The following is a 136,227-nucleotide window of genomic DNA, read 5'->3' on the forward strand; positions in this document are numbered from 1 at the left end:
AGGCATTCATCCCTGCTAACCATTACAAATGTATTAAAAATATGAGTAAAGTTTACCTTTAATATTCATTTATTTATTTAAACATAATTTTATACGGAGGAATAACCACTTGAGATGAAACATCTCGTTTTCGAGTAGGTCCTCCTTTACAACAAAAAGAAGAACAAAAATCAAGAGCAAGACAGCAGAGCAAAAATCAAAACATTACAACAATCATTTACAGACACCCCCCCCCCCCCCCACACACACACACACACACCCTCAAAGGCTCACAATACTTCACCCCACACTACACGACCCCAACTAACAAGGACAAAACAAAAGTAACCGCCTGTTGAACAAATACAATTAGTAACAGACAATTATTCATGAAGATGATCGACCAGAGCCCTTCGAAATGTTGTGAATGATGATAAACAACGAATAGATAAAGGAAGATTATTCCAGTCACATGGAGCCTTAATGTATAAATTATTCTCAATAATCCAGTTGAAGCATGAATTACAATTTCAATATTTTAACATTTATTGTAACGGGTCAACAACATTTTTGTCTTCAAATAAATGTTACTAGGACTATTTGTGTGTTTATAGCTGAAATGTGGCTTTAAAATAATTATCACCCCTTTACTGAGTAGCTCTATCTTTGTCTGCAGGCTCCTGAAGCTCCAACCTGTTGCGTGACGTTGTTCCTGTAAACATCTTTGAGTCAAACGGGTGGAGTGTGAGCGAGGAGAGAGGAGCTTATTCTAGGCGGTCTCTCGCAGACTCTGGTGAGAAACAGGCTGGAGAGGCGGCGGTGGAGCGCTCGGGAGGACTCCATGTGTTCGGACCAGCGTCGCAGCCTCGTGCAGAGCGTCTGGATCAGAGGAGCGGGGGGTCACCCACCCAGGATTTCTCCAGAGACGGAGGAACATTAAGATCACGCGACACGAAATCATTCCCGTTATTTATTCCAGCCTCGTTTAGTGGACAGGATCAGCGCTCTGCTGCGTCTCCACACAAACATCCGCTCTTCCATCCGTTTGGCTTGTTTGCGTTTTATTTGTATTTTCTTCAAAGCAAGATGCCGAAACGGGAGAGAAAAGTGAAGCTGGCTCAGTCGGGAACAGACTGTTTGAAACATCAAGACGCCTTATAGGAACGAGTAAGATCAATGGAACAGTTCAATTTAAATTGTTTTATTGTTTTTTCATTATTTTATTGATTTAGTTGCTGTGATGAAACATAAATGAACGACAGATTCCACGTTGGCTCAAATTAGGCTCTAAATTAAAAGTTGGCCACATCATTTCATCTCATATTCAACCTGGCCATTTACAATCTGCCTTGTTGTTAAAACGACCAGTGCAAAATGCATTTTTTTTTCTTTTTTTTCAGTTTTTTGTCACCCCAGCATTATTGAATATTTCAACTTTGCGAATGGTTTCATTTTTCATTTTTATTTTCTCCATCATCTGCTTGATTTTTCCTTTCAAATATCAAGGGCGGTAGCTGAAGGTCCGTCGGAAAAACTCCGGAGAGCGAGGCTATATGACGATCGCAACACAGTTGTTGGCTTTCCCTCGCAGAAATGCCAGTGCGTGCTGTGACCACCAGGTTCATGTACAAGGGGCTTTGCACTATCCCGGATGTCCTCACCTACCGGACCCCTGTCACCCTGCCTGAAGACGAGGTGGAAGGTGAGCTGCTTTTTGTCCGATTCGGGTTTTGTAGTCGAGGATTCAACCTGTTGTTGTGATGCTTGTTGCACCTGAAAGATGTGGCTGGAGGGAAATAAGCACCTCGGATAGCTCATGTGCGCTTCTGACCGAGCACAAGGTTGTTCGGGGCAGATTTTATGCACTTTCAGCATTCAAATCGTGCGTAAAAACACGGATGGGGTGTTCCTAAGCTGCGATGCTCAGAGGTCACATTTTATGGCTTTTTTTAACTTTCCTGAAACTGGTTAAATTCGTTAAAATGTTCCGGTAATTCTTCGATCATGCGGCGGAATTTATTGCGTCAGACCTGACTGTGAGAAAAATTGAGAAATTAGTGGGAGACTTTTCCAATTTAAAGAAAAAGTGGACTTGGAATACTTGAAAAGTACTTTAAAATGGTAAAAACTGGATCAGTGGTGAGTTTTAGCTTCATCTCACCCTTGATGTGCAGGACTTTGATCCTAAAACGAGCAGAAGTTTCACGATTTCATGCAGCAGCTGCAGTTTTTTAACCTTGGTGCATTCTGTTATAGGAATGGGGTTTTGTTCTGGTAAATGGCCCTCCCTATGAAAAGGCACACTTGGCAGAGACTGTGAACAAACCCTGAATACAATAAAAGAGATCCCCCTGATAAGGTTTGATATCTCTAAGACTGTTTTTCTATTTCCTCTTCTTCTGTGTGTGGGGAGCCCAGAACCACAAGTGGCACATCCAACCCTTGTGTTGAGCCCCTGTTTGACATTGAAAATCTTTTCATCTGGTGACACAAATTTAATTAAATGAGTGAATATGAAAAGCTGGAATTAGAACAAATGGCGACAGTGTCTGGGGTTGCAGGAGAGCCTCATGCCTTTGTGCTTTCTCAGGTAGAGAGTTGTTACACATTGAGAACAAAGCCAGACAGACCATTCAAACATTCATTTATTTACCCAACAAAGATTCACTGGGCAGATAATGCATGACAAGATTAACACAGCTGCAGAACAGACAATACTTTTCTGTTAGTCAGCAAGCAGCTCTGCAGATACTTGTGTTTAAGAGCACTTTGTTTCTAGTTACTGAAGGAATATAGTGGAGTTCTTATGCTTTAAACCCCCATTTTATCAGGTGAGGGTATGAATCACACTTTCCCTTAATGCTGCTCCTGCACCACCTTAATGCTCCATGCAGCAGCACCATCCTCAATGCTGTCAGGGTGCAAACTGTGCTGCAGTCCAAAATTTCTCGGTTTAAAAAATGCTTTTTTCCCCAAAAAATATCTAAAACATCAGCGGGTAAATAATAATTCATGCATTAAATCTGTAATAGCTGTGGGGAAAAGTTCTCTGATTGCTTAACGGGTGTAATTACTCTATTCTAATCATATTTGGAATAATCGCTCATCCCAAGAAAGGTTTGTCTTTATGCTCCTAGACTAATTTAGCATGTTTAGAATAATTAACTCTACTATATGTCAACGCCTGAGAATACGAACCTCTTCAACTGAAAAAATATATAAAATTACATAACATTGTAGATCAGTAATCAACATGTGTCTTGAAGAATTCATTTGTCAAATGAACTCATCTAATGCTGCCTGTATTGTTCTCCAGAGCAGCTCACCTGAATTAAATGTAAAATAATAAGTGAACCTTATTGATTCATACACAAACAGTGACGTGCGATTTTAATCAGGGGGATTTCTCCTGGTGACATTGCTGAAGGGACAAGCTGAAACACACACACACACACACACACACACACACACACACAATACAAGGACGGAGGGACCTTGCATCCTGCGCAAAGAGATGCGTGGCGCATGCGGTCAGCCGCACATTAAACAAAGTGCTTCAGACAAACAACTTGAAGAGATTCATTTCAGCTTCGAGTGGAATCGTAAACAATGAGGTTGAATTTTCTTTTTCTAACAGAGTCCCGGACGTATGTTACACCCTGAAATCTGCTAATCAAATTTACAAGAGAAATTACAGCAGATCTGTGGAGTTTTAAATATACTCTAATATTGTACTTTTAGAAGGATGTGCTCAAATGGAAAGGGAATAATCATGTGAGGTACACGCAGTAGGTAAAATGACCTTTACTGATGTTAGACATTAATACTTCTACAAGTCAGTAAAATCAAATAGCTTTGTCTTAAATTTACCACATGTTGAGTTAATCAACTGAAGCAAAGATGTGAAAATTTAAACTTCTGCACAGAAGAAAATTAAATTAAATTGTTAAAGGGATATTTCAGCCATTTTGACACACATTTCTGCATAAAAGTTATTATTGCCATCATATAATTCATCGGCTTTTTGAACAGCTTGTGCTAAAAGAAATATGATTGCTGAGCTAACGGCTAGTCTGAGTTCAGCCTATGGTTGGAGGGTACAGGTGCTGTCCTAAATCAGTGCCAGTCTAAAAATGTAAATCATATACATATTAATTCATAAGTATTTTACTATAATTATTTAGAAGCATAAATACCATTCGCTGTAGAACAAGCCTCTGTTTTAGAGAATCAAATGGACCTTTCTCTGAAATGTACTGCTGCTATTTTAAAGCTTCCTCCTAGATCCTGCTGCAGTTAAAAAAATATTGTTTTATAAACCATCCCACTTCCTTCAGTTTGTGTTACATTGGACAGCAGTAGCTCAGAAGGTAGAGCGGGCTGTCCAGGAATCAGAAGGCTGCAGGTTCTATCCCAGCTCCGACCAGACCAGAAAATGCTGCTGTTGTGTCCTTGGGCAAGACACTTACCGGTAACCCACCTTGCCTGCTGGTGGTGGTCGGAGGTACCGGTGGTGCCTGTCTACGGCAGGTCTTGCCTCTGTCAGTGTGCCCAACGACAATTGTGGCTACAAATCGTAGCTTATCATCACCAGTGTGTGTGTGTGTGTGTGTGTGTGTGTGTGTGTGTGTGTGTGTGTGTGTGTGTGTGTGTGTGTGTGTGTGTGTGTGTGTGTGTGTGTGTGTGTGTGTGTGTGTGAGAGAGTAGGGCAAGGGTGCCCCCAAGGGGTTGCCAGGGGTGGAGAAGTGCGCCCCCCCCCCCCCATATATTGATCTTATATATTCAAGACATAATTGTAAAACAAAATAAAAATAATACAATTAATAAGTAAAGAAATAATCAGAATAAATAAATACATATGTTTTCCGCTGCTCACCATTTTTAAAAAGTTTTTTATCTCCATAGTTTTTTGTGAGCACAGCAACAGGTGAGTGAACCTAAAAAATGTTATTGTAAATTACATTTGGAATAACATTTTAAATAACTGAAATGTACTTTTCTGAAATGTTTGTGTTTGTAAAATTGACGTTAAATGTTTTGGATACGTATTGCTTTTTAAATAAAAATGAATAAAGGAGCAATCAGGAGTCACTGCTTAGCTCCAGCTGGCTACAATATTGAAAATGAAAGTAAACATGGGCAGTAAATTTAGCTTTTGTTAGCAGAATCAGCTGAGATGATAAAGTGGAGTGATGAAGAGCTCCAGGGGCTTCTCTCCGTTAGAGCTGGAGCTCAGATCATCTGACAGTTCACGGGGACTCACCATAAACCTAACCCAACAAACACCAAAGGAAGAGCATGTGAAAAAACATAAGGAGTGTGGCTTCAATCATAATAAAAAGAAAGTTATGATCAAGTTAAAAAGATATCCGTGACAGCGCAGAGACCACCCCCATACCCACTGTCAACCACCATCCCATAATCCAGGGGGATTCAATTTGGGGTCTTGAGGACCGTTATCCATCATGTTTTAGTTTAAACTCTGTTTCAGCTCACCTAATTCAATATTCAAGTAAATAACAGGTGTTTGCAGAGCCTGATGAGCTGCTGCACAGGTCAATTAACCACTGAATCAAGTGTGTTCGAACAGAGAAATAACTAAAACATGCTGGACACCAGCCCTCTGGGCCCAGAATTGATTATCCCTCTCGTAATTCTTTGTTACTGCCATTGTCTGACCACTTATAAAAAACCTGAGGCTCCCTGATGCTGGCTCAGCTTTGCAGCAAATTGGTTGTATCCTTTTATAAAATAGGCTTAAGAAAACAAGTTGGAGCTGGCCACGCCCACCCACCCCTCACTCAGGCCACAGTAAGCTGAGAAGCTCCCATATCTGGGAGGGGCTCAGAGTAGAATCACTGCTCCTCCAGCGTCAACAGGTGAGACGTGGTTTTATGCTAACTCCCCTGATTGTGACACCACAAACAGCTTGTTTTAGGCACATAATTCCTAACACCAAACACTGACAATGGATGAATTTTTTAGAGGCAGTAGAGACCCACTTGACAGCAGAAAAAAATGCAAAAGGTGACATTTGCAAATATGTCTTCTTTAAATAATGTTGCATTAACTGCTGTAAAGATATGTGACTGCTGAGATGGCAGCAACATCATTCCTGTCTGATAGAAGCATTACTTCTCTGAACAGAGGCTGTCTGAAATATGCCTTTAAGGAGGTGGATTTGTTACCTTGCAACAGTTAAAAACATTTAAGATGGTCTTATTGTTCAAGTGGTTTCCTCTCACCATGCAGTGATCATGCACAATGTGGAGGTGCATCATCATTTTTAGAGAACCTTTGTTTATCAAGCACTCACAGCTCCACTCAAAGCAGAATATTTCAATTTGTCCACTTTTTTGCCTTGAAGTTTTCAGCTAAAGTGTTGTTCAAGCTCATCCTGCCTACTTCCCTCTCCTCGCATCTGTTTTGTATTTGCTTATTTGCTGATTGCTACTCACCCGTTTTCATCAGTTTCTCTGTACATCCTGCCCAATTAGCTTTTCTCTCTGTAAGATCCTTGTGTTTGTTCTCCTGTTTGCTTTGTGTTTGGTAAATCAGTTTACTCTGGATATCCTGCCCTGTGGCACTTTTAAGTTTTAACTGCTGATTCAAAAACTAAGAACCTCTGGCATCCAGCCTGCAGCCTCCAGTTACGCCTGAATTTGGGTCACCTCCTGATCCTCTTTTCTCTAGAAGCACACTAAAACAAGACTGGACAAAAGAACATCAGGCATCCAGCTTCTTGTGTGCATGTCGGAGCATGATGAGCCGCTTTAGAGAAACCATCCTCCAACTATATTTTCCTAAATCGTCACTGGTTCCTGTTTAGGGAATTAATTCCAGGCTTGTATTAATTAATGTGCATCAGATATTAACCTAAAAAACAAAATTGACTCATATTTTCTTGATATTGCAAATCAACCTCAAAATGGCTTCATTCTCACATCATTAAAAAGTCTAATGAAGAAAACCCAAAGGTTGGGGGAATGATTGAGAGAAAGAGACATTTGAATCAAGGTTGATGGCACAGATTTCTCATTGTTGGGCATAATTTCACTCAATAAACCAAGTAAAACATCATTATTTCACTGTTAACCTGAATATTTATTTACAGAGCAAGTCCCCCCTACCAGAGTATTACTCCACTCCCACTTCCTGTTCGAAAATTGCAACAAATGCTGTTGCCTAGCAGACCGAGAGGGTGGAGCCGCTAACAAATACGCGCGCACGCACGCACACACACACACACACACACACACAGGCTTACAACGACATTGTGACATCATATGGTACCAGCTAACATTCTAGGGTACCTCTTAGCCAATAGCAATGGCAGATTTAAATTCAACGGCAGTGCAGAGTTTTTACCTGACAACGAGCACAACACTGAAAGTTTTGGGCAGAAAATTAAAATTTTGACTAAAATGCACTTAAGTGCTAAACTATTGACTACACGTGTCTGCAGCAGGATTAGACACACATTTATATAGTTTATCAGAAAAAAAATGTTGATTTGGGGTGACTTTAAAGTCAGGATTTTTTTAATCTCATGGCACCATCTAGTGGCTGACAAGTATATCACACCAAATCGTTTCATTTTCATATTTGTGGCCGAAAGCAACGCCTCTTGCTCATGAACGGGCTCGTCTGGCTGAAAAAACAGAAGTAAAACACATTTTTTTACACTTATGCAGTTGAGTTTTCATATATATACTGTACATTTTAAAAACTCACTGGTCTATGAGAAAGGTCGCCAACTCTACATCAACCGAGGTACGTCCTTAAAAGCTCGAGCATGCTCTGTAATTGACATCTGTATGTAAGCGGTAGTCTAACGCTATTGGTTAGTGCTGACCGCCGCTCAGTTCATATCACTTGCTCTACGGGACGGGGGCAGGCTTAGCAAAAAAAACAAAACAATAACAATACATATTTCCTACGTTATAATGAGACAATCACTTTTATGGATTTCTGAAAAATCACACATAATCCCTGAAAAGGGAAAACTCCAGATAGCAGCTTTAACTCTGACATCAGAAGCTCTTTTAAACAAAACTCCTGGACAGCGTCCAGGTTTACAAAGATATCCTCGGTTAGTTTTAAGATGAATAACTCACTGCTTTTAATGAGTCTGCCGTTTCCAGAGAAGGTTTATGTGAGCAGATGGTTACATGGGTGTGTCAGGTCAACCTAAGGCTTCATGCCCTCTTTTCTGACCTCGTGCACTTCGCTGCTCCTGCCAGAAACTCTGATCCATTTAAATTTCTACACATCATCTATCTTAAGACACAAATAATTGAATTTATGATAAAGCACTCCTTTAAAATTGTTCCTGTGTGTTTCAAGACAATTCCATACAAATCTGTCGCTACAAAAAGTCGAACCTGATTTTTCTCAAGTCATTTGAATCTTAATAATTATAATGTGTTGCATTTATTGGAGATGTTCTCCTCTGCAGCAGCAAGAACTCTGGTGAAACTGGACATTATTATGTGCCAAGTGTTGCATTTAATGAGCACTGTAGTAATAAAAAAGGGGTCTGGAGCCAAATTTCAGCCCATTATGCACAACCAACTGGGAAAACAGAATGTATCCATGACGCTCTCACTAATGGGCAGTTAAATTTATCTTTTTCGCAGAATAATTACACTCTAAAATTTGTACCACTTTAAAAAGTATCAGCTGTGGGGTTTTTTCCACACTGTGTGAATCATCTCTAACAAACCCCGCAGACTGTTTTACACGTTGAAAGGCTCTTTCTCTTTCGACAGTCAAGCAGAATTTGATGAGATTTATCTAAATATCACATTAATGCAATTACCCCAAATGTCACCTTTTTTAAAAGAATATCATCCTGTGCTGCATTTACTAAATCACAGCCAATAACCAGCGTTAAACAGGCGGACACATTAACTCCACATGTGTTGACACAGATAAGACTCTGGTTTTACGCCTGAGCAGTTGTGACTTCCCGGCGTTTACGCTCCTGGAGGTCTCTGCGAGCTTGTATTTGCTCCTTGGTGCATTGCTGACAGAAGATGTGAGCAATATTTTTAGTTCGGAGCCAGAAGGAGAATTCCCCGGACGTAAAACGTCGTAGTAGAGTGTAGACCGTCTTTCCACTTTGTATGCAAAGCTGTCCTCTTTTGTGCTGACAAATGCAGCACCTTTTTCTACAGGAAAAAAACGGGACAGAAAAATGAGCGGTGTGTTGGTGCAAATGTGTACATTTATGATGATTCCTTTTGCTCTTGATTATTTGTGCAGGTGTGTCACCACTACCCAACCGTAACAAGCAACGTGGTGAACGTCTGATGTTGTAAATTGTTTACAGCAGCTTGTGTTGTCAGAAGTGGATCTTTGTTTTTGTTACCACACATTATTCATGAGATGCATGAGTCCTAACTCTTTTGCCGCCCCTTGACAGTAGCTGCATTTTATTTCAGTCAAATTTTTTGCTGTAAAACAGCAGCAAAACAAGTGTTAACCCGTATGAAGTTGACAAAATACGCAAAAAAGAATGAATTTTCCTGCAGCATGTCTGCAGCTGCAGTTCAGGTTGTCTATAAAAATTAATACATAAACATTTAAAGGCCCTGTGTCATGCTACTTTTTTATACCTTCAAGAGCAGCGGTAGGCACAATATATGATCAAATATTACCATTAAAACTATTGATATGTAGTGTTTTATGAAGTTTAAGTTATTTTCATAAGCCGTTCCATCAATCAGCAAATAAGACACTTGCTTTTGATGAAACCCCCGTGTGAATTCCACAATAGTACACAGCTGCAGACCCAGAGACAGCAGATTCAGGCTGTCATGTCCCACTCAGCACCCCACCCCACTCCAGGAGAACTCACCATTGGAGGGTGGAGCTGCTAATTGAGCAAAGGTTAATTGAGGGGATTTTTGTATGTAAATGACAGAGAACGGACACGAACACCTGGGTACGCCCAGTTGGGATTTATCATCAGACTATTGTGGAGAAACAGAGGCCACCACATTTTCATAAATCAGGCTTTTGACTGTTCGTCCATTTGTAGGAAGAATTCTAGGACAGTTTCTACGAACATTTGATAAACAAGCAGAGGCGGAGCTGGCCTAACTGGCGCCCTGTGCGAGATTCCCCTGTAACCCCCCCCTCCCCCCCCCCCCACACACACACACACACACGAAAAAACATTACACCTACAACTTTGTTTCAAATTGCGTGGAGTGTATATATAACAACGTTTGCTGACTGAATACAACATCCAGCTCCTGGCCACCTTCTCACCACTTGTCAAAGTTCTACTGAAATAGACACACTTAACACAACATGATGGCATCATCGACTTGTACAGTACAGATGTGCTGAAAGGCGAGAGTCTCAACTTTCAGCTAAAAAAAGACTGCTCTAGCTATTATAGTTTTTATTTTATGGCAGTTTACAGTATAAACAAGATCATACTAGCAGGGCAACCCCAGCGGCCCGCTGCCGCTCCGTTTTTCATGGGGTAAATAATAGCTAATTTCCCGATTCCAAAAAGAAAGAATGGTCCTACCAGCTCGCCACTTCAATATGAAGACGATCCGTTCAACATGGGGAAAAAAAACCTGACCTGTAGGCCAGAGAAATGTTCATTAGCACATCAAGTTCTATTCAGTTTACCGGTAAACATATCACGAATGTACAACAGGTCAATTATTAATCATCTTGGCTACGTAGCTCAATCTATGCATTCCAGTAGTGTTTGCTACAAACGAATACAAAAACAACAATAAAGGAAAACAACTGTCTGACAGACAGCATAGCCGAATTCAAGGCAACACATAACAATAATCATTCGATTGCTCTTGGTTTCAAGTTAAGCCCATTAAAGTGCTTAAGTAAATAAAAGTGTTTCAAAAACAGCGATTTTGAACCGGAGTTCTGGTCGCGGTGGGAACTCCGCCGAACAAGGTCATTTTTTATAGCGAAAACGATCGACTGGTCACTGACAAGTAAAAGGGTGTTATTGGTAGATGTTAAGAACACTTACCGCTGAGGTAAAATGAGAGTATAAATGAATTGAGGGGAGAAAAACGCTTTGTTTTCCAACGCCGTTCTACAAGCAACAAGCTTATAGCCACGGCAGGAGCAGCTTTCATGTTTGCCGCGACGTGAAAGGAGCCAATCAGGAGAGGGACCTCACATCAGCTGACGTGGGTCATGTGACAGGGAGTAGTTGATATGGATTACACTTTGTTGTGCTTTTATTACAGAAATATTATTATTATCATCACTATTATTATTAAGAACATGCGATTTCTATGTTTTGTTTATGTATTGGTTGATGCTAAAAAAAAAAAAAATTAGAAAAAAAAAAAAAAGGAAATTAAATGCCGCCCCCTGCAGACTGCCGCCCTGTTCGGCCGCACATGTTGCACATATCAAGCTCCGCCACTGTAAACAAGGGCCTGGGTGGGAGGGATCTGGTTTCAAGATAGGGAGGAGCAAGACGTGATGACGCAGCGACAACCCCATCCAGCCTTCTGCAGGCGCTGGGCAAAAAGCAGACGATTTGCAGCTGAGACAGGAAAATGCATGTGTGACACTAAAAAAATCAACTTGGGGCTTTTTTTCATAGGAAAATAACAATAAAACGTCAAAAGCTCCAAAATGTGTATTTTGCATAAAATAGGATCTTTAAAGGATTTCATATTGACCAAAAAAATTCAAATATGGGGAAGTATCAATGTATTCCCAACTAAAAAAAGGCCAGTTTTTTATTCCAGTCTTCATAACAGACGTCAGCAAACACAACGCTGATGAGTCAAACAAAACACAAACTGAAATGAATCTGGCTTCTCCGTCTTTTGTCATTCAAAGCACCCACAGCTGATAATAAAGTCAAGCTGTAAACCGGAGCACTTCAACCTCAGAGAGCCTGTGAGTTATAATCATGTCTTTAACTGGGCTCAGAAGGAGCAGCAGGTAGTGCTTTTAAATACTCTGTGACAGCAGGAGCTGTTTAGCTGCAGGGCTCCAGCAGCACCTTCTCTTCACGTCCTGTGTGTTTGTGTGGGCGTAAATCTGCAGAAACAAGAACAGTAGGAGGTGGAATAAAAAGTTCTTCAGCATCAATGTGTTTTATTTTAGGACATTAAAGGATAGTTTAACTTCTAATAAGTGTGTCAAAATAGTACTTTCGTCATGTTTGACATCAAATCAAAGTATAGATTTAATCATCTGATGATTGAAATGTTTTTATTCCTCCTGACGTGATGTTTTCCTTTATTAGCATAAGTATTCTCAACACACTTTTGCTGTACAGATACAGATCATGTATTTTTAATACTCTGTATTATATCAGTATTTGTGTAATGGTTGGACTTATTTTTGTTCATCTGCATCAGTAGTAGTGCTGTCTGAGCTATTATTACCACTTGCTTATTATGATTCATGTTTTTTTCCCTCTGTGATAATCAGAAAGGAGGATGTCACGGGTAAACACCTAACTTGACAAATCTCTGACTCATGAGCAGTTGAACATTTTTATCCTGCAACCAATCCTCAGAAAACCACCTTTGGAATAGGAAAATAACCTGATTAATGTGAAGTAAAGTAGAAGTCATGCATTTAACTTTCAAATGTGGGCGACAGCAAGTAGGAGGTCTTCCTGTAACCGGTGCATTGTGTGTTCAAACATCTGCTCCATCTGCCTCAGTCATTGTGACCTTGAGCAAGACACATTACCTGACTTGTCTGCTGGTGGTGGTCAGAGGTCAGAGGGGGTGCAGCTTGTGTGTCAGCCTTGCTTCTGTCAATGTGTCCCAGGGTAGCTGTGGCTACAATGTAGCTCATCATCATCAGTGTGTGAATGACTGTAGAGCAGGGGTGTCAAACTCAAATTCACACGGGGCCGAAATGAAACTCTGGGACGGAGTCGAGGGCCAAACTTAATATTTTTTGAAAAAGTGACGGTAAATTTGCACATTTTCTTTATCAACATTTATGCAATTTTGAACCTTTAAATTTGGAAACAAACTTATTTCTGCATTAACACTGAATGTGGAATAACCAAATTACACACGAGCAAGTCAGTTTTAAATAAAACACATCAGTGGTATTCATTACTTGTGGTATAATCAGCATTTTACAAATCTATTCAGGATTTATGTTTTCTTGTTTATTCATTTTTCTTATTTTTATTCTCCTTTTTTTCTCCTGTAATAAGAGTCATCGCTGCTTTGACGTCTAGCTTTCCCCACTGAGGAACAATAAAGGGATTTTCTATTCTATTCATCTATCTGCAGCCTTTCCACTTCCTGTTTACTGTAGGTTAAATCTTTTCTCACGGGCCAACAACAAAATAAAAATATAATTTAATCTTAAATGAAAATGCAACATCTCACCTGTTAACTTTCATGTTTTGGAGCAGAAAAAGAGCATAAAACCAACATATTTAAAGCTCAGTTTGCTCCACTGGTTTACTGTGATGCTCACCTGTTCCAGCCAGATACCTGCATCATGGGGTTGATCTGAGCTGAGGAGGAGACTCCTGTTGTTTTGTTCATCTTCATCATAATAACGACAACATTAGATGACAACAGGTGCTCACATAGGTTTGTGCTGATGAACATGTCTGAGCAGCTTGACCACGTTGTTGTGTGTCAGGGAGGAAACACGACAGCAGCCACAGAGCCGTGCTGGTTTGAGCGTGTCGCTGGAGTTATATCAGCTCTGTCTGGACGTTAGTTTGAAAACTTTCTCTTTCAGTTGTGAACACATTACTGAGCGGCTAGAATCTCCGTTTCTGGGCTTCTACGTCAGAAAACAGCTGAGTGAACTCGGCGCTGAGAGGAGTGTAGTTTGTACGAGACAGCGGAGCTGCAGAGACCCAACTACCTCTGACTGCCTCGGTGCTGAAAAAACACAAAGGAGGGGGCACGTCTGCTTCGCGCTGGCGCCGCAAAGCATCATGGGAGTTGTAGTCTTTGCGGTAAAATCGGCCAGCGGGCCAGTTTTAATATATTTTTGATATTTATCTCGCGGGCCACATAAAAATGCTCCATGGGCCGCATCTGGCCCGCGGGCCTTGACTCTGACATATGTGCTGTAGAGGATACCACTTTGGAGCCCTTGGACTTGATAAAGTGCTTTACAAATTTAGGCTAATTACAATTTTATCATTTTACAAAAACACAAAGATGTGACTTTTTAGGGAAAATGTTGCATCCTTTTTCGCTGCCGTGTGTCTCTACCACCTCTTGGTATATATGTTGTGTGTGTGTGTGGATGTGTGTGCCTGCTTTATCTTCTCATCCCCAGTGAGTCGTGGTGGATGGCTGCTTATACAGAGTCAGGATCCTCTGGAGGTTCTTCCTGTTAAAAGGGAGTTTTCCTCTCCACTGTCACTACATTGCTTAGTATGAGGATTGCTGTAAAGACTCTGACACCAGTCAGTGGCTTTATGCAATCTGCTGGGATCCTTATATAGGAAACTTTTTAAATGAACTGACCTGTATTGGAATGTTTACTATGTGAAGTGCCTTGAGACAACTCTTGTCGTGATTTGGCGCTTTAGAAATAAACTTGAATTGAATTGAAATCATTTAAATAATCCATACATGGAAAAAAATCCATCCATCTGTTTTCTGTCAGTGTTTGGTTTTGGGAATTGTGTGCCTAAAACAAGCTGTTTCAAAAAGTCCCCATTTGTGATGTCGCAAACAGGGAAATGACACTAGAACCACCTCTCACATGGGGGAGAGCTGCTGCTGGAGGAGCAGTGCCTCCAGGGGCGGGGTTAGGCCCGGCTACTTGGGCTCAAGCCCCGAATGTTTTATGAAAAGCCCTGGATCTAAAGCATGGAAGTAACATGCAGTACCAAAGTCCAACATAGAGGGAGCAGCTGGCAGTAGTTTGTATACAGCCTGTCTGAGCCTCCACCACTGAAGAAGCCCTTCAGCAGCCGGCTTCTTCTGCAGTCTGCCTAAAACGCATGTGTGAAGATGGACATAAAGTACAACAGAACCCCAGTGTTGATGAGACTGGTGTTGACTCAGAGTTGTGAGTCTTATTTGAAAATATTTGTTGTGCTGCTGGTTTGCCTAAAGTTAGCTTATCAGGTAAAGTTGTTGGAGAAAGAAAGGGAATATTTACTATCATCTCACACTAAACACTAACAGGAACAATACTCTGCCCTGAAAATGCTTAATATGTAGCTTCAGATTAAAAATTATGTGGTGCAAGACATATATATAGTGCGTGTCGCGCGCATGTGTGTGTGTGTGTGTGTGTGTGTGTGTGTGTGTGTGTGTGTGTGTGTGTGTGTGTGTGTGTGTGTGTGTGCGTGCACATGCGTGCGCATGTGTGTGTTAAGCCCCGGATCTTCTTCAGTCCTAAATCCGCCCCTGAGTGCCTCTACTCAAGCCCCATCCAGATATCAGAGCTTTTCAACTTACAGCAGCCTGAGCAGGGGATGGGTGGGGGTGGCCAAGTTTAGTGTGTCTTCGTAAAGGGATAGAGCCGTGAAACGGCTCATTCTGGAAGGTACTGAAAATGTCAAGAATAAAACTGCTGAAATTGTTTTATGTGAGAGGGATTTAGTGAAATCAACTTCATGAAAATATTTTTACAGACGACAGAAATATTATAACTTAAGAAAAAAGTTATAATATGTCTGCTTTAGGTTCCGTTTGCTCTTTGTTAGTATAAGAAAAACACAAAACTCTGGTTTAGATTCATCTAAACTAGACCCTGGATGTTGTGAACCACATCATAAAGTTGAACAAAGTTGTGGCTGAAGTCTTTCATGAGCAGTAACTTTTATATCTGAAGGCTGCCTGTTGTTTTCCTGCTCTGCTCACATCCTGTGGAGCAGAGACTTCATCTGCCTCCTGCTGTATCAAGTCTATTAAAGTATTGCTCGGTGTCGTGGTCGTTAGAGGAGGTGAGGAAGGTTTTAGGCAGTGAAGTGGACCATCCCAGTAGGGTTCACTCTGTGGTGGACGCCTTTCCTCAAGGATAATGTTTATCATTATATTTTCTTGTTCAGGATTCTCTGCTTGTGTCAGATGAATCCTCACAGTTTTACGTAGAGATGTGGAAGGGCTCTCCTTCAGGTGTGTTTATTGTGAAGATGGTCGTTTTAGTTTGAAAATTATTTGGATTTCTTGAGATCTTTCCAAAGACAGAACTGCTCTAACGTTGTCAAACTAAAAGAGTGTTGCTGGCAAGCAATAATACCAGAGACCGTTAAAGAACAACTTGAGTGTTACTGTAGCACCATGTTGGCATGTTTTGTCACACTGAGAGCTGAAAGTTTAAATTCTGCTTGTTTGTCAGGTTTTTTTTTTCCCCCAGAAGAATGTGCCTCCTGTTTCATCATCCAATGTTAGATCATTTTGACTAAACGCTAAGGTGCTGTTTGGTCAAAATAAATCTCCAAAGACTAGACAATTATAGTCTGAGTACCAGCACCAATTCGCCTACCAATCTCATGCTCCAGCTTTCCCTCACTCGTGAACAAGACCCCAAAATACCTAAACTCCTCGACTTGAGGCAGGACCTTGTCCCTGACCTGGAGAAGGCATTCTACCCTTTTTCAACTCATTGATCCTCATCCCAGCTGCTAAACACTCTACTGCGTACCACTCCAGGGAGAGCTGGAGATCACGTTTTGATGAAGCCAACAGGACCACATTATCTGCAAAACGTAGAGACCTGATCCTTGGACCACCAAAATGGATCTCCTCAACACTTTGGCTGCACCTAAAAATATTGTCCAATTATGAACAGAACTGATGACAAGGAGCAGCCATGGCAAAGTCCTGCTCTCACCAGCAACAAGTCCGACTTACTGCTGGCAATGTGAACCAAGCTTCAGTCATACAGGGACCTAACAGCTCATGTCAAGGGACCTGATACCCCATAATCCTGGAGTACCCTCCACTTTTCTATTCTATTCTATTCTATTCTATTCTATTCTATTCTATTCTATTCTATTCTAATTATATTATACAGGTGCTGGCCAGTAAATTAGAATATCATCAAAAGGTTGAAAATATTTCAGTAATTCCATTCAAAACGTGAAACTTGTACATTATATTCATGCAATGCACACAGACCAATGTATTTCCAATGTTCATTACATTTAAATTTGATATTCATAAGTGACAACTAATGAAAACTCCAAATTTGGTATCTCAAAAAATTAGAATATTCTGAAAAGGCTGAATATAGAAGACACCTGCTGCCACTCTAATCAGCTGATTTACTCAAAACACCTGCAAAGGCCTTTAAAAGGTCCCTCAGTCTTGTTTTGAAGGCACCACAATCATGGGGAAGACTTCTGACTTAACAGCTGTCCAAAAGACAATCATTGACACCTTGCACAAGGAGGGCAAGACACAAAAGGTGATTGCTAAAGAAGCTGGCTGTTCGCAGAGCTCTGTGTCCAAGCACATTAACAGACAGGCGAAGGGACGGAAAAAATGTGGTAGAAAAAAGTGTACAAGCTCTAGGGATAACCGCACCCTGCAGAGAATTGTGACGACAAACCCATTCAAAAATGTGGGGGAGATCCACAAAGAGTGGACTGCAGCTGGAGTCAGCGCTTCAAGAACCACCACGAGGAGACTCATGAAAGACATGGGATTCAGGTGTCGCATTCCGTGTGTCAAGCCACTCTTGAACATGAAACAGCGCAAGAAGCGTCTCGCCTGGGCCAAGGACAAAAAGGACTGGACTGATGCTGAGTGGTCCAAAGTTATGTTTTCTGATGAAAGCAAGTTCTGCATTTCCTTTGGAAATCAAGGACCCAGAGTCTGGAGGAAGAGCGGAGAATCACAGAATCCACGTTGCATGAGGTCCAGTGTAAAGTTTCCACCGTCAGTGATGGTGTGGGGTGCCATGTCATCTGCCGGTGTTGGCCCACTCTGTTTCCTGAGGTCCAGGGTCAATGCAGCCGTCTACCAGGAAGTTTTAGAGCACTTCATGCTTCCTGCTGCTGACCAACTTTATGGGGATGCAGACTTCACCTTTCAACAGGACTTGGCACCTGCACACAGTGCCAAAACCACCAGCACCTGGTTCAAGGACCATGGTATCCCTGTCCTTGATTGGCCAGCAAACTTGCCTGACCTTAACCCCATAGAAAATCTATGGGGTATTGTGAAGCGGAGGATGCAATACGCTAGACCCAACAATGCAGAGGAGCTGAAGACGACTATCCGAGCAACCTGGGCTCTCATAACACCTGAGCAGTGCCACAGACTGATCGAGTCCATGCCACGCCGCATTACTGCAGTTATTGAGGCAAAAGGAGCCCCGACTAAGTATTGAGTGCTATACATGCACATTCTTTTCATGTTCATTCTTTTCAGTTGGCCAACATTAGAGAAACAAACATTTTTTCATTGGCCTTTAGAATATTCTAATTTTCTGAGATACCAGATTTGATGTTTTCATTGGTTGTCACCTATAAATATCAAAATTAAACGTAATAAACATCGGAAATACATTGGTCTGTGTGCATTGCATGAATATAATGTACAAGTTTCACGTTTTGAATGGAATTACTGAAATATTTTCAACCTTTTGATGATATTCTAATTTACTGGCCAGCACCTGTATTATACCCTAATTTATTTAGATGAGATTTATTGTTCAATATTGTGACATTATAATTGATTGGTTGAATTCTTTATTGTCATTATGCATACACATAACAAGATTTGATTGGTAGCTCTCAGCTTAAAGGGCACTAAGACCACAAATGGAATGATTAAAACATGAAGATTAAAAAAGAACAAAACATAACCATCCCTTTAGGGAGCCATACACACGCTAGGAGAATGAGTACAAAAGCAAAAAAAATTTTAAGATATAAAAGATAAATGTTGCGCTGATTGACATTCTGATCATACTGATCGACATGTTGATTAATATTATTGCACCACTTGTTATTGCACATAGAGGATTCAAGTGTGAACAGGACAATAGCAGCATGAAAAAAACAGAATCATTGTAAATTACAACCAACTCATCATTAAAAGTCTAATCATCTCATGGGTCATTGTTTGGAAGTGTAGGTATCTGCAAATGTGGGTAGGTGGGGGTGGGTGGGTGGGGGGGGGTGTGGGGGGCTTTAACAGCACTAGGGAAGAAGCTGTTCCTCGGCTTGGTGGTTGTGGCCTTGATATTCCTGCACCGTTTCCTGGATGGCAGTGGCATAAACAGTTTGTGACCTGGATGGAAGGGATAAGCAGCGATACGGTTAGCCTTCCTTTTTAGTCCGGAGAGTATATACTGAATCCAGATCTGGTAGTGGGCTCCCCACGATCCAATGAGCAGTTTTCACCACCCTGGCCAGGTCTTTTTTGTTCTGGACAGTACAGCTCCCATACCACACCATCATACAGAGTGATAGAATGCTCTCAATCATGGCTCTGTAGAAGTTCTTCAGCAGTTGGGGGGAGAGACCGGCTACCTTCAGTTTCCTAAAGGAAGCCTGTTATTATTACCAATATAAGTAGGTTAAATATGGAAAACAGCAGCAGTTCATTTATTTATCTCTTTATTTGTATTGTTTTACCATTGGCACCCTATATAAACACCTTTTTTCTGCATCAACATATCTTACTTTTGATGCATGAAAAATTAAACTAAAATCTTAAAATTTTTGAAACACACTCAAAGATAAGAATGTCTTTCTACTAAAGCAGGAAACAGTTTTAGTTTTTTTTTATTAATTCATTGTTTTGCTCTATATTATTGATGGAATTTCAGTGATTGCATGAAGCACGGTGACCACGGCCTTGGCTTTAGATAAGTGATCTGCACAGCATGGCAAGGTTACCTGGGCTCTCTGAGCAAGGACAATGTTTTCAATTTGCTTTTTTCCCTGTTCTGTTGTTTTTCCTTTGTTGTCATCATTTATGTAGATGGAAATGCATCTGATGTGTGGTTTGAATTTAAAATACACAAACATCACAAACGAGTTCCACAACGTTGCATTTACACATTTTTATTAATTAGATAATGTGAAAAATATCTATTTTTTAATCATAGTATATGTTGTTTTTGCTTTTTAATGAAAAAAAAAGGTTTTCAATCTTTTTTTTTTTTGGTTTCCAAAAGTCTGCTTTCAAGTAAAACATGAGCTACATGAATCTTAATATTACCGTAAGAGTTTGATTTCCAAGTTAACAACATGATGAGACCTCTTGGTTAAAGAGGGTTGAATCAAAGGCAAATATTTTTCATATTCTCCCACACAAGTCACGCTATCAGTAGTCCAGCCGCTGCTCAGCTGGATCAGTGAATTCATTATTCGTCCCTGGCACCAGAGGTCAGGACACTGAATCTTGGATGGTCCTGAAGGGAGATAAGGAAAACTCAAGCAGCGGTGCTTTCTGTAAGTCCGACAAATTTGCTGTGCCTGATATGTCACAGAACGGTGAAAAACCATGTCGCTTGACCAGGAGGACCTCAATTTATTCTCTCCTTTATTCTCTCACATTTTTCCTTTTTTTTTCCCATAACGTGATTTCAGACCAGTTACGCCCCATTCTACAATCTGTCTCAGATAAACTGCTGGGAGTCGTGGACACAAGATGAATGACCCTCGCTTGTCCACCTGTGTGCTGTCATGCTTCACATATGTGAAAGTAAATTTGCTGTTGTCTTACAATTAAACACTCAATGTGTTTAAGGAGATGTTTGAAATTCCCACCATACAATTTAACTTCATTCTAGTCCTTTCCCTGTCAAATGAACGCCTCAGTGGATCGGCTTGTTTGTTTGAGAATCTGCATCCAAAAGAACCACGGAGGTTTGTGCTTTTGATGCACTTCTCTGCTCTCTCATCAACCACTTCAAACAGAATATTTGAGTGCAGGGTGAGGACAGAAGCCAAATGGAAATCTTTACGGCTTATTTGCTAAATCTGCAGTTAATTACAAACACACAAAACTTGCTCAAGGCGCTCGGTTACAAAAACAAAACTGTGTGATGGTGAATGTACTGACGCAGGAACATTTATTAACCATGCTCTAACCAAGCACGTATAACCAAGTTGTTATATTAAATTTCTAAAATGTGTAACAATATAAAGTGTTAAGTGTCCCAGAACACTGTTTTATCACTGAGTGATGGACACTTGGTTCCAAAATGCATAAAATAACAATAATTTTCATAAATACTGTATACTAGTCCTGTACTTTACTAAAACAGATTTATTTTCTTACATAAAAAGCTCTTTATTTAGCATATTTTATTTACAACTCATTTTATTTTGGCAAGCCACGGCATACACAAAGGCAATTCAATGTGCTTTCCATTAGCAAGATTAGCATGACCATTAAAATCAACGTGACATCACAATTAAATACACACAAATTAATTTCAGATTTAAAAATCAAATACATTTTAAAAAGACACATTTAGAGGGTGAGCAGTGACAGTGCAGATGGTAAAGCAATAAAAGAGTTATTCAAAGGCTGATGAATGCATCAAATTTTTCATTTTGATTTGAAAGTTACTAGAGTTGGGGCACAGTTGAGGTCACGAGGAAGCTGGTTCCATCTGTGTGCAGCATAGTAGCTAAAAGCAGCTTCGCCCTGTTTGGTTCTGACCCGGGGTTCTACCAGCTGACTGTGCCACAAAGTGGAAAAGCTTGGATTTAGTTGAAGTTGCATGATTTGTGTTTTATTGTTGACATGCTTACTGTGTGTTTTGAATGGTTTTTTCCCTTTGTGATACCTCCCAGAGACACTAATTTGGACAAATGGGAAAAGGTGTGGAATGCCCACAGGTGCAATGGACTCAAAACGAGGTATAAAAGGAACTGAGGATAGAGTCCAGAAGGGCAGCAGACACCAGAGAGACTGGTGCGATGAGGCCTGATTGGGAGCAAGAGACCCACCCTGGACAGTGACGTCTCTGGCATGGACACGAGCGCCCGAACCCCCAGAAGGCAGATCAGCACCTGGAACACTGTCCCGGGATGTGGACAAGTGGCCAAGTGGGGAGGATTGTGGATTGCCCTCTCCTCCCCCATGTGAGTGGTGCAGTTTTGGTGCTGGTGCCTCTGTGTCTTTGTGTGTGTTAGGGCCTTGGGCCAAGGAGGGTGTGACGTGTCCAAGGAGCGGAGCTGTGCCAGGAGGCTGCGGAGAGACTGGTGGTGCACAGCAGCCAGCGGGCGAGGGGACGACGCTGGAGCCGTGGTAGCAGCACAGACGGGTTGCTGCAGGAGGTTGACTTTATGCCTGACAGCCAAAGGACAAGGTGGAGCAGACTGGGTCCCAGCTACGTGGGTCAACACGGGTCAGCTGGAGCCAAGAGGTGGCTCCTTGTACTGGACACCGTCCCGCCCCTGGTGATGCAGGATGTTTTAGACTGTTTTTAGGACTTTTATGTTTTTACTCCTGCAGCCTTTGAAGACTGGAACTTTTAGCATTGTCCTAGCTCCTCCCAATAAATGATCTGTTTTAGTATTCAGTGGTTCCCCTGCCTGTTCTTTGGATCATGAGTCGCTCGTTTCCCCCTTGTATCTGGAACCTGCAGCTGTGGACGGGCTGCTGCGGGGTGACAACTGCTTCACAAGGATCTCCTGCTGGACGTATATGCAGGAAGGAGATCCGACATGTATTTTGGCCGCATGTCATTCGGTGATTTATAAACTAGAAGTCTTTTGAAATTGATTCTGTAGTTTACTGGTAACCAGCGTTTTGCTTTATCTGTTCTTGTGCAGGTGTTGATGTGTTTCATGCAATTTCAATAACAACATACGAGTGAAATCCACTTATATTGGTTGGATTTCTACAGCATGTTTGTGTTTTTTCAGTAAATCTGGGTTTCCTCCTTATTTCCGTTTCTCTGTATTGATTCAAATCCACACTGAGAATTGAAAATCTCAAAATATGTCAGATTTGTGTCCAGAAGGAACATTCATGGAGGAACTATTTCCCAGCATCAGTTTTGGGGCACAGGTGATCATTTTAACTTTATGGGTTAGGGTTATGATTTTATGCTAAATAATCCACAATTTTACCATTTGAAGATAGAACAAGGCTGATATAAAAGCTTAAATATTTTGAATTCAACTGTTTATTTTCTCAAAACAAATCCATCTAAAAAGGCACTGATATAGCTGGCCCTAACAATGTCAAAACACTGTTTAAGTGATAACACCAAGTAAACACTAATGTTTTGTTCTTCTATCCTTTCCACAGAGATTCGTGAGGCTTTCAAGGTATTTGACAGAGACGGGAATGGCTTTATCTCAAAGCAGGAGCTGGGAATGGCCATGCGCTCACTGGGATACATGCCGAATGAGGTGGAGCTGGAGGTCATCATCCAGAGACTCGATACTGATGGTGTGTCTCACCCTCTATGCCAGGGGTGTCCAATCCTGGTCCCGGAGGGCCGGTATCATGCATGTTTTAGTTTGAACTCTGTTTCAACACAACTGATTTCAATCAGCAGCTAATTAATAGGCTTCTGCAGAGCCTGATGAGCCGCTGCACAGGTGTTTCAACCACTGAATCAAGCCTGTTGGAGCAGAAAAACCACAAAACCTGCTGGATACCAGCCCCCCAGGACCAGGATTGGACACCCCTGCTCTACGCTGTGTGCCGTCCAACCCATGAGCTTCTGTGTGACTTTTGTCTTTCTGTCTGTTTCATCAGGTGACGGCCAGGTGGGTTTTGAAGAATTTGTCACGTTGCTTGGTCCTAAACTCTCTGCAGCAGGAATGCCTGATAAATTCCATGGAGCGGATTTTGATTCTGTGTTTTGGAAGGTAGTTTCTGTCATTATTGAAAATTCAATATAGGTTCCTTTATTTTCAGATAGCCTACATCACCATTTATTAATACATACTTTCAGTTCTTGCATTCATTTTTATCACAAAATGAAAACTGTGTTTATTTGAAGGTGTCCTAGAACTTAAGCACATTTACCTTGTTGCATAAAGGCGGCTTGGGGTGTCTAATTAAGTAAACTAAAATGTCTGTGCTGTCTTCAACTTCCGTTCTTAAGGAAATTAGCAATGTTGTAATGGCCACAAAAACACAGTTCAGAAAAACTGATTTAAAACGTTAAGCTTATAGGGGGCCTAAGTCTGAATTATGGGTCCCCGGACAAACGAAAAAAATAAATGCAAGTCAATGAGGCTAAAAAGGTTATTTCCTAATCTCGTTTGTTATATTACACATGATGTCCGTGAATGTTAAAGACACATTCTAATGCTACGAAAGCGCTTATTTTTGAATGGGAGCAAAAGTTATTTTAGGCTCTGTGTGAAAATACCAAATTTAAGTAATTGAACCAGACACGGAGAAGAGTAGATGTAAAATGGCTGTAAGTTTAGCAAACTTTGAATCCTTCATCCAGGAAGAAGAAAAAAACACCATAAATCTCGCCATGTTGTAAGTAGCTATGATAGGGGGAGAGGAGATTCAGTGGTGATGTCATATTTGCAACGTGCCAAAGTCTGATTTGTAGTCATAGGAATCCCAAATTTTTACAAGCTGATAAATCTCAAAGGTTGAGGGTAAGAAGACCACATTGACTCCTTCGGTTGGTGACCTCGTCAGGCACCACAAATCCAAAGGCAGGGGAGGGGGGTTCACAGCATCTGCTTGCATTCCTTCAAAGAGGATTCCTCTTCTCACAGCTCAAGCCTACCAAGGTGCCAGGGCAGGCAGAGATAATCTCCTCTCTGCCTTTTAGTTCTTAACTGGCCTTCAGTCCCATGCCCATACCGTGCAGTGACTTTCTCCAAGATCACATCCATTTTATGTGATAGCAATTCACCTCGAGCAGTGCCCCAGTCTGAGAAGTCTCCACATGGCTGAGACTTGCCATGGGTACGGGTTGCACTCCACTTGCCCCCGACTACCCAATTTTCCAAAATACCAGAAATCCTCCCATTCCTATCAGAAGAAATCCAGTAATTATCAGTCTGAAAATCCATGTGTCTGTGATGTCCTCCACGGACAGCTGGGAAAGGCATAGAATGTTTTACTCCTTCCAGGAATCCAAAATATACCCCACCAGGTGCCTTCCATCTGGAGAAGCTGGAGCCTCCCGCTCCATTCTCATTGTTGACATAATCTTGTCAATTGTGTTGAATGACCAGTGGACCAAATCCATGATTTAATAAAAATTGAGTTTTCAGGAGGAATGCAGAGAAGCGCTTTGTAGACTGACAGGACAGGACAGGACAAGAGCCTTGGGAAAATATGAGGAGGGAGAAAAGAGAAGTGTCTGTACTCTCCAGGTGCCAGAAGAAGAAAGGCAAACACTAGCCTAAGCTACTGATAACTCTAGCTCAAACTACTGCTAAATCTAGTCTGTGCTACTGGAAATGCCAACTTAACTTTCTACTAATAAGAGCCTGGGCTTCTAACACCCTTGTTGGATGAGATGAAAACAACAATTAAGAATGCTGGAGCACTCAAATACTATAGCCCCTCTTAGAGGACATCAGCATAGTACCGCCACCATAGTGAGTCTTATGAACGCGCCGTGGTGGCATGGCGATGCAGGAATTTTGTGGCATTCATGCCGCCACACTTGGTAGTAATATTACTGCAACACCAGACTTGTGAATGCATGTTATGCCTTGGCGCAACAGAGGGAGGTGTCAAGATGACGTGGGGAGCTCCAGAAGGGAAATATATTCAAGGTGAAAGTAAACACAGGCCATAAGTTTTGCTTTTATGTTTATGTTTATGTATTTAGCAGACACTTTTGTCCAAAACGACTTACAAGTGATAATCGGCATGTTGCCCTTGAGGCTAACAACAACAATAGCAACAACAACTTGACATGAATCATGGAGAGGAGGGAACAAGAAGTGGACAGTAGAGAGGGGGGACGGGTGCAGGCAAGGTGCTAGTTTAGAAGATGCTCTCTGAAGAGCAGGGTCTTCAGGAGTTTCTTGAAAATTGAAAAGGAAGCCCCTGTTCTGGTAGTGCTTGGAAGGTCATTCCACATTTGTGGAACGATGCATGAGAAGAGTCTGGATTGTCCTGAGCGTGGTGTAGGCACTGCTAGCCGACGATCCTGTGATGACCGGAGCGGCCGAGACGTAATTCTTTGCAAGAGGATTCAGGTAGATGGGAGCCGTACCATCTCGGACTTTGTATGCTAGTGTTAGCAGTTTGAATTTGATGCATGCTGCTAGCGGTAGCCAGTGGAGCTCAATGAACAGAGGGGTGACGTGTGCTCTTTTTGGCTGATTGAAGACCAGACGTGCCGCTGCGTTCTGGACCATTTGAAGAGGTCTCACAGTACAGCCTGGAAGACCAGTTAGAAGGGCGTTGCAGTAATCGAGGCTGGAGATGACAGTAGATTGCACCAGGAGCTGGGTGGCATGTTGTGTTAGGTATGGTCTGATCTTTTGTATGTTATACAGCACAAAGCTGCATGAACGAGCAACAGAGGCAACATGATCTTTAAAGGTCAGGTGTTCATCAATCACAACACCCAGATTTCGAACTGCCTTTGAAGGAGCCAGAGATAGGAAGTCATTTTGGATTGAGATATTGCTCTGTATGGATGGTTTTGCTGGGATGACAAGTAGTTCAGTTTTAGAGAGGTTGAGTTGGAGATGGTGGGATTTCATCCATTTTGATATGTCAGAGAGACAGTTTGATATTCGTGCAGAGACAGTGTGGTCGTCCGGTGGAAATGACAGATAGAGCTGGGTGTCGTCTGCATAGCAGTGGTAGGAGAAGCCATGTGATCGAATAATCTCACCCAGTGAGGTGGTGTATATGGCAAAGAGAAGAGGTCCTAGTACAGAGCCCTGGGGGACTCCTGTGGCAAGATGGTGCATGGTAGAGGATTGTCCAAGCCAAGATACACTGAATGATCGTCCTGTGAGGTACGATTTAAACCAGGCATGTGCTTTCTCTGTGATGCCCATGCTAGAGAGTGTGGACAAAAGGAAGCTATGGTTGACAGTGTCAAATGCAGCCGATAAGTCGAGCAGGATAAGCACTGAGGATTTGGCAGTCGCTCTAGCTTCTTTTAACGATTCCATCACTGCTAACAGAGCAGTTTCAGTGGAATGGCCCTTTTTGATCCCAGATTGGTAAGAGTCAAGCAGACAGTTTTGTGAGAGGTATTCTGTGATCTGCTTGAAAGCCACCCTTTCAATGATTTTGGACAGAAAAGGGAGGAGAGAGATAGCTCGGTAGTTCTCCACATGATTTGGAGGAAGAGATGGCTTTTTTAGCAGCGGTTTAACCTGAGCATGCTTGAGAGAGGTGGGAAATGTACCGGATGTCAGTGAAGCGTTGATCACATGTGTGACTGCTGCGGCTACAGTAGGAGCAATAGCTTGGAGCAGCTTAGTCGGAATGGGGTCGAGTGGGCATGTAGCAGGGCGGCTGCACGCGAGAAGCTTGGACACACAGTTCTCAGTGAGAGGGGAAAAAGAGGAAAATGAAGCAGTGGGACTTGAGATGGTTGGGCTAGAAGGAGTTTGAGGTAGCAAATGTTCAGGAGTGGCCAGTTGAGTAAACTGTTTGCTTATAGCTGCCACTTTGTCAGTGAAGAATGAGGCAAAGGTGTCAGCTGATAGATTTTTGGTAGGAGGTGGAGACGGAGGGTTGAGCAGAGTTTTGAATGTAGAAAATAGTTTCTGAGAGTCAGTAGAGCTGAGAATTTTGTCAGTGTAGAAAGATTTATTTGCATCAGTGATGCTGGCAGAGAATGAGGAGAGTAAATCATGAAATTTCAATTGATCACCAGGATCTTTTGTTTTGCGCCATTTCCATTCCGCAGCTCTAAGATTGGTACGTTGAGACCGGAGGGTATCTTTTGTAGTCAGAATCAGCTGAGATGGGAAACTGGAGCAATGCAGCGCACCTAGAGCTTTTCTTCGTTAAAGCTGGAGCTCAGGTCACCAGAGACTGCACAGGGACTGTGGAGGACAGAAACTTTTAGGAGCAGCTTGTTTAAAAAACTGAACGAGTGTGGCTTCAATCGCAATAAAAAGCAAGTTATGTCTAGATAAAAGGAAGTCTGCGGCAGTCCCTCCATCACCTAATCTTTTGTAAAAACGACAAGATTGCGCAACATCACCATCAAGGTCTGTGCACTTAAAAACGACCTAAGGCTCTCTGATGCCGCCATGGTGTTGTGACAAATTGGCGGTATTATTTTCTAAAAGAAGCATATTATGCACTGGGAATATCTAGACTTTGAATGAATTTCCCAGACAGATCTATAACTTGTAGTACTTGTTCTCTTCTTCGTTTGTCCACAAACCCTAGCTCTGCAACCAGCTGGACATATTTTGTCCCTTGTACATCCACACTCCCACACTGACTTCTCTCTGACTGTTCTCACATTGTCAATGAACCCCCACCACCCACACACACATGCAGAGTTTCTACCTTCAGGTAGTCATTGAGTCATTGGAGCAAACTGACCAATAAGCATGCAACTCATCTAATATTCATGTTCTGGCCTAGCAGTCTTTCCATTGTAGGTGTTTCGTATGGGGTTGTATCTGGTTATTTTAAGGGCTCCTGGGCCATTGTGAGCCCCAACAAAGTTTCACATGACACAAGGAGGCTCAAAGATAAGTTTCCAATAGAAAAAAGCCTGTTTCTAGGACCCCTTTAATGCATACTCTAATTTCTTATACTCCTTTTCATCACCAAATGAAAAAAATATGTTTATTAAACAATGTTTTTAGGATTCAAGCCATAAATTAATTCATGATATTTTGAACATTGCAATCACATTTGTATCACACACATTTTAAAGTTTGATTGTGGCAAATTAAACCTAAACTGAAAACACTAAAAATTGATTAAACAAATTTCTAATGTTCCAGATCCATGTGGTGCGATTAAGGTTGACAAAGACTTTGAGACAGTAAGTTTTTCCTTCCTAATTGAACCATTTTTGGCGTTTCCCAGTGCGACATGCAGAAACTCACTGTGGATGAGCTCAAGAGATTACTGTACGACACTTTCCGAGACCACCTCACCATGAAAGACATCGAGCACATCATTATGACTGAAGAAAACCACCTGAACAGTCCAGAATCTCATGTGGATATTGACAGTAAGTTTAATTAACAGCTTGTTGCATATTGCATCGTCAAGACTTGCAGGTGTGTTAATGTCCTCTCCCCCGAATCTCTCCACAGCGAGCCCAACGCAGCAGGAAAAGCACACATGTGTGCGCAAAAGCCTGATTTGTGCCTTCGCTATCGCATTTATCATCAGCGTCATGCTCATTGCAGCAAATCAAATGCTCCGCAGAGGAATGAAGTAAATAAATTGTACCAGCAGGACAAAGAAATCCAAGGATCAAAAACAAACCAAAATATGTTCCCATTTTGTTTTCTTCACACTTGACACCCGTGATGATACTATCAGTGCATTTTTCTACATTAAAAAGAATGAAATGATGTCACATTGTGGTTTTGTGTCAGACCACACTATACAAGGTGATGAAAATAATGATAGAAAGGCTTCTCAAGGGCTGACTAGTACAAGGAAAATGGGATCGGGTAGTAGAATGTGATTTTATTTTACATTTTAGGATTCCAGGGAATGTTTTGCGCTAACTGAAAACATTCAGTCTTTTTCTTGACAGTCTTTCTATTTGGAATGGACCAAAAACACACTAAGTACCAATGATAGTAATAAAGCAATACACAGGTGAGTAACATAACTCCCATTTTTAAATCTTGAGATGATAAAATAAGAACTCATTTCAGTGCATTGATATTTTCTCTTATCACTTATCATATTTTCACCAAACGACAGCTCACAAAATGTTCAGATTTCAAAAACCAGATCATTTGAAGTGAGGTTCTTCTGCAGGAAGGTGATGAACAATCTCAGTTTGGAGAGACAGATTGTTTCTGACTGAGGTGACAAGCTAAGACCTAAGACAATTGTGGATGAGTGTCATCTGAAAAACTGCTTAAGTTGATATAGACACTCACCCAGGTAGTTCGTACAGTCATGACATGTAACCATAGAAACCATATCAATACTTTGCTGAAGGTGCAAACACACTAGTCAAAGTCGAGAGAGAAATAAACCACAGCAGTGTCTGCAGACTACTGATCAGTTCTGATTGAATTGACCAGATGCAGAACATTGTTGGTACATGTGATTTTTTTCAAATGACCACAATCAGATGACGACTCAAAAAGTAGTCACAATGCGTTGTGGGAAGCATGGGATGTCAGTGAATCTTGATGTATTTTAAAAACTTTACAGTGATTCATGCAAACAATTTTCATCTTTACTCTCATTGAATTTGCTTCTTCACTGTTATATCTATCAAACAAGATATTAAAGTAGAGCAGTTTCCTGCTCCTTCGTCCAATTGGTTGAAAGTGGAACTACAACTGTTGTAAACAACCTTGCTGCAGCCTGCTGTAGCTAGCGCTAACAATGAGCTAACGCTAACATGAGCCAACTAATACTAAAATAAACCACAAAGTAAAAAGATCCACACCATTGGATAAAATACATTATTACTTACAAGTCCAGTAACAACAGAGCCAGGTCACTATCACTCTGATTTTGTAGCCTCCTTTAGCTCCCTCAAACTAGCGTAGGCTGTGCCGATGTTCACTCTGATTTTAGCTTTTTGCTTCGTCTCCAAAGTCCTTACTCTGTTACTTTTACTCATAGGCTCCGCCATGATGCCAACAGAAAAAACAAACTTCTTCTTTTTCATCTTCTTGTGCTTTTTATTGACGATCGTGAACTGAAAATGTTAACCACTAGCATTACAGCTAACAGCCGTAAGGCAGGTAAAGAGCCCCCCTCGAACAACAGGTTTTTGATCAGCTGAGGGCAGCAGAGTGGTGTCAAATATGAAACTGGTCAAGTTTCCAACCCAACAGTCCCTAAGATTAATGTTAAAGCTTTAGCTAAAAGTAAAAAAAAAATACTAAATCTATTGTTACTTTAATTGTTCACAACCTTTTTACAACAACCTACTTAAAAAGAGTTTATTTCTGTAAAGTACGACCCCTTAAATTAATTCTGAACAGAACAGACTTCCTAGTTTCCATCTCAAAATCTTGGCTCTGATGGTGAATTTCTGTTGGTCAGTCTGTTGTTGGATGAGAGAATGAAAAACCCTCAAACAAACAGCTGATCTTTAACCATATTTCAGTTTGGCACATACAATCGCATGCATTTGATGATGCCCAGATTGCACATATAAAGTCCCCATTATGTTGAATTTATTTTATTATCTATTAGCAACCTGTGGTGATGTCTACAGCATCACATGAACCATCAGATCATCTATAGGACATAATTGTTAATAGCTGATAAATGAAGGATGTGAAATGCAAGAAATAATCGTGAAATCTTCCATTTCTTATATCAGCCATTTTGTGTTTTATTCAACAAATCTCCATTAAGGATTATTGTGAAATGAAGATTTAAGTGATGGTACAACTTCACAAAAGAATATTATTTAATAATCATGTTTTTATTTCAGCTGTTAGCACTTTATTGAGTTATTAAGCGGTCACAGTTCACCGATGACCAATTTGATGCCAGACTAGATTCATCTGTGCTCCAGTAATGAACAAAATTTTAAGTTTACCTCGATGAATAAAAAGTTTTACTTAATATTTTACGCTAATTGAGCCTGCATCAGATGGGTTTGACAGAGCGTGATTTCTGAATGTTATCTGAAATTACAAAGGTTTAAATAAGTGGAATAAACCAGTGAGGTGTGTGACAAGCACTGCTGAAATTTACCCAAAACTTTTCAACAATGTCTCCTGAAAAATAATCACAATGGTTTAAAGCTTACATGGGGTGATCTTGGTTTGGTTGAGCAGCTGGTGATTTCCCCCAATGGAACAAGTGTAGTTATATATAGTTTTACAGCTAGACCACAGCTATACAGTGAGGAACATACGTATTAGAACACCCTGCGGTTTTGCAAGTTCTCCCACTTAGAGCCATGGAGGGATCTGAAATTCACATTGTAGGTGCATTCCCACTGTGTAGGCAGTAGTTTGAAAAACCAGGGAATCACACTGTATAATTTTTAAAGATTATATTTGTGTTGCACTGCTGCAGATAAGCATTTGAACACTTGAGGAAATCAGTGTTGATATTTGATACAGAAGCCTTTGTTTGCATTTAAGAGGTCAAAGGTTTCTTGTAGTTCTTGACCTGCTTTGCAAACACAAAAAGGGTCTTTGGCCCACTTCTCCATACAGATCTCCCCATAATCTGTCAGGTTTCAGAACTGTCACTGAGGTTCAGCTTGCTAGGCCACTCCAGAACATTGACATGCTTCTTACTAGTTATCCTGGCTGTGTGCTTTGGGTCATCATCATGGTGGAGGACCCAGTTACTACCCATCTTCAATGCTCTGACTGAGAGAAGGAAGTTGTTGCTCAAAAGCTCACTGTACATGGCTCCATTCGTCCTCTCTTTAACCCTCTGGAGGCAGGAGTTGCGGATTTGCAACGTTAAAACCTACCTACCTGGTTACTCCACATACGTATTTCATGAGCATTTTTAAACTCAGAAGTACCCCTGAAGGACTTAGTTGTTCGTATTTTTATCAAAACTTATTTTGAGCCTGAGACGGTTAATCAGTGCAGTCACCCTGTCCCCTTGGCAGAAAACCATCAAAGCATGATGCTTCTACCTCTGTGCTTCACAGTAGGGATGTTGTTCTTGGGATGCAACTCATCCTTTTCCCTCCAATCACAGCAAGTGAAGTTCAGACCGAAAGGTTCTATTTTGGTCTCATCTGATGACGACTTTGTCCCATGCCTCCTCTGGATCATCCAGATGGTCAATGGCAAACTTCAGACAGTCCTGGACATGTGATGACTTGAGCAGGGAACCTTCTGTGCAATGCATGAGTATAAACCATGACAGAGTGTTCTACCTACAGGGACCTTTGAAACTGTGGCCCCAGCTCTCTTCATGTCACTGACCAGCTTCTACTGTGTTGTTCTGGGCTGATTCCTCATGTTTTTTATCATCAGTGATACTCCAACAGGTATGATCTTGCATGGAACCCCCGTCTGAGGGAGGCTGACAGTCGTTTTTACCCTCTTCCAGTTTCAGTTTCTTCAACAGTTTCTTTTTTCACCAAGGCTTGTGGAAGTCCATGATTTTGTCTCTGATGTATTTTGACAGCTCATTGGTCTTGCCCATGGTAGTAGTTGGAGTCTGGCTGTGGGGTGGACAGGTGTAAGCTCAAACAGGTGCTAGTGCTACTAATTTACTGGACTAGATGTGGACATTTTAAAGACAGAGTAACAGGTCTTTTAGGTCCAGAAGTTCTTGCTGATGGCCAGATGTTCAAATACTTATGTGCAGCACTGCAATACAAATAAATTCTTTAAAAATCTTACAATGTGACTTACTACATTTTTTATGCCGTCTCTCACTGGGAATGTGCCTACAGTGTGAATTTCAGACCCTTTCGTGATTTCTAAGTGGGAGAACTTCCAAAATTGCAGAGTGTTCAATTACTTATGTTCCTCGCTGTATTTATTGCATATTTAGTTGTAGTCCAAATATTTAGCCAAGCAGAAAACTCTAGACTACAGATAGAAAATCACAAAATCCTTCCAAAAAATATCAAACAAAATTACGTGCATATGCAAAAACCCAGAATCATGGACTAACATCAACAACTGGAGCTCAGCACAAATACTAAATATGTTTCATGTCCATTTTCTGCCAGCAAAACATGAAATACATGCAAACTGTAGCTGCATATCTCAGATGCGCATCTGTAAGAGTCGAAATAAGAGACATTAAAGTCAGTTCAGCTGGAGAGAGACCTCAAATGCAAGTTAAGGATAAATAGAATAGTATTCAGACAAAACTATGTATTACCTGTATTATTTATAGCAAATACGCATACATTTGCATGTACAACAAATAAATGTATGTTAAATGTGAGTGAGAACAGCTTTTGAAGTACGTGTTCAAATAATTATGCAATTTGTTAAGTGATTATTGAAAAAAAGAAAATCAAGAAAAAAAATCTCAGTATTTGACATTTTTCTGTAAATGTCATCTTTTGTGGATGTGCAAACAATATCAAAATACTTTGCAGTACGCTGTGAAAAATACTTAACATATCATGAAAAATGTTGTTTTTTTGGGCTTTTACGTGAACCACCAAAACGACATTTGATTTAAACGTATAAACGGGTTATATTTTCTTACTTGGATGAGTGATGCATTAAATCTGTGTTATTTTGTCATAAATATATGCATAAGGTTTTATAAAAATCAACAAAAATGCAAAAACAATATGTGTTTGATAAATTATTTTCAGCCTGAGTGGAATGTTACTGCATTTAACTTTTGTTGTTAGTAAAAAATATATTTTTTTAATATATTTTATTTACTTGTCAAATCTGATAAATTTAACCAAATGGGTTTATTTTTTTTTAATTAAGGTCTTTCAGGAGGACCCATTTGAAACAAGGAGAATCACTCTGGCAATAAAACAGATATTTTATCTCATGTAGCATTTTATGTCAAAACAAACGATGTGACATCGCTTTACCTCTACATGTGAACATATCATGTAAAATATGGGGTTTTGTGTGGATGTAAAATATAGTCACTGTGCCAAATCTTGTCTTAAAACACACTGTATTAGCAAATATTGTCCTATTATGTGTGTTAATGTCATATTAGCTTATTTATGTACACTTTGTTGACAGGCTGTCCTGATTGTTGCTATAAATTTCATTTGGAACGTGAATCTCTTGTTTTGAGCCTTTGTCATTTTAAAAACAAGACTTTCTGGAGTCCAGAGAGTCTTGTAAAAAAAAAAGATGGAAAATCTATTTGTAGCAAAAATGAGTCTAATCCTGCTCATCCCGTCCCTCCTCCGGATCTGAAATGGAGTTCCAGACTGTAATCATTGTGCCATCCAACTGTGAGACATCAGCAGAGATTTTAATGTCTGTACAATGATCTGCACTATTTTGGGTTCCTTTACTGTAAAGGTCACTGCATCATTTATACACTATTGTAAGTGGTGTCAAGATGCATGTAGTACAATAAAAAAAGATAAGTGCAATAAAATTTGGGTTGCTGCTTGTTTGTCACGTTCGTGAGAATTCAAATGAAAAGGTGACTTTTGTTAATAAACTCAGCAGGCTTCTAGGTTTATAAAGAGATGGATGGATATTATTGTGAGGAAACTGCCCAGATGGTTTCATATGAATGTAGAATTGTCAGTCGGATGTTATTTACTGCATCAATGAACAGATTCTCTCGACTCCACTCAAACTTTATTTGTATAGCACCTTACACATGCCACCAAAGAGCTTCAGACACAGGTAAAAATCATCGACATATAAATATTGGACAATGGGTTTGCATATGCTCCAATAACATGTTTTTTGAGGAGAAATGGGAGGTGGCCACCACCGCCATTTTGACCGTGTCACAGGTTCCGTCAAGCCCAGACAATTCCACAAAAGGGAAGAGAGGTGGAGCTGAGGGTGGGGCTGTAAGGCTGGGATCAACTGACGACACCCGGTCGAACTAGCTACAAGCTAACCTGAAGCTAACCCAAAGCTAACGCGGAGGTGGGAGCTAAGCTAACAGAGGTAGCAACCTAGCTACAACCGGAGTTAACTGTGCACAACACCAGAGCTTCTGAGTCAGAGATACGCCGGGCTGACCGCTGGGTAAAACCGGGTAGAACACAGAGGTCTCCCGAGAGCTCCACTAGCTGGCAGCCGCACAGCAGACAAGCACCTCTGCGATCTGAGATGCACAGAGCTGCCGCTGGGGAGAACCGGGTGGAAAGGTTTCCATCCCAGAGCTCCACAAGCTGGCAGCCCGCGCAGCAGACAGAAGCTGTGATCAGACAGAGATGCGCCGAGCTGCGGGGAGGGGAGAAACGGGTGGAAAACATCGGTCTCCCGAGAGCTCCACAAGCCGATAGTCAGAACCCAGCTCCACCAACATGTTATATTTCAACCCATTTTCTAAAGTGCAGCATTATGTTAAATGCACTGAGTTTTACCTCATTACATTTAAATTTCATGGTTAAACAGTACATGTTAAAATCTAAGCTCAGCTCAGCAGTGACCTAAAATACATAAATATAATTTACTGAAAAAAATGAAGTGGAGACTCCTTGGACCCTCTATTAGTGCAATTAATGCCACATCAAGTCATTTTGTCCAACAATTGCACAAAAAATATCCAAAAAAGAATACACAAACACAGAGACTCAAAATCCCAGAACAGTTTCCAAGCCAGACCGAGGCTCTACTGAGGCCTTTCCACGGAGCTAGCTCTGTGGTCACGTGTGTCGGATGCTCATTAATTATTCCGAATTTTAGGCTTTTAATACACTTAAACAGAAGAGTGAAAAAAAATTCACCCCCCTCAGAGTTGCCATGAGTGTAAACTAGATAATTTAAACCAAAAACATGTTTTGGTACCAGGCTGTAAACATGTTTATTTCTGCTGTGAAATTGGTATTTTTAACATGAGAGTCAATGAGGATTTGCTCGCTTCTGACACCAGCCCCCAGCGGATGAGGGTGGAACAGCAATTTCTCGTACTTCTGGGATTGCTTCAATTTTTGAGCTGCATTGTGGGGGCTTGGTAAAAATATAACTCATAAAATCCTCTAAAAAGTAATAAAACACAACCAAAAAAAACCCCATTAAAAATTAGACTAAAAAGCAACACAGTCAATCACACAGATTTAAAAGCCAGTTCATAAAAATGGGTCTTCAGCTTTGATTAAAAAACTGGTACAGAAGAGGGCTACCAAATGTGTAATGGAAGCTCATTCCATAGTTTTGGAGCTGCAACTGAAAAGGCTATGTCAACAGCTATGTCTTCAGCTGTGACCGGGGCACCACGAGCAAGGACAAGTCCTCTGAACGGAGTGCCCGGGAGGGAATAGACATGTGCAGATGTATGTTTGGGTTTTAAAGGTGTAATGGATTAGAACACCCGTTTATTCAATACATTTACAGTGGTATAAAATTTATTTCAACTTCATTGAATTAGGCACAGATTATTCAAACATTAATATTATTATTCATATAACGTTTGTCCATTCAACCACATTATTATTTAATGATGATTTAACTTAAGAGTTGTAAAAGTTCATATTTTGTCCTGTGAAGCAAGCAGATAGATAAGGCTGCAGCTTGGCAGAGAGGAACCTTGAGGAAGGAACATGATGTTGACAATCAGAGTGTAAGCATGCAGTGGCGAATCTTTCCTGCAGCTTGGAAGATTGAGACGCAGAGAGGCGGATTCATGTCTGTAGATGACCGGTCACTGAAAAGGTCAATTTGTAGATGAAAACTGACCATTCCTGGATGCTACAGAAGTCTAGATACAAAAAATATGTTTGTATATTTTTGGAAAAAATAAAAAAAAGTTGAATTCAGCATATGTCTGAACAAAAACCTTATGAAACCTCAGGAATTCATTTCAATTTTAGGGGAAATCCAATAGTGTTATCACAGTCAGAGTGGGAGCTCCGTTTCATTAAGAGAGCTGAACTTTTGATGCACGTATGGAGAAGGTTTCTGAGGACAAAAACTTAATGAATTATTAAATAATACACATGCTAATATCACATAAACTTTGATTCTTCAGGAAGGTTCTAAAGGGAATTTCTGCTTTCCAGCAGTAGTAGCTTATGGGTAATACTACAAATACACTAAGTAGATGTGTCTATTTATAGAGGATTTCGAAATGATCATCTCAACAGAAGAATTACTGTTTTAAAATGTGAATGACAGATTGAGAGACATGACTAAACAAAACTAAATTACTTGTGAAACAAAATGATTTTCAGTCGTTTTCAAACCCTATGCACTTACTGGCATCCAAGCTTAAAACTATTGGCTACAATACTAAAATGTTAAAAGCAAAAACTTAGAAACATTAATAAATTACCAATAACTGTTAATGGGGATTATATAGAACTTGCTAAAGATTTCCACGATGCACAATAAAGAGGGCATAACAAGGTTTATTTGAAAAAAAACTCATTTTTATTAAATTCTCAACATGAAATCCTCATCTTAGATGTCTCATCTTAGCCATGACCTGCTCATTAAGGGACAAGGTGGCATTTAACCTTTAAAAAGGTGAGGGAGGAGTCTCAAACTCCACAATGAGGCCGACTGACTCAGCAGTGAAGACTCATCCTGAAATGAACAAAGTGGCACTTTTGGGAGTTACATTCACAAACCAAGTATTATTTTGAAACTTTTGTCAGATTCTGTGCACAATTTCCATGTAAATGCTAAACTAAGCGTCTCTTATCTCTTAACAGAAACTTGCAACAGTTTTAAGAGCAGTTAAAAAATGGACACACCTTCAAGTGAAACCATAGTTTAATAAACGCTGCTCTTGCCCCTTTAATGCCACGCAACTATCCACTTAAGGGTTACTTGGAAATTACAGAGAATGTCTCTCAACCCCATTCAGAGCACACCCTGACTCTCCATCCGCCAGGAGGAGGTGGTAACAGGGAGGGTGGGAGGTCAGGGATGGAGAGGAGCTGCTGAGGTATCTGGTGTTCTGTTTCAGCCTCCTCTGTGTCTTCCGTAGTAGTTGGATCTCTGCAGGGATAAATAATTGAACAGTTGAATTATAAATGAAGAGGAAGGACTATTAGGTATGCTAACCATGTTAAAACAAAAATGAATGCATACCCTTTGCTACAGAGGGCGGCCTGCTTCTTCTCCCGTTTCTGGAGCCATTCGTTTATATGTCGTCCAAACACCGGTCTTTCCTCAGCGTCCTTTTGGTGCTGTCTTTCCTCTGGAGGGGAAAATATATAACATTTTTCTTAGCATACAGTTTATATGGCACATTTGTAAGACGTAATACGCATTGTTTTCTTAAAGTGGTGAAAGTTTAAGTGTCATTTTCATCCTTTTGATTTCATTTAAAATAATCTGTGACGACTGCGCTGTTTGAGACACCACCAGTCAGCCCTCATAAGAACATGCGAGTATGAGGTTTACATTATTATGAGGAGAATGTTTTCTGATACGTAAAACCATCTATTGCAAAAGATCTGTTTAGAAACTTTTGATGATGAATTCGTCGCATGGTAAAAAGCACCACCCTGTGGTCAGACATTTACCTTCCAGCCTTCTCCTTAAACGATGCTGCTCCTCTTCAGACATGTGAGAAAACTTGCAGTTTGCACCAAAATCACAAACTCCTATAGATAGAAAAGAGTGAATATTAACACCAAAAATGTATAATAGACAACAGTTTGGTAACCAGTTCTGTTACCTCTCTGGAGAAACTGCCTACATGGTTTCTTGGTTTGCTCATCAAAGAGAATAGCTGTGGAATCTGTGAAAATAGTTTGTCTAATTTATGGAACATAAACATAAAGATCACGAAGGCCAATCACAAGCTTATAAATATGCGTATGATTGTTAAAATTACTGCAGTGTCACCTCTAAACTGGTCAAACCAGGCCTTCTTTGCTCTGTGATGCTGAACACCGTTCAGATGCTTCTTCCTGTTGTGCATGTTATCCTGAAAGGACCGGTCACAGTAGTCGCAGTAATACCTCTTCCCCATTATTAAAGATGAATGGGCTGCTCTGTTTTCAAACTTAAACAAAGTAAACGGAGTAAAGATTCGGTTTTTACAGAACTCTTCTGAGAGCAAAAGGTGAATAAACAGCACAGCGTCATGTGACTGAGGAAGACATTTATGTACAAAACAAGTTCACAAAAACTATTCCATCCTCCATCATCCTGCCTGTTAGTCCTAATATAATATCAAGGGTTTAATTTGTAAACATTTCCAATATCCTTCTGGATAAGAAAGTAGGAGCTGGTTTAACAATATGCAGTATCTGGCAGATTCTATATTCGAGCATTTGATTGTTTACAAAATTGTTCAGAAATTACGCAGATTTGACATTTAGAGTTGCTTGAAATTAAAATAAATTGTTACTCTGTGCTGTTTCCAGTTGGTTCAAATTGTGTAAATATTATTTTTGACTTCCTGTTGTACCAGTAAACCTAAAGTTAAAGGCTACAACAGCTGTAAGAAACGTTTTAACAATATTCTAATGTTTAGACTATGCAAACACGGTAGTACTCGTAATTAACCAAAATAAACAGTTGTATTAGAAAAATTAGAAAACATACGTTTTGTCACAAGTTTACATGAATGTCGTCGTCTACAACAGAGACAAACTACGCTATCTTTCTATGATTCTTGCTTTGAAGCTCGTTTAAAGTGGAAAAATACAATAATCAATCGCCATATTTGAAGTATCTTCTTCTTTTATTTGTTAGCGGTTGACAAACGACTTAATAGTGAATTACCACCACCAACTGGTAAGAATTGGGAATTATGACTTATTCTGTGACCGATGTATGTCGATGTCTGTGACTCTAACGTCTATATGAAGACAAAAAAGTATCCTGAATACAATAGTACAGGAAAGAAACTGCAACACAAGTGGATAATATTTTTTGTCTCCAATAATTGTTATTCAATGTGTTTAAAGCCTTCTTCCGGTTTCTGATTTTCGCTTCCGCTCATGCGCAGTAACGTTCCATCAACGACATGGCGCTGTCGAAGTCTGTCTACAACCTTTTCTTCAGGAGGACGTCCACCTTCGCTGTAACCATCATGGTGGGAGCAGTCTTCTTTGAGCGGGTGTTTGACCAAGGCGGAGACGCGATTTTTGAGCAGTTAAATCGCGGGGTAAGCGTTTCCCTTCACGTACAGCCGGCGCTGACCTTGTAGGCAGAGGGCGAGTTGCTAATGTTAGCATAGCTTGACAGAGATGTTGTTTCTGCTCATTTACAAATAACACGTCTGATGTTTACAATTTGCAGAAGCTGTGGAAGCACATCAAACACAACTACGAGAACAAAGAGGAGTAGGGCCCTGGTTACCAAGAGGCTTCGGTGCTAATGTTGTCGTGGTTCCACACTTGTTTCCATCCTTCATTCATCTGAAGCTATCAACATGGACAATATGCACCAAGTCAAACCCAGGCTGGAAGCGGCTGTCAGAAGACCTGTGGTACATGACAGATGATACAGACCAAGATGGAGTAAAGCCTCCATCATCTTGTCCTCCTTCCCTTCTGGTGTTTGTAATGCACTCATTGTCATCACAGATTGTAAATTGTTATATTAAACATGTACTGATATCGTATGAATCTTGCATTTTTTTAAACTAAATTATCTCCTAAAATATTTTTTTCTGTGCAGTAGCCGTACACCTGTCTTATGTTGATTTGAAATTTCTGATTTTCTTCAACATTAAATTAATCTGGTTTCAGTTAGAGTGTTGGAGCTCTGCATAGGTGTCTATTTTAACAGCTAAAAGAATTCCTCCTGGTAAAAGGCCATGTTTGGAAACGTTTGCCCACTCCCCAAGTTCAAGAAATCAGCTGCTAATGGTACAATAATATAAAGGGAAGCTTTGCGATTATAAACGCTTTGTTTAAAAGCTGAAAAGAAATGTCAAGGTTCTTTTTTTGGAAGAAAATGTGAGGTTTCCAGGCAGTTAATGATATGTTTGCAAATATCTACTGTCCAATAAAATCTAAAACAGTAAATAGATGGGATAAAGTAGTAAAATTGCTAAAAGGTATTTAAAAATGTCTGCACATGTTCATAATTAATTAAAATCCAGTTACATTTGGGATATTTGTTGTTTTAACCATGAAAGTAGAAAGACATTTTCTACATTTGTTACCAGTCAGATTTTGCTAGTCTTGTGTTTTGTCAACTACTACAATCAAACAGGCTTGATAGGAAATGCCACAGTTGTGACATTTATAGATTCAGAACAGAACTTTTTATCTTTCCTCTGGAGTACATTCATACATCTATTTTGCAAAAGCAGCACCTGCTATGGTTGAATCCCTTGTTCTTTTTTTAACCTTCAAAATAAGAAGAGAGGGTAATGTATTTACCCGTCCAGTTCATTTCGAAACAACTTTCAGCATTAAGAGAACTGCATTTCAGTCCAATCCACACAAATTATAGTAAAACATTTATTTTTTTTTGAGTAGGAAGAGGTGAATCTTATCACAGTTACAAGAATAAGTTCACACAAAAAGATGGGGTTTGTTTCCAGCAGCAACCTGGTTTGCATAAGTAAACCCATTCTTGAGGAGGGCATTAATGTTACCAGTGATTTACATTAAATGCTGGGAATTCTTACCTCTTAGCACATGTCTGGTGAATTACCTGACAGGTTAGTGACAAGACATTTATCTTTAAGTAAAAAAGACTTGGCTAAACAGTAAGTCAGCACTGGCCTACTGAGGAAATAACTGAGCCCTTATGCTGTTTCCTGTTCATACAGTCATATTGTTCTTTTCTGGTTAGCACCAATACCATTGTTTCTATAGGCACTTAAATTAACTACATTAATAACCTAAACCTTGTTTTAGGAAAGGTGGAGTTGGGGATGTGTCAGTGCTTCAGTCATGTCAAATAAATGATCGATAACAGTTAGTCCCACAAGCACAAATAAAAAGTGAATTGGTTTGTACTTAATATCTTGTAAGGGTGTGAGGCTAATATGCCAAAACCGGTCAAAATTGTCCCTGGAAGTATAGGATGAGCAAGCCAAAATACTTTGGAAATGTATGAAAATGAGGATGGAAGACAGAAGTGTGCGGCCAAAACAACAGGAATCCAATTTTTTGGCTTGATCATTAAACTTGGAACCATTTTAAAATGGTGTAAACACCGTGTTAGCATGCTTCACATGTCAAAGCAATCACATTATTCAGCATGAACACAGATCAAACCTTTATGCTTCAGCTCTAGCTCTTAGAGAACTTAAACACACTTCAAATATTTGGGGTGCTGTTTGTAAAGTTACACAGTCGACATTTAACAGCAACATTTTGGGTTAGTTAGCAATGTTTTATTTGGAACTAAATAGCTACCATACAAACAAAATATTTCATCTGGAGCTAAATTTTAATTTTGTATTTATTTACATGTATACATGTGTATATATATACAAAAATATAAAATATTTTGGTCCAAACTGACATTTTTGATCCAAGGCAAATATTCTGTTTGCAAAATACATTTTTAGTTTGAAAAATAAATGTTTAAGTCTGACCTATATAATTGAGGTAGCAAACTAAATATGTAGGTTGTAAACTAAATATTTCTTTTGGAGTTTAATATTTATTTAGTAAATTATTTATATCCAAACTGAATATTTAGATCCAAGATAAATATTTAGTTGTCAAATAAAAAAAATTTTGTCTGGAAAATAAATATTTAGGTGTGACCAATATCATTGATTTAGCAAACTAAACATGTAGGTTGTAAACTAAATATTTCAATTGGAGCTAAAGATCTGTATTTCAATTGCACATTCTAAAGTTCTACGGTCCCTTCGAGTTGTTTAACTACACAATCATCCACCCATTCACATGTATTTTGCTCCAAACTGAATATCTAGATCCAAGCTAAATATTTTTTGTTTGTAAACTTAATATGTAGCTTCACATTAAAAGTATGTGGTAGTACATGGTAGTACATTTAGTTTGTAGTTTGCAAACAAAATGTTTTCATTTTAAACTGTGACATGTTTACATGTTTGAAGGACATGGTAAAAGTATTACTTAGAAAAAATAACCTCCACTTTTTTCTCTAAATTCGAAATAATTCAAAACATTGTTGTAACATTTTGACAGCGTAACTTTACAAATGGCACTCCATATAAACAAAATAATTTATTCAAATACATCTTCCAAACACATTCAGTCATAAAAATGAAAGTCATGAAATGTTATCTTTTAACCAGCCCCAAAGTCTTGTAATCCAGAGGCTTACTCCCAAGTCTGATAAGTACTGTATTTCAGGCGTAAGCATTTTCTCACAAAGTGTCCTGAATCTGGGATCAATCTCTCTTCTCATGTTGTATCCCAGGATGGATTGCTCTCCGACTGGCTGCCAAGGCAGGAAGCGTGAGTTCTGAATCTTTTGCGCCTCGACTGCATCTCTGCCTTCAATGCAGATGTCTTTCATCTCTATGTTTTTCTTTTTCAATTCTTTGACATCCTTTTTCATCCTCTCAGCACCATAAGCCTCCACTTTAGCCCAGAAGGTCTCATTGAAGTATTGGTAGAGTTTCCAGTCCGCCCAGTTCCACAGCAAAGCTTTGCGTCTCATCTCAGAGTCCAACCGGGACACAAATGAGCTTTTCCGCATGTTAAGCTTAAAATACAGAATGTCCTCCATGCTCCAACAAAGTAAATCCTTGAGAAGGATCAACGACTCCTCAAAATATTCTGCTATGAGGACCAGGTGAAAGCGGTTTGATAAGTACTGGATGCTCTTTGCAACATGGGGATCGTCAGCTTCCAGGTTGTTTTCAAAACCAAAGTCAAAAAACTGCAGATTTTTCAAATAGAATGAGTTAAAAGCCTCTGAACTGTAGAAGGCCAGAGGATTGTTCAGAAACTCAACCAGCTTATTCTCCCCACCGATGCTCCACGTGAGGGGAATCACTCTGTGGTAGTAATGGAAGGCTGATTCAAAGAGGTCAGCCGGGTCACGTAGGATGGTGACATATACAGCGTCTGGAGGCAGAAGTGTGGCCACTTCCTGGTGGTTGAAGCGCATATGGTTGCTCACAATGTTAAAGCACTCCCCTGGCCTGTAGTCCTTCACCTGGGAGCGCAGGAATGGAGCTGGGTAGAAGAAGTCATTGCGCCCGTCAGGAAGGGCGAACCTGAGCTTGTGTTTTTCCCCAAATCTGAAAAGGATGTTGAGGATGGTGCTGCTTGCTGTTTTATGGGTTTTCATGAACATGATGTTTATCTTGGGGGAGCACTCTTCCCTAGATCTGGAAGTTTGATACACCACAGTTTGACTTTTCTGTAAAGATTTAGCAACACTGATAGGACAGGTGTCATCTTCAGAGTTCCTGTGAACAAAGCAAACTTTTAGGTTAGATTTGGTGACTTGTTTAAAGACCAAGTTCACTTTTTTTTCAACGCATCTGCAGTGGTCTCTAGTATAAATGAATGCCTTGTGAGTCTGTCTCAATGGGAAAAAAAGCTCTGGTGCTACTGTTTCAGGAACTAGAAGAGAGCCTGAGCAAAAGAGGGCAGGAGTTGGAGTCTTGTTTCATTATATTCTGACATCTTGCCTCTGATTAGCTAACAGCAACATGACTTTACCACTGACTCTGTTTGCTCTGCAACCTTGATGTTTTATCTCCGCAAATAACACAAGCCTGAAGGAGTTCTGCCATGTTATAGAGTTGCTAATGCTAACAGTTAGCTTCTACAAGTCAAGACATGCTCTGCTTTCTTCTGGACACTAAATCAACAACAACATTCCCCATCGCCAAGGTGGGTGAGTCCATGAATGCTAATTTTACAACGTGACATAGACCTGTCTGGCTTTTCTGACCTGAGAGTTCCCCTTCTATTTTCTATCGGCAGCAAATGGGGTATTAGGCTAATTTTCACATTCAGCCAGCATGTTAAAGGGGAACTAGACAGTTTTGGCTTGCTTTTAGCGCCCCCTAGTGTACATTTGTAGAACTTAGCTGTGCATTTGTCTTTTAACACTTTATTCTAACAGGTGAAGAGTCTCCCCCCAGCCTTTCTTAGTGTCTACAGGAGTGATTCATCACTAAATTAAACAAATCAGCTGTGTTCATGATCTAAAACATGCAGGAATTTTTTTCTAACTCCCAACAGCGAGGCCCGCCAGTCTGAAGTTGCAAGTGGAATATTCTGGCCACAGAGGGTGATAAGGGCTGGGTGGCCTTTTATTAAACCTGTAAAGGGTCATTTTGGCACATACTGGCTCAAGAAAATGATTTAAAAATACGAAAAAGTTTCAAAGTATCCCTTTAAACTCAGAGTGACCGATCAAATTTAAAAAAAAAAAAACAAGTAAATCTCACTTTATCAGTCTGCTTGGTCTTTAAACTTTTAAAAATTCTCAGAAAATATATTTACCCGATATTCACTTGGTTTGTGTTGTGGAAGCTGTAAAGGACCATCATGATGTTAGTCAATAAGATCCAGGGTATGAGACCCCGTGCCACAGCCGAGCCTTTAAATCCTTTCACCCAAGACATTATCAAATAAAAACAAGCAGCCTGAGAATGAGATTAGAGAGAATACACAAAAAAGAGCAATAAGGAGGAATGTCTCCAATGACAGGAGGAGAACAAAAGAGAAGCCATAATGCAGTAGCACACGCTTGTCAAATGCAGCACCCGTCTTCCCCCATGTTGACACATGAAACATGTACACGGAGCTCATGTTTCCACTTCAACAAATGAGATAAAGGAAGATTACACTTCATTTTATGAAACACATCACGCAAAGCGAAAAATAAGTCTGAAAGTGACTAGATAAATCTCTAAATACGCATTTTCTGATGAACAGATGCTCTCTGATGTGAGCAGGTGTGTTTATTTAGCTCCGACTTCTGCTCTTTCACTAAGCAACATGCTGCATTCAATAAAACCTACCTCTAAGTAACATGCACCACTCACTGACTAAAATAAATTCATTGAAACTGCTTTGGTTGCCTAAAAAATATCTACGCATTTTTTACTCAAGCAGCCAGAGTGGAAATGTCATTGTGGAACAAGCGGAGCGTTAGGATTCATGCTTTTGTGGGAAAGTAAAGCAAACAAAGAGACATTCAAACTTACCTGGAGGTTGTAGTATACGTCTCGTGCTGTTTATGCTTTCTTCCTTTTTCAGGAGGCTGCACACATTCCAAGAGGAGGTATCTAACTGGCCATTTCTAAAGAAACCGTTGTCTTTGTTCCTCCTCCTCTCACAGGGGCAGGTTCTCATGAGGGAGGATACATGTCTTTGTGTGTGGAGACAGAATGGATGGTTTGAAAAGAAACTATTAAGTAGGGTGACTATTTACTACAAACTGGGGGGAAATGGGGATAACAATTAAATCTGCTTTATTCAAAAATAACATTTTGGGTTAAACTAAATCACTTTCTGTTCCTTCTTTATCTTCATCATCCTCTCTGTGTAGAAAAAGAATGACCTCCTTGGTGACAATCATCTGTATAACACGGGCCCGGATGTAGGCATAGGCAAGGAGGGGCAATGCCCCCCTAAAGATACTGACTGCCCCCCCAAATGCGATGACATGTAGAAACCCCAAATTTGAAAAGATTTGATGAAAAAGGGTCAGAGTGCTCTCTCTCTCTCTCTCTCTCTCTCTCTCTCTCTCTCTCTCTCTCTCTCTCTCTCTCTCTCTCTCTCTCTCTCTCTGTCGTGTCACTCGCTTCACAGTTCACATGCTCCCAGACAGTCAGCAGCAGAACACAGGGACGCACCGATGCTATCTGAGCTCTGAACTTGAGACAGTTATCCACACCTTCATCGTCTCACGCTTAGACTACTGTAACTCTCTTTTCACGTGTCTGAGCAGAACCTCCCTGAACCGTCTACAGGTGGTTCAGAATGCCTGTGCTCGGCTTCTGACCAAGTCCTCCAAACACACCCACATCACCCTGCTTCTCCTCCAGCTTCACTGGCTGCCAGTCAACTTCAGGGTTCATTTCAAGATCCTGGTTCTGGTCTATAGGGCCTTACATGGACAAGCACCATCTTACATTGGTGATCTTCTTAGTCCCTACACCCCCAGCAGGTCCCTGAAGTCCAGTGATCAAAGCCTACTGGTTGTGCAGCGCACCAGGCTAAAGACCAAAGGTGACAGATCATTTGCTGCTGTGGCCCCCAGACTCTGGAACTCTCTCCCCCTGAGCCTGAGATCAGTGGACTCAGCGGTCTCCTTGAAAAAGCAGCTGAAGACTCACCTGTTCAAGCTGGCTTTTGTAATAATAATAATACATTTTATTTAAAAGCGCCTTTCAGAACACCCAAGGTCACTTGACAGAAAACACATAATAAAATACAATAAAACAATAATAAAACCCAAACAAGAAAAAAAGAGAGAAACAGTTCAATAAAATCAGAGGTTGTAGGCAGATTTAAACACATGTGTTTTGAGTTTTGTTTTGAAAAGGGTAAAACTGTCGATGTTCCTGATGTCTGGGGGAAGTGAGTTCCAGAGACGAGGAGCAGAGCGGCTGAAAGCTCTGCTCCCCATGGTAGCGAGACGGGCAGAAGGAACCACAAGATGGATGGAAGAAGAAGATCTGAGTGAACGGGATGGGGTGTGAATACTTATAAGGTCTGAGATATATGAAGGAGAGAGGTTGTGGATTGCTTTGAAGGTATGGAGGAGAATTTTGAAGATGGACCTGAATTTAACTGGGAGCCAGTGAAGCTGCTGGAGAACCGGGGTGATGTGGTGAAAGGAAGGGGTTCTGGTCATAATACGGGCTGCTGAATTCTGGACCAGTTGCAGTTTATGAAGGAGTTTGTTGGGGAGACCATAAAGAAGTGAATTGCAATAGTCGAGACGGGAGGTGACGAGGCTGTGGACGAGAATGGTGGCAGTGTGAGGGGCCAGTGAGGGGCGGAGACGGTTTATGGAACGTAGATGGAAGTATGCTGACCGAATTATGTTATTAATGTGAGCTTGAAAAGAAAGTGAGCTGTCGAGAATGACACCCAGACTCTTGACGTGAGGGGAGGGGGAGACTATGGCGCTGTCAATAGTTAAAGAAAAGCTGTCAGATTTTGAGAGGGTGGAATTAGTGCCCACTAGAAGAAGTTCAGTTTTATTGCCGTTGAGTTTGAGGAAATTAGAGGTGAACCATGATTTGATTTCAGAGAGGCAGAGTGTAAGGGAGGATGGTGGGAGAGTTGAGTTGGGCTTACTGGAAATGTAGAGCTGGGTGTCATCCGCAAAGCAGTGAAACTGGATATTGAATTTGCGGAAGATTTTGCAGATAGGGAGGAGATATACTATGAAGAGGAGGGGCCCCAGGACAGAGCCCTGGGGCACACCTGACTTGACTGGGGAGGGTTCTGAGGTAAAGGATTTTAACTGGATGAACTGAGCGTGGCCAGTAAGGTAAGATTGAAACCAGCGGAGGGGGGTGTGAGTGATGCCTAAGGAAGAGAGTCTATTAAGGAGGATGGGATGAGAAATGGTGTCAAAGGCCGCACTCGGATCGAGGAGAATGAGAATAGAGATTAAACCAGAATCAGCAGCAATGAGTAGGTCGTTAGTGATCTTGATGAGAGCTGTTTCTGTGCTGTGGTGGGGACGGAAGCCAGACTGAAACTGTTCATAAAGGTTATTGCGGGTGAGATGCGGGTGAGATGTATGACCTTCTTCACCACTCTCTCTTTATTCTGCTCTCCCCGCCTATTCCACGTTCCTCAGGATCCACTGATTTCCCTCTTTCCTGTTCACTCTCTCTCTTTCTTAACATTTTTTTAATCACAATTGTCTATTTTTGCTCATTTTAAATATATTTTTAAACATTTTCTAAATGCTTTTTTACATTTTTTGTTTTTGTGAAGCGCCTCGTGATTTTTTATCTTGAGAGGCATTATAGAAATGATATTTTCTTTTTCTTCAAGTCAATGCCACATAAAAAATTAAAAAGCCTGGTCTGAAATGTCCCAAAGAGAGGCCACAGGGGAAACAATAGGTAATTTAATAAGTCCCACACAAATAAAAAAAATAAATAAATAACAGATACTACATAAAAACTATTGGAGGAGTAGTTCAGTTCCTAGCAGTAAATGAACTAGTGTGGAAAGCTCCAGCGGTGATGATTTCTCTGCATGACTGTTCTTAAAAATGGCAGACCACACACTGGCCAAAGACTCCAAATGTAATGAAATAAACAAACACATCCCAGAAAATGCAAATTACAAATCTCACAACATACAAAACGAAATTATTGCAACACTGGCAAAAAGGGTATTAAAAAAGATCAAAGACAATCATGACAAAGCAGATTATGCTGGGTTTTGCATTAAAAGTGATGGAACTAGGGACAGATGCAATGTGGAGAATCAGTCAGTCATGGTTAGATTTGTCAGTAATGGCATTCCAGAGGAACACCTGATTGGTCTGCTTGACCTCACTCAGTTAAATGCTGATTTTATTTCCACCCAAATTCTTGAGCATCTCTCTGACTCAGGCTATAGTGCAGCTGAAATGATCAGTCAGTGCTATGATGGAGCTTCTGTCATGAGTGGAGTCAGGGGTGGGGTTCAGGCCTTACTGCAGAAAAAGGTGGGGAAGGATATTCCCTGCATCCACTGCTACAACCACCAGCTGCACTTGGCATTGGTCCATGCAGGCAGAGCCATGTGCAAAAACCTTCTTTGATCTTTCAGGATCTCTACACTCATTTTTTCATCGTCATTATGTTTCACAGAACTATGACGTTCCCTCCCTGAAACAGCTGTTGGAGATCAGGTGGACAAGCCACCATGATGTGACCAAGTGCCTTGTGGAGAATCAGGATGCTATTCTGAGAATCCTGTCAGAGGTTACAGAGGACAGAGCTGCTGCTGTTGATATCTGTACTGAGGCATCAGGACTGTTGATGATGTTAAGGAGGCACAATTTCTTTGAAATAGGAAAATTCCTCCAAAAAGTTCTGGGTTCCTTGAAATCTGCAAATTCTATGCTGCAGTCTCACTCTGTTGACCTGTGCTGTGCTTCAGAGGTAGTCAATGCATCTCTACAGGCTTTGAAGCAGATGAGAGAGGAGGAAAGCGAGACATTAACCAGCACACCTGCACCAAAGAAAAACAAGCTCACTGCTAACAGGTAGTATTGTAATGTCCACTGTGGGCCACGCAGAAGACTCCACAACTCCTAGCCAGGCTTCGAAGAGCAATCTTCAACATTTTGGACATAGTCATTGTAGAGATGGAGACAAGATTCTTCAAAAGCAATCTTGACCTCATGAAAGCAGTTAACTGCCTTCAACCTCAGTCTCCCTCTTTTCTGGATCCTGACATGTTAAGTCCTCTGCAGAAAATGACAGAAAGTGACAGTGACAAACTTTCCAATGAGATTCTTGTTGCAAAAATAATGTTGGAGAAAGAGTTCAAAAAGACTGATGATGATAACAGTGTAGAGTTTGTAGACCTCTCCACCATTTGCACATATCTACATGGGTGTAAGAATGCCTTTCCTCAGCTCCATCGCATGTATGTGACCTCCCTTGTGATTGGAATATCAGCAGCATCATGCAAGAGCTCTTTCTCCACTTTGTCTCGTGTTCTTACCCCGTTCCGCCGTACTACGCTACACGAGAGAAAATCAAATGTAGTCATTCTGGCTCACGAGAAGGCCATAACATCAGGCATAGATATGGATGGATTTGTTAGGACTTTTGCACAGAAAATCAGACGGCTGATAGAAGTCACAAAGAAATAAAAACAACAATTCTAAAAAAGAAATTAAAAAAATTGAATAAAAATATAAGTAAAATAAAAAATGGAAGGATAGACAGATAATGTATCAAATTGATTAAAGACATAAAAAGATAAAAAACATTAAAAAATTAAAAGATAGATAGATAGATAGATAGATAGATAGATAGATAGATAGATAGATAGATAGATAGATAGATAGATAGATAGATAGATAGATAGATAGATAGATAGATAGATAGATAGATAGATAGATAGATAGATAGATAGATAGATAGATAGATAGATAGATAGAGGGTATGTGAGACCCAAAAATATTTCCCAGACCTGCACCCCCTGATAATCTACCTGCCCTCCTTTGTAGGGCTGGCTAAATCCGGCCCTGGTATAACACCGTCATACCATCGCTCATTACTCATCACTTCCAACAACAGCACGATTCATGTTCCAGTAACATAATCCCTCTGGTTATTCCCAAAGCTCGCACCTCCTTTGGTCGCTGCTCATTCGAGTTTGCTGCTTCCAACGACTGGAATGAGCTGCAAACATCAGTAAAGCTTACCACTTACATGCCATTATCTATCTTCAATAATTCATTGCAATCAGTAGTTTCTGATGCTTCTGAGTACTTAAAGATGGTTTTCTTAAGTCTGTTTTGATATATATATATATATATATATATATATATATGAACCGTCCTTAGTCTTCATGTCTAATTGTTTTATCTTATTTATATATATATATATATATATATATATATATATATATACATATATATGTATATATATATATATATATATATATATATATATATATATATATATATATATATATATATATGAACCGTCCTTAGTCTTCATGTCTAATTGTTTTATCTTATTTTTAGCTTGTTTTTATCTTACCTGTTTTTCTTTTATATAAAGCAAACTACAGTGTCTGTTGCTGCTGCCTCTTGGCCAGATTGTCGCTGTAAATGAGAACGAGTTCTCAATCGACTCATCTGGTTAAATAAAAGTTAAATACGTTTTTTTAAATCCTTAACGTTGTAAAGGTCTTCTCGAGGATCCTCATCCTGTCTGAGCTTTTTTGCTCCATGATCAGCAGACTCCTCACATTTCCTTTTCCAGTCTTCCCTCAGGATGCAGACGTGCTGTCCCCCACAGCAGGACTCAGATTTTATTATATTTTCATTATGAATTTTTCCTTTTTTAGCACCTAACCTGTGTTTATTTATTTATTAGATGTTCGAGAATGCACCAGTGCAGTTTCCTGTTGACTTTATTCATCAAATGTTTAAAGTGTTTTGACTTGAATTGAATAAGAATGTATAAAACTGTTTTTTTTATGTTTAAAACAATAAATGTTTTGAAGGTTTCATGAGTAGCTGAACTAATCAGATGTGCTATTTGAAAACAGCATGGGTGTGTATTGGTGAAATTCTGGCGATACAATACGTATCACGATACAGGGGAGACAATACGATACACCACAATATATTGTGATACATTCAGCCAGACAATATTAGACATTTTTAGACTGAATTTATTATAGGAAAATTCAGTAAACAGTCCAAACTGATACGTAACATGTTTAACATGAGGTATCTGAACCATAATAGAGGGATTTACATTTCAATGGTGGAAGATACATCCATTGCACACTTCTGCCAACTAGTGGTTGGCATTTGAATTGCACTAAAAGAAAACAAAACTTTGAATGTAAATTCTTCCATAAGTTCGATATACAATAAAATTTCACAGGAAAAAATATAACGATATATAACCTTATAAATATATCATTAAATTTTCTTACATCCCTAGAAGTGTCTGAAATATTAATGTTTAGGTTGCAAATGTTGAAATCTAACTTAATTTGAGAAGATTTTTACATTTCAATGAATTTATATATAAAATGTTTTTTTAAATAATTAAAACTAAAATTTTTACTTGACTGTCAAGTCCAACATGAGTACATAAGAGGTCAAAAGGTATTTTTGATTAAATAATTTAAAATATGATAAATAGAACAGAAAAATATATTCAAAATATTAAAAACAATTATAAAATGAATAAAAACATAGGATTTTTTAAATGCTTTAAATGTTTTAGATCAATGCCCTTTCTTCCTTACCTCCCATTGTTTATTTTTTATTTGCACTGAAACTCTAATGTGGTTAAAACAAACAGTGCATGAACGGGGAACCTGGGTTTTCTGGCTTTGAAGCAACTCAGGTGCTGCTGCCTCTGGCTGCAGATGGAACCAAGTCTGACAGACGAAGCCAGAGCCTGTGTAGCAACAGACTTTGATGTCACGGTCGTGAAAGAACATCCGAGAACAATCTGAAAACCCACTTCACAAAGATAAGAGCATGGCTGAATTCATCAAACAAGAAATTTGTTTACCTTTCAGGACAGGAACAGACAAAAGATGAGATTCCTTTGAAGTTTTGGTTCCTTTATTGCGTTAATTTTATTTTGAATAAAACATAAAAAAATCCAATTTATTGACACACTAAACACACATTGAACACTTTAGAATGGATACTTGAATTTACAAACATTAAAAATAAAACCTCTCTTAACTTGTTTCAGGCTTATTAAAAGGCACTTTGCTAACATTTATAGTTTCAAACGTTCCTAAATCTTTCCTCCGACAGCAAATTAACTGACTTTTCCCACTGGTGTTGCAGCTGATAAAACGACGCCACACTAGTGTGAACAGGCTTTCCCAGAACCCTGCAGCGCTCGACACATGATCCCAGGACATTGAGTGACCGGGGTGGATTATATTTCCCCTTTTGTTTCTTTGAAATACTCCCATTGTTTAACAGCTGGAAGATATTCTTTACTTCAGAGAAAACTGAAGGTAAAACCATCAGATGCCACCAACAAAGCATAAATGAATCCTGAAAGACAAACTTTTATCTCAGAAACATAAAACTGCACACCATAACTCTAAATTTGGAGTTTAAACCAACAGCAAACATTTACACATCCTGGTATTTCTCTTGGTATTAAAGCATACAAAGAAAAGAACAAAGTAGCTCATTAAATCAAGCACACCACTAGCATAAAATATGTGAATTAAACAAATTATGATGGCCGGTGGATACAAAAACCAGGTTTTGACATGTTTGGTTGTTTCTAGATAGTCTTGATAGCAAATATGAGGCACTTGTAAGTGACAGCTACTTGAAACAGGATTTACAGTGAACAAAAATACCATGAAATGCTCTAAAAAACCACCCAACAGTTTGTATGTACAAATAAATCCCCTTCTGTCATCCAAACACACATTAACAGCCCCACTCTGTCCATCATCAGAAGATATCTGCTTTTATAAAAGCTGGTTGTGCAATTTAAGATCGAAACATGTGTCAAGTTGCATTTTGCAAAAGTGATTAAATAAAGAAAAACTGATTATGACGCAACACAAACCACACATTATCCTGGCAATGCACCTCTTTAACATTTACATTCTAAAAGCAACACGTCTGCTTTAATCTCGCACCTGAAATACTTAAAAGTAAACAATGATTTAATTTATTTTAGCAGCTCTTAAGCAAGACCTTGTCCTCCCACAATAATGACAAGACAGGAGAGAGTAGCAACCTGAAGACTGTGGAATGATTCCAGACGTGCTTTAGCAGCACGATGCGCTGCAGTCCCTCAGTAAACAGGCCTGTAGAACACCTGACCACCCACAAGCCTGCGCCTCAGCTCCTTCCACAGCAGGCTGCGCTCTCTCTGGGACCCTTTCATGAAGCCGCGGTTCTCTTGAGCGCGGCGAGACAAATAGGGGATGACTTCGTTGACAGGACCGTATGGAACATACTTGTAAACTGGAAAACCTGCCTGACCTTTTTTGGACACAGAGCAAAGAAACAAAGAGGCTTTGAAAGATATTTCACTGTCACCACCATGCAAAATAGTGTTATTATTCTGTCACTGTAGTGTGTGTGTGTGCGTGCGTGCGTGTGTCATGTTTCTTTGTTTCTGAAAGTTTGTTCGACGTTGTTGAAATTTCAAAGCTTTATTGTAATATGCATGGCTACCAAACATGTATTTTTTCTGTTCAGTGAGATTCTGACTTTGCTCCCCACACTGGATACAAAAAGTATAAATTTAGATATAAAACAGATAGTACGATAGCAGAAGAATGCGCAAACCTTTCTCAGTGGCCTAGTGGTAGAGTGTCCACCCTGAGACTGGGAGATCAGGGGTTCGATTCCTGGTCGGGTCATACCAAAGACTTTGAAAAAAATGGGACCCAATGCCTCCCTGCTTGACACTCAGCATTAAGGGGTTGGATTGGGGGGTTAAACCACCAAATAGTTCCCGAGCGCGGCTGTGTCTGCAGCTCACCGCTCCCCCAGGGGATGGGTCAAATGCGGAGAACAAATTTCGCACACACACCTGTGTGTGTGACAACTAATGGGACTTTAACTTTAAATACAACAGAATAAAAACAAACTGTAAAGAAGTGCAAACAAAGCAGGGTTTAGTCTATGCACACAGTTTAGGATGGATTACACAGACACTGATTTTTCCACTTATGTACAGTCCTCGTACCTGGCAAGAAAATGGGATAAAATCTGGAGCCATTTTGAAATTTTTGTGGCAAAATGATAGAAGCTTATTTATGAAATGTATCTCTTTACATGATGTGTATTTTTACCATTAATCTCTGGAAATATCCATAGAAATGTTGTTGAAAATATTGGCAGCTTCGTAACTCATAACCACAAAAATTTGTTCTAAAGTACATAGGGCACGGGTCTAAGTCTCTGGGTGTGTGTGTGTGTGTGTGTGTGTGTGTGTGTGTGTGTGTGTGTGTGTGTGTGTGTGTGTGTGTGTGTGTGTGTGTGTGTGTGTGCGTGCGTGCGTGCGTGCGTGCGTGCGTGACAGCGTATGTGTGACTTCTATTTTAGCCGTGTTATTTTTTTTTCCTCGTATTTTACTACCTCTTACATGAGCTGTCTTTAGTGATCGCAAAGTCTGTTTTGTTGTACGCGTGACCTGTGCAATGACAATAAATTATCTTGAATCTGGAATATTAGATGTCGTGCTTCCTTCTGGTCGGCTTGGGGTCCTGTGCCTGTAGATGACGTCACACTAGATGATCGGCTGGACGTACGAAATACGGAAGTTCCACGTTCAAAAACATTTTGGCGGTAAGAAACATGAATTTGATAATAAAACTGCTAAATTATTTCCAAAACATATGTGAAAGAACAGAACCCAAAAAAAGATTAAATATATTTTGACCGAGCGGTATTGCCGTAGTATGATGACATCATCGTCAGGCGCAAGACCCTAGGCAGATACAGAAACGACAGAAAACTAGCATCAGCACTGCTTTCTCTAGATGGAATAGGAGTCACGCCGAGGTTGCATGTTTTCTGCTCCACAGGTAACATTTACTGTAATGTTTTTTTAAACTAACAAAAGTCATGGCGATATGGTGTAAAACTACCCAGAAATGTATGTACTGCCCCCTAGTGCCAGGACACTACACACTGTTACTTTAATTTCCAAACTTTTTACAGTTGTTACACATGTACCGCTCGGTACTTTCACGCAATAAAAACACTTTTAAAAATACTTCATCATGTATGTGACATAAAAACACATTTTTAAAAATACTCCAATAATATAACTAGTATATATAAAAACTGCGACATGTTTTCAGGTTTTAGCAAAGACAGTATCAGGATACAACTGATGTGTCAGTTTGTGTTTGCAGATCAAGGACATTGCCCGCTTTAGTGAGTGAAGATGAGACAAAACGTTCAAACCGTCGGTGTGTTTCCTGTCCTGAGGCAACGTGACGTAATGTTTGGTGACCCTTACTAAACAGACAGGAAAGATGTTTGTTCTCAACACGTCGCCGGATCGGACTAATCGATCTTAAGGTCAGAAACCGTCTGAGTGGAAAAAGGTGACATGTGCAGGGACGGTGTTACAGCTGTGCTTCCATGGCCAGCTGAGTGTGTGATGTGCGTGATTTCATAACTCTGTGTTTGGTTTTAGCGAGTGCAGCTTACCTAGCGGGAAGCTGATCTGGTCACACATGCCGAGGAGCTGTCCAAAGTAAACTTTATTCTCCACGGGAGACAGGCTCATTTCATTCATTCTGAAAAAGAGGTGGAAAAACAAATCAAAAAGCTATCAGCTGATCATGTGATTGTTACAGTATTTTACCACTTGTGGTAAAACCTTCATTTTAAAGCTTTCTTTTAAGTCTCGCCCCGGTATCACAGGCAGACTTTTAAACCTTTACAAGAGAAAACTATAAAAAATACGTACTTTTCAAGAGTGAACTTCACCGTGTCCTCATTGTGAGTTGCAACCATTACATTTGCTTTCCTGTTGTGTTCAATCTCCTCCAGAACATACTCCAAACACCTGAGCAAACAACAGAGCAGATGGCTTTGATTCAGACTCGATCCAGTTAAAGTATGAGAATGTTCTGGAAAATAACTGGGAGCATACTTGTGATACATCCTGTTTGTGGCCTCGTAGTCTGGGTTTATCGGGTCTTCGTAGCCGATCTCCTGGGCCCGGGCTCTCTCCTGGTACATGTAAGCCCCCCGGACCAGTTTGGCACCAAAATACCAGCCTTCTCGTCGAGACAGCTCAACATCCAGAGTTACATTATCGTAGGCTTCCTAAATATCATTTAGGATTTTAAACAAGAATTTATTCACTTAATCATCTCGTTGTCTTTAAAGCTTCTATATGTGATGGGCAGTTATGTGGCCATTTAATATTTTACTGGTTATCCTATTATTTTGGACACAAACCAAAATAACAGGTCCAGATCAGTAAAGAGGAGTTTTATCTCACCTTGAGGTAACACTGATAAGTGTTGAAGATCACGGGCTTTTCTCTGTTAAATTTCCTCTGCATCTCCAGGGTCAGTCGACTGATGGCTGGTTGGAAGTACGTCTGCTCTGCATCCACCATTAGCCTCACCCCGTTCTCCACAGCATGCTGATTGAAACAAATTTCACTTTTATATTATTGTTTTACGTAGACCAAAGGAGGGGAAAAATAAAGTACAGCTGGAACTTCACACATCCACACACTTCCCAAGGTTTTTATCCACAAACACTAGACTTTTTGAGACTTAAAATCTTTGCAGGATTCACAAATGGCAACATTTCTCATCCAAATGAGTTGGACTTGATTTAAAATAACATAAGAAGTGTAAGTGTGCCCATTAAAGACCATATTTTAAAATTCCTTAACTAGGAGCTTAAACAAAAGTTGTTTTCTGTGTATATGTCTGCAAATTTGTGATGCATTTGCATGAAACCATTTTTGTGTTCTAACCTTTGCCAGAATGTCGACTCTCTGTAACATCCTCTTCATTTGGCTCTCCTCCTCAGCAGTAAACGTGCTCAGTAAAGGCTCCAGCTGACCGGTCTGCACGGTTAAAACACAGAATGCTACCGTGTCTCATGAAAACTAGAAATGGGATTCATTTTTCCCATTCCTTAATTTAGTTACATGTTCCCACACAGAGAAGAAAGTCAACCCTTACGCTTATTTTTAACTCTAACTTACACATTATTTCCCTGTTTTATTGTTTATATTACAAACTTTCTCATGCATTTAGAGCATTCATCACAATTTATGTAGATGAAGACAGCTCAACTATAACCTCACGTCAGCAAAATTACTCACTTTTATAGGATTATTTCAAAGTATTCTTCAGCTATACATCAAAACAGCCAACTTAGAGAGACTCACCTCAACATTGGGCACCATAAGCAGATTGGAGATTTTTGTTGTGTCAGTGATCAAACTGTTCCAGTCCAAAAGATCAATCGTTCTGGAAATATAGTAAATAAAGTAAGACAGGGAATGCAAATCAGTTCAAAAGCTGAAATTCTATTTTCTTTAAGTAAAACAGGTGTGAGCTGAGTCAGTGTACTTGTGCTGAAACTAGTGACTAACCCACCCCGAAGAACCCAGCTTCTCTCCAGTAAACCAGTTCTCAATGTCATCTTTGGCTCCTACTCCCAGCTGAGCCAAGTTTTCCTGCATGAATAAAACACGTCAGAGGTCAGAAATACTTCCTACAGAAAACGGGACACCAAATTCATGAGGACAGGAGCACAAAAACATTTGTAAACTAGAACTGCAGACAGTTATCAACGGGTTCCAAGTCAACCAGCGCAAGTTCATCACCCGGCCCCGCCCCCGCCTTTGCCATTCCTCACGTGGACCCTCCCCAACAACACGTTCTCCTGCCAGCATCCCTTCAGCTCACTTCAACCGGCAGAATGAAATGAACACTCAGGAAATCTCCTTGAATCTTTTGCACGGCCTATTCGAAAATCTTTCATAGGCATGGCTAACATCTCCATCCATATTACAATCCAGTTCCATCATGACATTTTTAAAGATTGTGGAGATTTCGTCAGTTAAGTCATGCGTTGTATGGGACAGCAGTAATTCAGGAGGTGGAGCGGGTTTTCCAGTAATCGGTTGGTTGCATGCTAAATCCCGACTCTGACCAGAGAATGCTGCCTTGCCTCTCAGTGTGTGGTAAAAGACTGGCCCGCCACAGCCTTCGCCATTCCTTACATCGCATCGCCACAAAAACGCATTCTCCTGCCGAAATCCTGTCAGCTCACTTCAATTACTTCAATTGGCAGAATGAAATGAGCAATCAGGGAAACTCTTTGAAACTTTTGCACAGCCTATAGGAAAATCCTTCATTAGCATGGTAAACATCTCAATCCCTGTTAAAATCAAGTTCCTTCGTTTCATTTCAATAGATCGTGGAGATTTATTCAGTTAAGTTATGGTCTTTATGGGACAGTAGTAGCTCAGGAGGTGGAGCGGGATTTTCAGTAATCAGAAGGTTGCAGGTTCAATCCTGATTCTGACCAGAAAATGCTGCTGTTGTGTCCTTGGGCAAGACACCTAACCCACCTTGCCTGCTGATGGTGGTCAGAGGGACCGGTGGCGCCAGTTTTTGGCAGGCCTCGCCTCTGTCAGTGTGCCCCAGGGCAGCTGTGGCTACATCGTAGCTCATCCCCACCAGTATGTGAATGTGTGGGTGAATGAGTGACAGACTGATTGTTTTGTAAAGTGCCTTGGGGGGGGGAGGGGTAGAACCCTACAAAGGCGCTACACAAACACAGGCTATTTACCATTTACAGTTTCAATATTACTGACAATGTTTTTAAAATTAATTAAAAATGTATTCTTTTTCTTTTTAATTTTATTTATTTATTTAATTTTTTACCGTGTCCTGTCTGGCTGTGAAGCAAACTGAATTTATATCTGAATGCTGGTGACAAGCCTTACAGATTTACTCTATACTGACTGAAAAAAAACACTTTATTATAAAATCCATATTTGATCGAAGCATTACCAAACAATTATCTAAGCATCAATAGTATATTGAAAATATTATTAGTACTTCATAATGTCTCTAGATTTTATAAAGTTTCAACAAAAACTACGAGTTTCATTTTGTGACTTACTGATCAAATGGTTTTAAAACATCATAAAAAATACATAAATCATCATAAAATCACCAAAGTATTCTCACATGGCAATGTTAACATGGGGAATACAATGCTGTTGTTTTTAATTCAGTAGATTCAAAGCTTTTCTCAAGAAAAATAGGTAAATATAATTTTAAAGGTCACGCCCAAAATTTAAATATTCATAAAAATAATGCTATAATAAAATTAGTAGAAAAATCTCAGATCACCATAGGTACATGTGGAATGTTATATATGATTTATATTTGCTCTATACCTAAAAAACTTTCTAACAAAAATGATTAACTTTTTAATTCAACAATACTGAAAAACTGACAAAGTAAAAAAATTCATTAAAAATCTATGCTTTCGTAAAAAAATCTAAATATTCCAAGATTACCTTTATGATGTGGGACATCTGCCTGTATTTTTATAAGGATCATAAATCTTGGATATATCTTAAAATAAAATCATATTTGCATTAGTGGCTGTCAATAAAAATAAGTCCTAATATGCAACTAAATAAATAAATCTAATATTAATATTAAAGGGAGTGCTCAAATCAGGACTATATTGTATGCGTTTCATAAACCACCTAAGAGTAAACTCTGTGCCAAATTTCAAGAAGTTTGGCTTATTGGAATTTGCGCTACAACTGCTAGCCTAAAAATGCACTTTCGTAAATAGAAAGAGTAAACCTCTTCACGGAGCTGTGATTTTTTGTTACTTGAACTCAACTCGAGGCAGTTAACACAACCTAAAAGCCTTTGCATCTTACGTGCAAATAATGGTTTTTAGGAATTTTTTCAAATCCGAAATTTGAAATTATTGTAAACCACGCCAACTTTGATTGACTATTACCATATTGATAATGTTGTCTTAAGACTGTATAATGACGACATCCACAAAGTTTCATGCAGATCCATTTAGCCAGTTCAACAGTATAAATTCTTCCTGTTTATAGCGCCCCCATTGTTGGATCAAGCTGAAAATCAACATACACACTTGAAATGATCTTAGTTACTGTTTTTATGAAGACCTTTGAAAAATGTCAAAATCTTTTAACGTTATACCCCACAAAACTTTTTCAGTTAAAAAATATTTTAAATGGGTATATTTCCTCAAATAAATAAAATATCAAAAATCCGTCCAAAACATTTGGTCAGCCAATCGTCCCCCCTTGTCAGGCTAAGCTTTGACTTGATTGGGTTTGACGGCCGGGATGAGTTAACAAAAGTATGTTTGACATATTATACAATTTTCTACTAATTTGCATAAGTGTAAAACTTCTTTTTAAATATTCTTCCAAATTAGATTGACTCAAAGAACACCCAGGATAACAACATTTGTTTCTATACTGAAGACATTTGGAGAAAACTGCCAAAAGCATTTTTGGGGTACAACAGCGCCACCTAATGGACAAATTACAAAAACGTTTCTGTGTTTGTAGAGGATACTATTACAAATATGAACTGTAAATTTCTGTATAGAATATATGTTTTTCATGAGTCAAAGGACACATTTTTTTAAAGCCTATAAACCACGCCCACTTTGTAATCATTTTCAATATATGGCTTAAGGGTCCGATGATAAACAACATGTGGGGTCCGAGCTGAGGGAGGAGTTCATCGTGAGAAACAGTTGCTCATACAGACATTTTCTGGCTCTTGCGCCCATAAGGATTTAGCGGAGAATAATAATAATGAAAAATCCGTACAAAAATAATAGGGCTCCCTGCCCTTTGGGCTTGGAACCCTAATGATCTGAAGACACCAGTTTTGCATGAGGATGCATGAAGAAAAAATGGCTGACGGGTCTGAAATACCTTCAGCTGTTCCAGTTCCAGTATTTTTTCCAAAGCGGACATGTCAGATTTCCCTTGCTGTGCCGCGAGGAAGTGAAAGAACTGCCTCCATTTGACCAGAACCTCTGAAAACTGAAGCTATAGAGACACGGAACAAATTAAAAATAACATGGAAATAAGAATCCATTAATAATCAAAGTAAATGCAGTTGATTTGATGTTCATTATTACTTAATAGAAATAAGGTGTTTTGGCCAAAATTTTAAAAAGCTAGTTACTTAAAATCCTGTTACGTTAACTTTTGATTAAAGATAGAAGAGATGTCATTACAAGAAACTGTGGTCGTCCAAGTGCAGTCATTTTTATTGCAGAAAACCCATCACTGGAAGCTCCACCTGCAATTTCCAACAAAACGAGGAGTCAGTACCTTACCTGTAACGGACGTAAAACAGCATCTCTCTAGAAAGTCTATGTTCATTACTCAAACGTTGTTGAACATTACCATCGGTGCCATTGTAGCTATAAAACATGAACCCCACTAATTAATTTTAGGTTTATTTTTAATGACATACCTGAGGCTTTAATGCAGTTAATGAACGTCTCCATCTGGTTGTCACATTTTGCTTCATCTGCATAAAAATAGGTCCGAGCACTGATGACCCCCCCACGTCTGTCCCCAAACTGTCGATGAGCCTTGTACTTCTTTTCACGGTGATCAGTGCCTAAACAGAGGGGTCAGACTTGAGCTTTTTGTTGTGGAATGAAGTGAAAACATTAACTTTTATTCACAATTTTTTTTCAACACATTTGAAGTGGTCTCTAGTAAAAAATAATGTCTTGTGAGTTGATTTCTGTCAGAAAAAAGGTCTTGTGCTTCTCTTTCAGGAAGTAAATATTAGCCAGAACAGAGGAGAACAGAAGACGCCAGGATTTGGACTCTTATATCCTGATATTCTGATGTGTTCTAATCTTTGATTAGCTAACAGCAACTTGATCCTACCGCTGACTCGGTTTTCTTCGCAACACTGATGTTTTATCTCCACAAATAACACAAGACTGAAGGAGTTCTGCAGTGTGGTGGAGTTGCTAATGCTAATGGTTAGCTTCTACTAGTCGAGATATTCTCTGCTGTTTGCTGGACGCTAAACCAACAACAGCCTTTCCTATTGCAAGCCAAGATGGATGAGTCCATGAATGCTAATTTTCAGTGTGACATAGTTTCGACTGGCTTTTCTAATCTGAGCGTTTACCCGTTTTCTATCTGAGGCTGATGCAGATTGGTGTGAATTTTTTCCAAGTTCAGCCTGCATGTGAACCTTAAAGTGATCATCATACTTCTAAGAAACAACATCAACACCATTTCTCAGTTAACGCTGTCTTTGCAGGCTATTAACAGTGATTACTCAATATTCAGGAGCCTCTCTTGGTGGATGCTACCTGCCTGTCTGAATATTTTATTTTTGTGCAACTTGACTGGATCTTGGCCAGAATTTTAAACATCCCAGTTCTACTGTTATCACTGAAGCCAGATCCCCAGAGAATGTATTTAAATATAGCTTTCTTCAGAGCAACCTTGGAAGTGTGTGTCTTAAACATCCACCCCTTCAAACGCCAAGCTTCATCCCACTGTTAACAGCTCAGCTGCACATTTCAAACTCCACAGGAGATCCGGCTATGATCAGCACAGTCCAGCCAAGACGATACGGACATGTGAGCTTTTAACGTAACAGTCTTGAAATGTCAAAGTGTAGACTTTCAGGCTATCCAAAGCAAACAAGTAGTTCCTCCTGACACCAACACAACAGCTGCTTTTTACTAAAATTAACAGCAGAACTATTAAGCTAAGGAATCTACGTAGATTTGAACTGACAAACACACCTGGGCTTTCTTTCTCTGCTTCAGAAACACAGGAGCTGAAAAATAAGAAGAGTTTTTTTATTAGACTCAAACAGGAAAAATACCATCGTTTCTTTTGAAATTTGGTGATTTCATGCACACTTCAAAGGTGTGGTTCACTCCTTTAATCAATACATTTGCAGTGGTAGGAATGAAAGCCTTCTAAGTCATACTATGGGTACAAAAAGCCCTGGTGCATCTTTTGCAGGATCTAGAAGATTGCCAGATCAGACAAGATTTGGAATTTTACTTCCTGATATGCAAACACCTCTCCTCTGATTGGCTAATAGCACTGCAACTCTTCCATGACTTCTGTTTACTCTGCTGTTGATGTTTTATCTCCACAAATAACACAAGTCTGGAGGAGTTCTGCTGTGTGGAGGAGTTGATAACGCTAATGTTAGCTTCTACTAGCCAAGATATTTTCTGCTGTTTTCTGGACGTTAAACCAACAACAGCCTTCCACGTCACGAGTCACTATGGGTGGCACCATGATTGTTAAGTGACAGTGTGATGTAGATCTGTCAGGCTTTTCTAATCCTGGAGTTTCACCATCTATTTTTTATCAGAAGTTAATGCAGGAGATAGGTGTAGGAGACAATTTTCATGTTCAGCCTGCACGAAAAACTCAAGAGTGACCGAATATAATAAGAAATAATCATTAAAAATGGGTTTTCAGTGAATCACACCTTTCTAAAATATTATTTTTCTTTACTAATTTTATTGATCCGACTGTTTGTACAATAGTTTATGTGAATAATAATTATTAAAATTATAATGATTATAATCAAGAATAATCATTTAAAAATGGCTGTTCAGTGTACCACACCTTTAAATTCTACATTTTAAACAACAATACAGTTTCTAATAGAAATAACAGCAACGGTTGCATGCTGAGTAGAAGGCATGTGATTATATTTGAGCCAGTTCTGATGAAACATGTGGTTGCATGCGTTTTGTTTTTTTTTATTCAAACCGCAACACGAGACAAGCGTCCGGGAAATGAGAACACGCTGTTCTCTGGGTTGTTTCAGTAACAGGAACGATCTGTTCTTTTTAGGAACTTAAAGTACCAATAAACATAATAAGTCAAATCTGAAGCTGGTCATAATTTATGTGTGCATGTAATTAGTAAAATAACCTCTTGGAGGAATCTACCAGGGAACACTGTGTAACACACCCTGACGCACGTGCGTGTGTGTGTGCCTCAGCACAGACGATTTCTCGTGTCATCGGCCAATGGAAGGAGAGGGGCATGTTCCAGCTGACCAATGGGGGCTCAGAACTCTTTGTATACTTGAAAATAAATATAAGACTTTCAGATTTTATCACGATCTGTTTAAAAGGAGGAAACATGACTCAGGCGGCCTCATATGAGCTGTATTAAAGAGAGAAAATAAGAGCAGAATAATGTCAAAGTTCAGCACTGTGGAATCTTTGTTTTTCTTATAAATTATGAAGGTAAACACAAGACATAAACATAATAACATAACATAATACACATAACATAATAATGCCTAAATGTGACCATGTTAAGTTTGTGTGATCAAGCTAGTTTTGATCAGATTTTGTTTGTAAATTTCTGGTCTAAATGTAATCTGATGTGAAATATTCTTATTTTCATTCATTTATGATTGAACTGACCTGTTACAGTAGGAAAATAAGCTACATCTGCTCTCTAATCACTAAGGTTGTGATCTTAAAATCAGTAACAAATACTGGACAAACATCAGCTTATAGTTCTTCAGGTGACTCCTGTAAAAGTGTATATTGCTGAAAAATGTTGTTGTCAGCACTGTTTCGTGTTATTTCTCCTCAGCCGATCCACGGGGATAGGCAGTGCAAGAGCTTTAGAGTCCTCTGATGTCACAGGTTCATTAAATGTGATTGGTTTAAAAAAAAAGACAGAGAGAGACCTGGGCTTGGTAAAAAAAAAAAAAAAAAACAAGACGCAGTTGGGACCCAGCCACACCCATCCCTCCACTTGAGAGAGTGGGATGGGCTATACAAATACACTTGCCTAAACTGGTTTGTGTGTTATGTAACTGCCTGGCTTCTCAGCTGATGTTTGCAGAAAAGTGTTTTGTTATTTTAAAACTCCAAACTTTGACATTTCAAACCTCAATCATGTGGTGAATACTTACTCCATCTCCTTCTTCTCTGCCTCCTCCTGAGTCAGGTCTTCCTCCACACTGTAGTCCAGGACTGCCCCCACGCCAAACGACTGGTTCTTCTGAATCAATGGTTTGATGGAGTTGTGGTCTTCACCTGCCACAAACTGACCGTAGAAGGTCATCTTCATCAGCTTCTCGAACACGCGCTGACCCAGCAGATTCTTGGTCAGCTCCATCAGCTGAAAAACACAACACCAGGAATAACATCTCCCCTCTCTGTACTTTAAATGTTCACCCATGGAAGGTTGGATACATTTAACTGAACTCACTTCTTTGTTTTTGTCCACGAGGAAATCAACGGAACACAGGTGGAAAACGAGCAGACTTCTCAGCAGTTCTAGGTTACCTTTGCTTTTGTAGGCTTCCTCTGTGTTGTCGAAGTCTATTTGGATGTTATCTAGGTAGACCTTTCTAGCATCTTTGGTCTGGCTGATAAGCTCGAGCGGCTCAGCTTGGACCACCGTGCACCCATCCAGCTGTTGCTCTTTCTCTTCCTGGCTCGACTTCGGGGATGCGACGGTTGACAGACATGTTGACGGTGAGATGCGTATTTTATTGATATTACCTAAGTTTGCCCGAATGAGAGATGCTACAAACTTTGCGTAGGACATCGTTTTCCTCACTCGCTGAACGAGATAAAAGAGCAGAAACAAAATAGCCGCGGCCGCAGACTCCTAACTTACTTGCTGCTGTGGAGTTGTGTAATGTGCGCGCGCTAAGGAATGGTGCTTTAACGTCAAGGGGCGGGGCCTCACATGTTGATGCCCGAGATTGGCAACTGTCTCGTGATGCGTGATGCGGCATGACGTAGTATATTAATCAGAGTAAAAGTAAATATAATGCCATTTTATTCTATTTTATATTATTTTATTTTATTTTATTTTAGATCTTCACTTCAAATACAAGCCAGCCCTACTTGTAACATCGAATAATATTTGATAACTGGCAAAAATAATTGAAGATTTGATTAATCACTGACCAGCTGCAGAATTTTGTGCTGTATGCTTTATATAAGGAAAGTGGACCAGTGAGAGAAAAGGGCACCAGAACATAAACATTTATTTAATAAACATAAAAATACTGTAGACAGAAGGCTGTCTGAAAATGTATACGTGTAATCTATTACAGTAGTTCCCAGCCTTTTTTCACCCTTCAATGTGTCCAAGACTGGCCAAGACCCTCAACTCCAGCTCCTGCGCAAATCAAAGGCACACAATAAGTGATTCATTACAAACATGTATTTGCAAAATAAAAGCAGCTGTAGGCTTTGTTCATATTTGATGTGTGTGCCTTCCTTAACACTTAATTAGCGTTAGGATACCTGCTTTATTTATCAGGAAAGCAGGTACCATTACATATATATATATATATATATATATATATATATATATATATATATATATATATATATATATATATAAGCTGTACACCAAGAGTGAGCAAGAGTGAGCAAGACATTGACTCACTGATCCACACCACCAGGATCTACAGCACTGATATTGGAGTGTCATTCGGACTTGAGAAGTGTGGTCGGATGGTGACAAAGAAAAGGAAGGGGTCTCCCTTCTAGAACAATCAATAGCAGACATTGAGGACAGCTACAAGAACCTTGGTATCCCACAAGCAAATGGCAACCTCGATGAAGTCGCAAGGAAAGGAGCCACAGCTAAATACCTACAGCGAGTAAGGCAAGTCCTAAGAAGTCAGCTCAATGGCAAAAACAATGTCCAGGAAAAAAACAGCTATGCCTTGCCATTAATCAGATTTCCTACAGGAATAATAAGCTGGTCAAAGCAAGAAATACAAGCTCCTAACCATGCATGGAGGGTTCCATCTCAAATCTAGCACTGTACACTAGCTATAAGAAAGGAGGCTGAGGACTAGTGAGTATGAGAGCCACTGTCCAGGATGAAACATCCAAGATCCATAAGTGCATCAAGGACAAGGCCCCAAAAGATGGCATGCTCAGTGAATGTCTCAGACAATGGCAATCAGAGGAGGAGAAATACCATCTCGGGAGGACAAACCCCTACATGGGATGTACCACCGATAGATAATTGAACTGGCTGATATCAAGAAAGCCTACCAATGGGTAGAAAGAGCTGGTCTGAGAAACAGCACAGAGGCACTCATAATGTCTGCACAGGAACAGGCCCTGAACACCAGAGCAATATGTAAGATCTACCACACCCATGGACGTAATTTTGTTTGTTTTTTTTTTTGGGGGGGGGGGGGGGACATGTCCCCCCCACTTTTTCCAAAGTCAAGTTTTGACCCCTGCACTTTTTACCATCCAAAAACAATATTACGCTATATTAAATTGACACTGGTTGAGCTCTAGGACCAAGCAGAAAACAACTGTTTGTGTTGAAGCCTGTCTCCCATTAGAACATACTGTAAAGATATCCCCCCCATGTCCCCTCCACTTCTAAAAGTGAAATTACGTCCTTGACCACACCAGACAAGACCCAAGGGGTACGATATGCAAAGAGGCCCGTGAGATAATCCACCACATAACTGAAGGGTGTGAGATGCTGGCAGGAAAAGCATACATGGAACAACACAACCAAGTGGCTGGCATCGTGTTCAGAAACATCTGTGAAGAGTATGGACTGGAAAGCCCAAAGGTCTTAGTGGGTAAAGCCTCCTAAGGTGGTTGAGAACGAGAGAGTCGAGCTCCTGTGGGACTTCCTGATCGGGGGTGGGGGGTGGGGGTGGGGGGGGGGGCAATGCTGACAAACAACAAAGCACCAACACAACACTCTGACGCAGACAGGGTTATATACACAGGGCTGGGTGATTAGGAGACTAGGAGCAGGTGCGTGGGAGAGAGAGAACAGAGGAGAGAACGGTGAGATCAGTTAAAGAGCAAGTCACCCCCAAATAAACTTTTTTTTGCTGATAAACTAAATAAACGAGTGTCTAATCGTGCTGCAGACACGTGTCGTCAATAATTTGGCACTTTAGTGCATCTTAGTTAAAATTTAAATATTCTGCCTAAAACTGGCAGTGTTGTGCCGTTGTCAGGTAAAAACTCTGCACTGCATTTGAATTTAAATCTGCCACCGCTATTGGCTAAGAGGTATGCTATGATGTAAACTGGTACATCTATCTATCTATCTATCTATCTATCTATCTATCTATCTATCTATCTATCCATCTATCTATCTATCTGAGAGAGAGAGAGAGAGAGAGAGAGAGAGAGGGTGTGTGTGTGCGTGCGTGCGTGCGTGCGTGCGTGTGTGTGTGTGTGTGTGTGTGTGTGTGTGTGTGTGTGTGTGTGTGTGTGTGTGTGTGTGTGTGTTTCAATGAAGACCACAACTAGCGAATCTAGTTTTTAGGTGAAAAGCAGCAGACTCCAAACTGAAAGGTGGCGCTGAAGCGCTCTATGGTGGTTGCCTCTCGAACAATGAAGAAGAAGACAGGCCAGGGCGGGGCGGGCCACGTGATTTGGAATCGTAGTATATCCAAGGAAGAGCCCGCCTGTCTCACCTCTAATTGGCTGGAAGGGCTCTCCTACGATTGGCTAGTTCTTGTAGAACTAATCTAAAAATAATCTCACAGGAATCCCTACTACAGGGGAAACCGTCCTCCTTCCTTGCAGGGATTTTATGTTTGCAGCCAGATCTTGACTTTTTTTTTTTTAGAGAAAACGTTAACTCATCGCTATAATAACCAGTATGTCTTCCTTTGCAACGTACAGTTTCAGTTTATTTTATAAAATAACCTGAAAAACGTCAACCGCGAGCTTGTAATAAATCTAGTTGCATTTTATCACACTGTTAGACTGACTTTTTATCTGTTGGCTCTATTGAGGTTGTGTTATTACTTAATTAATAGCTATCTTATGTTTACTAGTTAGAGCACATCTTTCACCATCTGATTAAATGTGAATAATTTCATTGAAATGCAATTCAAATCTGATTATGATTTGGACATATTTTTCACCAGTTTTCATTATTCTAGAAGAGAAGAAGACCTGCTGCACACAGCTGGGTAAAATACGGCGGGTTTATTATATTTCATATCCAGGTGAGGCACACATGTTTATTCTATTTTCTCTGCTTTCATAAGATCCCATGAGAGCCAAAAATAAGAGTCCAACAGTGTGATAAATGCAACAAGCTTTATTATAAGTTTACATTTTACGGTTTTCACTTTTTTAAATAAAAGAATCGAACAAATTAAACTAGTTAGCAACAGGACAGAATGAACTAGACCACATTCATGTTTTGCAAAGTTTGTTTATTATAATATAAATAACATATTTATTTAGTCTGGCTTGCCAGGCTACTAATTTCACATTTTCTTTACAAAATTCCCCAAAACTGCAGGAGGACAGTCTGCTCTTAGCGAGGGAAGACGGTTTACTGCTAAATGAAATAGCCAATCGTAGTAGAACCCTTCTAGCCAATCATAGAGTAAAAGGGCGGGACCTTCCTTGGAAATCCTACGATTCCAAATTACGTGCGCGGGCATTGTTAAAGCTAAAAGCTAAGATTGCTAACGCTGAAAGAGCAGCGTGTCCAACCAAACTCGTAACAATAAACCTTTAACATAAGGCGTCGTTGCACTCCTACGAAGGTAATCTTACACCTTTATAAATAAAATAGTATTTTTATTTCATTATTTACAGTGCATTCACCAGTGCACCTAAATAGAAATGTTTAGTTTTAGCCGTAGCAGAAAGTCTTTAGCCCCGACTAGCTAAACAGTGTGCTCAAATTGTTAAATCGAGTGTGTAAGATGCACACGTGCACGTTTAAACAGCACCTAAATATATTATGTTAAAGAATTACATTGTGTTGGTGGCTAAAAAGAATATGTATTTTACAAAAACGCTTTAATTCATGCATCACGGATCAAATTATTAGCTAATGGCCGTAGCCTTAATCCAGTTGTTTTTGTGTTACGTTGAAATAAACTTCATATATATACTAGAGTTTTAAAGCGAATGTGTGAATCAGTCAGTTGTTGGGACGTTATGTTATTTTGTTAGTTGTTACCTAACCAGCGAATCTGGTTTGGTGGGCTGAGCAGCTTGATTTATTAAGTAGGCCACAAAATCATCCTCAGTTTAATAAAGAAAAGCAACTGTCTGCTTGGAAACTGCTGCAAGTTAACAGCCTTGAATATCTGTTAAAATATTTGATAAATTATGTAACCAATGATTCATAAGCTTATCATAATAGTAATAGTAACCATAGTCTCTAAATATCTAATGAGAAAGGATCCTATATTTGCTAAAATTGCAATTGCATCCTACACTATAATGGTATCAAAATATCCTGGGTTTACTTTATTACACTATATTTAAATGTGTTTGGCTATAAAACGTAATTTTAAACTCCTGTTTTTTATTACATTAGCTTGTTTTCCCTTATTATCTGCATAAACAAATCAACAAATTCTAATAATCATATGGGTGTTTGCCTCATAAGGTTGGACGATTAGACTAATTATTCGACCATCTGTGATTGGCCAAACGAATGAAAAGTCTTGCGAATGGGGCATTGCAAACTTCCGTGTCAAATCAGCATTTTTTTTTTGCAAAACTTGTTCTTTGTATATATACATATTACACATAATTTGAAAGCTAGAATTCCTGTGGTTCCAATGATTTATTGCAATCCAGGATTCAACCATAACTGTAGACACATTAAACGCTTTTGTCAAACAGCTCGTAAATTCAATATGATGTCTAGCTCACACTTTTCAAAGTCTCTTATTGACAGGATAGAGCAATTTCCAACAAGAATGTTTTTTGTGTCCAGAAGTAGGGATCCACCGATACTGGTATCGGTATCGGTGCCGATACAGATACCGATATCAATATCGGTAAAAGTTAACAGATACCAGTAACCGATACCAATGCAGTTGCTCGAAAGTGACTTCACTGTAACTTGTCATTTCTATTCACCTAATATTTTAGTTTTGTGATCATTTATATTAACATATTTTACTTTTTATCTACCTCACAGTCTTTTCCTATTGAAAACAGAGAAGAAAATAAAACCCGTATTCCAATTCATTGTATTTTTTTTTGTGTGGTATCGGCAATCGGTATCGGCAAGTACTCGGATCCAAGTATCGGTATCGTATCGGTTTGGAAAAAAGTGGTATCGTTGTATCCCTATCCAGAGGTACAATAAAAGTACTCCATTAAAATTGTTAGCCCATAACAGGTCTTACATTCACACCCCCAACATTCAAAATAATAATTTCCCTCGGATGCTTCTGTCATAATCCCTGTAATCCAAATTTTGGCTTCAAACATTTAAGTGACATCCTACAAATATGTGAAGGGTTACCCACCCTCTGCTGGTGCAAAATCATTAGCTATTGGCTGACAGGTCAGAACTACCGCCCTCTTTTCCAACGTATGTAGCATAGGGCTGCTTGATTATGGAAAAAATGATAACCACTATTATTTGGACTGAAATTAAGATCTCTATTACTTAACAAAATCTTTAATTAGAGTTGAAAACACAAATACTGATAACAAAAAAGTTTTTTGAGATAGTTAAAACCCAGATCATAATTGAGGTCAAAATTCAATGAATCAACCAGCCCTAATATAACCAACTGCAACGTATGTAGTATATAGTTGTTTGACATATCAAATTGGGGCTGGACAATAATTCAATAACGATATATATCGAGACATATGGCGTGATAGAAAATTATGGGTCGATAAAGTTTCCTTTGCTTTTTTCTATTATAGTCTATTGAGCAGCTTAATACTAGAGTCATTACTTACTCCCAACCAATCAAAATACAGACACAGGCACGCGCCGTCACTAAGCCAGATCCACTCAAACCAAAACAGACAGCAAGATGTTGCCGCAAGGAGAGGTAGATGAAATTGTCCCGTTAAAAAGGTTACAGTAGTTCATCAGCATGGCAGTGATTTGGTTTTTAAAAGACACAAAGGTCAATTAAAAAATTAGCAGAGAGCAATTAAAAGATCAAGTTTGGTGACACAACCAACTTGTTTTATCATAAAGCAATGACAGAAAATGGCCAGGGCTGCACTTAATAAAAATGTCTACATTTTGTATAATTATCCATAATTATTGATATCAATCAATATAAATTTTTTTCTATATTGTCCAGCCCTACATCAAATGGCCATTGTAATTTGGAAGAAAACAACCCTTGTGTCTTGCTTCCACAGACTATGAACGATTGTGATTGGTGAAACACCCTGTGCATTGTGTTGGGCCAACATAAAATTCTAAGTGTCTCCTTTTCGAAGATATTGCCCATTGTCATTTTTTGGACTGACTAATATTGCTTGAAAATTTTTTACATATCGTCCAACCTTATCTTCTACATACAGATTGTGCTTATCACTATGTATTCATGTTACTAAACATTTTTTATTCTTTGTTTTAAAGTTTTCAGGATTGGATCCATTTGCTTTTTCTTGAAATCAACAGTTATTCTTCACATGGCTGCATCCCATATTTAGATGTTTATTCTGGTCTAAATTAAGGAATTGGCACTGGAAGGACTAAGTTCTGGTTCTAGGAATAGGATAAGGAGGACTTCCACCGCTGTTTGTGAAAACAAGAAGTGATCTTACATTCTGCAGGTGCCCCTGTTCTGTGTCGGCAGTGCCCTCCGCTCAAACAACATGTCTGATGGACGCATCTATGTGGGGAATCTTCCTACGGCTGTCACAGAGAGAGACATAGAGGATCTTTTCTTCAAATATGGAAAAATTCGTGAAGTTGAATTGAAGAATAATAGAGGCACCGTTCCATTTGCCTTCATTCGATTTGAAGACCCGCGGTGAGTTTTGTGGATGGTGTTTGGCCAGTCGAATCACTTTCCTCTTTGTGGAGACCTTAACCTCTGTGATACAGTGTCACACCTGGTGACGGCCAGCCGGAGTGGATGGAGACTGGAAATCCAACCAATGTTCGCTAGGTGTGCTTTGGTAAGGGGTATTTTGCTCTCTTCTCTTAGGGATGCAGATGATGCTGTCTATGGAAGGAATGGATATGAATATGGAAACTCCAAGCTGCGTGTGGAATATCCCCGAGTTTCTGGTGGTAAACCTGGTTCAATGGGAGGTGCTGGAGGAGGAGGACAAAGGGGAAGGTTTGGACCCCCAACTCGGAGATCTGAATTCCGAGTCACAGTGACTGGTAGGTGGATGCCATGAGTTGTGGCCAGTTAATGTAAATCTCTTTTGGTGCTGCCTGGAGGCCAACGGGACTAGTCGGAACTTAGATGAATCATAGGCAGATATTTCCCTCCTCTCTCATGGCATACTGGAGGACAAGGGAACTAATGGACATAAGTCATAGGCAGCTACATTTCAATGTCTCTCTCCCCCGTTTGGCGGACTGGAGGACAAGGGAACTAATGGACATAAGTCATAGGCAGCTACATTTCAATGTCTCTCTCTCCCCTTTGGCGGACTGGAGGACAAGGGAACTAATGGACATAAGTCATAGGCAGCTACATTTCAATGTCTCTCTCTCCCCTTTGGCGGACTGGAGGACAAGGGAACTAATGGACATAAGTCATAGGCAGCTACATTTCAATGTCTCTCTCTCTCCCCTTTGGCGGACTGGAGGACAAGGGAACTAATGGACATAAGTCATAGGCAGCTACATTTCAATGTCTCTCCCCTTTGGCGGACTGGAGGACAAGGGAACTAATGGACATAAGTCATAGGCAGCTACATTTCAATGTCTCTCCCCTTTGGCGGACTGGAGGACAAGGGAACTAATGGACATAAGTCATAGGCAGCTACATTTCAATGTCTCTCTCCCCCCCCCCATGGCGGACTGGAGGACAGGGGAACTAATAGATGGACTTCATAAGCCGTAGACAGATACGTGTCAATGTCCCATGGCGGACAGAAGGACACGGGAAAGTGTAGATGGACCTCATAAGTCATGGGCAGATACCTTTCAATGTCCCATGGCGGACTGGAGGACAAGGGAACTAATAGATGGACCTCATAAGTCAAAAGCAGCTACATTTGAATGTCTCTCTCTCCCCCATGGCGGACTGGAGGACAACGGATCTAATAGATGGAATTCATAAGTCATAGGCAGAAACGTTTCAATGTCCCATGGCGCACTAAAGGACACGGGAAAGTGTAGATGGACCTCATAAGTCATAGGCAGATACTTAGGTATTATATGGACCTTGTAAGTGTTAGGCACATATGTTTCAAAGTCTCTCTCCCATGGTGGACTGCAGAACACAGGAAACAGTAGCTAGACATTATAAGTCATGGGAAGATATCTTTCAATGTCTCTCTCTCCAAGTGGACTGGAGGGCACAGGAATGAGTAGATGGATCTTGTAAGTTGTAATCAGATACATCTCAATGTCTCCCTCTCCCATGGCACACTGGAGGACAGGAGGAACTGTAGATGGACCTCATAAGTTGTAGGCAGATACATTTCAATGTCTTTCTCTCCCAACGTGGACAGAAGGACACAGTAAACTGTAGATGGACATTATGTCATGGGAAGATACAGTTCAATGTCTCACTTTCTTGCTCTCTCATTGTGGACTGGAGGACACAGGAACTAGCAGATGGATCTTATAAGTTATAGGCAGATACATTTCAATGTCTCTCTCTATCTCATGGAGGACAAAGGGACTAGTAGAAGACATAATGAGTCATAGGCAGATAGGTTTCTCTCATGGCGGATTGGAGACCAAGTGGACTGAGTGGATGAGGTCAAGTCTTCTGCTAAAGTCCCAAAAAACAAAAGTAAAGAAAAACTGGTCACGTTGACTGAATAATCCCAAACTCCAGCTATAGTGAATGGTAGGTGTGTTTTGTGATTGTTTATGATTCTTTATAATGATCGCTGATGAAAGTTTATATTGGAAACTGAATGTGTTATCTGCAAGTTTTCTTGGGTTTGGTAATGACTAGATCTTCTTAACCCTCCCACTGTCTTCATGGGTGTGACCCCGCGAGGAAAGATGACCATTGAGCAGGATTGATGGTTTATCCCTTGAGGTCCACGTGGCAGGGGTGAGGTGGTGCTCACTCCTCAGCCCACCTCACCCCTGCCACATGGACCCAAGGGATAAACCATCAACCTTGCTCAATGGTCAACTTTCCTCGCGGGGTCACACCCATTAGGACAGTGGGAGGGTTAAAGGAGAAGTAGTTACAGGCTTTGAAATGAAATACTTTACTTTTTACAGTTAGTGACTGTCCATTTTAATCAGTGGTTTCTCTTGGTGGAACTTTAATTTTTATGAATAAGTAACTTCTTCATCAAGGTACAACTGTGAATTAATAAAGGAATTATATATAAACAGTTTTATCAGTCATAATCACTAGTTAGATTTAATTTAAAACTGTTTCTCTCACAGTCAACCTCCCACCCCAAAAACAAACAAATATAAGTTTACTTTCCTTTTGTTTTTAGACTTTATGGTTGTAAGAAAAACTGATTCAAGGCCAGATCATTGTCAAATATAGAAATGTGTTTTAACATTTATTTTATTTTGAGTTTTAATATGTAATCGTATTCTATCCTCACCAAATTCTTCCTTTTCTAATAGGGTTACCAGCAAGTGGAAGTTGGCAAGATCTGAAGGATCATATGCGAGAGGCGGGAGATGTTTGTTTTGCAGATGTTCAGCGAGACGGGGACGGCGTGGTGGAATTTCTCCGGAGGGAGGACATGGAGTATGCGCTGCGCAGACTGGATCGGACGGAGTTTCGTTCACATCAGGTAAGGAATGACGACAAAACGATACAACTGTTCTTTGTCAGTAAATCGTTAAAAAAGCTGTTTTATTGTTGTAGGGCGAAACCTCTTTCATCCGCGTCTATGAGGATAGAGGAAGTTCCAGTTGGGCTCCGGCCCGCTCTCGTTCCAGATCCAGAGGTCGCTACTCTCCTCCCTACTTCAACAGAGGATCTCCTCCTCCTCTTCCTCGCTACCATTCTCCTCCTCGTATGTTACGGCATAGCCCACCTCCAAGGAGACTCCCTCCACAGCACCATAGCCCGCCCCCTCGCCACTATCGATAAGAGGGCCCAGTGTTGGTTTGGTGGAAATATTTTGCAGTTCTACATTTTTATTATTTTTCCCCCAAACTCAGGCCTCTTTGTAGAAACAATATTGTTGATGGGTACATTCCACCAAAATTTCCCGTCCTCCCCACAATTATCTTTCTTTTAAAGACATTTAAGTTTTAGGTAATGAAAACAGGATTTGGGTCTGGTTTTCTTTGGTTATTTTTTGTTCCCTGTCTTAATACTTGGATGTTTTATTTGTTGGGAAACAGTTAACCGTGACCACAAATTGGGCAGAAATTAGTACATGACTAATTAAACAAATCACACATCTCTGCAGCTTTCAGATTGGTCATTGTGTAATCCTACATTACATTTAAGTATCTTTGTCCTTGTTTTCACCCAATCATTTGGACCCGCAAGTTAGTGTTCCAATTCACTTTTGACTGTGAGCCTGATGTCTTTATGTGTAAACCTTTGATTCCAGTGATCCGTAGCTGAATCATTTGTGTGTTTTTTTTAACCAATAAAAGGAAAACTTTTACTTTAGTTTCTTTTTTGATTCTAAAACAGCTAAAAACTTTTTCCTTACATGTGGTTACAGAATTCTGTAGAAAACTTGGTTCATGTTTTTGACTGATTAACATTCACTTTCTAATGCACACAAGTTGAGTCTGGGAAAACCACAGATGTTCCCAAACTTTGTCTTAACAAAGCACTGATCTATTGAATCGGCAAACTAAGTCATGTTTGATGCAAAATAATGCAAAATTTCTTTAAACATTTTAGAACTTAACAGATTTGTTTATTATTGCTGGAAAGACCTACAAATATAGCACAAATGTAGTTACTAAAATGTGTTTTGTTTGAAAAAATTGTAGTTCCGATTAAATTTAGTATTAAACACTTTTAATTCTACCTGTTTTTTTTTTCTAAATTCCAAACTTGTAACATGAATGCCACTCAGAAAAAGTTGACAAGTCATTTTATGCCTAATTCAACTTATTTTTGTGCTTCAACTTAAATGTTATCACAAAACGCAGATAATTTTTCTAAGTTAATTTCTTACAGTGAAATAAATGGACCTAAGTGGCCATCAGCACAATGGGAAGAAAAATGCATCAACTTCGGTCAAGGTCAAATTTTATTGCTACATCACATTTTTACCAGTTCACGATACCCTAAAGTGCTGTACAACAAAACGCAAACAATATATTAAAGTTAAAACAACAGACAGAAAAGTAGTGAGAACAAATGAGCTAAAACCTATCTAAAAGAAAGCTCAAATGCTTGAGTCAACTCCGATTAAAAGCCAGATTTAAAAGGTTTTCAATAAATATTTAAGATGCTCAAGACTAAGCAGTTCTTAAATGCAAGGGCAGACTATTCCACGGGTCTTAAGACGGTCCTGGTTGATACGTGGGGGGTCAACGTAGATGTAGGAGGGAGAGATACCCAGCAAGGATTTAAAAACAAAAGTAAAAATGTTAATGAATCCTGAAATAAACAGTCATCCAATGCCATGAGGCCAAGACTGGGGTTATGTGTTTGTGTCTTCTGGCGCCAGTCAGCAGCCGTGCCGCTGCGTTTTGGACCAGTTGAAGGTGTAACGTCCGGATAGAGGGAATTACAAAAAAATACATGATATGTTTGGTTTGAGTGTCACTTCATGGATGCAACTAAATGAATGCAATGCTTTTGGGAAAAATACACACAAGGCACATTGGATTCAAAATATATGATTTTTAATACACAATAAATTAATTATACTTAGTGACCATTTTAGAAGACAGAAAAAATAAATATATTTATTTCCAGTGGTATTCTCTTTTTCATTAGTTGACTGAACTCATATACAGACATTGTATTGCAATACAATAATATGTACCAGCTTAGTTTTATTTTATTTTACAATAATTCTGCATCATTTCAGCACATTGTTCGCACAGTTAATATGTTCTGACCACAAACGGTAATACACAAGCTGCAATACTCAGGCATGTTTTAGAGCTTATGGAGACACATTAGTGATGACACTTAACGCCACAGTGAAACAAACTATTTTTGCAACTTCTAAATGGCACAAATAAATTATTTGTATCTGACCAACCCCTATCTGCATCTAACCATACTGAAGATTTTGTGTTTTCTCTCCTGAAAACACAACAAAGGCAATTTATTAGTCTTTCCCCACAAATATCAAAACTAACAGACTTTAACAAAGTCTCAAAACCATTTGCTGCCATTAAACATTGTAATTTTTTTATACAACCTAAAATACACAAATTTTATGTTTTTGAGTGTTTTGAAGTCACCACCAACTCAAGGCTGTCATGGTTTTCTGGGCCCGCTACATTTTGATGAGAATGTAAACACGCACCAGCCACTGTATGAAGTACACTTAGCTAAAACCAGGTTGGAACCATGTTTTTTCCTCCTGAGCTGCTTGAAGAAATGTTTCCAACAGTCTGTTGAATCTGACATGAAGAATTCGAGGTTGTGGTCTATATTGACATGACAGCATCACAAAGACAGCGTCAATGATAAGAATCTCTTGTTCCTCCACATCCAAAAGGTTCTGGACTCGGTGGAGATCTGGCGAATGTGGAGGCCTCAATGGCAAAGATTCAACAAGGTGTCAAAAAGGCAGCATTCCTCCGATTTTGAAAACATCTTCCACACATCATTAGCCTTGGGCTTCCTGACAGGGTTGCGGAAGGCGCTTTATAAATAAAGCATTGATTGATTGATTGATTGATTGATCATTAAACCATCAGCAGCAGCCTGAATCATATCCCTGTTTTTATGTTGACACTAATTTCTGACCGAACCAAATGACCGTTTCAACTGAAATCAAGACAGACATTTTTCCAATCTCATATGGTCCAGTTCTGGTGATCCTGTGTGAAGTTTCCTGCTCATAGCTGTTCTTACACAGGGTGGTCTGCTGCTGTAGACCATCTCAACTGAACTCAACTCAGCCTTTATTTATTAGCCCCTTACAGGCACGTTCATGCCACCAAGGTGCTGTAAAACAAAAGAATAAAACATATAAAAGCAAAAGACACAATTAAAAGCAACTAATTAAATTCACAAGATCAGAACGTAAAACACAGAATTAAAAGCCAGATCATTAAAATATTTTCAGCCTCATTTTAAAAACCGCTACTGATGCAGAGATCCTAATAGTTAGGGGCAGTGAGTTCCACAGTTTCGGGCCAGCAACGGAGAACGCCCCATCATCTGTTGACCTCAGCCAAGCCGTGGGAGCCACAAGCAGCAGCTGGTTCTCAGAACAAAGTGTTCAAGCCGGAGCATATGGCTGCAACAACTCCATCAGTTAGGCTGGAGCCAATCCACTCAGCACCAAAAAAAGAAGTTTAAAATGAATTCTAAAATCTACAGGTAACCAATGGAAAACAAACAAGATTGGTGGCATGTGTTCATGCTTTCTTTTGCCGTCCAAGAAACTTGCAGCCGCATTCTGGACAAGCTGCAGTTGAGCTACCCCTTACCTACACCAAATAAGATAAAGTTGCAGTAGTTGAGGCGTGAGGTAATAAAAGCATGAACAACAGTCTCAAAGATTCGTCTGGATTAAAAAAGCTTTACTTTGGCCAAATGATCAAATGAAGAGGATACTGCAGCACCAACATGGGCATCTAAGCAGAAAGCACTGTCCATCTGCTTCAAGGTTCAACGTGTTGTGGTTCAGACATGATATTCTGAAGACACAAGTTGCTATTTTAGCTGCTGTTGCCTTCCTATCACCTTTAAATAGTTCGTTCACCTCTGACGTCTTACATCAACTAAACATTGTCATACATCCAATTGCTCACTGGAGATTTTCTCTTAACAAGTTGTGTGTGGAGATCCCAGTAGATCAGCCCGTTTCTGAAACACTCAAACAAATACTTCAAAATGCCATATTGAACAGAGTTGCTGCCGTATGATTGGCTGATCAACTGTTGGAATTAACAAGTGTACCTACTGAAGTGGCCAGTGCATGTGCATAATTTTTAAAACGTTTGAAGGTAAAAAAGATTTTTTATTCAAGTTTTACTGTTTGCTGACTACTGGTCTGAGCTTAAAGACCAAGTTAATTGAGAAACAGTTTTTTTTTACTTGTTATTTTTTGAATATGATCGGTCACTCTTTAACATGCAGGCTAAATGTGAAAATTATTGTCTATCCTATTTTCTATTTGTCTTATTTGTCTATCGCATTAGCCTGCGATAGAAAATAGACGACAAAATGCTCGGACTAGAAAAGCCTGACAATTGCACGTCATAATGTCAAATTAGCATTCATGGACTCACCCATCTTGGCTCACGATGGGGAAGGCTGTTGTTGATTTAGCATCCAGGAAACAGCAGAGCCCGCCTCAGCTAGTATAAGCTAACCGTTAGCATTAGCAACTCCACCACACAGCAGAAGCTCCTCCAGGCTTGTGTTATTTGTGGCGATAAAACAACTGTGCAGAGCAAACAGTCAGTAGTAGAGTCGCATTACTGTTAGCCAATCAGAGGTGAGATGTCAGAATAAAAGGAAATAAGACTTCTATCATCTTCTGCTCACCTCTCCACTGACTCATTTCTAGTTCCTGAAACAGGAGCTCCAGAGCTTTTCCCCCCACAGAGATTGACTCACAAGGCATTCATTTATGCTAGAAACCATTGCAGATGTGTTGAAAAAAATGAGTGAACTTGGTCTCCTTTAATCTCCTAAGTGTGCCACTACTAACTCTTTCTGATTGATGGTTGAGGGTTTGGGGTTTCCTTTGTGTTGTCGCTACAGTTGTGATGTTTTCTGGCCAAACTGTGTCGGACATTGCCCTAAGACATCAAGAAATTGTGAAAGCTTGTGGAAATGGATCATCAGATGACCATTCGTCACCATGGATCTGAAATGAGGAAATGTAGCAGCCCTAAAAAAAATCCAATCTTATCTACAAGGCTACATAACATAGTACAGTTACCAGTTAACTAATATGTTTTGAGGCAGTTTAGACCTTTCATTTTCTTGTGCCTGAGCATTTCTGCACCACATGCATTCACTCAACTGTGCAGAAGTTGATCTGGTGACCAAGGAGCACCATGAGAGATGGGTGAAAAGTCTTTAAAAAAAACATATCTAAATGCACAATATAAATGATCAATAACTAACTCCATAGGATGCAAAATCCTCCAAAATTGAGAAAAAATACTTCTGAAAAGTAAAAGAAGGAACCTGCAGTTGAAAACGTAAACAGTTTGAGTGGATTTAAGGTATGAACACATTGATTTTGAGGTCCGAATATTTTACTGACAGCATTGCTGCCAATCAGCTCCACAAAAACATGATCAAGAGACAAATAACATCCAGAAGAAAAGATTGAGGCAAAGATTTTGTGCTGATGTTGCTGTAAAAACAGGAAGTGCACTCGTACTGCTTTTTACCATGAACTGAAAATTGCCAGTCACGACAGATGATCTGATATTGGCGCATAAAAGCATAATTGGCACTTGTTTGTTTTAAAGTTGCCATGCTCAGCTTGAGTGACCAAAACGCTTATGTAACTTAAGAACGCTACCTGAAAAAGCTAATCCTAGAGGAGCATTGGTCCGCGCGGAAACAGAAAAAAAAAAAACTACTGGCATCTGAGTCAAGGGATGAACGGCAACAGATTGAGTCATTTTCTCAATCAATGCACAGAGAATGTCAGAGGTGGAAGGAGCATGTGTGGATATCATGTCTCCATATGAATTACGCTGCGATGTTCTGAGTTCAGGTCTGCAAACCTCGAAGGCTTGTGTGCATCAGCATCACAGACAGGGTCATTAAATGTCAGAGAGCCAAAGCGAGCAGTTCTCAAAATGGCTGTTATGATGCAGGCCAGGGATGACACACGACTTTAACACAATCAGCATGTTCTTCTAAAGTTTAGAAAACCAGATCATGCCATGAAGCATAACTGAAAGTATAAGTGCATTTCATGTGTAACCATGGCAGCTGTTGTTTCTGCTAACTAATAAGGACATCACTGGTGTGTCTAACTAAATGTGCGCAGAGAAAATAATTTGTTTTTATCCCTGAAAAAAAATAAACAGCAACATTTAAGGCTAAATAAAGAACATCCTGAAGTAGATTCAACATTCACTGGATTAACAAGAACACTTCAAAAAGGGAATTTCACTGGCATCACTTTCAACTCCTGACTATAAAGAGGAGCAACTGAACGGAAGTGGTTTTACAACCAGATTTAGGACAATGGGCAGCTTTAATTCATTCACCACCTGCCAAAAAGCTGCTTCAGTTAATACCAGCACCTCTTGTGGAGGATGTGAAGACTGTCATCTTTGAAATAATGTACAACAATCATAGGATCATGGAGTGAGCAGCATTTTTAAATTACTTGTTTTCTATGAGAGTCTGCACTTTGTGGACTAAGTCTTGGGCTTTCATTAAGACCCGCGGGACGTCGTGTCGTTCTGCCATTTCTAAAAAAAGAGAAGATAGAAATGAGCTTGTGAGAGATGACACGAGTAGCAATACAGGGAATAAAACAACGAACACATATTTTCTTCTTGAAGGGATATTTCATTCATTTTGGAGTTTGTTTTGTGTAAAAATTAAAAATCATTACCTTGTTACTGATTGTTGATAGTTTTCTGAAAGCTGTGCTTAGTCCTGCTGGGCTAATAAGCTAACAGCTAGTTTGAGCTCTGCCAGGATCAAAGTGGATTGCCTCCATCCTAAATTAAGCTCCTGTCTCCAAAGTTGATTCACAATTCATTCAACCATTTCACTGCCATCAACTTAGTTATTTATATGCAGAAATATCACCTGCAGCTGCTAACTCAGACTTTTCACCGAAATGTGATACATGTGGTTTCCCCGTGACCTCAGCGGTGCACGTGTTCGTACCGGGAGTGTTTTAGGTGCATCTGAAACTTCGTAGACATTATGTGCCACTTACGCATCCAGTGGAATGCATAGGTAAATGTTGCACTTCCGATGCACCCAGTAGTCAACCTTTTTCCAAAGTAGACATTAAATGCAAATTAAAAACAGTTAAAATGTTTAAAAAAAAACTAAGTTGCATTAACCAACATGGCATTTGGGAGAATGAAGATGTTTGAAGACAAGTGGCAAAGTCTTGTAGGACATAAACTGTTTCTCCAAAATGAGGCAATTCATGAAGATACCTTTTACTTTACGTTTCGTGACCATGTTCGCATTCAAAGCCTAGCTTGTTTGCAGAATTGTTATAACAGTTGTCACCCATAAATAAGAAAATTCCTTGCTGATAAACTGTATAAATGAGCGCCCAATAATGCTGTAGATATGTGTTGTCATTATTTTGGCATTCTAGAGCATCTTATTTAAAATTGAAAAATTCATTCTAAAACTATACATAGCACTGGTTTAGAATCAGCTATTGCTAATGGCTAAGAGGTACCCAGTGCCGTTGCTGATGTAGTACCATGTGGCTTCACTGCGCTTTTCCAGCTAGCTCGGCCATTCTCGAGCCACTATGGAATGATATAGCTTAGAGCTGCTTGCTTCGTTCAAAGAAAATGTCTTCCTCCTTTTGTTCTAAAAATGGGGTGGAGACAAAATCTTCCAGTGTGTTGTTTCTCTGTTTGCTCTAAGTGTGGTGTCTATGGCCTGGAATATACTAGCTGTTTAACGACGTGTACACATGTTTAAAATGGCTGCCACGTGTAACTTGCATTGATTTGAAGCGTTGTTTGCGACGTCCCCTGAAATAAACGTGATGCGTTCGAACGCTGCAATATACAAGTAACCAGTAGGTTTTGTTGAAAAATTGAGTGAACACACTCCTTCCCTGGTTTAGAGGTCTTTCATACCATCTATGGTACAGCTGCTGTCTTTTTCTGCTGTGAACTCAAAATTACAGATCTATTCTATTGACACCATGTTTGTTTTGGTTGTACCCACAAACCCGGCTCTCTATCCTGTTTGAGTACTCTACTGTGACCCCTAGTATAATCTTCCAGTACTACATGTAGTGCAGTGTCATGCAGCAGCAAGTATGTGAACAAAGACACAGCCTGCACCAATGCAAGGTTAAAAAGCAAGTATTTTCCAGCCCTTAATGTGTGTGCGTGTGTGTGTGTGTGTGTGTGTGTGTGTGTGTGTGTGTGTGTGTGTGTGTGTGTGTGTGTGTGTGTGTGTGCGTGCGCGCGTGCTTGTTGAGAGCACTTCTTTCCAATGGAGAAACTCAGAGAGCATGTGTGCAGGGGGGGGGGGGGCTCAGTCACTGCCACAATGAGTACGTTTACATGCAGCCAATATCCGGGTTAAGGTCAGCATTCGGGTTTCTGAGTTGATCAGAATAACCCGTTTACAAGCACACATAGAAAGAGTTACCCCTAACTTGCATAACCCGATGTAAATGCGGACGTTGGGGAAGCGTCAGGACGTGTGGACTACGTCCAGACGCAATATGCGTCATTTCCGGTTCTTCTCGTTCCGGTATCCGTGAAAACAACCCCCATTCTGGCATATTTACATTGGTTCCCGATGCATTTCAGGGGAAAATTCAAGTTGTTGACATTGGTGTACAAAGCTCTGCAGGGACCACCATACCTTACTGGCCTCCTGCAGAGGCATCTCCATCATTGGTTCTTAGCTTGGCTGATAGCGTTGGTGGTTCCCCATTTAAAATGTAAGTCATAAGTGGATCGTGCATACTCTGTGATGGGTCCAAGACTCTGGAATGAGCTGCCTATGGCTGTGCGCCAATCTCCTTCACTGTTGGTTTTTAAATTCCATCTGAAGACCCATGTTTATGTCTCAGCTTTCCACCACTAAATGAGTTAGCTCGGCATTACTGTCCTGCTTTTTTAGTTGTCTTTACTGTTTTTTAATGTTTGCATTTTATTTCCCGTTTTAGTAAATCTTGAAATGTTTTTTTTAATTAATTTACGTTTATAAACGCAATATTGGATTTCTGACTGTGTTCAGCCCCTTGGGCGTCAGATGAGGACATGAAAGGGGCTTTATAAATAAACTAAAGTGAAGTAGTGTTTTGCGTTTTTCACACCGATTTCTATTTATCTGTTCCCATCTTACCATTGAAGAACTTGATGATGTCAGTGAAGTCCATGTTATTTTCCAGAATGATGTCTCTGTACATCTCCACAAGCGCCAGAGCGATGAAGAGCACAAAGTGTTCAGAGGAAGTGTGTTTGGCTGCCCAGATAGTTTCCCACACAGAGAACACGTCATCGTACACCATTTCTGTCCGGTAAACACCAGAAAATAAAACTTTAAATAGTAATAATAACCATATAAGATGATGTCATCAAGACACAGTGGATTTACTCAAATGTTTGGATTCCAGAAATTCCCATCCCACCTCTTTTGAAGTCCAGAAGAAACCAGCGATAACAGAAGTAGAAGTGGGTGTAGTCTCCATTCTGCTGCATCAGTTCAAACAATTCGGAGTCCAAAATCTGAGAGAAAAACAAACTTATAACTGATCTGGAGCTTGTGTGTGTGAGACTGTCTTGCCAAACTTCAAAAAGCTTTTCAGGACCAGTTCACTGATGGTATATTTTGCAAGTAACGTCAGAGCAAATGTATAGTTCCAGGGAAAAAATCCACAATATCCACATCTGTCTTGCAAAGTAACAGCTCATCAAACCTTGAAGTTTGATATAAATCAAATTTCTTTCATCTCAACAGCAGGAGAAGGTACATATATTGTGAATCAAGAGGGGATAACTGAAATAAACGTGGCTACAAGGAGCGATAGGGGAGCCAAGTAAGCCAACTGGGCAAAATCACCATGGCAACCAGATTTGTTCATGTCAAAAATTAACTTGAATAAGCAGTTCTCTTTCTGTGAACAAATTACAACTATTGGGCATGAAATTGGTGGGTGTCACCATGAGAGAGGGATAAAAATCTACCCTGCTGTGGATGTGTGGATCACCATTTTTAAAAAGGGTGTCAAAGAAATTTAAATATAAACATCTACATGTTCTTGATCTTCTGAGTGCTCAGGTTCCACCACAATTTATACTTGAATTTAAACATTAGTTTCAACCAGCTTACCAATTTAAAGGTGTAAAACAGTTGTTTAATCAATACATTTGCAGTGGTGCTTTGCAAGTCGTACTCTGCCTTTTAAATCATACTTAGAGGCAAAAAACATCGGTGCACCATTTCTAGGAACTAGAAGTCAGCCACATCACAGCTGAGCTTCGGACGGCAGATTTTGGAGTCTTATTTCCTGATATTTAGACATCTGGCCTGGGATTGGATAACAGCAATGTGACTATCACCGACTTGCAATAAGGATGTTTTACCTCCACACATAACACAAACCTGGAGAAGTTCTGCCATGTGGTGGAGTTGTTAATGCTAACAGTTTAGCTGAGACGTTCTCTGCTGATTCCTGGACACTAAACCAACAACGGCCTTCCCCGTCACAAGTCAAGATGGTGAGTCCATGAATGTTAAGTGACAGTGTGACGTAGATCTGTCAGGATTTTATAATCCTAAAGTTTTACAGTCTAATGAAGGAGATAGGTGTAGGAGACTATTTTTGTGTTAAGCCTACATGAAAAACTGCATTATAAACTACAAGCTAGCAAAGCATAAAATAAAAGTATGATCATGCCTGTATCAATGAGCGCATATTTGCAAAGTGAGTGTCCATTGCACCCCCATGGGGAAAGTTCTGGTTCATCCTCTTCATCAGTTCACTGAAGCAGCTGAATGCCATTACCTCTGTAGAAAAGAAACACAAACATGCACATATATATCAGTAAACAAAAAACTTTCTGCACTGAGTTCATACTGAGAGTTAGACTGACCATCATCCAGAATAACCAGGAGGGGAGCCAGCAGGTCACACATGCCCTGCACATAACCAGTATCCAGATGCCGCCACACGTAACTGGAAAAACAACCACACCTTTTTCATGTTTCCTTTTTTTTTTCCCTTTAGGGTTGAAATAAACCACAGAGATGGAGTTTACCTGCACATTATATTACGCAACTTCTCCAGATTCTCTGGAGTGAAGTACCAAAATGTTCTGTCACAGCGTCGGACATCTTTGTCAATGCGGTGCAAGTTGATCAAGTACATGTCCAGCGTTTCTTGCTTAAGAAATACAGAAATTCTTTATTATTGGATGTTTTGATGGATAATTTGTCTTTAGTTTGGTACAAGACTTACAGAATAGGTTTGCTCCTCAGATGATTCTTCATATTTGGCGACGCCTCCCATGTCTGTAGACTCTTGTTCGGTGAGGATGTTGTCCATCTCAGGCTCCTCTTCAGAAAGAGCCAAATCAGTGCCCTCAGGACTGGTGTTGGAAGCTGTGTCCAGATTTTGATCTGGGACAAAATTCTCAGATGCCATCTTTTCTCGTTGTGCTAAGGGAATGGGAGGAGAGGCAAGGCCAATTAAAGGCCTGACGTTGATGTCTTCTGAAGTCACACATGTTATCCCTGCAGGAATGTCCTCCATTTCCAAAGCAGAAGGAGAGTCGTCGGAATCGGCTGTGTCTGTAGACTGCCGAGAGTGTGACGATAACGGAAGGGTGGCTCTTGATGCAGACTGGAGAGCATTCAGAACCTGTCTGACTGGAGAATTTGAGCCGGGTTTTTCAATAGGAACCTCTGCAGCTTTTTTGGTTTCAGCACAAACAATTTTTTCTGTCACATCATGTGTTTTAGGAACATCCGTCTCACTTTGTGAAATAGCATTTTCTCTCAGTGTGAGTGAACGAGAGGTCTCTGCTTCTGGATCTTTGTTCTGGACTGCAAAAAAAGCTAAGGTCTGCCCAAGAGGAGGAGCTTGGAAATACTCATTGCGGACCTCCGTTTCTAGCTTCAGAACATTGGTGTTCTCTGGAGCTGACTTCCCATTCATATTTCTATCTACTGCTTTAACATCTCCATCAGTTTTTTCTTTATTCTCAGCATCAGGTTCATCTTTGGACTCCTGGATTTTTGTCTTCACTGCTTCTCTTTCTGACTCAGTCTCCAGCTTCTTCATTCCAGCCTCTTCCTCAAGAATGAGGAGTTTTACATCTTTTCCTTTGGATCCACCTACAGTGGGATGACTTCTTCCTGCCTCTGATCCAGCTGGCGTTTCGCTGCTGAAGGCTTCTAACGTTCCAGCTGTCTGCTGAGAAGCTGCAGGTTCTGCTGCTGACTCGGTTGCAGGAGGATGGTCTGAAACTAGATGTTCAGTGGAGGAGAAAAGCCGAGTGTCTTTTTTAAGGCTGCTGTGTGTTGTTTCATCTCCTTCGGCCTCAACCGATTCAAAGACCTTGAGACCAAAAAAAAAAGTACTGAAACATCACAGCATATGTGTCTGCATCTTTTATCCCACGCAAGTTTTAGTTAATGTTGGGAAATTGTTTTTAAATATTACTTTCTGTTGCAATTTGCATGAAAATAAACAGCTAAACTTGCATAGTGTTTTAGTTTAGTCATGCATATACCTGTGCACTGCTGGAATCACTTTGTGAGGGGACGTTCTGCTGGTCTGAGCTGCTGCTCAGAGACGACTATAGCATCACAAGACAAAAGCAGAACCTTCAGTTAGGACATTTTCTCATTCTTCTAAATAATTTGTATGTTTTTCTTGAACGTTAGAACTTGCATCTGTGCTGATGGTGGAGTCCCGCTGGACAGGTCCTCGTTCCACACTTGCTCCTGACAAACATCGCGCCAGAGCCTCGGCGTGCTTCTCTCTCTCCCTCTGACGGACGATGACCTCACAACCCTGCCACTCCTTCATCGTCTGTTCGTACATGGTCCGCATCTGCTCGTCGATCTGTAGACCCGCAGATAATAGATTAGAGAACAATCTGGAGTTTTGTGCATTTGTCTTGGAAGATGGAACCAGCAGGAAATACCTCCATCCTGCATTTCTGTGTCGTGTTTAACTGGTAATGCCCCAACAGGAAGGGCCACACTTCTTTGCGAAGCGACGGGGTCACACCTCCAAAATACACAAGCCTGTGTATCTCCTTTTCCTGGAAGGCCTACAAAATGAGTGACTTTTAGTTTTAATATTCGCTGAAAAGAAAAATAAATAAATCAAGAACAGTGACATGAGTCTTACAGAGCTGTCCTCGAGGAAACGGGCCCAGACCTCTACAGTGAGCCCACCTTGAGAATCACAAGGTTCACCTGGGTCAACTATGGTTGTGTTAACCAATGCAGAGAGGTGTGTACGGACTGTGGACAGATGGCGGCAGTACGCAAGCCCTGCAGAGAAAATTTAACTACATGTATTAAATGACTGATTAACTGAATAAATCAGCAGTACTGATCATGAAAAACATTAAAATAGCACATCATGAATACTCACATCCATAGAATGCACGAGAGATTATTTGGTGTTTCATTGTATCGCAAAGGAGCTTTATGGGAGCCCTGTTAAGGTCAGAAAATGGTAAACTTAGTCAAGTGGAATAATCTGAAGGTCAAACTGAGTCAGTCTCTTGGAAACGCTCACCTTTCATGATTGCAGCCATTCGGCAGAGAGCCATCGGATGAGCCGTTCTGCGAGCAGGAGGAGCACGATGACTTTCTGGGGGTTGGCTGCCACATGTTTATGCCCTGATCCATCATCTCCAAGGGCACTGCACAGCAGAGGAGTTCTTATCATTACTATTGCTCTTATAACAGCATGAAACAAACAACAGAAGAATGAAATGTCAACTGATTTGGACACAGCTTATATCTGCAAATACTAACAACCAAGCAGAAAAAGGAAAGGGGGGAAACCCCATGCTAGGGCTTCTTATAGGGAACATATTAGGATTTTTAAAGTTATAATAGATCTGTGGTCAATACAACACAAGCTTGTTGCACTAAATCCCTCTCAGATAAAGTGGCAGTTCTATTCTTGACATTTTCAGCACCTTCCAGAATGAGCCGTTTCAGAGCTCTGTCACTTTGACCCCTCCTTCCACCGGAGCCGTCAGCAGCAAGTTACTGCAGCGGCACGTCTTGCTCGCGTATGCTGCTGCTTGGCCCTTCCCATGAGACGCGAAGCAGCAGGGGAGCAGCTGTCACCGACAGAGCACGAAGTCACGCGACATTAGCAAAATCACGCGTGACTTCATCAGTAAACACAACAACAAACAGGAGAAAACTACAACATGGCTCCAAAAGGTCCAAAACGTCGTCCATTATGGAAAAACAAAGGAGATCGCTAGCTAGGTGATGACTTTTTTTTTAAAGTAAAGCAACTGGAAGGCAGTATGTTTCTTTATTCTGAAAGTTTCCGCGTCCGATTTCCTGTCTTTCCTTCCCCAAAAATGTCAACTTGACCCGTTTCAGAGTCGTAGCGCGTAGAAAATAGAACCGGCGCGTAAGGGCCGCGACATGCTGCTCCTGAGATGCGGCTGACTCGCGCTGCTGACGGCTCCAGTGGAAAAGGTTCTGTTGACCACAGCGGTTCCTATCAGCAGCTATGACGTGCTGCTGCAGTAACGTGCTGCTGACGGCTCCGTCACGGCTCCGGTGGAAAGGAGGCATAAGAAAACAAGTTGGAGGTGGCCAAACCCACTCATTCCCCACTTAGGCTGCTATAAGCTGAGAAGCTCTGATATCTGGGAGGGGCTTGGAGTAGAGCAACTGCTCCTCCAGCAACAGCTCTCTCTCTCTCGTTTCCCCCTTTGTGACATCACAAATAGGGACTTTTAAATAAGAGCTTGTTTTAGGCACATAATTTCTAAAACCAAACACTGACAGGAAATGGATGGACTTTTTTCCCACTATTGGAGTGTTAATAGAGGTAGTATAGACCCACATGGCAGCCCAAATAGATGCACACAGTGAGTTTTGCTTAAGTCCCATTTTTTTGACAAAACCATGAAAACAGACTCTAAAGTGCAGAAAGGGATTAATGGTGTAGAATATGTGCCAAAGAAAGAAGAATAATCTAAAAAGCAATGATTGGGAACCACGTACAGAGTGTGTGGAGCAATCATGGAAGTACTTTGAAATGCTTCTTTGGTGAATTATCACTGAGAGGCAGGACAAGAAGGTTAAAACGCTTACTGAAATCCATCTGATTGCCGGGAAAGATGATTCGAAACACATAATCAGTTGCTTCATCATCCTCCTTATCTGAGACGGAATCACACGAACTGTGAGGACTTCTCTTACGCAGTTTGGGGAAAACCTTTCCCTGCGAGGAAAACAATAACATCCATGCATAAATGAAGTCGATGATCGGTAAATGTTGTCTGGTGAATCATGCTAACTTTTCCTCGTTGATTCCATAACGGTGGATCCAGCTGACCATGAGGTAGCAGGCCAGTTTCAAGGCAGGTAAGAAACTGCAGCAGGTGACCCCCTTTGGGGAAATGAAGAGGAGGTCTCTGGATTCCATCTTGGCTCACCAGAACTACTGTCCCACCACAGTTCACTGGAAAAGTCACCACATAAAAGATGAATAATCCTTAAATCTGTATTGGGACATTTCAGTTCTTACCCTACCTTGCTGATGACAGTGGAGATACACAATCTCCTCCAAACGAATCGTCATAGCATAATCCCAATAAACACTATTTAAAAGAAATGTTAATATGGGTCATGTGGGTAAAAACAAAAGCTCAGTTTGCAATAGATCATGCCTTAACCTCTTTTCTGAGTCCAGCTCTCCAACATTTCCATTCATCAGCTGATTAGGAGTCCATTTTAGGGTCATGAGATCTGCAGTTTGATGAAGCGAAAGGTAGCCCGGTATGGCTTCCATTCCATCTTTCTGCAGGCAGAAGCGAAGCTTGGTAAGTCTCCACATTTGTCATTGCAGCACCATTACGATCGGTTACTAACGAGATTATTAGAAAACCTGTCTACTGACTCAGACTAAAAGAAAACACACACACACCGGCTGCACCAGAACATTGTTCTTTCCAAACAGAAGTGTTGCTCTGGAGTTTTGGTGAAGAGATTCAACATATTCTCTGACCCACAGGAGGGGCCGGTCATCCATGCTGCCACTGGACTGCCTCTTCTGGATCTGGAGTAGGAAATCAGAGCCATTATTGGAGCATTGCAGATTGCTGTTGCTTTTTCCCCACAAGATCTGAATTGGATGCTTGACGATCGCACCAGAGCGGGCCTCCTGGAGGGAGAATCCTGCCGACAATGACCACTGTGGATTCGATGTCGCTGTACGAGCTCATCGGCAGACGGATCTGTCCAGAAATGGTCTGCGGTCTTCACCTTGGTGTACTCCAAAGCACAGGGGCCAACTGTAAAATGAGGTTAGTAGGTTAAATGTATTTTAAATGAATAATTTGCTGATGTTTTCACAACAGGAGGAAGTACCCAATAGAGAAGCAAGGATTGGTCCATCCACTGGATCCATCAGCATGGCTCCTTTATCATAAAATGCACTAAAGCGAAGCATTAAAACTCAATACACACAGAAGGTATTCTTTTTTAAAACTAAGGTTTTATAGAAATAATGTGTAAGGATACCTGCTGCTTTCCACCAGATACAGAACTATCTTGTCCAGGACTTTCTCCATCAAAGCCGTCCGTATCCATAAGTGTTTGAGGGCCTGAGGAGGAAGGTTAGGCAGCTTTGACATTCGGCTACGATCATTGCTCAGGGAGGAATTGTTCTGCTTGCTAAAACACAGAAAAAGAAACATTTTGTATTACTTTTATAGCAAAACAATTACATAAGCTCAACATAGGCATGGACGTAAATGCAGTAGTGGAGTTTCTGGGATTTCTTCGCACTCATTTCTTTGCAAGGCAAAGACGAGACAAGAAGGCTGACACTGCAAATTTCTGTCAGCTCTGTGGCAATGACATGACCTTTGCCCTGCTGGAAGTGAGTCACGCCAAATATTTGACGTCACTTGATCTCCTTTTGAATTCAGTCCCCCCTCCCCCCATGAATAATTTCAGATTTTGACATTCTATTTAAACTTCATCAGCTCCATCAACCATAAGAGTCAATGTAAATTTGGGATATTGTCCTGTCTTTAACCATCTAGTATGGTTTTAAGTTGTGATCAACAACCACAAAACGGTGTAGGTACGAGATCTGCATGAGGCCCTGTCCCTGCTGATGACATCACATGACATGAGTGGCTGGACATTGGCACGCTGACGTAGAAGATTATGGTTGGTCCAAACAAATTACAAAAATTATGTTGGCACATATAGGTTGGAAATGTAAGCACTTTATGTGCTCAGGTAACTAGAGGGTCGTAGTTCTTTTATAAAGAAATGCATTTTTAATTGATATTTGGTCCACTAAATTATCCCAGATTGTACACCATAAATAAATAAAACTCATGCAAAAGCTAATTTATGTCAGTAATTCAAGTTAAAAAGAAAAAATATACGAGATAGACTCATTACATACAAAGATAATATTTTTAAGCCTTTAACTGTTATAATTGTGATGAGTACGGCTTACAGCTTATGAAAGCACCACATTCAAAATCTCAGACAATTAGAATATTATGAAAAGGTTTTAATATTCTGGACTCAAAGTGTTGCACTCTACTCGGCTAATGAATCCAGAACACCTGCAAAGGGTCTCTGAGCCTTTAGATGGTCTCTCAGTCTGAGATGAATTACTGAAATAAATGGAACTTTTGCACCGTATTCTCATTTTTCCTGTTTCACCTGTAAATGCAAATTTTCACATTAATGAGTTTTGTGAGCAATTCTGTGATATCTGATATTGATATTAGTGCTTCAGCAAAAAATAAGAGCGGCACAACATAGTTTGTCCAAGTGGTATTCCTGTAGTGTGGTGACATCGGCAGGGCCTCGAGCAGATCTGGCACTTACAACGGCACCAGATGATGGTGCTGCCATTATTTAGCACAAAACAGGCACAACAGGTTAGCTTTAAAAAAAATAACTAAAATGAAAAGAAGAATTTCACTCTATAGTGTCTTGCATGCAGAAAGTATTTCACCTGTTCTCAATAAGCTGCTCCAGCTCCTGCACTTTGCGACAAAGCTCTTCAGCAGGAGAGAAGGTCTTTGCCACCTTCATAAAGAGTGCTGCCACCTTATTACTGCACAGCAGGCCTGCGATACGACGTTTCAGCCCATGTAGCATGCACGCCTCTACCACAGCTACAAACACACAACCACAAGGAGCTTCGGTCGATGGGCTTCAGATGGACAGGTATAATTCTGTGTAATGCACCTTCTATGGTTTAGCTTCATCTGCACAATCTACTCTTTCAAACTTTAATGTCTTTGTATTTTATTGATAATAATTTAAAAAAACATGAGGGGGCAAGCTCAGGTGGCACGAGTAGAAATGGGCTGAAATCCACACTGTCTGTGGTTGCTAGGATATGAGGGAGGTGAATCACATATGTCTCACTTCTAGTTAGCATCAACACCTCTGAAAGGCGTCAGTCTGCTTTAACATTCAGTTTACTTCGCCTATCCACCCACTTACCTTATTAAATATGAAAAGATGTATATTTAAGGATCTTCTAGTGAGCAGATTTAGAGAATACATTTTAATTAGTGTCATGTACAATTCAACTGAGTACAAAGTGGCTATTGTTTAAATTAGAAAGGATCAGACATTTTTTTCTACTATACAATTATAGTCTTCACCTTCACATTAATGTTATTTACAGATAGGAAAAAGGGAAAGCTGCTGTGAAGGTTTCAGTTCAATAGAAGAAAGCAAAAGAAAAAGGTTTACCGCAGAAGGATATAATGTGGCTGCTGTCTGCGTGCACAAATTTCCTCGTTACTGCCTCCTCCATAATTTGTTTCACCTAGAAGTGAGAGAAGTGTGCCATGAGAAAAGTCTTAGTCGGGGCAGAGATGCAGCAATAACAAGAGCTAAAAGTGAAGCAGCAGCTTTATTCTCTTCCAGTCAGAGCTTATGGCACAACGCCTACACAAGCAAATTCAGAAGCAGCTCGCAGATAGGATGAGAAAATGGAATTAGTGTCCTTATCCACTTAATAAACTTTAAATCTTTGTTTTATTAAGCACCCCAGATTCTCTAAAAGCACCACAAACTTCCTTTCAAAACATAAAATATGAGTATTATTTGTCCCCCCTTCAATCTCTTAAAATTGTAGTACAACAAAATACACACTTTGGTAATAAATAGTATCATCTAAAGTTCCAGTTCACTTTCTACATTATCAGCTATCAGTTTTGAGCATTTGGCCATGATAAATTCAAACCAGTTATCAGAATGGAGGAGAAAGATGTTTTAAGTGAACGTGGTGTGATTGATGGTGCCAGACGGGCTGATCTGAGTGCTTCAGAAACTATTGATCTACTGAGATTGTCACCTTCGACCTTCGACCTTCTCTGGGGTTTACAGAAAATAGTTCAAATGAGAGAAAATATGCAGCAAGTAGCAGTTATGTGATGAAAATGTCTTGTTGATGTCAGAGGTCAGATGAGAATGGGCAGCCTGGATCAGAAGGATAGAAGGACAACAGGAGCTTAAATAACCACTGGTTCTGACCAAGTTCAGCAGATCTGGACCATAACATGTCAAACTCGTTTAATCAATCATTTGCAGTGGTCTCTAATAGGAATGAAGGCCTTGTAAGTCGCACGGGGGGGGGGGGGGGGGGGGGGGGGGGGGCTGTTTGGAGAATTCAGATGACAGGATTTGGAGTCTTTTTCTTGATATTTGGACATTTTGCCTCTGATTAGATAACAGCAACATGACTCTCCCACTGACTCAGTATGATCTGCAACTTTGATATTTTATCTCCACAAATGACGTAAGAGTGAAGGAGTTCTGCTGTGTGGTGGAGTTGCTAATGCTAACAGTTATCCCGGTTTCACACTGAAAGCATCAGCGGCGCGGAGCAGCAGCGGAACGTTGCTGCTTCAAATATAATTCATTATAGACTATGGAGTGTTCCAAACCAGCCGCAACGCAGCGATTCTGTGGCGTGTCCCAGAAGCGGCACGCCGCGCCTCTAAAGCTGGGGTCAGGTTCTATTTTTGCCACGAGCCACTTCTGGCACGCAACAATTTCCGTAGTTAACATAGAGCTAGACACAAAATCACATGTGGTTTCAGTTTAAAATCCCTGATAATTTTCAAAATAAGAGTGGTGCAACAATGTAATTTCGTAGTTTACGTGTGACCCAACAGCTTATTTATAAATGAATGATAAATGACCTGCACTTGTATAGCGCCTTTCAGAATCAGAGGACTCCAAAGCGCTTTACACTACATTATAGCCACAGCTGCCCTGGGGCACGCCGACAGAGGCGAGGCTGCAGAGCACAGGTGTCACCAGTCCCATTTATATATTACTCCCAATATCATTCCAGAAGTGCAGCTGTTTTTTTCATGGCTTTAGTCCCTGCAGTGGAGAGGAACAACATCATATGTGACATCAAACAGTGATATCAAACGTGATTTCCTTCTTTTTGGTTTAATGAAAGATTGCATAAAAAACCATGACCTTTGACGTCTCAAAGCATCTTGTTATCTTGCGAGTCATTCGAAGAGAACAGCGAGGAAGCTGTACCGTGGCCAAGACTCTCCCAGTGTGAAACATTCACTAGTAAACCGTTCCGTTGCTGTATCGCTCCGCTTGATGCTGAATGGGGTTAGTGTGTAATTGCTAAGATGTTCTCTGTGACTTCCTGGAGACTAAACCAATAACAGCTTTCCCCGTCACAAGTCAAGATGGGTGAGTCCAAGAATGTTAAGCAACGGTGTGACAGATCTGTCAGGCTTTTCAAATCCTAGAGTTTCACCATCTATTTTCTATCAGAAGCTAATGCAGGAGATAGGTGTAGGAGACTATTTTCATGTTCATTCTGCATGTTAAACTCACAATGACTGATTATAATCAGAAATATCGATTAAAAAATTGTTTTCCTTTAAAGCTTGAAGCAGATGGATTCCAGTAGCAGACGACCACAGCAGGTGCCAACACTGTCTGATTAGAACAGGAAACCAAGTCTTCAAAACACACACAGGATCAACAGAACTGGACTAGAAGAGACTGGAAAAGTTTCTGATGAGTCTGGATTTCAGCTGCAACATTCAAATGGTCGGGTCAGAATTTGGGAGTCACCAACATGAAAATATAGATCCATCCATAGCAGTACCAGCGTGTCATCTCTATGACCATATAGTCATATCTTCTGATGGCTACTTCAATGCACCATGTCACAAAACTCGGATCGTCTCTAACTGGTTTCTTGAACATGACGATAAGTTCACGGGACTCCAACGACCTCCAAAGTCAACACATCTCAACTTGAGAGGTAGCGGAGGACTCACATCATGAATGTGTAACTGTTGTCATGCCAGTATGGACCAGAACCTCTAGGGAATCTTCCTAACATCTTGTTGAATCTGACATGGTGAACTAAGGCAGTTCTGAAGGAAAAATGGGTGCCAACTGGGTGAGCAAAGTGTATCTGATGGTGAATGTCTGAAGCACAGAAAAGTCCCATTTCCATAGCTTATAATGTCCAATCCAACATGTATCAACATGAGTAAAACCTGTATCAGCCTCTCCTTGCTGCAGGATCTCAGCTAGAGCCATGGATTTTTTTAAAGGAGGCAATGAGTCACAGGTGAGGGTGAGCATGAACACAATAAAAGTGTGGAAGCTCCAGGTTCTCCTAATGAGAATTTACAAGCTCCAGTTTTTATTCTTTGGGTGTAAGCAGGCTGGATGTGGTGTACTCCGTGTTACTAGATTATGTAGTCAAAAATATTTTACCAAACTGGGATTGATTTGAGCTGATGTTGGAGTCGCCAAAATAAAAAAGAGCAAGGTCACATCTTGAAGTTTATATGATGCCTTTTAAATATAGGATTGTTTATTAAATAAAACTCAAACAGATCATGCAACTATTATTTTTCTCCATCAGTAGAGACAAATCTGTGCGTATATGGTTCCTCCACCAGTTTTATCACCACTATCGTCATCATCGTCGTCGTCGTCGTCATCATCTCAGCTTACGCCACTTCGGCAGCAGCAAGCATCAGACTGTGCGGTTCTGCTGCGGCTTTTTGTTATTTTCTTGACGCAAGGGATCTGTTGTTTTGATCATAAAAAGGCTCGTGGCGCGCGCGCGCGCGCGCACGTACACACACACACACACACGCGCACAGGTAAACATGAACAAGATAAGCTCTGAATAGAAACATGTACACAAACCTCCTTTTTCACATTGCGGAGCAGTTTCTGACGCGTCTCGGCCTCTGTCAAAGGAGAAAACATGATGAATGTGCTGATCAGCTGCTGGCAGGAGAATTAATGATGATCCACGGCCGTAATACCTCCCATCGCTCCGGGCGGACAGCTCTCTGCTGATTGACTGGAAAAGCGAGCGAGACAGCACGGCTGGAAGAGCACAGAACCTCCGGGATGCGCGACGTGTTCTCGGGGACTAAATTAAACCTATCTGCTATCTCACCGCGAACCACCACCCCTTTAAAGTCACAGCGTTAAAATACTGACGCCGACACACGCGCCTTTGATGCGCACACACACGCCGTTTCTATCCATGGCACACAGAGCAACATATGTAAACACGTAAAAAAGCGTATACTTTTTAAAAACATACTGATCCGTTTAGGGAAAGTGTTTTGTCCACAAAAATTTTTAAAAAAATCTTTAGTCACGTTTCTTAAAGGAGCACGTTTCCAAAATGTGCAACTATGGAAAAACACCTAATTTTACCTAACATTGTAAGTAAAAATATGAAATATGAATGTCAAACACCTAAACTATCCTAAAAGAGGATAAAAAGATTTATTAAGTGGTCACAGTGGACAGCAAAAGCAATTTTTTTTTTCGTTTTTTTTTTTCTCTCATTATTTTTTGTGTGGGTATTGGTCAAGGGGAAAATCCATGCTGCCAATAACTGAAGCATCTCCTTCTGGTTGGACGAGGACAACTTCACCAGGGAGGCATCCTACTTAGATGCCCGAGGCACCTCAACTTGCTTCTCTTGATGTGGAGGAGCAGCAGATCTACTCCGAGCCCCTCCCAGATGACCAAGCTTCTCACCCTATATCACCTGCCACCCTGCAGAGAAAACTCAATTTGGTCGCTTGTATCTGCAATCTCGTTCTTTTGGTCACTACCCAAAGCTCGTGACCATAGGTGAGGGTAGGAAAGTCGATCGACCGGTAAATCAAGAGTTTCACCCTCCAGCTCAGCTCTCTTTTCACCACGACAGATTGGTACAACGCCTGTATCACTGCAGACACAGCAGCAATCCACCTGTCGATCTCACGCTCCGTCTTTCCCTCGCTCGTGAACAAGACTCAGAGATTTTTAAACTCCTCCATTTGGGGCAGGACCTCATCCTTGACCCGGAGAAGGCATTGTACCCTTTTCTGACTTAAGACCATGGTCTCTGGATTTAGAGGAGCTAATTCTAATCCCAGCTTTTTCAAACTCGGCTGTGAAATGCTCCAGCGAAAGCTGGAGATCACGTTCTGATGAAGCCATCAGGACCACATCATCTGCAAAAAGCAGAGACCCGATCCTCAGGTCACCAATTGGATCCCCTCAGCACTTTGGCTGCATCTTGAAATCCTGTCTATAAAAGTTATAAACATAATCGGTGACAAAGGGCAGACTTGGTGTCACGACGTGCAGGTGTGGTGAGCGGAGGTGAGGATCAAATTGCAGGGGAAGAAGCAGGCAGGCAGGCAGACAGGAACATTAAAACGAGGATTTAATAAGGAACACGCGGGACAACGAAACAATAAACTGACAAGACACAAAGAACTGAGAGGGTTTAAATACATGAAGAGCTGGGAGCTTGGGTGATTGGAAAACAAGAGGCAGGTGGGAGTAATCAGGAGACACAGGACTGAACAGAGTGGGGAGACAGGACAGGTGTGAGAGTACCCCCCTCCCCAGGAAAGGGCGGGGCCGGACGCCCAACGCAGGCCAAGAGGGAGTCCAGGGGGCCGGCGTCTGGGGCACAGGAGGCGAGGCCTGCGTCTGGGGGGCCGGCGTCTGGGGCACAGTAGGCGAGGCCAGAGTCTGGGGGGCCGGCATCTGGGGCACAGGAGGCGAGGCCAGAGTCTGGGTGGAGGCACCGGACGTTGCGGCGACGACTTGGCCTGGAGCGCCGGGTGTGGTGGTGACAACTTGGCCTGGAGTGCCGGACTTGGCGGCGACTGGACATGAAGCACCGGACTTGGCGACAACTGGACTTGAAACGGAGCCGCTGGGGGCGGAGCCTCTTGGACAGGCGGAGCCACTGCCTTGGCTGGCGGCGCTGGACATGGCACTGATGGCTTGACTGGAGGCGCAGGACGTGGCGCTGGCTTGGCTGGAGGCGCCGGACGTGGCGCTGGCTGGGCCGGGGGCGGAGCCTCTTAGACAGGTGGAGCCTCTTGGACAGGCGGAGCCTCTTGGATAGGCTGGGCCAGGGGCGGAGCCTCTTGGACAGGCTGGAGGTGCTGCTTCAGGCGGTGATGCTGGCTGGACTGGAGGCGGTGCCGCTGACGGGATTGGAGGCAGTGCCGCTGACTGGACACGAGGTGCTGACTGGAGTACCGCCTCCTGGAGAAGCAGGGAGGACAGAGCGTCCAGCCAAAACTCCAAGGGAACACACTGCCAGTCTGGTGCCCAGAAAGCCGGAGCGGTTCAGCTGCGGCTCCCAGCCCAATCTCCCATCTGGCTCCAGGAGGGTGGAGAGGATCGCCGAGGCCGAGGTTCGACGGCGGCGTCTGCGGCGAGGTGGTGGTGGAGGGGATGGTGCGAAGCTGAAGCTGGTGAGCCCTGGGAGCAGACCGTCCCAGGGCAGGACTTCCCCGCTGGATCCTTCAGGAGGTCGGTTCATTTTGTCACGACGTGCAGGTGTTGTGAGCGGAGGTGAGGATCCAATTGCAGGGGAAGAAGCAGGCAGGCAGACAGACAGGAACATTAAAATGAAGATTTAAAAAAGGAACACGCAGAACAACAAAACAAAGAATTGACAAGACAACAGAACTGAGAGGGTTTAAATACATGAGGAGCTGGGAGCTTGGGTGATTGAAAAACGAGAGGCAGGTGGGAGTAATCAGGAGACACAGGACTGAACAGAGTGGGGAGACAGGACAGGTGTGACACTTGGCAGAGTCCAACTCTCACCATGAGTTCAACTTACTGCCGGCAATACAAACCAAACTCTGACACCGGTCATACAGAGACCTATCTGCCTTTATCAAAGGGCCTAGTACCCCATACACCTGAAGTATCCCCCACAGGGCCCCCAGAGGGTTGCCGTCGAATGCCGTTTCCAAATCCGCAAAACACATGTAGACTGGTTGGGCAAACTCCCACGCACCCTTCAGGACCCCCTAAGGGTATAGAGCTGGTCCAGTGTTCCACAGCCAGGACGAAAACCACATTGTTCCTTCATAATCTGAGGTTTGACAGTCTAACGGACCCTCTTCTCCAGAACCCCTAAATAGACTTTACCAGGGAGGCTCAGAAGTGTGATCCCCCTGTAGTTGGAACACACCCTGTGGTCCCCCCTTTAAATAGGGGAGCCACCACCCCAGTCTGCCAATCCAGTGAAATTGCCCCCTATGTCCATGGGATATTGTAGAGCTACGTAAGCCAACGCAGCTCTTGCCACCGAGAAACTTTTTAAATGCCTCAGTGACCTCAGCACCAGAGATTGGAGAGCACAACCCAAAGTCCCTGGACCTTGCTTCCTCATTGGAAGATGTGCCAGTGTGATTGAGGAGGTCTTCCAAGTACCACACCAATCACAGCGTCCCAAGCAGAGGTCAGCAGCACAACGTCCCCAGTGTTGGAAGGGCACTGCTTTCCCCGCCTTAGGCGCTGGATGGTGGACCAGAATCTCCTCGAAGCCATGTATAAGTTTTGCTTCATGGTTTCACCTAACTCCTCCTGCGCCCAGGACTTTGACTTTGCATTCCACTTGGACTGCCGGTATTTATCAGCAGTGTCTGAAGTCCCACAGGACAAAAAGACCTGATACGACTCTTTCTTCAGGAAAACAATTCCAAAAACTGACATAAAATGGATGGAAAGGTTATATCTGGAGTTTATATAGAGGTATTAGAGACTCACGCAACAGCACAAAGTTATGCAAAAGTGAATTTTGCAGTTTGCATAATATGTCACCTTAAAGAAACAAATCCTGATGTCACAAATATGAAAGGGTAAAAAAAACACATTAAATATGCATGAAAAGTATGTTTGATAAAACTAGTATAAAAAAGGGAAACAGGAAGCAAGTACACACGCACGCACGCACACACACACACACACACACACACACACACACACACACACACACATTTATTTAGATAGCTGAATTGCTAAAATAAACTAAATGGCCAAAAAGACACGTAAAAGATGTCAACTGAACAAAGGCCCAAGACTAATTAAGTGGACCTAAAACTCCACCTGAAATGTGAAATTTAAGAACTGGTCCAAAAACCAATACAAATATATAAAATAGTGAATGTTAAAAAATATATACATAACCTTTAAAAGAACCTCATAGTTATGTGTTTCACCGACCTTCCTTTTGGAAGAGTCAGTTCTCTTCACAAAACACAACCTACTGTATGTTTTGGTACGATGTTTTGCTAAGAAGATATAACCATTTTAGGTTAACATGTGAATTACTTGGCACAGAGTGGCAAATAGTTTTACAAATCTGTTTAAGAAGTGCAAAAATATGTAAAAAGAAAAAAAAGATTTGACCTGAGTCACTCACTGTGTTCGTTAAAATTATTTGCTTACTTGCTCATCCTCAGCATAACGTGTGGTTTATGAAACCAACAACAACAAAAAACGCTTGACAAGGTTTATCAGCTTACTGAATCACTGCATTCCATTTTTAGCTTTCTAATTAAGACCAGACAATTAATATCAAAAGATATAAAAGGGAACATTTTTAACAATTGCTAAAGACTTTATCTGTATGCTGTACATGCTGCACCAAGCGATATGATCTTTGGCTAAAAAGATAGGAATCGAAGGAAACAAGGAAAGGAAGCGAACAAGGAGGCGCAAATGAGGTTGCTTGAGAGTTGGAATGAGACCTCGCTTTGTTCAATAGAGGGAGGGAGAGAGGCACGATAGCTTGTTATTTACCTAGTAGCAAGCTGTCTATCAGGACGGATTACTTGTACTTTACCTCGAACATATTTGCCCTTTTTGGACTTTGAAGGTTTTTTTATGCGGGGATGTCCAAGCGAGTGCGAAGCAGAGAGGTCTGCGCTGATTGCAGTGCTCCTGGTACGAGTCCAAACAATCTAGCCTCGCTGTTAGCCGCTTAGCTAATTAGCTAGCCTTGCCCACAACTTATTTCTTAAGTCCGATTAGCGAAACTAGTTAACATTACCGAACGGTGACAAGTCACTAGCGTTTGTTTTACTGTCTTACTTGACTCGTTAGTTTGTCAATGGTGTTTAAACACAAGTCTGTTGAAAATAGGAAAACCCGTTACTGTTAGCCAAAATTCTTGTTTTGTTTTGTTCAGCTCGAGTTGGTGTTTAAAGGCGTGTGTAACGTCGTTATCCGCGTGTTATGACTTTCTTAGTTTAACAAACATGGTATGTGTGTGTTGTAGAGCCACGCTGGGCCTCTGTTAACAGGGGTGTGTTGATCTGTGATGAGTGCTGCAGCATCCATAGAGGTCTCGGGCGACACAGCTCTCAAGTCCGACATCTGACTCATTGTCCTTGGCCACCTTCTCAGCTGCAGGTAGGAGGAGGACATACTCCAGGAAATGATTCAATTTTAGTTCAATTAAATTATATGTTGTTTTCCAGATGTTCATGGCTGTGCACATGTCTTGACTCATCCCTGTCACTTTTCTTTTACAAGTCACACTGCTGTTTCTCAAGCCATATAAACTCGGATCTGTGAATCTTTCGTATATCAAAAAGTTACAAGTTTCAATAACTTTTAACTTATTGGATATCTTAAATAATATCTGTTTTTTTCCTTCCTTCCTTTCGTTCTTTATTTGATTTAGATTTTTTCGTAGGTCATTTACCGTTTTCAGGTTTTAGCAATAACGAGAAATGGATTTTCACACCAGTGAAGCTCTCATTGTACAATTTATCGAGACATTTCAGGCCCCCAGTTGTCATCTTTAAATAGTCAGACCAGAGCCACATGATAAAACACATGTTGAAAAACTGTCTAGGTACATATTCATAATCTCAAAACCGTGGTAAGATATGTTAATCAATTACACAATGGGAATTAGACTGATGTGTGGATTAGAGATTGACTGAAATGGGGTTTTTCAATTTCTGATGCTGATATGTGCAGCAGATTATTTTGACTTTGACTTATTTTTATGGACAATATCTAGATGATTTCTACCCTATTTACATACTAAAATGTCACTAATGACAACAGTGGATGCACATTTTTTTAATTTAACCAGCTGTTGAATCCTAAATGTAAGTTGATAATAATGTTATGAAGCTTAAGCAGAAGTTATTTACACAAACGTAAATACTAGGGATGTTCCGATCACGTTTTTTTGCTCCTGATCGATTCCAAGCCATTTGATTTTAAGAATCTGCCGATAGCGAGTGATCGGACCGATTTTTGATCACATGATCAGATCGGAGCATCCGTAGTAAATACACATTTAAATAAAAATTGGCAGCAGCACCATGCTTCCCTCGCATGTGCCTGACTTTGTATCAACTCTGATGGTCGATGTCGACATATCGTCCCTAGTGTGGATCTATTCATTACTATTTCACAGGTTATAGTTTTCTGATCCTGCACCCACTCTTAAGAGAAGACTTTTGGATGTGCATATTTGACTGGTATTTATTTGTTACTTATGAAAAATACCAAAGACAACAGGACAGTTTGATGCACACAAAATACTTTCTGTACCGATAAGTTTTTTCTCTTACATGATTTAAGTTGATTAGTTGATGGATCAGCTGAAGGGAGGTACACGCTTCTGCAATGGATACTTTAAGTTATGATGTCCAAGATGGCGCCACAGATGGATGCCCTTGTACTTAGGTGTGCTGTTTTTGCTTTGCTTTTGTGTATAAATTGTGTGTCTGGGTTCTCCTATGCCAGAGAAGAACTCATAAGCTACAACACTACGATACTGGTGGATCTATCTATTGATTTTTGCTGCATCCGCGACAGATTTAATACCAACTTTGATCAGGAGATAGAGACGCAGAAGGAGAGGAAAACAAGCAGTGCACTCGTGCGTCTGAGGAGACGGGGATTACACACAGCTCTACCTGGGATCTTCCACTCTTAACGTGCCCTCACTCTGCAACAAAATGGACATACTGCCACTGATGTGAAACATAAACGGAGACTTTTCCTCATCTTGTGTCTAATGCTACACGGAAGTGTGGCTCAGTGATGACACCCCAGACTGCGCCCTCCAGCTGGAGGGGTTTCATCTCCGCACCGATCAGCAAGCGGCTCTCTCCGGCAACACCACGGGTGGAGGTGTGTGCTTTTACATCAATAATGGTTGGTGTACAGACGTTACAACTATATCAGCATTGCTCTCCCTTTCTGGAATATCTTTTTATAAACTGTAAACCGTTTTACTCTACCTAGTGGTAGAGTGTCCGCCCTGAGACTGGGAGATCAGGGTTCGATTCCTGGTCGGGTCATACCAAAGACTTTGAAAAAATGGGACCCAATGCCTCCCTGCTTGACACTCAGCATTAAGGGGTTGGATTGGCGGGTTAAACCACCAAATAGTTCCCGAGCACGGCTGTGTCTGCAGCTCACCGCTCCCCCAGGGGATGGGTCAAATGCGGAGAACAAATTTTGCACACACACCTGTGTGTGTGACAACTAATGGGACTTTGACTTTACTCTACGGGAGTTTGCTTCATTCATTCTAGCCGCTGTTTACATCCTGCCAGACGCGGACATGCACAAGTCTCAGAGCGCGCTCGCGGAACAGATGTTGGTCATGAAGTGGGCGTACCTGGACTCCATCATTGTTCTGGGAGATTTTAACAAAGCCAGTGTTAGCCAGGAGCTTCCCAAATATAAATAGTATATTAAATGCCCAACCTGAGAGAAGAAAACCCTGGACCACTGTTACAGCACGGTAACAGGAGCCTATCACGCAGTGCCTCGTGCTGCGCTCGGACTTTCTGACCACGTGACCATCCATCTGATCGCTGTGTACAAACAAAGGCTAAAACTCTCCAAGCCTGTTGTGAAGTCAACAAAACATTGGAACAATGTTGCTGTAGATGAGCTTTGGGACGTAATGAGGGCTGCCTCCTGTAATGCTCAGGACAGCGTCATACCATCGTGCACCAGGGTGAGTTGTAACAGCGACAAAGCCTGGTTTACCCCAAAACTCAAACAGCTGTGGTTGGCAAAGAGAGAAGCTTTAAAAGTGGGGACAAGGACTTCTACAGACGCTAAGTACAGGTTCAGCAGGGAAGTAGTGATAGATAAACACTAGCACTATGATAATATGCAGCAGCAGATATCTGAGAACGACTCAGCCTCCGTGTGGAATGGTTTCCAGAAAATCACCAGTTAAAAACCCAAATCCCCTGTGGCTCTGACATCTGTAGTCATGAAGTCATTTGAGCACCTGGTTCTCTCCCACCTCAAGACTCTCACAGCCCCCCTCCTGGACCCCCTGCAGTTAGCCTACAGAGCTAACAGATCTGTAGATGATGTCATCAACATGGCTCTACACTTCATCCTGCAGTATCTGGACTCCCCGTGTGTCTACGCCAGGATCCTGTTTGTGGACTTCAGCTCTGCCTTCAACACAATCCTCCCAGACCTTCTCCAAGACAAACTGTCCCAGATGAACACACCTGACCCCCCATCTGCAGATGGATCACTGACTTCCTGACGGACAGGAAGCAGCAAGTGAGGCTGGGGGAAAATCTCTTGGGCCTGCGGACCATCAGCATTGGTTCCCCTCAGGGTTGTGTTCTCTCCCCTCTGCTCTTCTCCTTGTACACCAACGGCTGCACCTCCAACCATGAGTCTGTCAAGCTTATCAAGTTTGCAGATGACATAACCCTGTCTGACACTCCCATCACAGTGGTGGACTCGTCACTTCCTGGGCATCACCATCACCCAGGACCTCAAGTCACCATCACCCCCATCATAAAAAAGGCCCAGCAGAGGATGAACTTCGTGAGGCAGCTGAAGAAATTCAACCTGTCAGTACAGTCTGGGGCAGTTCTACACCGCAATCATCAAGTCCATCCTCACCTCTTCAGTCACCGTGTGGTATGCTGGAGCCACCATCAGGGACATTAAAAGAATGCAGTGTGTTGTACACTCTGCTGAGAAGGTCATTAGTTGCAAACTCCCCTCTATACAGGACCTGTACACCTCCAGGACATTGAGGCGTGCAGGTCGGATAACAGCTGACCCGTGTCACTCTGGAGACAGTCTCTTTGACTCGCTCCCATCTGACAGAAGTCTCAGATCCATTCAGACTAGAACTTCTCACCACAAAAACAGTTTCTTCCCATCTGTGGTCAGACTCATGAACGACAATCGTTTCAGTCACATGACCCTGTGTTGTGTTTGTACCTGAACTGATCTGCTCTGACCAGTACCTATACTGACTTGTATAAAGTAGCTGCTTCTCTAATTATTGTTTCCCTATATTATTATCATGCCATTGTGTTTATTTCTGAATTCTAATTTTTGCATATCATTTAAAAAAATGTTTTTTTGTGGCACCTAGTACCGCAGCAATTTCCTAATGTTGATATTCTCGCACACATGGCAATAAATCATTCTGATTCTGAAACAACATTTTTGTCCTTTTTTCCTCTTTTAATGTAAAACCTGCACACTATTCTGGAAAGGTCAAGAACAAGGCCTGGGCAGAAAAATAGAAGCCAAATATCAAAGGAATGTTTTTTAAAAAACAACTTAAGAAAGCAAAAAAAAAACCAAAAACAAATAAACAATAGATGAAGACTTTTTTTTTAAAGATTGCAAGAAAGTTTGACTCCTTAGTTTAATGCTTAATGGTGCTATTGGCTTGTCAAGAAAACATATGTAAATTCATATTTGTAAATAAAGCTTTATAACTTCAGCCTATTGTGTTATTACTGCTTTAGATGGTCCAGACATTGTATGGTAATGGAGCAAATTCCATATGGGAGCACAGCCTTCTGGATCCTTCCTCTTCAGTCAGTGGGAAGCGCAAAGCCAACCCTCAGGATAGAGTTCAGTAAGTATTGTCATTTTTAAGGTTTTGATGTGTCACTAAAGAGTTGATTTGCTTGCTTGTACTTTGTGTGAAGCTCTGCTGGCAACATGGGTGTTCATATTTAAGGTCAGTGACAAAGCGTAATTGGCCCTCATGACTCAGAAAACGTCCTCTATCCTTTCCCTACACATGAGATGGTGCAAAGCCAAATTAGCCTAACTTATGTGTAAAATTATTGGTATATAAAGGGGGAGAAAAGCGTTGTTTAATATCAAATGGGCTGTGCAATATGGCAAAAATTTCATATCCCTATATAGCTCATTTTCTATTCTTTAAACGATATACTTAATGATTTAGCATTATCTCTTTTAGTTCAATTCAGTTCGTATCTTGGATCGAGTGTTTGCACCAACTCACAAAGCCCACGTTTCTCAGCCGTGTAGATTGGAAACATACCTTTGCAGATGTGCTTGGCAACTGCAGTAGAGATCTCCTTCCTTCCATCTCCCGGAGCTGTGGTGATTATGGTGTGCCACGGGTAAACGCCTGTTGCAGAGCCTGTGTCTGGAGTTATGAGCATTTACGCTACCATTTGACACTTCTTGTACGGCTTTTGCTTGTTCATACTCTGTATTCTTTTTCGTGGTTCTTGCACAGGTGGTAAATTAAATTTGTGGTGTTGGAGTTTGTTGTTGGCACAGAGAGCTGGCAAACTTTACAAACAACTGTTTTCTGGTCCACGTCAGCGTTCCTATATCCAAACCACATCCATGCAACAGAAGATGCCCTTAGATACAAGCTCATCTGTTTGGGATGGCATGTCATCCTGTTGAAAATTACCCTGGTCTGAACCGCATCCGCTACTGTCGTCCTCCATGTTTGTTTATACATGGCTAGCATGCATGGGCTTGCCGTAAGGTGCATCTTGACCTACAACACTGGCATAAAACGCCTAACCGTGGTGTAAACAATAGAGCTTCATGTAAAACAATAGACATTTCCTATCTTACAGACGAAATATTTAGTCATATTGCCCAGCCCTAATAGCAAATAGAAGATTATTAGATTAAAATAAAAACAGAATCTGGAGAACAGATATGTGATATACGTAATCACATCCATTCCTAGGTATAAACATTGTATTGGTCTGGTCGGTGGAGTGAAGATAAGCATTCACACAGTTGTGCTGAGTCTCTCTTGCAAGCAGAGCAAACATGTTCAATCAGTATAAAACAGGCAGGAGTTGTAAGAACTTTCCCAGAAGCTTTTACGTGGTTCAGGAAATAACCACTAAAGGAAGAATAAATGAGTTCCTGTTGGTCACAAAAAAATGTATCTACCCGTCGACACAGAGCCTACAGCTTCTGCTTCAGGTCGCGTGTTTCATGATTCACAGAACAATGAAGAACTCTCATCAGTGGACATGCTGCTGTGTTAACAACAAAGCATCTAAAGTGCAGTAACATTATTTAACAATCAGAGACCCAAGTTTGAATAGAAAATATAGATTTGGTATATTTTTGAAAAATAGCCAAAACCGTGCATTTAAATTTGCACTTGCTGATGTAAAATTTATTTGTCTTGATCACAATGTGCAAATTATTTTACACAATAATCAGTAAATTGGTGCTGAAGGCTTGGGGTGATCTGATTTCACATGTGGTCACGCGCTGTTTTTGTTTTTCCAGTCCTAACAAGACGGAGTTCATCAAGGCTAAGTATCAGATGTTAGCTTTTGTCCATCGGATGCCTTGTCGAGAGGATGACAGCGTAACCGCTAAAGACCTCAGTAAAGTAAGTTATTGTGTTCCCTGAGATTTCCATTAGATTTTTTTTCTCCACTAATAATATTAGTTGCAGAAAGAACCCATTGTTGTTCCAACTTAATTAGTGTTGTAGAGAGAGTCGTGGGCTGATTAAAATGAGCCCTGATTTGTTTCTGTGCTTCACAAGAATACAGGAAGTTTATTTCACATAGCTTCATATCAATCTAGTTCCTCTTTATTGGTAATACAGAAACAGTTTAATCTGTTTATTTCTGTCTGTTCTGTTGTGACATTATTCCTGTTATTTCCTCTTGAACATCAAAACCTAAAACAGGGTTTGCTTACAACAAACGATCACACTGTTTTACTTAGGGTATGTGTTTTTTGTAAAGTCTTACAATCACCCCTTATTCCTAATTTTAAATGATTATTAACCCCTTCTGATCTTAAAGCATCCAGACTGAGTATCAGGATCCCTAATTTGATCACAACCTGCCATATCCAGTCCTGTACATGTATACTGTCCTCTGGTGGAGGATCTAGAGGGGGACAAGGACAGTTTTATTTAGTCAATACTGTGATGTTATCACATAAAAAAGACAGATTATTATGTAGTTATATTAACATTATCCAATAAATAGTTCTATTTTGAATTTAACTTTTTAAAATAATTCAATATTTCAGACTTAAAAGGTGTGGAACACCGAAAAAATATTTTTAAAGATAATTTCTGATTATATTTGGTCACTCTGGGTTTTTCATACAGGCTGACCATGAAAACAGTCTCCTACACCTATCTCCTGCATTAGCATCTGATAGAAAATAGACGGTGAAACTTTAGCATTAGAAAAGTCCAACATATCTACATCACACTGTCACTTAGCATTCATGGCCTCATCCACGACAAGCATGGCTGTTGTTGTTTTAGCCTCCAGGAAACATCAGAGAACGTTTTGGCTAGTAGAAGCTAACTGTTAGCATTAGCTACTCCACCACACGGCAGAACTCCTACAGGCTTATTTTATTTGTGGAGATAAAACATCTGTGTTTAAAAGCAAACAGAGTTGTGTTGCTGTTAGCCAATCAGAGAGGAGATGTCCAAATATCAGGAAATGAGACTTGTCGTGTTCAGCTCTCCCCGGATGTGGAATTCTGCTAGTTCCTGAAACGGGTGCATCGGAGCTTTTTTCTCCAGAGTACGACTTACAGGGCATTCGTCTCTGCTAGAGACCTCTGCAAATGTATTGATTAAACAAGTGTTCTACGCCTTTAAGAGATTAATGTGTTTGACTTTAGACTATGTGTGACTATATGGTTAAAACACAACAAAATGCTTGATTTCCTTTCAGCAACTTCATTCCAGCGTTCGAACGGGGAATCTGGAGACCTGTCTCAGACTCTTATCTTTGGGAGCACAAGCCAACTTCTTTCATCCTGTAAGTCCAGAGGAATTTAAAAAAAACAACAACTTCATGCTCGATATTTAGTAATTAGAAAGTTGAAGCATTGTTTGATGTAACTTTAGGAAAAAGGCAACACTCCACTACACATAGCAGCAAAAGCAGGTCAGATTCTGCAGGCGGAGCTGTTGGCTGTTTATGGAGCTGATCCCGGAGCCCTGGACTCCAGTGGAAAGACCCCCATTGATGTTGCAAGGTATATCAAGATTTTCAATTTATCACTTTGTTGTTCTGATCTTTATTTCTACAGTTGCAATTAATATAACAAACAGTTTTACTGCTGTTAAAATGATCCAACCAGCAGTGAAACTGCGAGCATCACTAGTTTGGTGTGCTACAGGAAATGAGACACATCCTGTAAGGTCCTGAATGGTAGATTAGGTTATAAAAATAATAGGTGCTGAAGTTTTTTCTAGCAACAAGTAAGTTTCTTGTGGAGCAAATTTTGTTTGATCAAAAATAATTTATACAATGATTTAATCAAAGTTGTGGTATGTATAAAACACTGTTGGGGTAGTAAATGAAAAAAACAATCAATGAGATAAAGACAAAAATGAACCTGAATAGTTTTTCTAAATTGTCCGAACATTTTATCATCAACCTTGTTCCCCTTTTTTTGTTGTGATGCATTTCAAGTTCAAACTAACGGCATAATAATAATAATAATGCATTGAACTTATATAGCGCTTTTCTAGACACCCAAAGACGCTTTCACACACACTCACATTCACACTGCTAGTGATGGTAAGCTACTTGTAGCCACAGCCGCCCTGGGGAGGTCTGACAGAGACGAGGTTGCCATTTGGCGCCGTCGGCCCCTCTGACCACCACTAACACAGGCAATTTGGGTGAAGTGTCTTGCACAAGGACACAACAGCAGGATACCCCTGGCTGGAGCTGGAATCAAACCCATGACCCTCCGATCATGAGGCAACCCGCTCTACAACCTGAGCTACTGCTGCCCCGATATAATGATGTTACACATCCCACCGAGGCACGTTTTTTCCAGCACAGATTCAAGCCCTTTCCATCAGTAACAGGTTCGTGGTTGCCCACCACCATCGCCCTTTTCAGTACGTACTACTCGGTGTGGTTTCAAGGTGTCGAGGCAGAAAATGGAGCATAAGCGACTGTTGGTTGCTGATTAGTTAGGGGGTGGAGTCGCTGGCTGCCCGCAGCCTTTTTCGAGTTTCTTCTTTTCAGAGTCTGAGAAAACTGGGGCAGCAGCAGCTCAGGAGGTACAGCAGATTGTCCAGTAATCTGAAGGTTGCAGGTTTGATCCCAGCTTTGACCAGAAAATGCTGCTGTTGTGTCCTTGGGCAAGACACCTAAGCCACCTTGCCTGCTGGTGGTGGTTGGAGGGACTGGTGGCGCCTGTGCTCTGCAGTCTCACTTTTGTCAGTGCGTCCCAGAGCAGCTGTAGCTACATCGTAGCTCATCATCACCAGGGTGTGAATAAATGACTGATTGTGTTGTGAAGCGCCTTCGGGGGTTGTAGAATCCTAAGAAGGTGCAATACAAATACAGGCCATTTACCAAAACACTACTGACTACGCATAATATTCAACATCACCACTGTGTCCACCAGTTCTGTGTTGTGTTTGTGTCACGTACAGATCACCTTACGCTTCATGTTGAGTCGCCACCCTGCTATGACAAGCCCACTCATTAGAGCCGTGTCTGAGTTGTAACGGCAAGCTATCCAAACCGTGTAAAGCAGAGTTGATTTGAGCTGCTCTGAGAAGGGAAAATGCCTCATATGCCCCTCACGTTTGGTGTTTTTAACCCTCCCACTGTCCCACTATGGGTGACCCCGCGAGGAAAGTTGACCATTGAGCAGGATTGATGGTTTGTCCCTTGAGGTCCACGTGGTAAGGGTGAGGTGGTGCTCACTCGTCACCCCTGCCACTGAACTCAAGGGATAAACCATCAACCCTGCTCAATGGTCAACTTTCCTCGCGGGGTCACACCCATTAGGACAGTGGGAGGGTTAATGGAATGTAGCTTTTTCATATTTTTAAATCATTTTCTTGAGCCAATATGTGCAAAAATGACCCATTACATGATAAATGAAAGGCCACCCAGCCCCTATCGCCCTCTGTGGCCAGAATATTCCACTTGCAACTTCAGACTGGTGGCAGCTCTGTTGGGACTTTAAAAAAAATTGAGCTGACAAACCTGGTGCTGCAGTCTGGTTCCAGCATGTTTCCTGCATGTTTTAGATCATGAACACAGCTGATTTGTTTAATTTAGTGACAAACCACTGCTGTAGACACAAAGGAAGGCTGGGAGACATTTCAGCTTTTAGATGAAGGTGTTAAAAGACAAAGGCACAGCGAGTAGATAGGTTTTGCTTTTAGTTCTACAGACATTAGTTGGTGCTAATATCATGCCAAAACTGCTTAGTTCCCTTTGATTCTATCTCAAACACAGTGGTGTTTTTTTGCCAGGAGTGAGGCAAAATCTGTGGTTTCACTTCAAAATAAACAAAAAGCACTTTGACAAGTATTTTGAATCTTACAATAAAAACAACAACAAAAAGAAACCTTGTCTTTCAGGACGGAGGAAATAGTTTTTCTTTTTTAGAACTTATCTACTTTCAAAAATGTATTTATTTTTGCTCACCTTCTTGTAGATCACAGATCTATCCAAGATCAAGTGAAAATCGAGCTATCTGGTGTATAAAAATGAATCCTTTAAAAGAAACCGTCTTGCCATTCAGAACATCAAGACTGAGACACGCACTGAATAGAGATCAATAATAAAATACTCACTGAAAATGTATTGATTAAATGAGTGAACACCTTTAAGGCCTTAAGGCCATTAAACCCTAGTTGTTCTATCTACAGTTTATAATGTAAACATTAGGGATGTCCCGATCCGATCACATGATCGGAAATCGGCCCCGATCACGTGGTTTCAGACTCTGATCGGGACGCTGGCTTTACTTCCCGATCCGGGCTTGGATACTGGGTTCAAATTACAGGAGAACAACTTGGTTCTCCTAAAAGGTTGTCAGGCTCCCCTGATGCCCTTAACTTACACACCCAGAAGGAGCACAAAAGATCCAGTTTCTACCTACATCATATTATTTATGTGGACTCAGTGTAGCGGGGATTCTTTTGAGCAGAGCAGCAGGCAGACCGCTGATTAGTCATGAACTCCAGCTGCGTTCTGCACACGACCACATTAACATTTTCTAAGTTTCTAAGTGGCGTCACCAAAAATATACAATTAACACACAGTCATTCGTGTCCGTTCATTTTCTCTCTGGTAAGTTCTGTCTGTATTTGAGCATGACGTGTGGACGCGCTCGCGCTGCAGCGCTCGTCACTGGCGCAGCCGTGCAGCGCAGCGCACACTCCGCTTTTTTTGCGGTCAAAAGATCAATTTGATCTGCTAGTTAAAAAGTTACTTGCGAGGTGAAAAAGAAGGGAGCAGACAGGAGTTTTTCTGGAGGACTGGGAGATGCAGGAAGATCAGAGACAGACGGGACAGGAAGATAGGAAAATAAAAACCAAGAAAACAAAACAAAGTTCTTAAAAAATAAAATGTAGGTAGATTTATCCCACTACACGTTTGTACCTGTATAAAGCAATAACTTATCAGCATGTAGTATTTATATAGCTGACACAATTCAGATCATCTTCAAAACTCCCATGCCCAGGGATGTATCTAAGCATTTTGGGGGCCGAGGCAAAATATACCCCTGCCAGGAATTTTAAGTTGAGGTGCTATCTGTTTTTTTATTAGCAATAAAGTCCAAAAGTGAAGAATTTGTTATTTATTGTGTTACGTCCCCGACATGAGATGGTAAAATGTGAAGGATGGGGGTAACATAAGAACTGGCGGAGGAGTTTAAATTGGGTTTATTTGTACAAAAAGGTATTAAAAACACAAGCAAACAGATGGCGAGCATTATTAAGATAATGCTAAATAAAAATACTCTGAAAAAGGTTAACATTAAAAGAGCAGTTACCAACATTAAAAACACCTGGTTAAAACTTATTAAATGTTTCACCAAAACAGAAGGTGTTTCTAAATCCACAAAGTTGATAAAAGTTCTAAAACAATTCATTGACATAAAACACCTGGTTAAAACTTATGTTTAAAGTTTTACCGGAACAGAAGGTGTTTTAAAAACGAAGTCAATAAAGTTACAACAAACGAAGTTAACCTTAAAAACCAACGAACACAGTCAACACTAGGTGACATGCACAAAAGATCCATGTGGATCACTTAGGCCCTGTCCACACGTAGCCGGGGATCTGCCAAAACGTAGATATTTTTCTACGTTTCGGCCTGTCATCCACACGAAAACGGAGTTTTTTCACACGAAAACGGATCTTTTTAAAAACTCCGGCCAAAGTGAAGATCTGCGTTTTCTCCGTTTTGGGTGTCTGCGTGTGGACAGACAAAACCGGAGTTTTAAGGTCCGCAGCGTCACTTTCCACAACAAAAAAATGCTGACATCACGTGTGCGATCTGTGTTTACACTAGCCGGCATCATGGAAGCTTTCAGAGCTGCGCTCTGTCACTACCCGATCCATCAATTGTCCAAGCGCTTTCTGCTTGTTTGTTTTTGCAAGCGGAATTACTGCTCCTTGCGGAAGACCACAGACGAAGGACGAGGTTAAGAACGGGGGAAGTACTGCCGCCTACAGGTCTGGCATGTCCTCTCGTCTCTCGTCTCGTCTTCCTCCGCTTATCCGGGTCCGGGTCGCGGGGGCAGCATCCCAACTAGGGAGCTCCAGGCCGTCCTCTCCCCGGCCTTGTCCACCAGCTCCTCCGGCAGGACCCCAAGGCGTTCCCGGACCAGATTGGAGATGTAACCTCTCCAACGTGTCCTGGGTCGACCCGGGGGCCTTCTGCCGGCAGGACATGCCCGAAACACCTCCCCGGGGAGGCGTCCTGGAGGCATCCTGACCAGATGCCCAAACCACCTCAACTGGCTCCTTTCGATCCGGAGGAGCAGCGGTTCTACTCCGAGCCCCTCCCGAATGTCCGAGCTCCTCACCCTATCTCTAAGGCTGAGCCCGGCCACCCTACGGAGGAAACTCATTTCGGCCGCTTGTATCCGCGATCTCGTTCTTTCGGTCATTACCCAAAGCTCATGACCATAGGTGAGGATTGGGACGTAGATCGACCGGTAAATCGAGAGCCTGGCTTTCTGGCTCAGCTCCCTCTTCCCCACGACAGATCGGCTCAGCGTCCGCATCACTGCAGACGCCGAACCAATCCGCCTGTCGATCTCCCGATCCCTCCTACCCTCACTCGTGAACAAGACCCCGAGATACTTAAACTCCTCCACTTGAGGTAGGACCTCTCCCCCGACCCGGAGGTGGCAAGCCACCCTTTTCTGGTCGAGAACCATGGTCTCAGATTTGGAGGTGCTGATCCTCATCCCAGCCGCTTCACATTCGGCCGCGAACCTACCCAGCAAGAGCTGAAGGTCAGAGCTGGATGAAGCTAGGAGGACCACATCATCCGCAAAAAGCAGAGACGAGATTCTCCTGCCACCAAACTCGACACACTCCACACCACGGCTGCGTCTAGAAATTCTGTCCATAAAAGTGATGAACAGAACCGGTGACAAAGGGCAGCCCTGGCGGAGTACAACCCTCACTGGGAACAGGTCCGACTTACTACCGGCTATGCGGACCAAACTCACGCTCCTCTGGTAAAGGGACTGAATGGCCCTTAACAGAAAGCCACCCACCCCATACTCCTGGAGCGTCCCCCACAGGGTGCCCCTGGGGACACGGTCATAAGCCTTCTCCAAATCCACAAAGCACATGTGGATTGGTTGGGCAAACTCCCATGCCCCCTCCATCACCCTTGCAAGGGTATAGAGCTGGTCCACAGTTCCACGGCCAGGACGAAAACCACATTGCTCCTCCTCTATCTGAGATTCAACTATCGATCGGACCCTCCTCTCCAGTACCTTGGAGTAGACCTTTCCAGGGAGGCTGAGGAGTGTGATCCCCCTATAGTTGGAACACACCCTCAGGTCACCCTTCTTAAAGATGGGGACCACCACCCCGGTCTGCCACTCCCTAGGAACTGCCCCCGATGACCACGCAATGTTGTAGAGACGTGTCAACCATGACACCCCTACAACATCCATAGCCTTGAGATACCCAGGACGAACCTCATCCGCCCCCGGGGCTCCGCCGCTGTGTAGTTGTTTGACTACCTCAGCAACTTCTGCCCCCGAGATCGGACAGTCCATCCCCAGGCCTCCCAGCTCTGGTTCCTCCTCGGAATGCGCATTGGTGGGATTGAGGAGCTCCTCAAAGTATTCCTTCCACCGTCCGACTATAGCCCCAGTTGACGTCAGCAGCTCCCCATCCCCACTGTAAACAGTGTGAGCGAGTTGCTGCCTTCCTCTCCTGAGGCGCCGGACAGTTTGCCAGAACCTCTTTGGAGCCGATCGATAGTCTTTCTCCATGGCCTCACCAAACTCCTCCCACGCCCGAGATTTTGCCTCGGCAACTGCCACTGCTGCACCCCGCTTGGCTATCCGGTACCTGTCTGCTGCCTCCGGAGACCCACAGACCAGCCACGCCCTGTAGGCCTCCTTCTTCAGCCTGACGGCTCCCCGAACCTCTGGTGTCCACCAGCGGGTACGGGGGTTGCCACCACGACTGGCACCGGCCACCTTACGACCACAGCTAGCAACAGCCGCCTCGACAATCGCAGAGTGGAACAAGGCCCACTCGGACTCAATGTCCCCCACTGCTCTCGGGACGTGGTCAAAGCTCTGCCGGAGGTGGGAGTTGAAGACCGTCTTGACAGGTTCTTCTGCCAGGCGTTCCCAGCAGACCCTCACTATGCGTTTGGGTCTGCCAGGTCTACGCAGCATGTTCCCTTGCCATCTGATCCAACTCACCACCAGGTGGTGATCAGTTGACAGCTCCGCCCCTCTCTTCACTCGGGTGTCCAAAACATACGGCCGCAGGTCAGATGATACGACTACAAAATCTATCATCGACCTGTGACCTAGGCTGCCCTGGTACCAAGTGTACCGGTGGGCATCCTTATGTTCGAACATGGTGTTCGTTATGGCCAAACTGCGGCTTGCACAGAAGTCCAATAACAAAACACCGCTCGAGTTCAGATTAGGTGGGCCGTTCCTCCCAATCACACCCCTCCAGGTCAAGCTGTCATTGCCCACGTGAGCATTGAAGTCCCCCAGCAGGACAATGGAGTCCCCTGATGGAGCACTATCTAGCACTCGTCCCAGGGACTCCAAAAAGGGTGGGTACTCTGAACTGATATTTGGCCCATAAGCACAAACAACAGTCAGGACCCGTTCCCCGACCCGAAGGCGCAAGGAAGCTACCCTCTTGTCCCCCGGGGTAAACCCCAACACACAGGCAGAGAGTCTCGGGGCTAACAAAAAGCCAACCCCAGCCCTCCGCCTCTCACCCGGAGCAACTCCAGCAAAGTAGAGTGTCCAACCCCTCTCCAGGTCTCGGGTTCCAGAGCCAATGCAATGTGTCGAGGTGAGTCCGACTATATCTAGCCGGTACCGCTCAACCTCTGCCACAAGCTCCGGCTCCTTCCCCGCCAGCGAGGTGACGTTCCATGTCCCAAAAACTAGTTTTCTTGTCCGGGGATTGGACCGCCAAGGCTCCCGCCTTGGTCTGCCACCCGATTCGCATTGCACCGGACCCTTCATGTTCCTCCTGCGGGTGGTGGGTCCACAGTTGGACGAGCCCATGTATCCGGTTCGGGCTGGGCCCGGCCGGGCCCCAACCCCAGGCCTGGCTCCAGGGTGGGACCCCGGTAACCCTCCGGGCCGGGTACTCCGACTCTTCGTTTTAACCGCCATGAAAGATCCGTATTTATCCGGGTACGTGTGGACAGAGTTTGTTTTTAAAACGCGGTGGTGTGGATGCAAGTTTTTGGAGGGGCGGATATTCGTTTTTAAAAAACCCCGGCTACGTGTGGACTAGGCCTTAGAGTTAAAACTACCAAAGTTAAAACTCTTCAACTCAAAGGGGTTGAAAACAAAATGAGGCCTGGAGAACAGCAGAACCCCTGCACTGCTGCCTCCCAAACCGCTGAAGGCACAGCCTTTTTATCCCAGGTGTGGCTCATCAGGAGGATTCAGCTCAGCTGTGCTCCTCAGCAGCCTGGAAGAGAGGAGGAGGAGGGGCGGTGTCCGGCTGATCACTAGACCTGGATGATCCTGGCTCCTACTTTTCACTCCCCAGGCTGGCAGCCGTGACAATTGCTTGATTGTTCAAGCTACCTCACAGAAGTGATCTGTTGTTAAAAATTAAAATAAAAAGGTAATTAAATAAAAAATAAGGAACATTCGGGAACTGTTTCTTCCTGTTCTTTTATTTTTATTTTTTTATGTATCGAAAGCATCGGATTGGGACTCTGTATCGGCAGATTCTCAAAATCAAATGACTCAGACGCGGACTCGAGTGCAAAAAAACCTGATCGGGACATCCCTAGTAAACATGCTATTTATTTGTGATCTATGCAGACAAGCTGGTCACCACGAGCTGGCAGAAAGGCTGGTAGAAATACAGTATGAGCTCACTGATCGGTTAGCCTTTTACCTGTGTGGCAGAAGACCAGGTGAGTCACGGACAGCTGCTGCTTTACCCCTAAAGAGTCAATGTTTTAAGAAAATCACATTTTTGTGTCTTAGATCACAGGAATGGACAGCACTTCATCATTCCACAAATGGCAGACAGGTAATAGCTGCTGTCCTGGCTCTCACATTTTTATGTGTTAAAAAAAAAAAGAAAGAGACTAAAACCGTGTATTCGCTCTGATTTACTCTTAAAATCTGTGAAATATACATTTTATTGTAAAGAACAACAGATACTCACTGTGTAATTGCGGTTTTATTTCATTTTGTGCTTCACTGTATGGATAAGAAATAAGTAAGTAGCGCTGTTAGTTTTTCACTTCCTTGTTCGGCACAGACTGTTTAAAATTTAAAATCTGATTATATTTTTTTACCCTAAGCAGTCTGGATTTGTCAGATTTTGCAAAGGCTGCGAAGAAGAAGCTGCAGTCGGTGAGGTGTTTTTGTATTTTACTGTGATTTTATTATGTTGCTTATTTGAAACAGGATTTGTTATTCAGTTTTCTTTCCTTGTAGTTAAGTAACCATCAGTTTGAAGAACTTGCCATGGATGTTTATGATGAAGTGGACAGAAGGGAAACGGATGCAGGTTGAATCACTAAATTCTGCATAAATATTTGCTTTCATGCTTCCATTTAATTTCCCGTTTAACCAGAAACAATTTTTCTTCAGTGTGGTTGGCCACTCAGAACCACAGCACAATCGTAACAGACACCACAGTTGTGCCCTTCCTGCCCGTCAACCCTGAGTATTCATCTACCAGGAACCAGGCAAGTGATTGCACCTGTGAAATAAAAAATGTGTTGGCCGTTCAATTTTGATCTATGGTCTTTGTAAAAGGTTCTTGTTTCCCTCGCAGGGTCGTCAGAAATTGGCCAGGTTCAGCGCTCATGAATTTGCCACCCTTGTTATTGATATTCTAGCTGATGCTAAACGGCGGCAGTGGGGTAATTCCTGTGACAGTCCAAAAGGTACGATGTGATGTTTGCTGATTTTAATTTTAACAGACATTAAATTCAAAATTTTGTATACATTCGTGCATTAAAAAAAACAACCCTTCTGTATTTCTGATGGTTTTTAGGGTTACGAACCACATCTTAGACCCTTTTCACTCATAGCTGGATATTCCACAAAACGCAGATATTTGTCTACGTTTTGGCCTGTCATCCGCATGAAAGTGAAGATAAATGGCACCAAAAAATTTTCTTTCAAAAACTCTGACCAAGGTGGCGATTAGCAATTTTTTTGTTGTCAGCATTAGCTTGTGGATGTTAAAGTAACACAGAGCGGTTTCCTGCTCCTCTGCCCTACTGGGGCAAAGTTAGCTGTTGTGAACAACCCTGCTGTAGCTAGAGCTAACAACGAGCTGACACTAACATGACCGAACTAATACTAAAATAAACCATAAAGTTTAAAGATCCACACTGTTGGACAAAAAATGTTACCGTATTGACCCAAATAGACAAGGTTTTTTTCATTGAAAATAATTTTAATATGTGGGGTCATCTTACAGTCAGGGTCTAACCATTACATGCCCGTAACAGCATAGGGCGCCAGGCTGTATGTTCTCAATAGGAGAAGAAAATGGAGACCAGAGGTCCGGTGTCAGTACAGGATCTGCTCGGGTGCAATATCGGCTCGGAGTCCTTCGACTGCCGATGACGGCAAACCCACTTGGACAAAATACACAACACATCTTTATACTGTTGGAAAGGATTTAGCAGTTTCGTTATTAAAATAATGTTTCTTACAACATAAGTTTGTGTTTATAATGGTATTTGTAAAATAAAACACTATATTGTATTCATAATGTTGAACTCCTCTTTGAGCACATCTCTTGAAGGATCATAGGTATTGGCAACACCTGTGAAATTGTATTTGCAGGAAAGAAGTGTGTCCCGTTTATTGAAGTATTTTGTGTTTAGAGTTTTTGACGTCTTGTCCATGTGTAGTTCAGTTACGCTCATAGCTGCTAGCCAAAACTCTGGAGTTGAAACTTTTCTGGCTTTACTAAAATACCTGTCTGTACTTATTTGATTGATGGTAGTTTTACTTTCTATTAGACTCCAAATGTAATCATTTGGCACGTTTCTAATTCATAATTTGTAAGAATGTAATCGGTGACAATAGCATTAGCATTCCTATGGGTTTTTCCATGTATATTAGCATTGCGCTAACCACTCGCTGCCAAATTGAAGCCTTTGCGATTAGAAAATCTCCTTTTGTCACATCGCAATTTAATTGCGCGTGCAATTAATTAACATGCAATTAATTGTTCAGCCCTAAGTTGTCCATCTTTCCAACAGAAAAATTTGCCTGGACCAACGTAACGTGATTAACTTCCGTAAGGTTCATGTTCAGCCAATCAACTACTTTGACGTCATCGGCAATCGAAGGACCCCGAGCCGATCTTGCACCCGAGCAGATCCTGTACTGACACCAGAGCAGAGTGGACCAAAAGTGGGTCAAGTTAACAAGCTATAAGGCAGATTTATGCCTACTTTAGGATGACCGTGGTCAATTCAGCAGAGGCGTCAAACATTGCATGCATGGATGCCTTTGATGGCAGTGATGCGATCTGATGGTACACTGGGACCGCAGCAGCATGAATGAGAATGAGTGAGTGATTACAGCGAGGCAGAGGGCGTCTGAATAAAAGCCTCATTTGACTTTTGATTTCACATGTCAGCAAAGTTCTGATAGTTTGCATTAAAATATTATTTTTGCCAGTATTTGTTATCAAATTTTAAATAAAAAAAGGTTTATTTAAAAAGTGATTTTTTTTTTGTCTTTTCCTGAAGACTAGTGTTGGAAAGGGGGATCGTCTTATATTTGGAGTTGTCCTATATCTGGGTCAATATGTTGTAACTTAACAAGTCCAGTAGCAACAATGCCAGGCCACCATCAGCCCATGATTTTGTAGACTCCTTTAGCTCTAGCGTAGGCCGCGTCGATGTTCACTCTGGCTTTAGCTCCTTGCTTCATCTCTAAAGACATAATTCTCTAACTTTTACTTCCAGGGTCCGCCATGATATCAACAGGAAAAGCTTCTTTTTCTTCTTGTGATTTCTTTGACAGTTGGTGAACCGGAAAAGCTAACTGCTAGCCTTTATACACTGCTCACAAAAATTAAAGGAACACTTTAAAGAAACACATTAGATACATCAGATCTCAATATGAAGTTGGATAGCAATGCAATTAACGACAGGGCAATGTCTTAGGAACAAAAGGACGCCAAGTCTTTTAATGGAAATAAAAGTTATCAGCCTACAGAGGGCTCAATTGTGTAGACACCCTAAAATCGGAGTGAAATGAAGATGTGGCAGGCTAGTCCATTATTTCAAACTCAAATTGCTTTTCAGTATCTTGTTTGGCCCCACAAGCTTGTGTGCATGCTTGACAACGTCGGGGCATGCTCCTAATGAGACAACGGATGGTGTCTTGTGGTATTTCCTCCCAGATCTGTGTGAGGGCATCCCTGAGCTCTTGTACAGTCTGAGGAGCAACCTGGCGCCGCCTAATGGACCGAAACATAATGTCCCTCAGATGTTCTATTGGGTTTAAATCAGGGGATCGTGAAGGCCATTCAATTGTTTCAATTCCTTCATCCACCAGGTACTGCCTGCATACTCTTGCCACATGAGGCTGGGCATTGTCGTGCATTAGGAGAAAACCAGGACCTACTGCATCAACGTAGGGTCTGACAAAGGGTTCAAGGATTTCATCTCGATACCTTATGGCAGTCAGAGCACCATTAGAGGTCTGTGCGTCCCTCCATGGATATGCCTCCCCAGACTATCACTGACCCACCACCAAACCTGTCATGTTGAACGACGTTGCAGGCAGCATAACGTTCTCCTTGTCTTCTCCAGACTCTTTCACGTCTATCACAGGTGCTCAGGGTGAACCTGCTCTCATCTGTAAAAAGTACAGGGCGCCATTGGTGGACTTGCCAATTCTGGTGTTCTTGAGCAAATGCCAGTCGAGCTCTACGGTGCTGGGCGGTGAACACGAGCAGTGCACAGCCTGTTCCGCCTTGCACAAAGGAGCAGGTATCGGTCCTGCTGATGGGTTGTGGACCTTCTACGGTACGGCCCTGTCCAGCTCTCCGAGAACAACCGCCAGTCTCTTGAAATCTCCATGTTCTGGAGATTGTGCTGGGAGACACATTAAACCTTCTTGATGCAGCACGTGTGGATGTGCCATCCTGGAGAAGTTTGACAACCTGTGCAACTTCTGTAGGGTTAAGGAATCGCCTCATACTGCCAGTAGAGAGCCAAAGCTAGCACGAGGAGAAAACCAGCTGAAAAAGATCAAGAGGGAGAAACTTGAAATGACCTCTACATGTTAAACCAGTCCTGTTTTGAGGGTTTTGTAATTGTTGCCACTTTAGTGCACCTGTCGTTAAGTCCATGAACACCAATACAGCTGAAAGTGATTAACAATGCCCTCAGCTGCTTAATCAACCAGGAAATTATCAGACAGGTTTAATTGATTTCATGCCAGGCCCAATAAAAAAGTGTTCCTTTAATTCTTGTGAGCAGTGTATTCGCTATATTAGCAGAGGAAACGGCCAACTGCTGTAAAGCTGGTGGAGCGCTTCCCCTAGTGTGGTTTCTGGGCAGTAGAGTGTTGTCCAAGGTGAAGTTCGTAAACGTAAAGTTTCTGCCTACAGAATCACTGAAACCAACTTTTAAAGGAATATTTTTAAGTGTTAAAACTGTTTATTGTCACTTTACTGCTGCCACTAGTTAGTTTTTATTATTATTATTATTATTAAATCATATCGCTCTGCCCTACCTCTTGACATAAACATCTCCCTGTTGCTACTCTCATCTTGGATGTCTAATTTGATCTCATGTCCTATTTTTGCTCATTTTAAATATATTTTTAAACATTTTCTAAATGCTTTTTTATATTTTTACATTTTTTTATTTTTTGTTTTTGTGAAGCGCCTCGTGATTTTTATCTTGAGAGGCGCTATACAAATTATATTTTCTTCTTCTTCTTCTTATCAGAAAATGTGGAACTGATCCTTCAAGGAACAGACAGCCGCCATAACAGCGAGAGCCAAGACAACGACCAGCCGGATTATGACAGCGTGGCGTCAGACGAAGATCCGGTACAAGAGGCAACTCGCGGAAACAGCCTTAACGACAGACTGACCAAGGTTAAGCCTTTCATTCATCTGTCATTAGATAAAGATTCTTAATGTTGCTCTAATTTTCTAAATGATCAAACATGTAAATATTTTCTGCAGAGCTCAGAGTCGTCTGACCTGTCTGATGGACCAATCACAGTGCAGGAGTTTATGGAGGTGAAGAGTGCCCTCACTGCTTCAGAAGCGAAAATACAACAGCTTCTCAAAGTCAACTGTCACCTGAGCGAAGAGCTGCGATTGATGCAGAACAAGGTTGGTACAAACACATGCAGACGTTTAGTAAATGTTGTTTTTGTATATTCTATCTGATGCTGAATGATGGATCTGATTGCTCTCCAGTTGCTTCTACCTTTTTCTAAGATGCTAACAGCATTACTTTGCCAGCTGAAAAATGCTTAGTTTCACTTTTTAACAGCTCCATTTGAAAAGTTTTAGAATTCAGAATAATTTGTTTTAATATTAAAAAGGATTCCTCTAAGTACACATTTTTTGTTTTCTGTTTTGTGTTAGACCCAGGGAGGTCTGCAGCTTTGATTATTTAAACAGAGGCACAAAATCAACTTGACCCTTAAAATAAAAGTTTATACTAAGGTTTTTGTGAATGCTGATACAAAAATACATTTGTTATTATAATGTGGAAACTATGCAATTATAGCAAAAATGCAATTGGAAAACTAATCATTAAGTTAAAGGGATACTTAGCAAACTTTTCATATTTTATCTTGAGCCAGTATGTGCTAAAATGACCCTTTACGGGGTTAATGAAATGTCAGTCGGACCCCCATCACCCATGTGGCCAGAATACCACAATTCAGAGTGGTGGTCCGCTCCATGTCAGTCTTGGTGAAGTGGCTAGCCGACATGCTAGTGCTGCAGTCGGCTTTCATCATCGTTTCCAGCATGTTTTAGATCGTGAACACAGCTGATTTGTTTGATTTTGGATGAATAGCTCATGTGGACACTAATGAAGGGTGATCAGACATTTCAGCAGTTGGATTAATGAGTTAAAAAGACACACTTTCGGTTTTAATGACAGACTCTAGGGGGTGCTATAAGCAAACCAAAACTGCACAGTTTCCCTGCAAGTATAATCGTTGCTCGCATTTCTGTTATTTTTAGTCCAAAAGGGGCCAGATTGGACATCAGTGAGCTCAACACTGAGGTGCAGTTGAAAGCGCTGTTACATTAATGATATAAGTCTGTTATAAAGCTGTTAATATCTTTGATCACCTGTAAACTGAATAAACCCACTTTTATTTGATACATTAGCAAAACAAACCAATATGTCATCTGCTCCATACAGCAGATAATCCCAGTTATTGTCATTTACTTTAACTAAAACTTGCCTCTTCTGACGATTACAGTCCTTCATTATTAAATCAGGGCAGCAGTGGCTCAGGAGGTAGAACAGGTTGTGCGGTAACGGGAAGGTTGTAGGATCGATCTAGGCTCTCGGCAGAGAATGCTGCTGTTGGGCAAGACACTTATCCCGCCTTGTCTGCTGCTGGTGGTCGGCGGGACCGGTGGCGCCATTGTTCAGTGAGCCCTGGGGCAGCAGTGGCTACACTGTGACCAGTATGTGATTGTGTGTGTACGTGAGTGGATGACTGTGTCGTAAAGTGCCTTGGGGGGTTGTACCATTTCAATTGTAGAACTACAATTTTTACGTGGTGTCCTACATCAGCGTTATGATGTGGCTCATTAGGATGGACCCTTGTAAATCCAGTCATAAATAAGGGTAAATAGTTTCCCGAGGGATTTTACTGCAGGAAATAAAATCGACACACCATGTCGGCTGTACTTTTGTCAAGGCAGCAACCCTCCTGATCTGAGAATGACCATCTAGAGTAAACAGAGCAAAGCTGAGATGGACGTGAACTGAGTTTGCTAGAAAAGGATTTATCTGTGAACTACAGCATGTTTGTGAGGAAAACCCCCCGGCTACAATTGAATTTAAAAGTGTTTTGTTCTTGCCCCACAGCTGAGCTCCCTGGAGACAGAAAACACAACGCTGCGTTGGCAAACCCCCAGCGGACAACAACAACAACCCCAGGGGCCCTTTGGACGACATCCAGCTCGAGGAGGTCGCGCCTTGTCCATGTATGAGACGAGCTCTCCTCTGAGGCCGTACTCCCACAGAGTGGAGACGGCTCGCAACGACAACGGAGTGGTTTTACAGCCCTTCCCTACCAACGTAAGCACACTGGTCTTCCTGCTCATGGTGGGTCAGAGCGACCGTGCTTGGCTTGGGGCTGGTGTTGGTTTGTTCATTTATTCGTTTACTTGGTCTCAGTAGTGTATGCTCAACTTGGTTTGACCCCTCTCTAGATTGGTAGGGGTCCTTTGGGGACAGCCGCCTCCTCCCTCCCTACCTTCCCCTCTCCCCTGTCCTGGTCGTGGAATGAGAGATCTCGAAGGGTTGAGTACTGAAAAGTCCCGTCGGCCCAGAGGCAGCCCCCCCCCCAGAGGGGGGAACTGCCATCTTGCTTGTCCCCCACAGCCTTTTTTCTGTGTCTGAGCTGCTTTATGAAAGCACTGCCTGCATGCATGTACCACAGTTCCTCTGCTGCTGTTCAGTCACCTGAACAACCTCAGCTTATTTCACACAAACGTGAGCAGAAATGATGAGACGCTGCACCAGTTCTCTTTGCATCGCAACGACGTAGAAGATCCACAACAAGCTATGTTAAGGGTAAACACTGATAAGAGAAGAAGATTAGAATTTATCTACTAATTGCATCTGCTGCGCTACAAATGTCTCACACCACAGTGACATCTTTTTTTCTGCATTGGCTTTAAAACAAAATGTCTTAATTCAGAAGCATGACTCTGATTTAGGTGCTCCTCCTGTAGTGAGAGACACGTTTACCGTGTTCTGTGTTCACTGTGTTTGACTGATCTTAAACCACTGATGTCCCTAAAGGGCTGCAGTCTTGGTGGACAAAGTCCAATGTTGGAGAATGACTATGAGACGACACCCAGCCACTCTGAACTGGAGGACACTGGGTAACAAACACTTTTTCTGCCTATTTAGGATGTGCTTGTATGGGTTTCTATGAAGCAGGCTGCAGATTTACGATGCCAGATGTATTTGTTACACATTTAGATCAACAAATGAGATGCACTTTGTTATAAAAAGTTTATTTTAGAGTTTAACTCTTTACAGTTATAATGAAGCCATTTATTGTGTGTCTGTGTTTGCAGCAGCCCTCTTAAAGCCGCTGAAGGAGTAGAACCGGAGGAAGAAGGTGAAGAAGATGCCACTCTGCCTAGCACCGAAGACGTCATCTGTAAGACGGAGCAGATCACTAAAAACATACAGGAGCTTCTGAGAGCTGCTCAGGAGACCAAACATGAAAGGTACGATGAGCAGAGCACTGGTGTTTAGATCATAAAAGTCAGGGGTGAAGTGTTGGTGAAGCATAGTACACAGCTGTTAGCCCCTGTTGTAGTCAGTGGGTGTGTTTCCACCAGCTGCAAAGCTCAGTGTTCTGCTAAATTTACGCTTCAGGTCAATTTTTTTTTGCACCCTACAATTCCAGAATGCGTCAAGCTCAGCTGTTCAGATTGGGCCAAACAGGAAGTCAAACACAAAAGTAGCCTAAACATCTAACAATTTTCAAAATAAGAAACATGTGTATATTTTTTAAAGAAACAATGTGTAGTTTTTACCATTAATCTCTGGAAACATCCTTCGAAATGTTGAAAATGAATGAAATGATGACCAACTGTTGAAAAATATTGATGACTTTGTTACATACAACCATAAAAATCGGGTCTAAAATACATGGGAACGGGTGTGAGTGAGTTTCTCAATGTTAAGGAACATCGCCTTGATGTCTTGGTCCCACCCCGGTTACCTAGGAGATGCATCATCAGGAACCTACAAGGCGTGTTCCAATGTTCATGTTCTACCGAGGCGTCTGTTCTCCGTTTGTTAGCTGTTTAGCTAGCTGAACAAAGATACACAGGAGAAGTCTTGTTGCCTTTTCTCGGTCAATTTCCCAGGATACAGCACAGTATTTTTAAAAGGATGATGCATCAGGAGCCAGTAGCTACTTCGGGGGCAAATTTCCAGTTTAAATGCAAGTCAGCTAATTGTAGCTATCGGCTGATATCTGAAATGTTTCTTACATCCAAAGCAGTTATCTGTGGTTGGTTAGTTGCTAGTTACAGCATTGGTGGCTAGCAGGTAGAAACTTGCTTACATATATAATTTAACCAATATATACAATTAAAAAAGTAAAAGTCTTGTTATAAATCTATATTGAAAGTATTCGCATAAAATACAACTTTAACTCGTGATGTGACGTGACCGCAGTTCCCAGAGCCGCGGTCATGTGAGTTAAGTGTTCCATTTACCCGTTTTCTTTGACCAAGGAAAGACGATGTCCTCGTAAGCAAACGTTTCCTTCTACGGGAGCCTGTGAGGAGAAAACGCATTTACTGACTTGTAACAAGCCATTACAAAACTTTTATGTACAACAATTTTATTTTACACATTTACCTCTTCGCTCGTTGCCATTCATGAAAGAGAGTCTGATGTGCTTGTCACTTTGTGGAGGTGGAAAGATCTGATGAAGTACTCGTTTGAAAATTGCGCTCCCAGGGATTTTTGACCCTAACGGCCATCTGTTGGTAAGGTCTTACTTGAACACAAAAATACTGCTTGCTTGCAATGATTTAGGTATGTACTGCCCCCTATCGCCAGGAAAAAACACACTGTCACTTAAATAAAAAAACATGTCATTATTAGAGACAGACTCATGAATCAGGCCAAGATTTACCTCTTTTTATGCATCAACATCTGCCGGTATACCTCTTTAGAGGAGCCGGTTTACATTCAGGCACATCTGTGGGCAGCCCAGTTCTGCTGCAGATTTTTTACATACATATTTATGTCCCTGAAAAGCACCTGCTTAATAAATGCTCTAATACATTTTTGTCAATGCTTCTGCTGCCGATGCGCATCTGAAAGGCTCCAGGTGGGAAGGGTGACTGCTGACTTTGCTGGGAAATCGTATCTATTACGTTACAGGCCGCTTATTCATCCAATGGAAAGCTGGGATAAGGCTCCCCATAAAAAAAAGGAATAAATAGTTTCGGTATTTGCGAAAACGTCTCGTGAGTTTAATCATGAGAGACGCTATATAAAAGATTCTTTTTGCATCTTCTAAACTAATGTTGCTCTTTAGATTTTTATATCTAGCTGAAGAGCGTGGTTTTCATGCTTTGAGCATTTTTGTCTCCCAACAGCTTTCTGCCTTGCTCTGAAAAGATCTGCCTGGCTGTGACGGAGATGGCCGCCCTGTTTCCAAAGGTAAATGACCAAGAAGGTTAGGTCTTGTTTATCGTACCAGTGCTTCTGTGGCTAGTTCCCTTTTTATTTCTATTGTCCTCCTGGCAGAGACCATCCCTGGAGACAGTACGCAGCTCTCTCTACCTGCTGACTTCCAGCGCCAGCCGGCTTCACAGAGAATGTCAGAAGGCTGCAGAGCACAATCCTTGTCCATCGGACATCCAGCTGGTCACTCAGCAGGTTATCCAGTGTGCCTATGACATAGCCAAAGCTGCCAAGCAACTCGTCACTGTGACAACCAAAGAAAACAGCAACTAAAAACCCAAAGACATTCCTGGTGCCCCCAGTGTTGCTTACATTTGAATTTATTCAACGTATTTGTCTGATAGTGATCAGTGTAAGCGTTCACATGCATCCCTTAAGATGGGAAGATCTTTTAAAAAAAATGATGCCATGCAAAATTATGAATCAATCAAAAGCTTATTTATTTTTATCTGTGCCATGCTGATATGAACGCAAACATAGTAAAAGAAGAAGAAAACGTGTTTCACTTCCTTACCTCACTAAGTTGGCCTTTCCGCTGCATGAGTAAGTGTTGCGTTACATCAGTGAAGCGTGTTAAGCAGCAGTTAGCTGCCGTTATAGCCGATTGTTGCGGTTCCGCCGGCTGCAAAGCGTCACATTTTCGACTGGTCCCAGAAGCAGAGTTTATGCAAAATTTACATTTCGAATCAATTTTCCAGAACGTGTTCAGATCAGGCCAGACCGGAAGTCACGCACAAAGCAATGTAAAACATCTGGTATTTAAAAAAAAAAAGCCACATGCTGATTTTCAGTTGATGAACTAGAAAATATAATGTGCATCATTACCAGCAACACCTCCGGAGGTAAACGCCACAGAAAAGCAACCTCAGACCATTTTAGATGCATGCTGCCACTTTGCTTCTTATTGTGTGAACTGGCGAAATCACGAGTGATCTTGCAACTCTCCTGAGATTTCATGACCTCGCTGGACCAGCCACAGACATCATATACATAGAACACCCTGTAGACTGGTGCTGCCTATTGGAGCTGCCGTAGTGGCTTGCCGCCATCTTGGATGGGTCTCTATTTGCCCCCAGTACATTCATTTCTACTGAGGAAAGTGCTTACCCAGCTAAAAAACTTATTTTATTAGGCTTTTTCACAAAATCAGACATGTAGTGAAGCATGATGCTTAAAAATAATTTTTTTTTATGTAAAATAAATAGAAAAAGTATAAAATTCCAACAGGTGGGCTACAAGAGTCCCAGAAAAGTCGTGATCTATTTTTAATAGTGCGCCGGCTGTTGCAACCATAGGCTGTACAAAAACTGGACACAGTCGCTCACTTTGCGTTGACTCCAGAGAGTGAGGAGACCCATCCAATATTGTGGAGACACTGTTACACGCTCTCCAGCGCCCAATGTGGCATCTACGTATTCATGTCTATGGGACCAGCTCCATGGAACTCTTTTGCTGCAGATGTGAAGGGACGCACAGCGAGTGAAATGCGTCTCATTACCGTACATGAAGCTTACGTGTCCGACTTGATTGCCGAACGCTCAAAGGTCTACGTAACAGAAAAGCTCTACAGAACAGGGGTTTATTTCACTTTCTTTGTTTGTACAATGGCGTAGCGGACATCTGAAGTGATTGGCTGTGCTCTTGGAGCTCAGAAACCTCTAAACTTTAAAGATCACAACAGATGAACCTCTACCCAGGGTTTATTTTTCTATTTTAAGTTTTTCAGACGCAGTGACAGTATTGTAACGTCAGATCTTTGTGATGTTGCTTGCTTTTTAAGTTTTAGTAAGACAACTGTGATTTTAGACTAAGCCTTCTATGTGGTAGGTACTTCACCCAGCCAACAAGACTGCACACTTTCATTCCACCCAGCAGGTGATTTTTTTATTCGTTCTTTCCCCCTCAGCTGGTTGAAGAGGTGTTTTTAGATAAAGTATCAGTAGTTATTGAAGTTTTATCGCTACAGCCATAATTACAGTGTGTGCGTGACTTTGAGTGTGTGTGTGTGTGTGTGTGGCCCCTGTAGCTTGTGTGAAATCTCACTTTGAATTAATTTTAATAGCATTATGCAAATATGTCAGATGTATATGTATCCATGCAATTCTCTTCTCAGAATAACCCAAATGCTATTCTATTTATAAAGCTGTATGTTCTATATCTAAGGAAAATATCAGTGTTTATTTTCATAAGCTTTTTGTCTAACACAGCTAACACTTTTTCCCGTGCTCAGCTGTTTGGTTTATTTTAGGAACCCTGAGATCTGTGTGTGTGTGTGTGTGTGTGTGTGTTTGGTGCGGTGCTGTAACTCCGGTGTTTTTACATGCTTCCTGTGGTCCAACACGTACCTCCTCTATGGTTTACAGCCACTTGACAAAGTGAACCGTGCCGTGTGTGTGTTCTCTGTAGACGGTTCTGAGCCGGATCAGTTTGAACCTGAGGTGGAAAGGAAACTTTGCTGCACAGCTTCAGACTTTTGGGATGGGAAAAGCACACACAACATTTAATTATCTAACTGCCTAAAACAGTTAGGGTTATCATAAATATGCAGTGTCTATAATTCTCAGAATTGTTGATTATGAAGAAGAAATTTTCCTTTATGTTTAAAATAAGCTTTTGATTCATCTCTGATTTAATTGTACCACAAGTAAGGATGCGCAGATATGAAAATTTGGGTTGATTTCTGATAATATTCCTGGTTAACTTATAATCAGTATTTACATAAATGCATGTGTAAATGTATTTCCCTACACTTTTGACGGTGTGTCATAGTGAATAGTTAAACACCCCCACACTGCATCACTATTGCGTCATGCTAAAAATCCACCATTGGGCCAAACCCCTCCTCCTGAAACACACATGCTAGTGGAAACAAGATGGAAGAAAAAAAACTCAGTTGTTGATATCGGCCCAGTTTTATTTACTGGATCAATACTGATGTGTTAGAAAAGGACTCAAATCAGCCGATACCGATGCTGCTGCCGATGTATCCATGAGCCGTTCCAATAAACGTAGTTCGATGCCAGCTGTCAGATTTTTAATCTGATACACCCCCCCCCCCCCCCACCCCCCACCCCCCCCCGGCAATCCAACCCCTTAAAGCTGAGTGTCAAGCAGGAAGGCACTGGGTTTTATAAAGTCTTTGGTGTGACCCGACTGGGTGGACACTCTACCACTAGGCCATTAAATGTGACTATTAAATAGGCCCACAGAAATTTAATATCATAAACCATTTTAATTTAGAAAAAAGTGCAGATCCAGTTTTAATAGTTGGTCAAATGAATTGTGGTATAATCCACCTGTGCAGGTGTAATGTGGGTGACATGATCTAGATTCTAGTTCTTCCTGTTCGTTTTTGTTATTAATCAAAACTCACATAGAGAAACTTGTTTAATACAGAATTAGCTCAAATATATTCACCTTACTTTTGCTAAAGCACTTAAAAGATCATAAAAATCCATTAAATAAATTGTTTTAAAAGTTTTTGAAAATAAACAATCTGATGCTGTGATCTGTGTAATGTGTAGGTGAAAAGTTACAACCCAAATTATTTGTTGGATTTGTTAAAAGAAGAGGATTTTGTTGTAAAAGCAGAAGTGTGCACTGAGCAACTTTCCATCCACCCAGGTGTCAAACTTGATAATCAACTAAAGCTCTCTGTGCTCCAAAACAATCCATCTCCTGTTTAATAAACTATGATGAATACCTCATCACGCTCCCTGTCTTTATTTCTCCTCTTGTTTTGGTGTTTTATGAGGTGCCATTTGTGAAGTCGGTTATCATTTAACAGCAGTTTTTTTGGGGGGTTATTTGGCCTATTAAATGTTTGTTTTACAAATATCTTTAGTTTCCAAAATAAATATTTATTTTGGAGCTAATTATTTGGTTTGTTAATTATTTCCAAAATAAATATTTTGATCCCAGCTAAATATTTATTTGGGGCTAAACCTAAATATTGATTTTACAAACTAAACATTTATCTGGGATCTAAGTATTTTTGGGGGATAATAAATATTTAATTTGG

The 136,227-nt window shown here is 41.3% G+C and overlaps 8 protein-coding genes across 16 annotated transcripts; 4 read left to right on the forward strand and 4 right to left on the reverse strand.

Moving 5' to 3' along the window:
* The first annotated feature begins 690 nt into the window (after positions 1-690).
* Positions 691-35,069, forward strand: cabp7b (calcium binding protein 7b). Its single transcript, XM_015941741.3, has 6 exons — positions 691-1,146; positions 1,486-1,681; positions 23,184-23,327; positions 23,640-23,752; positions 28,896-29,043; positions 29,129-35,069. Exons 2-6 carry the CDS (start codon positions 1,573-1,575, stop codon positions 29,254-29,256), a joined length of 642 nt encoding a protein of 213 aa, XP_015797227.1. The 5' UTR covers positions 691-1,146; positions 1,486-1,572; the 3' UTR covers positions 29,257-35,069.
* A 2,913-nt stretch (positions 35,070-37,982) lies between these two features.
* zmat5 (zinc finger, matrin-type 5) lies at positions 37,983-40,297 on the reverse strand. Of its 2 annotated transcripts, XM_015941774.3 has the most exons (6): positions 40,139-40,297; positions 39,434-39,593; positions 39,264-39,326; positions 39,109-39,189; positions 38,672-38,780; positions 37,983-38,578 (listed from the first exon to the last, which is right to left on the reverse strand). In XM_015941774.3, the coding sequence occupies exons 2-6, from the start codon at positions 39,558-39,560 to the stop codon at positions 38,431-38,433; spliced, it is 528 nt and encodes a 175-aa protein (XP_015797260.1). In that variant the 5' UTR covers positions 39,561-39,593; positions 40,139-40,297; the 3' UTR covers positions 37,983-38,430. The 2 variants fall into 2 exon arrangements, with proteins under 2 accessions (XP_015797260.1, XP_054600294.1); XM_054744319.2 differs by lacking the exon at positions 40,139-40,297 and having other exon boundaries at positions 39,434-40,125.
* A 3-nt stretch (positions 40,298-40,300) lies between these two features.
* Positions 40,301-41,162, forward strand: uqcr10 (ubiquinol-cytochrome c reductase, complex III subunit X). The gene is made up of 2 exons (XM_015941785.3): positions 40,301-40,703; positions 40,838-41,162. Exons 1-2 carry the CDS (start codon positions 40,563-40,565, stop codon positions 40,883-40,885), a joined length of 189 nt encoding a protein of 62 aa, XP_015797271.1. The 5' UTR covers positions 40,301-40,562; the 3' UTR covers positions 40,886-41,162.
* An 833-nt stretch (positions 41,163-41,995) lies between these two features.
* Positions 41,996-46,952, reverse strand: gal3st1b (galactose-3-O-sulfotransferase 1b). The gene is made up of 3 exons (XM_054744320.2): positions 46,671-46,952; positions 45,964-46,106; positions 41,996-44,915 (listed from the first exon to the last, which is right to left on the reverse strand). The coding sequence occupies exons 2-3, from the start codon at positions 46,083-46,085 to the stop codon at positions 43,766-43,768; spliced, it is 1,272 nt and encodes a 423-aa protein (XP_054600295.2). The 5' UTR covers positions 46,086-46,106; positions 46,671-46,952; the 3' UTR covers positions 41,996-43,765.
* A 7,254-nt stretch (positions 46,953-54,206) lies between these two features.
* Positions 54,207-67,408, reverse strand: prodha (proline dehydrogenase (oxidase) 1a). Its single transcript, XM_015941793.3, has 14 exons — positions 66,954-67,408; positions 66,655-66,863; positions 64,493-64,527; positions 63,187-63,336; positions 62,945-63,009; positions 62,637-62,753; positions 59,272-59,351; positions 59,061-59,142; positions 58,641-58,733; positions 58,152-58,298; positions 57,798-57,973; positions 57,612-57,710; positions 57,350-57,438; positions 54,207-55,162 (listed from the first exon to the last, which is right to left on the reverse strand). The coding sequence occupies exons 1-14, from the start codon at positions 67,293-67,295 to the stop codon at positions 54,972-54,974; spliced, it is 1,875 nt and encodes a 624-aa protein (XP_015797279.3). The 5' UTR covers positions 67,296-67,408; the 3' UTR covers positions 54,207-54,971.
* Positions 67,409-71,143: 3,735 nt separating this feature from the next.
* On the forward strand, positions 71,144-78,244 carry srsf9 (serine and arginine rich splicing factor 9). Of its 3 annotated transcripts, none has more exons than XM_015941803.3 (5): positions 71,144-71,268; positions 74,282-74,481; positions 74,659-74,840; positions 77,241-77,413; positions 77,488-78,244. In XM_015941803.3, the coding sequence occupies exons 2-5, from the start codon at positions 74,324-74,326 to the stop codon at positions 77,713-77,715; spliced, it is 741 nt and encodes a 246-aa protein (XP_015797289.1). In that variant the 5' UTR covers positions 71,144-71,268; positions 74,282-74,323; the 3' UTR covers positions 77,716-78,244. The 3 variants fall into 3 exon arrangements, with proteins under 3 accessions (XP_015797289.1, XP_054600298.1, XP_054600297.1); XM_054744323.2 differs by having other exon boundaries at positions 71,157-71,268; positions 74,305-74,481; XM_054744322.2 differs by lacking the exon at positions 71,144-71,268 and having other exon boundaries at positions 74,274-74,840.
* A 5,696-nt stretch (positions 78,245-83,940) lies between these two features.
* On the reverse strand, positions 83,941-100,122 carry sgsm1b (small G protein signaling modulator 1b). Of its 2 annotated transcripts, XM_015941827.3 has the most exons (25): positions 99,984-100,122; positions 99,862-99,905; positions 96,397-96,472; positions 95,645-95,807; positions 94,180-94,332; positions 94,027-94,094; positions 93,808-93,950; positions 93,584-93,715; positions 93,333-93,457; positions 93,190-93,257; positions 92,955-93,118; positions 92,749-92,878; positions 91,196-91,322; positions 91,049-91,113; positions 90,800-90,945; positions 90,591-90,719; positions 90,335-90,508; positions 90,174-90,239; positions 88,898-89,998; positions 88,698-88,822; positions 88,533-88,615; positions 88,337-88,446; positions 87,068-87,164; positions 86,782-86,949; positions 83,941-84,179 (listed from the first exon to the last, which is right to left on the reverse strand). In XM_015941827.3, exons 1-25 carry the CDS (start codon positions 99,988-99,990, stop codon positions 84,091-84,093), a joined length of 3,753 nt encoding a protein of 1,250 aa, XP_015797313.3. In that variant the 5' UTR covers positions 99,991-100,122; the 3' UTR covers positions 83,941-84,090. The 2 variants fall into 2 exon arrangements, with proteins under 2 accessions (XP_015797313.3, XP_054600296.2); XM_054744321.2 differs by lacking the exon at positions 99,984-100,122 and having other exon boundaries at positions 99,862-99,924.
* Positions 100,123-104,744: 4,622 nt separating this feature from the next.
* git2b (G protein-coupled receptor kinase interacting ArfGAP 2b) lies at positions 104,745-132,684 on the forward strand. Of its 5 annotated transcripts, none has more exons than XM_015941854.3 (20): positions 104,745-104,931; positions 105,266-105,399; positions 109,770-109,882; positions 111,550-111,655; positions 112,977-113,063; positions 113,153-113,283; positions 121,591-121,685; positions 121,759-121,804; positions 122,082-122,133; positions 122,218-122,290; positions 122,374-122,471; positions 122,561-122,672; positions 126,720-126,871; positions 126,962-127,114; positions 128,844-129,056; positions 129,191-129,280; positions 129,786-129,868; positions 130,067-130,222; positions 132,119-132,182; positions 132,270-132,684. In XM_015941854.3, exons 1-20 carry the CDS (start codon positions 104,880-104,882, stop codon positions 132,477-132,479), a joined length of 2,220 nt encoding a protein of 739 aa, XP_015797340.3. In that variant the 5' UTR covers positions 104,745-104,879; the 3' UTR covers positions 132,480-132,684. The 5 variants fall into 5 exon arrangements, with proteins under 5 accessions (XP_015797340.3, XP_070408412.1, XP_015797348.3 ...); XM_070552311.1 differs by having other exon boundaries at positions 130,070-130,222; XM_015941862.3 differs by having other exon boundaries at positions 122,085-122,133.
* The last annotated feature ends 3,543 nt before the right edge of the window (positions 132,685-136,227 follow it).

Source organism: Nothobranchius furzeri, chromosome 6 (assembly GCF_043380555.1).
Source record: "Nothobranchius furzeri strain GRZ-AD chromosome 6, NfurGRZ-RIMD1, whole genome shotgun sequence".
Classification (NCBI taxonomy): Eukaryota; Metazoa; Chordata; class Actinopteri; order Cyprinodontiformes; family Nothobranchiidae; genus Nothobranchius; species Nothobranchius furzeri.

Bases quoted from the DNA above. Each gene is read 5' to 3' on its own strand.
- cabp7b (XM_015941741.3), top strand. From the start codon at position 1,573: ATGCCAGTGCGTGCTGTGACCACCAGGTTCATGTACAAGGGGCTTTGC. The intron at 1,682-23,183 runs GTGAGCTGCTTT...TCCTTTCCACAG, and splicing joins GCCTGAAGACGAGGTGGAAG to AGATTCGTGAGGCTTTCAAG. The intron at 23,328-23,639 runs GTGTGTCTCACC...CTGTTTCATCAG, and splicing joins CCAGAGACTCGATACTGATG to GTGACGGCCAGGTGGGTTTT.
- zmat5 (XM_015941774.3), bottom strand. From the start codon at position 39,560: ATGGGGAAGAGGTATTACTGCGACTACTGTGACCGGTCCTTTCAGGAT. The intron at 38,781-39,108 runs GTAAATGTCTGA...TTTCCCCTCCAG, and splicing joins TTTAAGGAGAAGGCTGGAAG to AGGAAAGACAGCACCAAAAG. The intron at 38,579-38,671 runs GTATGCATTCAT...TTATCCCTGCAG, and splicing joins GCCGCCCTCTGTAGCAAAGG to AGATCCAACTACTACGGAAG.
- uqcr10 (XM_015941785.3), top strand. From the start codon at position 40,563: ATGGCGCTGTCGAAGTCTGTCTACAACCTTTTCTTCAGGAGGACGTCC. The intron at 40,704-40,837 runs GTAAGCGTTTCC...TACAATTTGCAG, and splicing joins TTGAGCAGTTAAATCGCGGG to AAGCTGTGGAAGCACATCAA.
- gal3st1b (XM_054744320.2), bottom strand. From the start codon at position 46,085: ATGTCTTGGGTGAAAGGATTTAAAGGCTCGGCTGTGGCACGGGGTCTC. The intron at 44,916-45,963 runs GTAAATATATTT...CTTTGTTCACAG, and splicing joins ACAAACCAAGTGAATATCGG to GAACTCTGAAGATGACACCT.
- prodha (XM_015941793.3), bottom strand. From the start codon at position 67,295: ATGTCCTACGCAAAGTTTGTAGCATCTCTCATTCGGGCAAACTTAGGT. The intron at 62,754-62,944 runs GTAATGACATCT...GTGTCTCTATAG, and splicing joins TTGGACGACCACAGTTTCTT to CTTCAGTTTTCAGAGGTTCT. The intron at 58,734-59,060 runs GTGAGTCTCTCT...TTAACCGTGCAG, and splicing joins TTATGGTGCCCAATGTTGAG to ACCGGTCAGCTGGAGCCTTT.
- srsf9 (XM_054744322.2), top strand. From the start codon at position 74,495: ATGGTGTTTGGCCAGTCGAATCACTTTCCTCTTTGTGGAGACCTTAAC. The intron at 74,841-77,240 runs GTAGGTGGATGC...CTTTTCTAATAG, and splicing joins ATTCCGAGTCACAGTGACTG to GGTTACCAGCAAGTGGAAGT. The intron at 77,414-77,487 runs GTAAGGAATGAC...TTATTGTTGTAG, and splicing joins CGGAGTTTCGTTCACATCAG to GGCGAAACCTCTTTCATCCG.
- sgsm1b (XM_054744321.2), bottom strand. From the start codon at position 99,924: ATGTTTTCTCCTTTGACAGAGGCCGAGACGCGTCAGAAACTGCTCCGC. The intron at 93,458-93,583 runs GTGTGTGTGTGT...TTCTGCCTGCAG, and splicing joins ACAATGTTCTGGTGCAGCCG to AAAGATGGAATGGAAGCCAT. The intron at 87,165-88,336 runs GCATGATCATAC...TTTTTCTCTCAG, and splicing joins ATATGCGCTCATTGATACAG to ATTTTGGACTCCGAATTGTT.
- git2b (XM_015941854.3), top strand. From the start codon at position 104,880: ATGTCCAAGCGAGTGCGAAGCAGAGAGGTCTGCGCTGATTGCAGTGCT. The intron at 109,883-111,549 runs GTAAGTATTGTC...TTGTTTTTCCAG, and splicing joins AACCCTCAGGATAGAGTTCA to TCCTAACAAGACGGAGTTCA. The intron at 130,223-132,118 runs GTACGATGAGCA...GTCTCCCAACAG, and splicing joins CAGGAGACCAAACATGAAAG to CTTTCTGCCTTGCTCTGAAA.